We start from the raw sequence: 118,410 nt of genomic DNA, 5'->3' as shown, positions 1-118,410 counted from the left end.
TACAAAGAAGAAACATCAGTGGAAGAGAAATGGAATATTTTGACAAAAATTTACAAAAAAGGAGTGGAAAAGTATGTCCCAAGACAAAAACAAGAAAAAGAATATGTAAAATGCTGGTACAACAAAAGTTGTAGGGAGTTAAAAGACAAAAGAGACAAAGCCTGGACCAGATGGAAAAAAGACAGAAGACCTGAAAAATGGAAAATATATACTGGTTATAGAAATGAATATGTACAAAAGTGCAGAGAGGAAAAAAGAAAATATGAAAAAGATGTTATAGAAAAGTGTAAAGATCAACCAAAACTATTCTACAGATTTGTAAACAATAAACTGAAAAACAAACAAGACTTGGAGAAATTAAGACAAGGAGGAGTTGAATACACTGAGGAAATGGAAATGGCAGAAATTATGAACAAACATTTTAAATCAGTGTTTACAAGGGAAAATATACAACCTGAAGAGATTGAGTGGAAAGAAAAAGTCCCCCCTATGGAAGAAATAGAAGTAACAAAGAATGAAATATTGACACACTTGGGTAATTTTGATGTCAGAAAATCGCATGGACCAGATGAAATAGCAAACTGGATTCTGAAAGAATGCAGGAATGAACTGGCAGACAAAATACATAGCATAATAAGCAGTTCCTTAAAAGAAGGAAAAGTTCCAGAAGATTGGAAAAAAGCAAATATAGTACCTATATATAAAGGAGGAAATAAAGAAGAACCTACCAACTATAGACCAGTCTCTCTAACAAGTACAATAGCAAAAATTTGTGAAAGAATTATCAAAAGTAGATGGGTAAAATACTTGGAAAAAAACAACGTACTAAATCCAAGGCAATTTGGATTCAGACAAGGACGATCATGCGTCACCAATTTAATATGTTTCTATTCAAGGCTAATAGATATAATACAAGAAAGAGATGGATGGGCTGATTGTGCATTTCTAGACCTAAAAAAAGCTTTTGACAAAGTACCACATAAGAAGTTGCTTAAGAAATTAGAATATGAAGGAGGAATACAAGGTAAATTGCTAAATTGGATGGAAGACTTTTTGCAAGAAAGAAAAATGAGAGTAGTGATAAGAGATCAGCACTCAAAATGGAATGAAGTAATAAGCGGTGTCCCGCAGGGAACAGTTCTGGCCCCAATAATGTTTGCTATATATATTAATGATATGGATGAAGGAATTGAAAGCTATATGAGCTTCTTTGCAGATGATGCAAAACTACTGAAAAGAGTGAAAACTGAAGAAGATTGTGAATCACTACAGAGAGATCTAAATAAAGTACAAGAATGGAGTAGGAAGTGGGAGATGGAATTCAATACAAAAAAGTGTAGTATAATGGAATTTGGAAAAAGCAAAAACAGAATAACAGGATCATATAATTTGGGAGAAGAAGGAATAAAAAAAGTAGAAAATGAGAAGGACCTGGGAGTCATTGTTATGAATAATATGTCACCTGAGAAACATATAAATAAGATTTTTGGAGAAACTTATAATTTAATAAGAACAATCAAAGTGGCATTTACATACCTGGATGAAGAAATGGTGAGGAAAATCCTAATCACCCTGATAAGACCAAGATTGGAATATGCAGCAACGATATGGTCACCAAGTACAAAAAAAATGTATAAAAAAACTTGAAAGAATACAAAGAGCAATCACAAAACTGGCACCAACACTCTCAAAACTATCATATGAAGAGAGACTACAAAAACTTAAACTACAGACACTAGAGCAAAGAAGAGAGAGAGGAGATTTGATAGCTATTTACAGAATCATGAAAGGCATAGAAATTACTGATAGAGAGAATCTGATAAAATGGGATGACAGAAATACAAGAGGACACGGAAAGAAAATAAAAAAAGACAGCTATAGAAGAGATTTGAAAAAGAACAGCTTTCCTCACAGAGTAATAGACAGTTGGAACAAGTTAGATGAGAAAGTGGTGTGTGCAAAATCAATACATGAATTTAAAAATAGTTTAGATAAAATGAGATATGAAGACGGGACCCCACGAGCATAGCTCCCCTTCCCGTAAAATACAACTAGGTAAATACAACTAGGTAAATACACATACACACACACATATATACCGCAACTACCCCTTCGTTATGTTGTCCCCCCACTCATAATACTGTCTTTTACCACTTCTCTGAATATACATTTAATTTTTTTCGCTGAATCCTGTGGTAGGGGAGAAAGAATATTGCCACCAAGTGTTACCACTTGAGTCGTAAAAGGCGACAAAAAACGGGACGGAGATAGAACTAGGCATTTTAATCTTTGTAGCCCCAAAGGGGACATTTCTAAAAATAAGCAAAGGCATAAGAGGGTCTGGGAGGAGTTTTCCAATCAAAACTCTAAGTTTTGGGTCTTTTAATGTGCGTGGATGTGGTACAAATGCAAGTAAAAGGGAAGGGATAGGCAGTATGCTTGTGAGAAGAAAAATGGATGTGTTGGCATTGAGTGACACCAAGCTGAAAAGGAGGGACAAATTTGGGAATGTAGTTAGGTGTCAGGAGTGAAGAGAGGACGACGGAGAGAAGGTGATGGTCATACAGTGCTATTAAGTGAAGAGATAGTTAAGCGTGTGGTGGAGTGGAAGGTTAATGTGGATGAAGGTGAAACTGGGAAGGGAGATGTGGGTTTTTGTAAGTGCATATAGACCTGGTAGTGAGAAGAGTGTAGAGGAAAGGGAGGCTTTTTGGATAGATTTAAATGAGTGCATAGAGGGATTAGGGAGAAATGACAGTGTAATGGTATAGGGAGATCTCAATTCTAGGGTAGGAGACAAACTAATAGATGGAGTAGTTGGAAATTGTGGAATTCCAGGAACAAAAATCGTTGTGGAGAGATGATGGTGGAGATGTGTCTGAAAGTTAATGATAGCAAACACAGCGTTTAGGAAAAAAGTCAAGCATAAGTACACATGGGAAAGGGTAGTGGGTAGAAAGGTGGTAGAGCTTTAATGGAATACATAGTGGTAACCAGAAGAACAGTAGAAATCGTCTTGGACGTACAAGTTCTAAGGGAAGAGAGTAGGGGAACATCAGATTGTTTTTTTGGTGGAAGGTAAGTTGAGAGTGGAGGATAGATGGAGAAAAGGGAAAAGGGCAGAGAGTAGGGAGGTGCTTAGAGTGAACTGCTTAAATGAGAAAGAAAAGGAGAAGGAGCACAAGAAGAAGCTGAGAGAGGAGTGGGAGGGAGTGAAGGATAGAGTAGAACTAGGAGTGGAGGAGGAATAGGGATGGTTGAAGGAGGGAGTTACAAGGTGTGCAGAAACGATGTGTGGAACAAGAAGGACGGGAGGAAATAGAAAGAAGGGTAGTGAGTGTTGGGATGGTGAAGCAAAAAAGATTGTAGAAGAGAAGAAACGAGCATTCATAGATTGGCTGCAAAACAGGATGAGAGAATCATATGAGAGGCACAAAGAAAAGATAAGTAAAGCACAACATAAAGGAGGCAAAGAAGAGAGCAGATGTGAAATTGGGTAAAAGTATAACAGAAATTATTGGAAGGTGTGCAGAGATGGTGTGTGGAACAAGGAGGGTGGGAGGAAATTGAAGGAGGGTTAGTGAATGGTAGGATGATGAAGCAAAAAATGTTGTAGAAGAAAAGAAGCGAGCATTCACAGATTGGCTGCAAAACAGGACGAGAAAATCCTATGAGAGGTACAAGGAAAAAGAGAGGTAAACCATAACATAAAGGAGACAAAGAAGAGAGCAGATGTGAAATTGGGTAAGACTATAATAGAAATTATTGAAAGTAATAAAATATGTTTTGGAAAGAAATTAAGAGAGGAAGGGGAGGCGAATCAAATAGAGAAGAAAATGTAAAATGTATAAATGGAGAGATGATAATGGAAAAGACAGCAGGAAGAGGAAGATGAGCAGAGTATTATAGGGAGTTGCTAAATGTGAAGGAGGATAGGGAGGGAAAGGTAGTTGCAGTGGGAAGCGCTAAGAAAATGATAGTAATGGATGAAGGAACTGGAAGAGAAATAAAAAAAGATAAGGTGGAAGTAGTTTTTAAAATGATGAGAGCAGGTAAGGCGCCTGGGTTGGATGGGTGTCATGCAAAGTGTCTATAAAAGGGAGGTACAGTGATGGTGGACTGGCTGGTGAGATTGTTTAATGTTTGTTTAAAAGAGGTAGAGTGCCGGAGAACCGGAGAAGTATATGAATAATTCCGCTTTATAAGGTAAAAGGGGACAAATGAGAATATAGTAGTTTCAGAGGGATCAGTTTGTTAAGTGCAATTGGAAAGGCCTATGGGAGGGTTTTGGTTGAGAGGATTAGGAGAGGAACATAGGGAGTAATTGGTGAGGAGCATTATGGATTTAGGACAGTTAGGGGTTGTGTGGATCATATTTTTGTGGTAAGGCAGATATGTGAGAAAATTTTACGAAAAGGTAAGGACTTTTTTTTTTCCTTTATGGATTTGGAAAAGGATTATGACAGGGTAGACAGGAAGGCACTGTGGGAGGTATTGCAGATATATGGGATAGGAGGAAAGCTGTTAAGAGCAGTAAAGATTTTTACGAGAGTAGTAGAGTCTGTGTTGGAATTAGAAAAGGAGAGAGCGGTTTGAGGTAAAGGTGGGACTTCGCCAGGGATGTGTCATATCACCATGGCTCTCAATTTATACATGGATGGAGTGGTGCGAGAGGTAAATGCAAGGGTAATGGGTCAGGGATTTGATATAGTTAAAAAAAAAAGAGAAAAGTGGGAGATAAGCCAGCTGTTGTTTGCTGACGACACTGCGCTTGTAGCAGGATCAGAGGAGAGATTAAGGAAGTTAGTGACAGAATTTGGGAAGTTGTGCGAAAGAAGGAAGTTGAAGATAAATGTGAGTAAAAGTAAGGTGATGAGATTACAAGGGGAGAGGAGGGCAGGTCATTGGAAGTGAGTATTAAGGGGACTGGAGGAAATGGATAGCTTTAAATACTTGGAAGCGAATGTAGCGGGGAAGGAAGGAGTAGAGGTGGTGGTAGAATGTAGATTGAGAGAAGCAAGTAAATGCCTTGGGGGATTAAAAAGTGTAATGAGAAATAGACATTTGGGAATAGATGCTAATGGGAGATTTATGAAGGAGTGATTGTACCGACAGCGCTGTATAGGACAGAAACATGGAACATAAGAGAGGAAGAGAGGAAGAGTTTAAATGTGTTTGAGATGAAATGGCTGAAAAATATGATAGGGTTGGATAGAGTGAGAAACGAGGAGATGAGGAGAGCGGGGCTGGAAAGGGAGTTGGGAGATTTGGTTAATGAAAGAGTATTGGGATGGTTTGGACACATAGAAAGAATGAGAGAAGAAAGATTAGTAAAAGAGGTGTGGAAGGCAGAGATGGAAGAGTGAACATGAGGGGGCGACCAAGGATGATATGGATAGACGGGGTAAAAGGAGCACTGGGAAAGAGGGGAATGTCTCTTGAGGAAGGAAGGGAGGGAGAAGATAGAAGATAGGGGTGAGTGGAGAATGGTTGTGTATGGATGACGCTGGGATGCATGGAAGGGAGTGAGTGGGGGATGGGGGGTGAGGGAATATGTGTGAATGATGTTTTGACGCAGCCCGAAGGAATTTCTCCCCGTGTTCTCTTTTTCTGCATGAGGGGACGAAGAGGGGGTGTCCCCGATTAAATGAAGTGGCCTTGCTATGGATGTGCTGTGTCTTGCTACATTGCCTATGAACCAGGGCAGTGGGCGAAATGCAGGGATGACCCGTCAACCAGGAGGAGCCAAGAAAAGAGGGAGGGAAGGGTGGTGAATGGGAGTGGAGTATGCTAATAAGAACACGGGTACGTGTGTTCACTTATGCAAAGTAGACCACTTGGAAAAAAGAAACTAACGAAGCAGAGCGCTTTCGTATATTACATCTTCAGTGCACTGAAGATGTAATATACGAAAGCGCTCTGCTTCGTTAGTATCTTTTTTCCAAGTGGTCTACTTTGCATACATATATATATACATATATATATATATATATGTATATATGTATATATACATACATATACATATATATATATATATTATTTATATATATGTATATGTATATAACATATATATATATATATATATATATATATATATATATATATATATATATATATATATATTCAAAAAGAACCCACTGTGTTGGATAAGAAGAAATGAAATAGATGATATCCATATATTTCGATCACGGACTGTGATCCTCTTCAGTGAAATACATAGTAGTGGAGCAAAAGGTATGTCTTATGTACAGAGAAAGAATAAGGAACATGGGTAGGACTCAGGTAGCGTCTAATGCTTTGCGGGGCAAGTCACCCGCCTTCACCAAAGATGGGAATTCAACAAATTATTACCATCTTTGGTGAAGGCGGGGGTCTTGCCCCGAAAAGCATTAGAAGCTACCTGAGTCCAACCCATGTTCCTTATTTTTTCTCTGTACATAAGACATGCCTTTTGCTCCAATACTATGTATTCCACTGAAGAGGATCACAGCCCGTGATCGAAATATATGGATATCATCTATTTTATTTCTTCTTATCCAAGACAGTGGGTTCTTGTTAAAATTTACGAATGTGTTACGACATTACTTTATATATATATATATATATATATATATATATATATATATATATATATGAAAATACTAATACTATATACTAATGAAGATTATACTTACTATTATGAATGTTCAAGTGTGACATTTGATATATTCATGCAAATAATATTTGTTCCATATGACCTTCTGACTGGATTCTTCGACGCAAATGAGAAGATAAGTACGTTTTTATATCCTTATGACCCACAAAAGGTAAAAAATTGTGTGGCCAATCCAAAGATTTGTATTGATTAGGTTTTTTTAAGGTTGCATCGTTCAGGCAGCGTGCGTTGTTTGTAGAGCGAGTTAATACGCCTTGCTTCCACTCAACAAAAGCAATAAATCGAGTCGGTCAATTACTGTCGTCCAATAAAAGTCCTGCGAACCGAAAAAAGGGCTTTCAATCATACTCGTAACGCCGCACCCACAGAGTCGTTTCGACCATTTCTTATTGCATATACATGCAGTAAGCTTATACATAGTTATTTCTTGTTTATTTGCTCTTACTAGATACTATTTCATCAATATCTATTCTAACTAGGCAATGCACTGATAAGTTTATGTTTTTGTTGGAAATGCATTAGGTATGGTAAAAATCCACAGAAGTATCCATTTCTGTGCGGAAATTTGGAAATGCGTTTGGTATGGTAAAAATCCACAGAAGTATCCACTTCTGTTCGGAAATTTTATGCGGAATTGATCTCTGTTTCCAGTCTCCTTTGAAAAATATTAACAGAAAAATATTTCTATTAAAGAAATATTACCCTACTTGGCGTAGATATATTGTGAAAATAAGATTCTTAATTATACCTCAAATGTTTGCAGTAAGTCATATTTATTCTTTACACTGGGATATTTGGGGGTAATGGAAGAAATGACACATATGAGAAGCTAGTTAATTTTGCAGAGACCCACAACACTAGAATAATGAACACTTTCTTACAAAAAGCGTACAGGTCGTAAATGGACTTTGCGAAATGCAAATAGAACAACAAAGAACAAAGTAAACTTCATATTAGTTGAAAGCAAGAGCATTAGCAATGTTAGCGTAATGAACAATGTAAATATAGTTAATAACCGAAAAATGGTACATTGTACAGGTGAAATAAATTTCAGAGCTGAGAGAAATGAACTAGCCTTGAAATAAACCTTGTAAATATAAAAGATAACAAGAAGGAATGTGAGTTGGATATTAGAAATAGACTTGAAGCGTTGCGAAATAATGAGGATATCATGGAGGGACTTGTTTTATTGAGTGTGATAAGGAGTCAATTAAGAAAGTAGGAAGTATAAAAGTATTAAAGAAAATAAGTACTCAAAAATAACAAATGTCTTATTGAATTAAAAAAAATGAAACGGAGAACTGAACCGAATAAGCCTATCAATCAGAGAAAAGAAAGAAAAATAAGGAGCTTAGAGAAAAAATATTTGGACAGGTAAAGTCATCTGACAGGCAGAGTGCGAACTAAATTTAGGGAGGAAGCAGATATCTTTAAAAGATAGAAATAGAAAGACAGAATGTAAAAAGAGTAGAGGAATTTTACCAAGATACAACAGCTGAGTCAGAACATTTATTTGTAGATATTATGAATGTACCAGAAGTTACAAATGAAACGAAGAAAAATAACTGGGGATGATGGTATATCTAGAGATCTTCTAAAAGCCGCAGATTAGCTTATCTAAATCCCTAGCTTATACTTTATGAAATCGTTCCTGAATTATGGTACAATGTTGTAGTTATCTAACTTCACAATGAAGGAAACTAGGAAGACCTTAGTAACTACCGATTGAATATTCGTTATGAAATGTATACAAAGTATTATCGGCTGAAAGAAACCTGCACAGCGAAGCTACAGCGATATATAATCAAGAGCGCTGAAAGGACTATCATTTTGAGCATGAAGGCCACTGGTGAGCAGCCCAAATTCGGTGAAATTTGTACGTTTTTGATTAACATAGCGATTCCCCTCAGTGATGTTATTTGTATTAATCAAGATAGGCCTTTTCGGAGGGATCCTCGGTAATCATGACCGGTGGGCACTATTTGCTCAAACCTATAAACTAAAACAATCACGCAGCTTTGGATCCATGTATGTCCATGAGGACGTTAAGTAGACGAAGGAGAGCTCCGCGCCAGGCGGGGTGCAGCGGCAAAACCGGAAGCGGCACCATCGGACGAGGCTCATGCTGAACCCTGTGGGAGCTCTTTAATAGGGCAGAGAGAGCCTACATCAAAGGGGGCTCCAACAACTGCCTCTAGTGCTCCTTTAAAAGTGAACTGACCTTCGGTACTTTTTACTCTCATAAGCTTTCCTCTTGTTCTTTCTTATCCCTAGTTTTTGCACATGTGAATGTCATCTCTTTTTCTAACAAAGTTAATTATGTTTATTAATTTCTGCATTATCATGACATTCTGTATTAGGGGTAAGTGAGACCTGATTAACCAACACTAACTCATGGGGTAGTCAATATCCTAAATTATATAGAAATCAGTAATTATAATAATAGTAATATTCCCAAGTATAGAGCGTGTCTGTACTTGAGGGAGTATTGTGAGGTTGAAGTTAGTATTCCTAATATATTGGTGGTTCACCTTATTGACGTTAATGTGTTTTTTTATTACAGTGTATCGCCCGCCATCATACAGTGCTTAAGAGAATGAAATGCTTATCAACTTTTTATCTGATTTTTGTCTTGGCAAAGACGTGATCCTCACGTGTGGTTTCAATTTACCTACAATTGTCATGGAGTACAGATTCTATTTGTTCTCAGTTTTTTTTTCCAATATTACCTTTTCTTCTATATACGTAATAGATACTCCGTCCAATGCTGTACCTCATCAGGAATATGCAGGAGAAATTGGAGATCTACGGATTACACAGGAAATTGTGCCCGGAGCGATTTCTGATATGAAACCCTTTTCAGTTATAGGTCCAGATGATATTCATCCATATGTTCTAAAGTCTTGCATTGATCAATTATTATATCAGTAGATTTTGATTTTCCAGGAGTCATACTTGACATGTAGATTACCGATGGCCTGGAAGTCGTCTCTGGTTATCCCAGTGTTCAAAAAGGGCTCACGGTCAGATCCTCTTAAATACAGGTCACTGTCTTTAACATCAGTGTGTTGTAAGTCACTGGAAAAAAATAATTGTTATATTGATTTCCGATCATGTACAGAGTAATAATATACTGATTCCGAACCGGTATGGATTTCGCCCTGGGAAATCCCCTAGGGACCAGTTGTTGATGACTAATAATGATGTAGCCCTGGCCCTGGACTAAGATAAATTCGTTGATATGTTGTTATTTGATTACTTGGTGGTATTTGATGTGGTTAATCATGACACTATAACTAATAAGTTAGCTCACTTAGGAATTACAGATAGCGTGTTGTTTTGGATAAAGAACTTTCTTACCAACCACCACATGAATGTTATAGTTGCCCGTAAGGGTACAACAATACGTGTTGCCAATGGTGTTCCTGATCAGAGGTCCGTTTTGGGACCTTTACTCTTTTTGTTATATATCAACTTCATTAGTAATGAATTAATGGTTACAGCCAAGATATCCTCTGATGATTTTAAGTTGTATCAGAGTCTTGGGCCCTTACGCTCAATTCTTCCAAATGTGTATGCTAGCTATCATATTTTCAAGGAGCGGCTCATTGGTGGCTGGGGTGGAACAAGCAACATATCATATCAATAATACTCAAATTCCTTTCCATTGTTCTGCTTTTGGATCATAGTGTTATGGTATATGATAAGCTCAAGTTTCACCAATATGTTGCTAATACTAATAATACTGATCTTGCTAATAGATCAAAAGATGTACTTCACAATATCTTGAAGGCTATTGTCCATAGGAAGATATCTTTTATGGTGATTCTCTTTGGTACTTACGTCCAACCAATCCTAGATTATGCTTCTTCAGTATGTAACCTGGGCTATATTGGAAATTTTAAGCAGTTGGATTTTGCACAGAGAGGGTGGACTAGAGAAATTTGGGGTTAAAGGAATATGTATAATCGCCACAGGTTAAAAACTCTGGAACTATACTCAGTCAAAAGGGAGGTGGGTCAGGCATGATATTATTAGATATTGGCAAGACTTTCATGAGAATAGTACAATTACTAGAGATGGTTTATTTTTACGTCATTATTGAATACCACAAGGGGCCATGATCTTAAAAAATAGAGCTCATTTGGAAATGTTTCGCAGGTTCTTTAGTCTGAAACAGGTCGAGTTATGGAATTTCATACCTGCTGAGGTACTTGAGGTAATTTGGAGGATTTATAGAGCAAACTCGATATTCAACTTGGTAAAAAGTTATGTGAATATGTGACCTAATTTGATGATCTGCCAGTTACAAATTAGTATGATTTCGTTGCCGCAATGATGCACCTTCCAGTCCTTTGTAGCACAGTATATTGCGACTAATTTTATACATAGGGGTGTGGGTGGGGTTGGCGCATCAGTGGAGTGTTTCATTGCCTTGCACATTACTTCATGTGTGGACGGTAAGCCCATCAGGTATGAGATATCTGAAACGGATGCCAGACATAGGTATTGACAAAGTTGACGAGGACAAAACTATGGACTTCAGAGGAATAGAGATCATTTGTGGGAATAAAGCTGATAAACAGGAAGAAGACAAGTTAGGTGAAGAATCAGACTAGAGTGAAATATATTGTGGAGGCGATAAGAGAAAGAACATGGAATTGGGGAGAGAAATTAACCAGAAAGAATATGTGATGCAACAAGTGTGTTTCTATTTGACCTTATCGAGAGGGGAAGCGTAGAAGATTAGATATGTGGTGAGACGATCGCCTATAGACGTTTGTAGAATCGACGTGGCAGAAGTTGGCACAGTCGTGCGGGTCATGGAATAGTTAGAGTGAGGCCTTTGTCCAGCAGTGGACTCGAAATGACTTATTGATTGATTGACTGATCAATGACAACTATCTGTTATCGTGTGGAATCCTCCTGAGAAAATCTAAGATCGCTAGCGGACAAATGTGATATGGGACCTTGAGAACCACTGTTCTGAAGTGGAACAAAGAAAAATATTAGAAAATATATTACTTTACTCAGGGATTTTGAACCCATACAATATATTATTCTTTTAAAGTTTCAAATTTGTATTTGCTCGCTAGCAACTTAGCGAAACATTTCTAATAGCGCTTCACATCTAGATGAATTTAGATATGTGTCGACTGTATGTTTACAATGGTTACACCATGTTGATACATAGGTGAAATTGCTATATTTACTTCGCCAGACTGAATAAGTTCTGAAGTTTTGTTTATTGTTTGCACCAATCTTGATACAATGGGAAAAGATAGGAATGCTCAACGAACGAAAGGCAACTTGAAGGTAAGTAATTCCATGCCATCAGATTAATAACTAAATAGCTAAACACCAATTGGTGAAGTGAACAGCTGTAATCACTCCGCTGGCACATGACTTGGCATATGAAATGCATAGGGTTTGGCTTAGTACCTTATATACAGGATTTTATTTAGCTCTTTTAAGTATTTTATAAAAAAAAAAAAAATCACGAAACAGTTGGGAAGGGCAACTAGATGAACAGTGAATGCAAAGTTAATTGCGGTTTTGACAATATCATATGGTATAGATTATAAAGGGCAAAGGTGACAGATTTACTTACTTCAACTTGGCTTACTTGGAGAAGTTCTGAGGTCAGTCCTCACAGCCATAGTGATCTACCGCTGCTGCCAGTCCTACTGCCCCTCCTCACAAGGTAGCTAGGTCAACATGAAAATGGAATTCCTGATATTTGAGCTGAAGTCAGAAGTAGTTCTCATGGGATGCAAAGAGTCGCTATGAGTATAATGCAATTTGAATTATCCATCTAGCTGTCCTAGTTCTCGAGATATTGGATTTTGAATGGAATTAAATTGGGCCTATTTTGTCCCAGGAAATCGGGCCGAAACGTGCGGTCTGACTAATCACCGATCAAACGTAAACAATGACGGTTTTTACTGACAGGCACAGTTTTATATAAAAATTTAGCATATGGTTGCATTATTTGACCTATTTTACAAAGGATTACAAAGGCAAAGCATGCCGACAGGAGACCTTTTGATCCATATCTAGGTCGGATGCAAAAAAAAAAAAAAAAAAAAAAAAAAAAAAAAAAAAAAAAAATCATAATAATAAATTAAAACTATAACAATGTAAATAACAATTAAAATACATAAATAAATGCATTGGTATAGTTGAATAACAAACAAACAGGTAAATAGTAAATGATAATAAATTGACATATAACTAATAATAAATGAAAATCAGACAGACAAATTATAACAAAACAAAAACAAATAATATAACATAAATTATAATAATTACAGCATCTTACTTAGGTATTTATCTAAATGATTCTTAAAGCTTCGAACTGAACTACATTGCACTACCTGTGCAGGAAGTTTATTCCATTCATTAACTACACGGTTGGCAAAGTTGTTTCTACCTACTTCCAAATTGAATCTATTTCCGGACAGTTTGAGACCATTGTTTCTTGTCTGATTCTCATTCAATGTGAAAATTTGGTCACTTTTGATGTTGTCAATTCCCTTTAAAATCTTAAAGACCTGTATCAAGTCACCTCTGAGTCTACGCTTTTTTAGGGAAAACAGATTCATGTGCTTAAGTCGATTTTCGTATGATTTATTTTTGATATTTGGAATCAGTTTTGTGGCTCGCCGTTGTACTTTTTCCAGTCTGTCAATATCTTTAATGAGATTCGGTGACCATACGGAAACAGCATATTCCAAATGTGGACGAACTAACGATTTATATAGCTTGTTAATGAGTGATGGACTTTTGAAATCAAAAGATCGCGCAATCAATCCCAGAATCTTATTTGCTTTCTCAGAGGCTGAAATACACTGCTTGGATGATTTGAGGTCGTTACTGATAATTACGCCGAGATCTTTAAGATGTGTGATTTCCATGTAATTTGATCATAGAATTACGTTTTTATCTTCTGCAAAATTACCCACCACAGCTACGAATACCATCTAATTACATGAAAATCACATTTTAAAGAAAATAGTTTGAATAATTCAACTATATGCAAGCTATTACACTATTAGCACAATAGTAACAAACTTAATAGTGTAGTTTGATCCATACCACCAGTGATCATAGATAGCGGGTAGGACGAATCGTAGCTGTGGTCCGTAATATTATGGAGGATAAAAACGTAACTTCTCTTTGATCAAATTACATGAAAATCACACATTTTAAAGAAAATAGTTCAAATAATTCAATTATAAGTCTATTACACTAATAACATAATAGTAAGAAACTTAATAGAGTGAAGTTTGATCCATACCACCAGTGATAGATAAGATGGCGGGATGGATGTTGATGTTGTTATCCGATAATCCGACCCGATAGAAAAAAAACTAATTAAAACCACCGATTTCTCAGCTCTACTGTAACACGCTGCCTTTATTTTGGTATTAGAATAATCCGCGAGACTAGTAGTTTTCCTTTATTTTAGTTAGTTGCCACAACTCTGAATTTATTTAGCTCATTTTTTACGCTGAAACATAAACCAATTTTCGATTTACTGCTGAATGCAAGCCGCCATGTTTATCTTTTGTTTTTATGTACCGACATGTAACTGATGATGTAATTGTTTGAAATTTACTACGATCGTGGTAAATACACTCGCATAACATTTGTATGAATGAAATTTCCAGTGGTATGTAAATTTGGCTGTTTGCATGGCGTGCGCATAAAATGATGCGCTATTGTGCTCGTCATCGACGGTGGTGCCTCTGGTGGTGTTTGACCTACCTACACAAGGGCCAGTTGGTCTGTAATTGTGTTTGATGACAACCTACTGATGGTGGTGTAGCCTGGCACTGGGGGCTCATCTGGCACATTCCGTAGAAACCTGTCCAGTACATGCTTGAAGCTGTCTACCTAGCATTTGGTTCTCTCTCTCACTTCTTTTGGGAGGGCGTTGAAAATTTTTGGACCCTCGTGACCTAGGCTGGATGCCAGTAAGGTCTGCCTCTCTGGGGCTCTTGGTGGGAGAGTTTGTCTCTCACATTTGCGCACATGCCTTATGCTGTGATACGTCTTGATTGTTGAGGGTGTGGGGTCAGGAACAAGGCCCTCTAGGATTTTCAATGTTTGGGAGGAGTTTGGCCTTGGGAGATCAGCAGACATCAGTAAATATTGGATTTCAGACTATACTCACATTCACCAATTATAAATATTGCTCCTATGAAATAATTTTGTTTTTCTTGGGTAATAACTAATATTTCTCAACAAGCATCAGGCACTAGTGAATGCTGGTCATTTTGATTGAGTAGCAGTTCAAGTGGGTGTCAGTTTCCAACTCCCTATAAACTGTACTGTCAGTACTGTTTTTGGGTTGTGGGCTAACTGAACATTATGTGGAATGAGGTTTAAGTTGGTGTGTTAAATAAATGGTATTTTTTAGTTATGCACACCTATGTGATATAACAGAAGATTGAATATTAATTTTGTAAATTATAATGCATGAATGTAATATGCGATTTTCTTGGAGGAAATAAATAAAAAAAACCTTGCTACAAGCAGATCTACTAACAAATGAAGCAATTAGGATATGGTCGAGATGCCATGTCGTCTGTCCAGCACAGTCCAGTCACTGTCAGTTAGACGATGGCTTTCACGTTATGGATTGGGTGTTCTCCAACTCCAGATGATGTTAATAAGCACTGTTGCAAAGACAATAGGGCTTCTTTGGACTTTATGAGAGAACACTGGGTTCTGCCATCATCAGCTAATCGCCCGAGGTACAATAAAAATCAGGCTGTCAGCATCCGTGACGATGACGACCTAGATGATCTTTAGAATTTAAGGTACTGAATTACTTAATATACTTGTAGGTTAGGTTATGTAGGTTAGTTAGGCAGGTTAGGTTAAAATTGATGAATTTATCATCCTTTCATTTCTTTGGCCTCGGCATCTGTCAAAACAAACATAGCGTATCATTCAACAGCCGTGACTTCATTTGTTAATAAATTGGTTTTAGCAACTTTTTTGTTATTGATTTCCACCAAGAAAATTGCATATTATATTGATGTATTATAATTGACAAAATTAATAATTTTCTATTGCTATAGGACATAGGTGTGCACTTCTAAAAAAATTACTGAATAAACTACCCTAACTTAATGTAGCCTAACAACATTGTGTAACCTAACTGCTCACTTGAAATGATGCTCACTCAAACTGACACTTGCTCTAGCTGATGCCAGTTTGAACCAGTGCTTGCTTGAAATGACCAAGCTCTGTAATAGTAGTAGTGCTGAAATTTGAAAAAAGATAAGTATATGATTGGAGTATGTACCAATTTTGTTTTGAAAAAATAACACTAATGTTTATTTTAGGGCGGTGCTGACCCAACTGGGTCATGGTGGGGATGAAATGGGTGGGAATGGAATGTCTTGTGACTTTGGCTACCTCCCTTGTAATGGAGAAAAGGCCCTTGGTATGTATGTGTTCTCTAACCCAACTTAGGAACTACCTTATATTGGAGAAATGTCAATATCTTCCTTAGTTTTGTCTTCTTGCTACATTGCTTCTGATCCAGGATAGTGGGCAAGATGCAGGGATGACCTGTCATCCAGGAGGATCCAACATAAAAGGGAGGGAGGGGGGTAAATGGGAGTGGAGTATGTGGGTATGGAATGGGTGGGAGTGGATTTTATGCCTTTGTTTTTGGCTACCTCCCTTGTAAGGGGGAAAAAGCCATTGGTATATGTATGTTAAAGGGAAGGATTGTATGGGCAGGGAGTTTGTGGTTCAAACTATGGCAGGCAGAGCTTGGTAGCCTGAATCAGGAAATTATGAGTGTCTTTCATTTCCCTCAAATTGTTTGAGGAAAATCCAGATTGACATTCTTTTCATTTTCTAACAATGTTCAGTGAGCACAACCAGCTCAGATAAAACTCATCTTGAAAATAATATCTTGTCATTTGGAAACCATTTGTTGACATTTGTCTTATATACCAACACTTGTAACAGAAATTGCTATGGAAAAAATAATGCCTGTTCAATGGTGCTTTGGTAAAAATGATTTTGACAAAGATAGTTCTCTCTGTTGAGTGATATACAAATTTATTATTTATTAAATCAATAGTACTCTTGTTACTAGTTTATGATATCTGTTAAATAGTATAATTTGTTTAGAAGATATATAAAGAGCAAAACAAAAGTTGTAGGAGTTATTACTGTTTAAAATCCTATAGCTACCCATAAATCTTGGTTTCACTTAGTAGAGGTAGGTTGGACTCCTAATATGTACTCCATAAAGCATGACTTATTAGAATGGGACTGTCTAGATATGGATTTTTGAGAAATGGGACAGTTCACAGTGCTGCATGTTTGTAAATTTCAATAAATCGTAAATCGCTCAAAAATCAAAATACCGTACAAATTGCATGTAATGTAAAGAAATCAATAAGTAAACTTCATTAAACTGCTATCACAACAGAAGATTTTCTACTTATGGTATATACCTAATTTTATGCCAGAAAACACACTGACAGTTCAGGGAACTTATAGGCAATGCATGCTTATATTACTTTATTGTTGGTAGTCAGTCAGAATATGACACACATGGCATGTACATTATGTTATATAAACAAATATGTCAATGAGCCATTAAACTCCTACCACTACACATGATAGTCTGCATATGGCATTAACCTTATTGTATGCCTGATAGCATACTGACAATTCATACAGTTTACAGGATATATATTAAGTCATCGCTTGTAGTATTGGTAATACAGTACAGTATTAGTAATCACTCATGTAAACAAATCAGTCAACAAGCTTTGTCAAACTACTATCACAACAATTTACATACAGTATTTACCTTAATGCCAGGTAGTGTACCAACAATACATACAATTTATAGGAGATATATTAATACTTGTTGCTAATATTCAATCAAAATGCGACACTTGCAACAAGTATGTTATGTAAACAAATTGGTCAACAAGCTTTGTTACACTACTGCCACAACAGATGGTAATCTGCACATGGTACTTGCATTATTATATTGTATGTGTGATAATGTACTGATGGTCCACATTATTTAAGGGCAGTACTGTGATATTGCAGTAATCACTGAGCATGCACAGCATGTGTTTAAACAAATTTGGCAGTGAACTTCATAAACTGGTACCTGCTAGTGTTGTGGATGATATTTGGTGTTATCATATTTACTTTGGAATTTATCTATGTTGGAAGCCAGAGAACTTTATGCCATTTCAGATGATATAAAGTTGGAAATTGTTCTCCAGGTTTTGGAAGATTCTGGAAACTAGACTTTCTGGGGGTAGTTTCAGAAGAGTAAAAAATTCACCTTCATTCCCTAGAAATTACTGGCTCTCTGAATGTTACAGTCCATTTCTTGTTCTGGGAACAGGAAAATTCTCACTAGGGACAAGGTTCTGTATACATAATTTTATTTACAATGCTCACACTAAAAGCTTTGTTAGTAAGGTATCACTTGCTAACTTGCTTGTATTCCTTCTTTGCTGTAAGACTACAATGAAAGCAGCACTTATGAATTGCCATGCTCATTACACTTATGCTATCTTTAGGATCCAGGTTATCAGCAGCCATCCTTTTCTTTGTTTACAGCCTTCAAGCAGTGGCCGTAGTGCTGAGCTCTTGGGAGGAGTTACTGGCTTCATCGGCTTCAGTGCCTTGTCTGACCTTGGTTATGTTCCTGCAGCAGCACAAGGCTTAGAGGATGATACAGCAATATCAGGACAGTTTCGCATGACAATGCGAAAGATGTCCAAAAAAGATGCTACCACAAGGATAAAGGTAAGATTTTAACTTTGTCATTCAGAGGGTTTCCTAGTGCAGAATATGTTCGTATTGGAGGTATGTGATATATTGAGTGGAAAATTGCTTTGGCATGTACCAAAGAACACATTAGGAGATATATAGAAAGGCTCAAAGATGATAAAGAAATGCCAAGTGATTTTGTTGGAGAGGGTAATGTGGACAAAATTATTGGGTTAGAAAATATAAATGTAGAAGTGAAGAAAATGTTTAGGCTATTGGAATCACTAGATGTAAGATAAATTTTAGGGCTTAACCACTTCGGTACGATGACACCTATGTAGGCGTCATAAGGCGCAGGTGGGTACTCAAGGATGCTGGTGTCGGCATCTTGATTATATGTATATATTTTTGTAGTTGTTCATGAGTTACCCCCGGATTCTGTGAACTGTTTTGATCACGTTTTCTGTGTTCATTATAACTCAGAGTAAAAGAGAATGAGTAATACAGCAGTGACTTTATATTTTATAATGTGAGTATTGTGATGCAAATTACGTATGGCAGCCAATGCTGCGTGTAAGAATTTAAGTTGCACTGAAGTGGTTAATAGGGTCTCAAACTGGGTAAATAAGGAAAGCCAGGAACAATTGGTGGCCATTGTGTGGTCATTAAAAGGAGTTGGATTGAAAAATGGGTAATGTGGTATCAGTTCATAAAGAAGGAAGTAAGGAGCTACCACTGAATTACAGAATGGTGTACAAAGCTTGGTAGTAAACTTGTGTGAGAACATTGTGAACATTTTGGCAGGCAGTCGATTTAATGTCAGACGTAGAAGATTATCTTGAACCTATTGATGTGCTGCGAAACAGAGATGACTGGGTGGATTATATGTACCTAGATCTTGAGAAAGCTTTTGACAAGGTACCCCACAATTGACTGCTATGGGAATTGAAGCATGAAAGACTATGAAAAAAATTATTTGATTGGATAAAGTATTTCCTGAAGGGGTATATAAGGACAGTAGTAAAGGACAAAATGTCAAGATAAATGACAGTGACTACTATAGTTCCACAAGAGTCAGTACTAGGGCCTCTAATATTCCTTAACTGTGTAAATACTGTAATAGAAAGTATGACAAGGTACACAAACATATTTGGAATGATGCAAAGCTCATGGAAAAGGTGAAAATGAGGAGGTCAAAAAACAATTTGGTAAATATACAATTAGATTATGAACTTTATCTGTATGCCTTTTGTGGTATAGACATAATTTTACATCATAAGAATAACATGGGGTAATTGAATATTTGCCCATCTCATTACTGACTTGCACACCAGTAATACCATTAACAATCACCACTACAACTGTCATTGCATCAGAGGGATATAGGCAATGGATTAGATAAATGAATATTAGTGCTACATTTTTATATCTGTTGCAACAGTTTTGGACCATACTATGGCTTAGTGGTAATGCACATGTCTGGCAGCCACTGAAAGAGATCAGATACATTGGTTTACATCCTGGTCATGGTGCAGAGGTTAGGAAGGGCACTCACTCCGAATAATGATCCGATCTGAAGACTAAATGTCAGATCTTTGAGGCTGCACTTATAAATGGAAGTGAAGAATTTAATGGGTTTCGAAGATGGGCGGGAAATGATTGACATCCATCATACAGGACCATCTTCTGCAGGTACTCATTGATGGTCTCAGAATGACTAAGATACATGTATGAACATATGCAGATTTGGGGAAAAGTGAATTAGAAGAATGTGAATATTTGGGGGTCAGCCTTTGTAATGAACCACAACACTGAAGGGATTAAAGTGAATGATTTTTCATGGTGATATGAGAAGATGGAAGAGTTGATTTCTATAGATCTAATAATTATAGGTAACAATAAAGTATTTGTGTTGATCTAGTTGATATATATTTTTATTGATGTAGTTATTGTGACTTTTTATGAACAGGCTTTACAAGAATTTGAGGGGCTGTGCAGTACTGAGGATATTGAGGCTGTTAAATCTGCTCTTCCCTTCTGGCCTAGAATCTACTCAAAAATTACCATTGATGTTGAAAGGAGAGTAAGTGATGTTATTTGTTTTGCAAGATAGAATAGTATCTTCCCCTAAACAACAATTTTCTTACAATAATAATTCTCTATAAATTTGTACTGTTTTGCTCTGAACATTTTCATTAAATAATATTGAAAGTGAACGTCCAGATTTAACTGAAGCTTTAGCTATCAGGAATTTATTTTCCAAGAATTATCTATGAAGTTAAGGAGCTGAAGGAAGTGACCTACAACTTTCAGACCAAGAATTTAGACCTGTCAATCTTTGTAGTCACAACTATCATTTGTTAAGCATAGAAAAAAGGGAAGATGCGCAAATCTATATGTATGCATACATATTACCTATCACAAAGCCCTTTCCACCTTATAAAGAGGGTAGCCAAGTTGAAGCATACACCCATCTCACACCCCTCCTATTTGTAATGTATATATTGGTTTTATGTGTACAGATCATCAAATGTTCTTTTATGTCTTTAATAGGTCAGAGAAGCTGCACAAGTTTCTCATGCTGCTCTGGTCAACCAGGTGGGGAAGCAATTGGCTCCATACCTAAGGTTTATAATGCCCAGTTGGGTGATGGCCATGGTAGATCCTTATGTTCCTGCATCAACAGCAGCTCTGAAGGCCTTTGAGGTTAGTTGTCATTATGTGGAGTGTAAGATTCTAACTTATGATGATTAGAAGAAAAAATGCTTCAATTTAGACCACCATGATGAGGTTTTATCTTTGTTTACATTTAAGGCTATGAAGGAAGGGTCATTCAGTCAAATATTGCCTCAAGTTCTCTAGCTGGAAACCTACAACCCTGCAGCTGCTGACACCTGTCTTAGGGCTGTATCTCTAGAGGGTGATAATAATGATAGAGTGTGAAGACTCAGAGGAGGGGATATTCTACAGTTGTTTTGACTAATGCCAGATTATTTTATTTAGCAGGTGGGCAGACTAGGGACAAAATGGGGACTTCAGTCTTTCTCCCCAGGTGGATGAAAATATTTGGTGTCAATCTAGATCAATCACTCCATTGTCCTGGTTCTCTTTTGCAGGAGACACTATAGGAAACTGGCAATGGTCACTGGATCTTCCCATGGGTCACTCAATAAAGATATTTTGTAGAGCTCTTAGGATTGAGTGCAGAATGTTGTAAAAGGACATGTTCTGTGTGGTGATTGGATCTCAGGGATTTGATGTTTGAAGCTCATTTAGCCAGTTCTGCGCTGGGTGGTGAACTGAATCAAGGTGTTCCAGTGCTACTCTTGTATGTCTTGGGAGTTTGGAAGATTATGGCATTAGTGCCCTATTTAGGGGTGCTTGTTTTGTGATGCAATGGGGGGATGGAGAGGGGGGGTCGCCGATTTAATGAAGCGGCCTTGCTGTGGATGTGCTGTGTCTTGCGACACTGCTTCTGACCCAGGGCAGTGGACAAGGTGCAGGGATGACCCGTCATTCAGGAGGTGCTAAGATAAGAGGGAGGGTGGAGGGTTGTGGAGTGTATTCAGGGATGGAATGGGTGAGAATGATTTAATGCCTTTTTCTTTTTGGCTACCCCCCTTGTAAGGGGAAAAAAGCCTTGGTATATGTATGTATGTATGTATGTGTTTGTATGGATGCGTTGTGATGTGTTCTGATACAAGGGGTGGGTAAGTTTGAATTATTATGCATAGATCTGTATGGCTATTATTCTCATATGCTATTATGGGGAGTATTTTAGTTTCAGCTCAGACAGAGGAAAGTCTCTGGCTGAGCGGGTTAATGCGTCGTTACTTGTGGTGAAGGTTGAGGGGATGGCGGTTCGAACCCTGCCACTGGCAAAGTTGAACCAAGGGCACGGTTCATTAAATTCCACGCTACAAGGTCCTCTGTGAGGGGCACCGTCCTAACCTTCCGATAGGGGGGGAGTTTGTGACATTAAACCATATCACATCACAGCTTAGACAGAACCTATAAGTAGAACCTATAAGTATGAGGATGCTCACTGGCTGAGCAGGTTAGGGCATTATTACTTGTAACAAAGGTTACAGGGATGGCATTTCAAACCCTGCCACTGGTGAAGTTGAACCAAGGGCATGGTTCACTAAATTCCATGTTACAAAGTCCTCAATAAGGGGCACTACCCTAGGCTCCTGATAGGAGGAATTTTACAATGTCAAACCATATCATCATCATAAGTAGAACCATTGATCTGATGAGGTTAACCTCTTCAATACAAGTCAAATTCTTGTGTGCAGCATCAGATGTCTGATGTACAATGATTTGGTGATGCATCACAATACTCGTGATATAAAATATAAAGTTGAAGCTTTATTATTTGTTCTCTTTCACTCTTGATATATTAATAACTACAGAAAACATGATCACAAGCCAGTTCACATAATACGGGGGGTTTTCAGCTACAACTATAAAATAGATATAATCAAAACGCTGATGCCGGCATCCTCGTCTACCCACTTAAGTTTCATGATGTCTACATTGGCATCATTGTAGGGAAGAAGATAAGGGCTCTGTTCAGGCTGGTGGGACAATGATGGGTACCTATGTATATAGATTTATTTTTCTCTCTCAATTTCAGAGCACCTTCCCTGAGGACAAGAGGGCAGGGGTGATGGTGTACTGTTGCAAAGAAATCATGAACTACTGTCAGGATAATTTGTTCAATCAAACAGCTAACACACTCTCAGATGCAAAGTAAGTGTGAATTCTTCTTTTCTTAGGAGCGATGGGTGAAGTAAAATAAAACCTAGAATATTGTATTTTTTCAGGCTGATAACTGTTGCTTTTTTGCGTATGTTGTGTGTGTGTATATGCGTGTATATATATATATATATATATATATATATATATATATATATATATATATATATATATATATATGGTATTCGTCATATTTATTTTTCTTCATTCAGAAACACAGCCCCAGAAGATATGGAAAGCAAGTATATCCGTGTGTTGTCAAGTTCCATTAGTAGCATCAGCCTTCTCCTAAAGCTGACTGCAAATGTAGAATCAAAGAAGGGAGAAGTTATCAAAGTTGTGCAACCTGTGATCAATAATCCAAAGTTTTGGTGCCTGGCAAAGCATAAAAGTCCTTTGGTAAGTGGAATTATTTAATGAGTATAGGTACATTTGCATATACATAAATAATATAGAGTAATCCATCCTACCTGTCAGAGAGCCGACATTTTGACTTGGTAGGCAATTGATTAATTGATTAAGTCCTTCCCATATATAAACCACCATTATCTGAACTTTCATTTATTACCATATGATTTATGTATATTCCATACAAGTTTTACTCCTTCAGTATTGAAAATTTAGTACTGAAATGGGGCAGTGGAGACATTGGGGGGGTTGGGGGAATGACCTTATCAGACATACCTGAAAACTCCTCAAACAAGTACCTGCATATGGTGATCCTGCAAGATGGACAGCAAAGTTGCCCACTTTCAAAACCTGTCAACCCCTCAACCTCCATCAGGAGATGCAGTATTTAGAGGCTGACACTCAGTCTCCAGACTGGACCTAGGCTCTCTCTCTACCAACTTCAACTGTATTTCTTACTTTCTCACAAATTGGGAGCTGACATTCAGCAACTGTGGCATGTTGTGTAGCACCATGAAAAGGAGTATATATCTATCTGTCTATCAATTTATATACCAAGAGATTCCTATCCCTTATAAGAGAGGTAGCCAGGTTAAAGGCACATGCCCACTCCCACCTGTTCCACTTCCATCCAGCACCCTTGTTTTCCTCTCATCTAGCTCCTTGTGAATAAAAGGTCATCCCTGTCTTGTGCCCACTGCCTGGGTCAGAAGCAATGCAGCAAGACATAGCACATCCAAAGCAGTGTCACTTCATGTACATGGCAACCCCCCTCCCTTCATGTGGAAATTAGAGAAGACGGGGAGAAATCCTTTTGGGCTGCGTCATTCTCCATTCACCCCTATCCCTCTACTTTCTCCCATCCATGTTCAACGGACATAGAAAATAGAGAAGATTGGGGGAAAACCCCTTTGGGGTACGTCAAAATATCATCCATACAGAGCCATTCTTCACTCACCACTATCCCCTGCCTTTTCCCTTCTTTGCTCAACAGACATATCCCTCTTGCTCAAAGCCCCTTTCACCTCATTTATCAATCTCATCCTTGGTCATCCCCTCAAGTTCACCCCATCTGTCTTTGCCTTCCACACCTCGTTTACTAATCTTTCTTCACTAATTTTTTTCCATGTGTCCAAACCATCCCAATACTCTTTCTTCAACCCCATCTGCTGGCTCCTTTTCAACCACTGTTCTCCTCCTCACCTCCTCATTTCTTACTCTGTCCAACCTTGTAACTCATACTTCTCAGACATTTAATCTCATACATATGTACATATACATATGCCAAGGGCTTTTTCCCCCTTACAAGGAAGGTAGTCAAAGTCAAAAGTCATAAATCCACTCCCACCCGTTTCATCCCCACATACTCCACTCCCATTCACCACCTCTCCCTCCCTCCCTCCCTCTTTTCTTGGCTCCTGGATGATGGGTCATCCCTGCATGTTGTTCACTGCCTTAGGTCCGAAGCAATGCAGCAGGACACAGCACATGCACAGCAAGGATGCTTCATTTAATTAGTGACCCCCCCTTCTCTGTCCCCTCATGCAGAAAAAGAGAAACATTTCATCTTAGATACAATTGACTTCTCCTTTCTGCCTCTCTTAAATTCCAAGACTTTGTGCCTTACAGTGTTGTAGGCACAATCACCCCTTCATATAATTTTTTTGTATCCATTCCCAGATGCTCATTTTTCATGACACTTTTCAGTCCCCCAAGTATATATAGAGGGAATGTTTTCACTACATGAAGCTTCATAAATAGATTTATTCATACAGATATGCATAGATACTCTATTGAAGATATTTTCAGCAATGTTATTAATTCCTCTTAAATTCTCATGGGCTTCTCATAGATTATTTATTTATTTATTTTTTTTTTCTTATTTGAGATCTGTGTATTCTAAATGCTTTGTCCACTTTCATACTTTCAGGTTAGAAGTGCCTGGTTCACCATCATAAAAAATGTATTTGAGTTTGATGTAGAAATAATCAGGCCCCAGAAATCTGAACTCTGCAAAGTTGTTATCAGTGCATTGGATGATCAGGATGGAATGGTCCTTTCTCATGTTTGGGTAGTGTTCCTGTATGTATCTACACAGCTGCCTGTGAGTTATCAATTAACTGAAAGTACTTTAGTTCTTCCATAACACTGTTGACAGTTATCACTGTCAATTCTCTATCTTTCACAAGCCCATGGAATGTCTGTGTCTAAAAATTGCATGATGCTCTACCATTGTACATCTTGAAATTTCTTTGTATACATTTAACAAGTACGAATGTTTTACTTTTGACTTTTTACTGTTGCACATGTATGTATTGAAGTCTTGAAGGACATTCACTGTGGTATACCTTGTAAATACTGTAGAAATTCGATGTAGAAAACAGCTGATATAATCTGTGTCAGAATTTGAATTCACAAATTATCAAAAGTTGATGAGCATGCATGTTGTGGCCAGTTCTGCTAGAAATGTACAGATATTATTTATAGTGTCTGAAACAGTTAATGTGGATATATTACATATATTCTACCAGCATAAGTATTCATGGGTTATTGGATAACATGATTAATTTATTAGGTACTGTTAATGTATTTGTTGTGCAGAAAGGGCCACAGTTCAATATCCAGAATGTAAATTTTTAGATGAAGATTTGATTGACATAATGCTTATATATCTTCACACATTAGATTATATATTTAAATTTTTTAGTTTATGTAATATTTTTGATAGTCTTCACAGAACAAGTTGATACAGTTATATACTTAATATTAGAATATTGCTTTATGTAGTCAAATCATAGATTTCATCTTTGTCAAATTAAAAATGTGTTTTTGTGGAAACAGGAGGTCTGGCAGGAGGAGCTTCAGAACAACAGCAGGTCCATCTATGGGCGAGTGTATGCAGTATTACGTGATGGTTGCCGAGGAAGTGCAATGGAACTTGGTCCTCAGTTGCTACCCATCCTCAGTGTCCTTCCTTCCAACTCAGACCCTGACAAGTGCAAACTCTACACTGATTTCTTGCACGCCTTGACAACAGGGTATGGATAATATATAATGTCAAACTCTCTATATGTGTAAGAACAGTACATTGTTTAGAGTCATGACCATAGAAGAATAAGGAAGTCCAGCACATAATAATATACTTTATTGACTTTGCTTTGACAAATGGTAAATCCCAGGTTTATTGTCATTTAATCCATTGTAGAGGGAATTCCCATGCTTGAATAAAATTGGTGGCAAACAGGGAAAAATACTTAATAGAAATGTGAAGTAAAATGATGGTGTAGAGTACTGGGCACTATTGATATAGGACTTCAATAAATGTATTGAATGAAATGTATCTCACCAGAAACTGGGTGGGAAAGAGGTGAAATTATACTGCCACAGCCCTCTAACTCTCTATGAATAGCACAACCAATGTTATCACAAGTGTTCAGGATCATCTTCACCTAAAGTTCCAACTGCATTACCTCATTTGCTTATGGGCAGATTCGAGTCTTGGACATGAAAGAACCTGATGATGGGAATGTACACATATACTTGTAGTGTGAAGACTCACTCAGAAGATCACAAACTGGAAAATATCAGGAAAAAGAATTCCAGAGCCTCCAAGTGGAAGAAAATAAAAGTTCCTCTTTCTTTTGCAGAATAAGAAAGGATCGCATTCTTGTTAGCAGCAGAGAGCTATCAGCCTTATTAAAAGCCCTCTATGAATGTATGACTTACATTAGTAAAGGGCAGCGGAATGATGAACTATGGCAAACTCTTGTGAAATATCAGGTAATTCTTATTACAGTATTCTGTCTATATACCAAGAGCTTTTTCCCCCTTATAAGGGAGGTATTATTACAATATTAATGTTTACTATTTATGGGTGATATGTACAAGTCTGAAGGTGCATTGCATTAAAGTGGATGATTGCTGGCTCAGATCTATTGCCATGCTCACTCAGTAACGGGTGGAAGTAAGTCATAGAACAGAGGAAACAAGTAAATGTCTTGGGGAAATGAAATTTGTTTATGAGAAATAGGGTTCTGGGTATTGTTGTAAAGAGAAGGTTGTATGAAGGGGTGATTGTGCCTATGACGCTATATGGGTCAGAGATTTGGAATTTAACCTCTTCAATACAAGTCAAATATTTGCGTGCACATTAGCTGCCTGACTTATGACGATGCATCACAATACATGCATTATAGAATATAAAGTTACAGCTGTTATACTTGTTCTCTTTCACCCAGAATATTTGTAACAACTGAAAAAGTGATCAAACCTGTTCACAGAATAAGAGGGTCACTTAGCTACAACCAAAAAATAAATATAATCAGGAAGCCAATGCTGGCATCCTCATGATGCCTATGTAGGGGTCATCATTTTCAAGGTGTTAAGGCAGCCAAAATGTATATGAGAAGTGTTTTAAGAAGGATGGTAGGGGTTATGAGAATAGATATTGAGAAATGTGGAGGTGAGGCAGGAAAGGGGGTTGGAAAGAGAGCTGGCAGATAGAGTTGATAAAAGAAAAAATACTGGGATGGTATGGGTATATGGAAAGAACGAGTGAAGAAAGACTAGCCAAAAGAGCATAGAAGGCAGGTAGATGAAGTGAACTTCAGTGTAATACTAAGAATTAGATGGATGGATTAGGGTGATAGATGTCTCTCAATCAATATATTGCCCCAGGGGCTATGGGTAAAAGGGGAATGTCTGTTGAGCATGAAAGGAAAAGGATAAGAGATAGTTGTGTGGAGAGTCATTGTGAAAGGATGAGAAATGGATGCACCCTGAGGGGATTTCTTGTCTGCTCTGCAAAGTCTTGATTGGATGAGAGGGGAGAGTCTGCTGAGGAGGTATTGTGTTGCTGCATTGCTTCTTACCAGGGGACAGGGATGGCTCCTCAACCACATGGGAAAGATGAACATTGGATGGGTGAAGGGTGTGTGCACATGGCATGGCTGGACCCCCCCCCCCCCGAATAACAAGGAAAAGCCTTTTGGTATATGTATTTACTCTTTCTGAACATATATACATACATACATATACCAAAGGCTTTTCCCCATGAAAAGGGAGGTAGCCAAAAAACAAAGGCATAAATTCCACTCCCACACATTCCATCCCCACATACTCCACTCCCATCCACCCCCCTCCCTCCCTCTTATCTTGGCTCCTCCTAAATGATGGGTCATCCCTGCATCTCACCCACTGCCCTGGGTCAGAAGCAGTTTTGCAAGACACAGCACATCCACAGCAAGGCCGTTTCATTAAATTGGTGGCCACCCCCCTCTCCATCCCCTCATGCAGAAATGGAGAAGACAGGGAGAAATCCCTTCGGACTGCATCACTTTATTTTTCACACATACTCCCCCCCATCCCCCACCCACTCCCTTTCATGCATCACAGTGTCATCCATACACTGAACACCAACATAAAATCTCTTCATTGATTGACTTCAGGGCTGAAATGGTAACCATTCCCAGTCTACTGCAAGAGGTATCCAGGGCAATGGTTTAATTGATTGACTGGTGAAACCCAATACTAGAGCATGGGGGGACGGAGAGGGGGGTCGCTGATTTAATGAAGCGGCCTTGCTGTGGATGTACTGTGTCTTGCAACACTGCTTCTGACCCAGGGCAGTGGACAAGGTGCAGGGATGACCCGTCATCCAGGAGGTGCTAAGATAAGATGGAGGGTGGAGGGGTGTGGAGTGTATTCAGGGATGGAATGGGTGGGATGATTTTATGCCTTTTCCTTTTTGGCTACCTCCCTTGTAAGGTGGAAAAAGCCTTGGTATATGTATGTATGTATTATTATTTCATGTGGATTGGTCAAAACTAAATCTTAACAAATGACTATGTGAAACTTTTTTAATACAGCCATAGTATTTTATCTGGGCCAGTGATTATCCACTGTAATATAACACACCTTTGGATATATTCATATGACCCATAATTATATACATGTATACACTGAAAAATCCTTTTCCCCTTATAAAGGGTGGCCCAGCCAAGGCATATGCATACCCTTCACCCATCTCATAATTCAGCATCCATTTGTTGTCCCTTTTATCTTAGCTCTCTGTGGATGAAGGGTCATCTCTGTCCCCTATACCTCTGTATACCAAGAACTATTTCCCCCTTACAAGGGAGGTAGCCAAGTCAAAGGCATATACCTACTCCCACCCATTCCACTCTCATCCACTACTCCATCCTCCTCATCTTAGCTCCTCATGGATGACAAGTCATCCCTATATCCTACCTTCTGCCCTGGGTTGGAAGCAATGTAACAAGACACAACACATCCATAGCAAGCTTGCTTCACTCAATTGGCAACCCCTCTTTCTCTTTCTGTCCCCTTGTGCAGAAAAAGAGAAGATGGAGAAATCCCTTCAGGCTGCGTCAAAATACCATTCACACATTAGCACCCCCCATCCCCCACCCCTCCCTCCCTTGCATAACAGTATCATCTATGCACAGCAACTCTCCACTCATCCCTATCTCCTGCCTTCTCCCTTCCTTGCCACTGTACTTAAACTGGAGAATAAGAGTAGTGAGTGGGGGGCAGTTAGTGAGCAGTGTGGTGATGGGTACACTTGATAAAAATTGGAATGATTTGCTTTAAGATGATACTGTAGCCCTAATTACATATATTGTGTTAAATATATTATTTTAAATTGGTTCCCATTAAATCAGTGTTCTACTGTATATATTTTTCTCACTTTATTTTGTGTCCTGCTACATTGCTTATGACCCAGGGCAGTGGACGGGATACAGGGATGACTCATCATCCATGAGGAGCTAAGATGAGAGGTGGGGAAAGGGTGGTGAATGGGAGTGGAATGAGTGGGAGTGGGTATATGCCTTTTGACTTGGCCACCTTCCTGGTAAGGGTGTGAAAAAGCTCTTTGTATGTAGATAGATTTTCCATATGGATGTATCTATTTTTCTTAATGAATCTATATTTTCTTTTGTCGTTATAATGTATATTTGCTCTTTTCTCTTTCAGATTGTAGAGTTGGTGAAGAGCTCCTTAAAGGAAATGCCCCAGCTCAGTTCCTCAGTTTTGTACTCGGAGGTTTCTAATATTCTGCGATTTTGGGTCCAAAGTCCACACAGTATCAAAGATGGCAAGCCCATGTCAGATCTTGTGACTCTATTTTGGGAGACTTTCATACCAGAGGGTAAACAGCTGTTAGAGGAGGAAAATGAAGCTGTTTTTTCACGAATGGAAAAGTTCCTCTGCATTGTACAAGATCCTTCTTCACACAAAGCAAAACGAAGTGGTGGGATTAAGTTCCAGGATGAATCGCAACTTCCTGAGAAAATGGAGGGCTTAAAACTAAGATCAGAATCCATTAGTAAACAGGAGACAGAATTCCTCGAATTGATAGCATATTATGTAACACCACTTGTTTTTGCAAGTTATCAACTTTACCAGAAAACAGAAAATCCCTCTGTCTATAAGCTCTTTGCTTGTGTTCTTTTCTGCTTCCCATCTGGCCATATGTTGAAAGCATTACTTAACAAAACAGCAGAGCCCTCAGAACGAATACACGGACAAGCAGATGAGGAAACGTGCTTAGCTGTGATGGAAGACCTGGTTATGCCAAAAATGGAGACAGATGATCCTGCACTTGTTCATCCAACACTACAAATCTTTCTTAGTATCTATAAACAGTTAACATGTGAACATCGAAATGACATTTTAGTAAATTTGAAGGTAAGTAGACTACTACTTTTTTCTATCAAAACCTTCATTCGTATGGGTGCTCTCAACTTTATTGCTGTTCTATGCTGATACCCAGTTGACTTCCGTCAGTATGGTGTTAACTATGGCTGTTTGATATGTCTCTTTTCTTTCTTTTCTTTCTTTTCTTTCTTTTCTTTCTTTTCTTTCTTTTCATTTCTTTCTTTTCTTCTTCTTTCTTTACTTATTCTTTTCTTTCTTTCCTTCTTTCTTTTCTTTTTTCTTTTCATCTTTTCTTTCCTTTCTTCTTTCTTTTCATCTTTTCTTTCCTTTCTTCTTCTCTTTCTTCATCTTCTTCCTCTTCCTCTTCTTCTTCTTCTTCTTCCTGTTCTTCTTCTCCTTCTTCTTCCTCTTCCAATTCTTCTTCTTCCTCTTCTTCGTATTCTTCTTTTTCCTCTTCTTCTTCCTCTTCTTCTTCCTCTTCTTCTTCCTCTTCCTCTTCTTCCTCCACTTCTTCCTCTTCCTCTTCTTCCTCTTTCTCTTCTTTTTCCTCTTCTTCCTCATTTCTTCTTCTTCTTCTTCTTCTCCTTCTTCCTCTTCTTCCTCTTTTTCTTCTTCTTCTTCTTCTTCTTCTTCTTCTTCTTCCTCTTCTTCTTCTACTTCTCCTTCTTCCTTTTTCTCTTCCTCTTCCTCTTCTTCTTCTTCTTCCTCTTCTTTCTCTTCCTCTTCTTCCTCTTCTTTTTCTTTTTGTTCTTCTTCTTTTTCGTCTTTGTCTTCAGGGACATCTCTGGTTTAAAAGTGAAAAAATGTCTTTATTCAATATCTGCAAAGAAGTTTATTGTGGGTGCTCCAAGTCTATGATTTAAATTTTGTTTTTACAGCACACCAGTGCCAGTATACTTCGCCGATTGATAGAGAGCATGACTGAGTTCAAAGATGATGTTGTGGCATCGAGGTGGCTTTCTTCACCACAGTTGGGATGTCGATTGGTGAAGCTTGCCCAGCAATTGTGTGCTATGACTGTTACCATGGTTACCAGACCAGAGTCAAGTACCATAAAAGCACAACAATCAGAACTTTTGAAATTAATGAAGTTTGTCTTAACACTTAGAGATGAAGGTAAGTATTAATGGAGTATATTGTATTGTCATTCAGTATACCCCAGTGGATGACATAGAGATTTTTTTTTTTTTTTAATATAATTTGTGCTGTGTTAATATACCTTATTGTCTTCCAGTATATTGATATGCATCACTTTTATTAAATATGCTCAAATTTACACATTTTTATTGGATTTCAGATGAATTATTTTCACGTGAATACATCTCTCAAATCATCACAACCCTGCGTATGACCCTTCCAAACCCTGCTGGTTCTGCACTACCTGCAGTTAAAGGGTCAGCTGCAGCAACAAATGAGGTTGTTTGTATGGTGTGTGCCTTGGCTAACTGCATATATAGCAATCCCTCGTGTTGGGACATTACAGGCACCCAGGAACTCCTTCGAGCTCTGTTCCAGCTTCTGTGCCAACCGTGCAAGGAGATGACAGTTAACACAATAGAAGAACTGAAATCTACCTTCACAAATGCCTTCCAGCAGTTGGTGCAAGTGCTGGTGGAAGGAGACTCTGATAAGCTCATGGAAGAAAGTGGCTTTGTCATGTGTGCCATGCAAGACATCAAGAAGTTTATTCTTGGCGAACACTGCAGCTACACGACAGCAGTTGCTCTTTCAAGACTGACAAAGTCATTGCTACAAGTTGTTTATAACTGCCTTAATACTAGTGATGACTGTAGTATTCTTTTAGACCATAGTCATGTACAACACATTCTAGATGTGATCCTTCCCACTGAAGGAGAATGGCTTGAATTAGAGGGGAACTTGTCTCCCTTATACGTTGCCCCAGGCATTCTTCAGGGTACAATGGCCTTCCAAGAATTTCCTCTTCCCCGGTCCCTTACACAGACTGTTCTGTGGAACCATAGCTACAGTCGTTTGTGCTTGTTAATCACGGACCTTTTGGTATACCTTTGTAGTCCAGCAGTAGCACAGTCAGAAAGCACAACAGATGTCGAAGCACAAGAGACAGTGTCCCTGGGTCGGTACATCCACGTGGTAGGATGTTTGCTTCATGCTACCTGTCACACCTCGTCATTATGCATTCTAAATGACAACCTAAACAATGTAAGTTGTGGGTTGAAAGAGAACAGTAAGGTTACAATAACTTTTCCATAACTAGTCAGTTTATTTGCATAAACTCATTGTTATTACCATATCCTTATTTTTTTATTATTATCATTTTTTCTTTATCTTTAAAAATTTCCGTAGAAATGTTGTTTGGTGTTTAAAGTTCACGTTTGTTTTTTCCACACGTTTTAGGAAGCAGTCAGCCAAGATGTTAGAATGGGAATAAACACTTTGAAAGCAGTCATGGGGAAACTTTTAGCAAAAATAAATATTGGAAACAAGAGACTGATTGCCAAGCAAATCAGAGACAGGTGAGTGGAACTGTTTCAGGAATGTCATTAACTCTATTACTCCAGATACACCTCAACATTTTGAAGGAGAAAAATACCGAGTGGGATCCCTAGTCCTCTCACTCCATCCTTTTTAGTCACCTTATGTGACACATGAGACCATGGGGATGGCATTCTTTTCTCCCTCACCACAGGGAGATGAGAGAAATTATTCCACACTGATACAGTGCAGGCAACAGTCCAAAATTTCTTCCCAGAGGGATCTGTGGGAAGATCCAAGGACTGCTGCCAGTCACTGTGGGGGTTTTCTCCTTAGTGAAACATGAGGCAATGGTTAAATGATTGATTTACTTACATCTCTTACTTATTCACCTCCACCTCCACTCCTTCATTTTGTGCTACAAGTGATCCCCAAATTCTTAACCACTTCAATATGAGTTGAATTCTCATGTACAGCATCGGATGCCTAATGTATGATGCATCACACTACTTGTATTATAAAATAGAAAGTCACTGCTGTATTACATGTTTTCTTTCACTCTGAGTAATAATAAACCCAGAAAACATAAAACCAGTTTGCAGAATTCGGGGATCACATAGTTACAGCTACAAAATAGATAATCAAGATGCCGATGACGGCATCCTCATATACCCACTCACGCCTCATGGCACCCATGTAGGCATCATCGTATGGAAAAGGTTAAAGCTCTACACCTCTCTTAGTCTACCACCCTTTAAACTTGATTCCAACCCATACCCACCATCACCCCATGTATATCTCGTCACATTTGACTTGGTCTCCTTACACAGGGAAAAAGGCCTTTTGATATGTACAGTATTTATATATTGAAATGAGATTGCATCATACATGTACGATTACTTTATTGTAACTAATAATTTTCTAGAGTTTAGAACCATGTACTCAGTGGATTTGCATTTCACACATGTTTGAAAATGATTGCATCATGCATCACCAGACAACAGATGCTGAGTTCTGTTCTCCTCACCTGGTATTTTGCAAAGTTTGGAAAAAAAATTAGTATTGTTTATTTATTTTGTTTTTATATTTTGAGTGCTGAGTTATGAAGGGTTTACTCTTATTTCTAAACATCTTCCAGGTGCCTCCAAGGAAGTAGCTCATGGTGTGTGACATTAGGTCAGGTGTTGACTCACTGGTTTACTGAGCAAGAAGTCAGACCTCACAAGCTCTTCAGTGAAGTGGAAGATAATTCACTTGGTATAATCCCTACAAAGCAGGTAATTGGTTATGAATCTGTTTTATTAACTTTTTTTGCACTAGGTGGCCCATTTTCTTTTAAGTTATGAAGTTTTTTAGTTCATTTCGGTGGTACTCCTAGGGTAAAGAACTGAGTAAAATTTATTTAATTGATACCTTTTGTATAGGGTGGTATATTTGAAGTACTAGAGTCCCAAGCATGCATTTGAATAAAGCTAAATGCACGTCTCCCTTGTAACATTATAAAATTTGTTTTATTCTTCTTTCCAGATATTGCTACCTTTCCTTAAGAAAGAGATGCTGGTAGACATGTTAAATGAGGAAGTAGGCAAACTTGCCAGCCTTGGGAGTGAACCATTCTTGGCATCTCCTACTCTAGCACTACTAGCCTCCATTCTTGGTTTGCTTGATAAGACGGTGACAAAAGAAGCAATTGGGTGCATCATGATGGTCCTAACACAGTGGAGGGAGGAGGCCAATGAAATTTTCCTGTTTTCGACGTAAGTTGTGTCAGAGTAATTATTTTTACTCATTTCTTTTGATGAGAAATGTATGTTTTATGTAATAGTCCTGGGAAGATAGTGCAAAAGGGAGAAGTTAATAGAGATAATGGGTGAAAGGATGGTGCAGTCTCAACTTATTTTGAGTAGATGGGAAGTGGCAGTTACTGAATGATAACTGTTTCAAGAATAGTTATTTAGAGGTGAGGTAGATAATATGGTTGGGGAAGGAGCTTTTGGGTAGGGTAGAGGAGAAAACTGAGATAGTTTGAACATATAAAAAGAACGAGTGAGTAAAGACTATTGAAGAGTTTGTAAAACAGAATTGGATTGAGTGAAACTGAGAAGAAGACGAAGAATGAGATGGATAGGATGAAAGGAACATTCAATACATGTAGTATGTCTGATGAGTAAGGAAGAGAAGGTGCAAAAGATAGGGAGTGTATTGAGGGAGATTATGAATGGATAAAGGGATGACACAGCCTGAAGGGATGATCTCAATCAAGTTTACGAAGTTTTTGAGTGGATGAGGAGAGGGATCATCACATAGTGAAGCACTAGGGATGTCGTCTCTGGCTGTTGGACCCGATTGTGGAAGAGCTATATCTCAAGGTGTTGGGGAACAGGTGACCCTTCATTCCCAAAGTAATGAGATGGAAGGTGGAGTTGGTTGTGTTTTATTTGATTGTAATGTGTGTGTGTGTGGTTTGACTTGGCCACCTTCTGTATGAAGAGGGACTTGGTACATATATAACCTAAATTGGGGTGAATTTTTATTTGTTAGATTTATTTCATCTGAAGAAATCATAATCATGTATTGATTTATTTTAATGAAGTCCTCTAGAATGATTGATTTATATATATATTTTTCAGTGACATATCTGGACGGGCATGGGAAGAGGTTGCTCTGACCTGTTCCATTGTGCGTGTAGTTACAGTGCTTATCAAGCATCACTCACTCCATGTGGAAGAGCAGCATTGGGATTTCTTGCTCTGTTCACTCTCAGCATGGATACAGTCACTAGAAGAGTCCAATAAGGTATGTGGGAAGGTGACCTCCAGAAGTGTACACTTCGGGACACTAGGATCTTACTTGCTCTCAGTATATTGCTGGTGCTGTCTGGGAATTAGGTTGTAGCATCTATTTGTCTATTTATCTATATACCTAGGGTTTCATCCCTCTTATAAAGGAGGTAGTCAGAGGTATGCATTAACTTCCATCCACCACCCTTGTATGTTATCTCCCCATGGGTACTGGGTCATCCCTACTCCTGCATGGATTAGATAAATCTGAACCAGGAACTCTCCAGCCACCTAGTAGTAGTACATACATATACATATACCAAGGCTTTTTCCCCCTTACAAGGGAGGTAGCTAAAAAGAAAAAGGCATAAAACCATTCCCACCCATTCCATCCCTAAATACACTCCACTCCCCTCCACCCTCCACCCTCCCTCTTATCTTAGCACCTAGTAGTAGTAATATGAATTAATGACAGCAAGGGGAGTGGCCTTGATTCCTTGATTATATGCACAAATCATTGGGTGAAGCCTGCTGCTTTTTTACAGCTCATTTGATTATTGGTAGGATTGAATTAATGAGTAATGTTTTGAAAATGTTGCATTACAAGTGTTGCCAAGATTTCTTTTTTTTCATATTGAAGGGTACTGTGCAACACATTGATAACATATATTCTGTGAAGAAAACATGAACAACTGATAAGTTTTTATATAAGAGTCCCTCCTCTCCATGTAAGGAGATGGCTGAATAAAAGGACACCCCCGCAATAGCATATATTCATAAAGGAATGATGAGAGGCTCTTGTACTACTGCTACTCCTTTAAGCTCTCTCCCATGTGTTACCCCACCAATACTGTACACATATTTACCAAATTGTAATATACAGAAAGGAGTTTAACTTTTTGAAGTGTGGAAAGGGTGGTGGAGTGGAGTGAAATGGGTTATGTGCCTTTGACTTGGCTACCTCCCTTATAAGGGGGGGAAAAAACCCTTGGTTTATAGATAGATAAATAGATAGTCTCTTTTTCTACAAATATCATACCTAACTTTGAGTAAGGGTATACAAACATGATTGTCACCAAATGTTATTTATAGGGAACATGAATATATATAATATCAGTGCCACTTGTAGCAGTTGCAATCATGATATTGAGTTGATAATATCAGTAATGAACTGTGGTTATTTTTGTATTTGATTTCCATTTCACATTTCAGAATGTTATGAAAGAAACAGTTATTGGCACATTTACATGTGCTATTTGCAAACTAGTGGGATGTATCAGTGAAATAATATACAAAATGAAAGACAACCCAGATCTTCAAAACTGTTACCCTCAAAGCTTATCAGAAGAATGGAAAGAATTCTTCAGTTCTTCCATTTATAACACATTATTACCTCTTTTTGTTGAAGCTACAGGTATTTATCTGTTAATGTACTTAGTTATGCTTGCATATGTTGTTATTATATTTCTTTATATGTATCTCATTACTTGCAAATTGTTACAAAAACCAAAAGGGGTCTGTTAAATTTGTTCATATTTTATCTGCCTCACTATTATTATAAACTATAACTTTAGACATGATTATAGTTATGTTGTTATGTAGTTATTCTTACTTGCTTTTAGATCAGTACAAACAAAATCCAAGCATCATGTTATATGGTGTATGCCGAAGTATTTGTATTGGGGTGAACAACGCTGGAACACAAGAATTACAGATTCACTCCTTGCGACCATTATTCGTAGCTGATGATGCCAGTGAAGACCTCAAATTACCAGATTCTGAGCAGGTAATTTTTTTTTTTTTTGTAATCTGTTCTGTATTTGAATTAAGTACTATTACTTTCATTGTGTATATACATAAACCAGAAGACCTGCCCCACTTTGTAGGCCCAAGGTTTCCAAGGCCCTATGGGTTGGTGGTGACCTACGGAATCCAAATTGGCTTGATTTATGAGAATTTCTATCAGAATGACTCCCTCTGTATACCATTACAGGTGGTGTTTGTGTATGTGTGTGAATGTATGTATGAGTGAATGTGGTGTGCATGCATGTGTGTATTTACCTAGTTGTATTTTACGGGATGAGAGCTATATTCGTAGTGACCCGTTTTCGTATCTCTCCACATCCAGTTTATTTTTAAAATTGTGTATGAGTGCATGTGGTGTGTGTTATATGTATATGTGTGTGGATATGTGTGTGGGTATGGATGTGTTCGCACATGCACCTGTGTATATGTGTGTACACGCATGCATATGTGCATGTATCCCTCCAGTTTCTTTAACTATGACTCATACCTGATGAAAGATATATGTTGATTGTTTACATTTTACCTGTATTTGTTACTGTGCAAATCTTTTAATGATTTAATATATTTTAAAAATAAATTGTATTTTAGATACTGATGAACTACCTGTCGCCGATGCTCTTGTCTACACATCCACCGACACAGTTCACAGCCTACAAGTTACTGGGAACTGTGTTGCCGCACATCATGACAGAATGGGAGAAAAATGACATCCCTGTTGATGAAAACGAAGACACCCCTCAGCGCCCCTTGCCCTATGCTCTAACAAGAATTGTCAAATCGGTGAGATTGACCAGCATTAAGGTCAATGGAAGTCATTCTTTAACTGTGTGGAAATTATATTGTTTCACAAGATAGTGGATTTTCTCTTTCACTCGCTTTCTCTCCCCCCCTCTTTCTCTCTCTCTCTCTGTTTGTCTGTCTTTCTGTGTCTTATTGTTCATTCTTCTTCATGTGCATACCTCCTTATACAAATGTTCTTAATCTTGTTTTTATCTGATAATTTCCATGTCATATTGATTGCCTCACTTGCAATGTCCCTTTCACCCCATCCATCCATCTCACCCTTGGTCATCCCCTCAGGTTCACTCCCTCCACCTCTGCCTTCCACACCTCTTTTACTAATCTTTCTTCACGCATTCTTTCCATGTGTCCAAACCATCCCATGCCTACAAGTTCATGAACTGTCTTAACCTTTCTTATTCATCCTTCATCCATTTTGCCATCAACTCTTACCGTATTTTCCGGCTTAAAATGCGCATCGGGTTATAATGCGCACCCATGCACTTCGTTATCTCAGTACACAGATAGCGCGCACCGGCATATAACACGCATGCCCAATCGCATTTGTCTATAGCGCAGTTTTACCTCGGTATTTATATCATTTTTCTTTTTAGGTTGGGTGGGAGTGTTTTTATGCCTTTCCCTTTTTGGCTACCTCCCTTGGAAGGGGGAAAAAGCCTTGGTATATGTATGTATGTATTTATATCATGTGAACGAGGTTACATGGAGAAGTATTTTTCATTGGCTAGAGCCACCGCTGGGAAATCTGTTGATTTGTCACTAAATTAAGTGTCAGTTTAGGCATCAATCAGGACACAACTAAGAAAAAGTCGGAACTACATGTACCGGTATATGACTCATGTTGTGCGTTGGTCCCTTATTACTTTGTAGCTTAGTTTGGAAATATGATCTAAAAAAGTTTATTGAAAGTAAAATATACAGAAAAATTTCGGGATTTTTACAGAAAATGTTCATTTTATATCTTGAGGAAATAATTCGTCTTTACCATTTTTTTTTTTATTTAATACTGAAACAAACTACAGACTGTTTCGTTTTAGCTTTGAACCTGCAATGACAGTGGTGAAATAGGACAGTCTCTTATCGAGGTGACGTTTAGTTAATATAACTCCCGAAAGAGGGTGTTGTAGTCAGGTGTTTGACACAATTTTATGAACGGCCGCAACGGAATTTGTACCATACCTAAAGTGAAGCAACAAAGCCAACATAAAAATTCAAACTAAGATGCTGTGAACATGGGCAAATATCATAAATATTGATCATGTTTCATGGTGTTGAGGCCTATTTAAACATGAAAAATAAGATTCGATAGATACCTACCTATACCAAATATTTATATACGGTAGCCCATGCTGGCTTATTCTTTCATGTCACCATGGCTGTTCTTCTTGTTCTCACGGAACGTCACGGAGAAGTGTGCCTCCCGACTTTGTGACGGCCAACATCGTCACGTTGTTGTGAAAAAAAAATTACACACACAGCCGCAGAATTTTTATCGTAGGCCGTAGATAATGCGCACCACCGGATAACGCGCACCCCCCATTTTTAGGCCCTTCCAACGGAAAAAAGTTGCGCACTATACGCCGGAAAATACGGTATATTATTTTTATTTGGCCTAAGTATCATTATCTACAAGCTCATAAACTGACTTAACCTTCTTATTCATCTTTTTTTTAAGTTAATCATAATGATTGAGTTGTGTATTAGAAATTACTTTTGTGCTTTGGTATGTACTTTTTGTAAGATAAGTTATTAATTTTTTGCTGTGAAATCCCAAGGTATATGTAGTACCTTTGGTCTATTCATCTGATCTGCATTGAATGTGTCTTTTTTTCTTTCTTTAGAGTTCTGAAGTGGTGGAGACTGCCTTAGCCGAGTATGAGATGGGAGCAGCATGTGAGGTTGTGCCACACACAGATGCTTATTCATATACAGCAGGTTACCTCATGGCTTGGAGTCTTGTGTTGGACACTGTCACACATACCTCAGACACTAACCAACTCCAGTATTCTATGTTTCTCAGGTAAAGCTTGATATTGTATAATGTTAGACATTTTTAGACAGGTAACATATTTTTTAGGTTGCAAGGCTGAAAGTGTATGAATAGTCCTTTTTTTATGGATTTTCATAATTTATGAGACAGAAGACAGTACTCTTTACCATTTCAAGTAGCCTTGGTATGTACTTAATTGTAGTGTTTAGTTTTGAGAGAAATGTTAATGTAGTGGTGTTAGTGGATATCATTCGGAGATGAGCTGATAAATGGAGTAGTAGGGAGGTATAGGGTGTTATGTAAGAACTTAGTGGAGAGATGTTAGAGAAGCATTTAGAAAGGGAGTTGATTATAGCTAACACTGTTTAAGAAGGGATAAGCAAAGGTATATGTGAGAAAAGGTGGTGGAGGTGAGGGTGATTTGGAAGGCATTGATGGACAATGTAGTAGTGCCCAAAGAGAAGATTGGAAGAGTTCTGGATGTTCCTGTTTTCAGGAGGGAGAGCAGAGGATTATCAGATCATAATGTGGTAGAAGGGAAATAGAGAGTGGAGGAAAAGGGAGGGAAGTAGAAACATATTGAGGACAAACAAATTAAATGAGAAGGATAAAGAGAAAGAGTACTAGGTAAAACTGAGAGAAATGTGGGAGGTGGTGAGGGATAGTTAGGGAACAGGAGTAGCAAAATGAGAATCTTTCAAGGAGGAACTGATAAAGTGCGCCAAGATGTGAGGTGAGGAGGATGAGAGGGAACAGAAGAAGAGACAGCAAATGGTGGGATGATGAGGTGAAGGCGGTGATGGAAGAAGTGAGCTTATGTGGATTGGTTGAAAAGTAGAACTAAGGAAGCATATTAGAGGTACAGGAAGAAGAGAGAGAAAGCAAAATACAAGGTGAGGGAGGCAAAGAGGAGAACAGAAATAAACTGGGATAGGAGTTTGACAAAGAATTTTGAAAAGAATAAAAATATATTATGGAAGAAAATGAAGAGAGTGAGTGACAACATATGCACATATGACTTTGTATTGCCATACCAGAACTCATCATTCCATTAAACTGAACTTTCTGATAAACCAATTTGCATTAAATTGAGAGTCTACTCTTCAGTAATTTAAGTGTCAAACAATTTTATGTGTATTGCTGTTGGTCGCCAAAGGGCTCAGGATTTTTCTCTTGTACAGGGAATCAGACCTTCTTCCCAGCCTGCTCTACCACTTGTTCCAGATCATGCCAAGTAAACCTGTACTGAAAGAAGGACAGCAAGATGAAAAGACTCAAACAACCATGTTCAACACTACACTGCATATTGGGCCACTAGGTAACAATTTTCTTCACATTAATCGTTAAGAGAAAGGAATTTATTGTCGAAGTACAGTTTGGAAACCATGGAGTGACTTCATTATCTGGTCCAATGCTGCTATATTCTGTCAACACAAAAAGGAAATCAGTCCATTCTCCCAATCCCCAAAAGTACATGGATGGGTTGGTATGGAAGGTCAATGTGAAGGTGATGGGCAGGGCTTTGGAACTGGTGAGAGTGGAGAGAAGTGAGAGATGAATCAATTGTTTTTGTATTTACCTAGTTACCTTGTTGCATTATACAGGAAGGGAGCTAGGCTCATGGTGACCCGTCTTTGTATCTTTCGGGATCAATTTTGTTCTTTAATTCTTGAATGGTGTTTGCACACACTGTTGCCTTATTTATTCCAGGTATCCACCACTCTGTGTGGGAAGCTATTCTTTTTCAAATCTCTTTTATAATTATCCTTTTTGAATTTCTTTTCATGTCCTCTTGTTTTTCTGTTGTGGATGACACTGCTTGTGCCAGGGTCAAAGGAGGAGTCTGGGGACAGTGAGTGGTGGAGTTTGGGAGGGTATGTGAGTTGAGAAAGCTAAAGGTCACTGTGCAAAAGTAAAGTGATGACATGAATGGAGATGGTGGGAATGAGTTAGAAGTGAGTTTAAAAGGAGAGGCTGGAGGTAGTGAAGAGCTCTTAAATATTTGGGGTTACTTGTAATAGGGAATTTACCTAGTTGTATTTACCTAGTTGTAATATACGGGAGGGGAGCTATGCTCGTGGTGACCCGTTTTTGTATCTCTCCTCATCAAGTTTTATCTTAAAATCTTGTATAGTGTTAGCACATACTGTTTTGTTGTCTAATTTGTTCCATGTATTTATCGCTCTGTGTGGGAAACTGTTCCTTTTCAAGTTTTTTCTATAACTCTCCTTTTTCAATTTTTTTCCGTGTCCTCTTGTTTTACCGTTGTCCCACATTAATAGGTCATTCGTGTCTAAAACTTCCATTCCTTTCATTATTCTGTAGATAGTTAGCAAATCTCCTCTTTCTCTTCTTTGTTCCAGAGTTGGTAGGTTCAATTTGGATAGTCTTTGCTCATATGTTAGTTTGGCGAGTGTCGGTGCTAGTTTTGTTGTCGCTCTTTGTAATCTTTCTAGTTTCTTAATATTCTTTTTGGTACTGGGTGTCCAAAGTGATGCTGCGTACTCGAGTTTTGGTCTTATTAGTGTAGTAAGTATTTTCCTTATCATTTCTTCGTCCATATAGGTAAATGCCACTTTGATTGCTCTCAATAGGTTGTAGGTTTCTCCGAACATCTTGTTTATATGCTTATCTGGTTTCATGTCCTTTCCAATCATCACTCCAAGATCTTTTTCATAGTTTGTTTTATTTATTTTTTCTTCCCCAATTCTGTAATCTTTTGATATTCTATTTTTGCTCTTTCCAAATTCCATTATGCTGCATTTCTTAATATTGAATTTTACTTCCCATTTTTGAGTCCAATTCCATATTGTGTCCAGATCTTGTTGCAATGAGTTGCAGTCCTCTTCCGTTTTTACTTTCTTAAGTAATTTTGCATCATCTGCAAAAAAATTTATATAGCACTCCACGCCTTCATTCATGTCATTAATGTATACAGCGAACATGATCGGTGCCAGTACTGATCCTTGCGGGACCCCGCTTTTTACTTCTTCCCAGTTGGAGAATTTTTCTCTAATTACAACTCTCATTTTCCTCCCAATCAGAAAGTCTTTCATCCATTCCAATAATTTTCCTCTGATGCCACCTTTTGACTCTATCTTATTTATTAGTTTCCTATGAGGTACCTTATCGAATGCCTTTTGCAGGTCCAGAAAAGCACAGTCTGCCCATCCATCTCTTTCTTCTATTATGTCTACTAATCTTGAATGGAGGAGTTGGTGTGGAGAAAAATTTTAGAGTAAGGGAAGCAAGTAAATCAGGGGGGAATGGAAATTGTCATGAGAACTAGGTATCTGGGGATGAATGCAAAGAGAAGACTGTATGAAAGGGTGATTGTGCTCATGACACTATGGGGGAGAGATCTGGAGTTTAAGGGAATAGGAAAGGAGGAGCCTTATGTATTTACCTAGTTGCATTATGGGAAGAGAGCTATACTAGTAGTCTTGTAGTAACCTGCATTTGTATCTTTCAGCATCCAGTTTGATCTTAAATTCTTGTAGTTTTGCACTCACTGTTTCCTCATTCAGTTTGTTCCAGATATCTATCACTCTGTGTAGGAAGCTATTCTTTTTCAGATCTCTTCTGTAACTATCCTTTTTAAGTTTCTTTTTGTGTTCTCTTGTTTTTCTCCTATCCAATTTTAGTAAGTCATCTCTCTCAAGGACTTCCATCCCTTTCATAATTCTCTAGATGGTTAGTAGGTCTCCTCTTTCTCTACTTTGTTCCAGGGTTGGTAGTTCAAGTTTGTCCAATCTTTGTTCGTGTTTGAAATGAAATGTTTAAGAAATATGGTGGGGGTTATGAGAATGAATAGAGTGAGAAATAAGATGAATCAGAGAGTATGGGGTGAAAAGAAAACAAGCTCTGCCAGCTCTCTTTACACCTTTGCTGATCAAAGAATACTGGGATGGTTTGGGCATATGAAAAAAATAAAAGAAGAAAGACTAGGAAAAAGTGTGGAAGGCAGAGATGATGGAGTGAACTTGAAGGGAAGACCAAGAATGGGAGGGATGGATGGGGTGAAATGGAGTTTGGACACAGGAGGAATGTGTTGAACAGGGAAAAGAGGGCAAAAGATAGGTGTGAGTGTTGTAAATAGATGAAAAATTGACATGGCCAGAAGGGATTTTCTCTTGTCTACTCTTAATTTCTTAAGTGGATGAGGGAGTAGGGTTGCCATGTAATGAAGCATTGGGGGTAAACCAGCTTCAGTTGTTTGAGCCTCTTGTCTAGATGCTGTGTCTAACTGCATTGCATCATACCAGAGCTGTTGGTAGGGGATAGGGATGACCCTTCAACCACAAAGATAGGACAACAAATAGGTTTGGGATGGGTGAAGGGTTGATGTATGCCTTAACTAGGCCAGTCCCCTTACAATGGGGAAAGTGTCTTTCGGTATATGTATGTATCTTGTTGAAGACATTGCAAGCTGTTGAAATTCATCTTCTTGTTACATTAGTAATTCAATTCTATAATTATACAGTCGGTACTCTGAACTAATTTTTGTATTGTTTTTATTTTGACAGTTGCAGTTACTAGTGACTTGATCGCATGGCTGGCATGCCGTGTGTACTATGCTTGTGTACGAGTTGTCCCTGCTGCTGTACGGTTATGGTGGAACAACCTAGACCGTAAGGCACAACAGCTGGTGGACAAGTTTACCATGGCTTATGTATCACCGCAGCTTATTATGGAAGAAATCACAGCAGTTGGGAATTCAACAACCAAGTTCAATAACATGACAGTATGTATTTATTTCTATAATATGGATTGTTTTTTTGTTTTTTTTAATACCATGGGCTCCCCCCCCCCCCCCCCATACAATGGAGGTAGCAAAGTCAAAAGGCATATACCCACTCCCATGCACCACCCTTTCCTCCTTATCATAGCTCATGTTAGCTTAGGTCATCCCTGTATCCCGCCCACTGCACTGGGTCAGAAGCAATTTAGCAAGACACTACATCCACAGCAAGGGCTCATGTTTGCTATCTCTAATTTTGTGAGTCATTCTACACCTGTGGGATGAAAGATCATCCCTGTTCCCCACCATAGTGCTAGGGTCAAAGACAATGCAGTGAGACAGCATTTCTGTTTTATTGTTTGATTTGAGTGCTGTATTGGGAGGATGACAATGCCACCACCATGTTCCCATTTGTGTCACAAAAGGCGATTAAAGTGAGTGGAGTTAGAGTACTAGGGATCCCTTCTCTGTATTTTTCTTCTGTGAAGAGTCAAAGCATGATTCAACCTGGCTACCCTCCTTACAAGGGAATATAGGTCATTAGTATATAGATGGATTATATGATTAAGAGGAGCAGTGACACAGATTCTTATTATTTGCAACAGATAAAAGCCAGAGTAAGTGCAAGGGAAGTTGTGGCAACATACACTATTGATGAAGCAAGCATGGAATTAGTCATACGTTTGGCACCCAACCATCCCCTTGGTGCTGTTACAGTTGAAGATCGGGGTAGAGTTGGCGTTTCTGTTGCACAGTGGCGGAACTGGCTCTTTGGGGTGAGTAAAAAAAATATGTTCTTTGATATATATTTTTTTTATTTCTTTCTACATCTCTTTCGGTTTAACCTAAGGTATTATTTTGTAATACCTTTTAAATGAAGGCCAAATGCAGTAGTCCCTCCATTAATAAGCTTGGACAAGGACTTCAGACTACTTTACTAGGGTGAAGGCCATCTTTTACACTAAAAGCTACACCACATGTGTGCTACAAATCTTTGGACTGCTGTATGTAACTCAAACAAACAGCAATGATCTATGTACCATGGAATGTCATGACTGGTGAGAGTGATCTGATTGAAAAATCAGTACAACATAGCTTGCAGAGCAAGTGGCCTCAAGGGTAGGGATAGACCAGCTCTTCCCTGTCAAACCATTGTGGTTGCCAGACAATTGCCTTACTATCGCCATGGGTATAATTGAGAAATTGAGACATCATCTTAATACTTATAAACATATAAATCCATGGATAAAAAAAAAGGGTTTAATTGTAACTTGTTTCCAGCTGACAACAATGCTCTCCCATCGCAACACACCACTTCTGCAGTCCCTCGTGTTCTGGAAGTGTAATGTAGACCAACGGTTCGAAGGGGTGGAGGAATGCTATATCTGCTACTATGTCTTACATGGAGCAAACCACCAACTACCTAGACTTCTGTGCCGCACTTGTAAAAAGAAATTCCACTCGGCGTGCTTGGTAGGTTGGCCTTTTAAAGTTGTTATCTATGTATAGATGAATTAATGGAATCCTATAAACTTCCGTGAAATGGGTAATGGGTATTACAAATCAAATCTGGCTAGTGACACCCAACCCCATAACTACACAGACCTTGAAATTAACATTCACAAGGTTTTATGTCTAGCTTTTGTCATTAAATCCTAAAGCATACTATTGATATTTTAATTTGGAATATTTTTGTGGCTCTTAAAATCTTGCTAACCACAAAGAAGAGACATGGGTTTGTTATACCATCTTCTTCCAATTCCTTAGCGGTTTGATAAGAGATGCATAACCAGTGTGTGTTTAAGGGGTTGGGTGTGTTTGATAAGGAAAGAGAAGGGTCACAGGTTTGGTGCTCTTTCTTGTTCACATGTATTAATACATAAATACTTAAAAGAAACTTTAGAAGAGAGGGCTTGTTAGTCATGTAGAGCCACTGGACTAGAATAAACCCAGCATTCCATAAAGTCGCTTCACATTTTTATTTTAGGATTATTTTGTTGACTAGATATGGATATTTATTAATAACACTTACTTATTTCTTTTTTTCAGTACAAATGGTTCAACACAAGCAACAACTCGACCTGTCCACTCTGCAGAAGTTTATTCTAATGATACACAAAGGGAAGCAGAGGACTTACAACATACATATACTGTGGAGCTTTGTATTCACTGGCATAATTTCCTAAAGTCACATTAGTTTTGTCTGAAGTAGATGGAACTATTTTTTGTTTGTGCTTTACATGCACAGCACTGGATTATGGGACTCTACATCTTGAACTTATTCTCTATTTATGTTTGAGTAAGAAAGTGATACTGTGTATAACTTACATGAAACAATTTTGAAGAGAATATTTTCCTATATTATTTACTGTATTATAAAAATAGCATAGCAGTGTATATAATTAAAGTTACAAAATTAACTGCAAGTTTTGGTTTTCTTGAAACGAAGTTGGGGCACACAAAGGTTGTAGAATGATGAGGGGCTGAAGTCTTCAAGGGCATGCCACTTAATCCAGTCCAGGCTAACAAGCTCATCAGCATCTGTACCCTCACCCCAAAAGTGGGGATCCTGAAACAAATAATTTGAGTATATAATACAAGACTCCAAAGAGCAGGTGGTTAGCAATATACAGTGTAGGAGTAATGGTTATACATACATATACCAAAGGCTTTTTTCCCCCTTATAAGGGAGGTACCCAAAAAACAAAGGCATAAAAAACCACTTCCACCCATTCCATCCCTAACATAGTCCACTCCTCTCCTTCCTCTTCCCTCCCTCTTATCTTGGCACCTCCTGGCTGACAGGTCATCCCTGCATCTCGCCCATTGCCCTGGGTCAGAAGTAGTGTCGCAAAACACAGCACATCAACAGCAAGGCTGCTTCATTAAATTGGTGATCCCCACCTCTCCGTCCCCTCATGCAGAAAATATGGTGAGAAATCCCTTCAGGCTACGTCAATTTATTTCTCACACATACTCCCTCACCCCCATCCCCCACCCACTCCACCTTATGCATCACAGCATCATCCATACACAACCATTCTCCATTCACTCCTATCTTCTGTCCTCTCCTGTCCTTCCTCAACAGACATTCTCCTCTTTCCCAATGCCCCTTTTACCCCATCCATCTTGTCCAGATTGGTTACAAAAGAGGACAGGGGAGTCATATGAGACGTACAAAGAAAAGAAAAGAGAAGTAAAGCAAAAGGTAAAGGAGGCAAAGAGGAGAGCAGATGTGAAATGGGGTAGGAGTATGACAGAAAATTTTGAAAGTAATAAAAAGATGTTTTGGAAAGAAATTAAGAGAGGAAGAGGAGGCGAATCAAGTAGGGAAGAAAAGGTAAAAGGTACAGATGGAGAGATGATAATGGAAGAGATGGCAGTGAGGGGAAGATGGGCAGAATATTTTAGGGAGTTGCTGAATGTGAAGGAGGATAGGGAAGGAAAGATAGCTGCAGTGGGAAATGCGAAGAAAATGAGAGTGATGAGTGAGGAGAATGGAGGAGAAATAAGGAAGGATGAGGTGAAGGCAGTTGTAAAGATGATGAAAGCAGGTAAGGCACCTGGTCTGGATGGATGTCATGCAGAATGTCTGAAAAAGGGAGGTTCAGTGATGGTGGACTGGTTGGTGAGGTTATTTAATGTTTGCTGGAGAGAGGGTAGAGTACCGGAGGACTGGAGTAGTGCCTGTATAGTTCCTCTTTACAAGGGAAAAGGGGACAAGTGTGAATGTAGTAATTTCAGAGGGATTAGCCTGTTGAGTGTAGTAGGGAAGGCTTATGGGAGGATCTTAATTGAGAGGATTAGGAGAGGAACAGAAGGAGTAATTGGTGAGGAACAGTGTGGATTTAGGACGGGTAGAGGTTGTGTAGATCAGATCTTTGTGGCAAGACAGATATGTGAGAAAGCTATAGGAAAGGGGAAGGATGTTTTTTGGGCTTTTATGGATCTGGAAAAAGCTTATGATAGGGTAGACAGAAAGGCACTGTGGGAGGTTATGCAGATTTATGGGATAGGAGGAAAGCTTTTGGGAGCTGTCAAGAGTTTTTATGAGAGTAGTAGAGCATGTGTTAGGATTAGAAATGGAGAGAGTGAGTGGTTTGAAGTAAAGGTGGGACTTGGTCAAGGATGCGTTATGTCGCCCTGGCTGTTCAACTTATACGCCTCATGTTCACTCCTTCCACACCTCTTTTACTAGTCTTTCTTCACTCATTCTTTCCATGTGTTCAAACCATCCCAATATTCTTTCATCACCCCTATCTCCCAACTCCCTTTCCACCCCCATTCTCCTCCTCATTTCTCAATCTATCTAGCCTAGTAACCCCTATCATACTTCTCAGGCACCTCAACTGAAACACATTCAAACTCCTCCTCTCTTATGTTCCATGTTTTTGCCCAATACAGTGCTGTTGGCAATCACTTCTTCATACAATCTCCTCTTAGCATCCATTCCCAAATGGCTATTTCTCGTTACACTTTTTAATCCCTCAAGGCATTTACTTGATTCTCTCAATCTACATTCTACCTCCACCTCCACTCCTCCCTTTCCAGCCACATTCGCACCCAAGTAACTAAAACTATCCACTTCCTCCAGTCTCTTTCCCTCAATACTCTCTTCCAGTCTGCTGCCACTTTCTCCCCTTGTACATCTCATCACATTACTTTTACCCACATTTACCTTCAACTTCCTTCTTTCGGACGCCTTCCTGTACCTTCCTCAATCCCTCCTCTGATCCTGTTACAAGCACAGTGTTGTCAGCAAACAACAGCTGGCTTATCTCCCACTTTTCTCCATTTTCTTTAACCATCTCCAATCCCTGACTCACTACCTTTGCATTTACCTCTTGCACCACCCCATCCATGTATAAATTGAACAGCCAGGGCAACATAACACATCTCTGACGAAACCCAACCTTTGCCTCAAACCACTCACTCTCCATTTCTAATCCTAACACATGCTCTACTACTCTTGTAAAAACTCTTGACTGCTCTTAACTTTCCTCCCATCCCATATATCTGCAATACCTCCCATAGTGCCTTTCTGTCTACCTTGCCATAAGCCTTTTCCAGATACATAAAAGAAAAAAAAAGAAAAAAAGAAAAAAAAAAAAAAATCCGTACCTTTTCCTATAGCTTTCTCACTTTTTGTCTTACCACAAAAATCTGATCTATGCAACCCCTACCTGCTCTAAACCCACACTATTCCTCACCAATTACTCCCTCTGTTCCTCTCCTAATCCTCTCAATCAAGACCCTCCTATAAGTCTTCCCAACAACACTTAACAAGCTGATCCCTCTGAAACTACATGTGCTGAATGGCCTACTGGCCCCAGCACTTGGCCTTCAAGCCAAAAATTTCATAAATCGTTCAAATCAACCTCTGAAACTACTACATTCACACTTGTCCCCTTTTCCCTTGTAATATGGAACTATACAGGCACTCCTCCAGTCCTCTGGCACTCTACCCTCTCTTAAACAAACATTAAATAACCTCACCAGCCAGTCCACCATAACTGTACCTCCTATTTTCAGACATTCTGCATGACACCCATCTAACCCAGGTGCCTTACCTGCTCTCATCATCTTAACCACTTCAGTACGGGACTTAAATCTCGCGGGCAGCAGCCAATGCCAGCCGTATGACGTGTCGTAATAATACTCGCATCATAAAATATAGTCACCGCTTATATCGATCGTTCTCTCTTTCACCCGCGAATTTTGAAAACCACAGAGAATGGGATTCAGGGCACATTTGGGAGAATGTAAAAACACAGGGGCGACTACAATAAATATAATCAAGACGCCGATATGGCAGCGTCGCGAATCCACTTGCTCCTCATGACGCCTACGTGTGCGGCACCGTATGGAAGGGGTTAACCACTTCCATACGGAGACGCCTATGTAGGCGGCATGAGGAGCAAGTGGGTACTCGATGATGCCAACGTCGCCATCTTGATTATATTTATTGTACTCGTACCTACGTAATTTCCATTCTCTCTAAACTGGCTTCATCAATTTTCTATGGTTATCAAAATACACGGGTGAAAGAGAACGAACGATTGAGCACTGACTTTATTTTTTATAATGCGATTATTATGACGCAACATCGCACATCGGGCAGCTAATGCTGCCAGACGTGCGATGTGCCCCGGAGTGAAGAGGTTAACAACTGCCTTCACTTCATCCTTCCTTATTTCTCCTCCATTTTCCTCATGCATCACTGTCATTTTCTTAGTGCTTTCCAGTGCAACTACCTTTCCCTCCCTATCCTCCTTCACATTTAGCAACTCCCTAAAATACTCTGCCCATCTTCCTTTTATTGCCCTCTCTTCCATTATCATCTCTCCATCTGCACCTTTTACCATTTCTTCTCTACTTGATTTTCCTCCTCTTCTTCTACTCTCAACTTACCTCCCACTAAAAAATGTTCTGATATTCCCCCTCTCTCTCCCCTAAGAACATGTGCATCCAAAACTCTTCATACTCTCTGGTTACCACTATACAGTTCATTAAAGCCCTATCTACCACCCACCCACCACCCTCTCTCATGTGTACTTATGCTAGACTCTGATTTTTTCCTGGCACTCCACACTTCCCAGCCACCCTATCTATTGGTTTGTCTCTCACCCTAGCATTGAGATCTCCCAATATTACTACAATGACATTTCTCCCTAAACCCTCTATGCACTCATTTAAATATACTCAAAAAGCCTCCCTTTCCTCTACTCTTCTCACTACCAGGCCCATATGCACTTACAAAGACCCACATCTCCCCAGTTTCACCTTCATCCACATTAACCTTAAAGAAACCTCCTTCCACTTCACCACATGCTTACCTATCTCTTCACTTACTAGTATAGCCACCCCTTCTCTCCCTCCTTTCTTCACTCCTAACACCCTCCTAACTACAACTCAAATTTGCCCCTCCCTTTCAACTTAGTTTCACTCAATGCTAACACATCTTTCTTCTCACACACATACTGCCTATCTCTTCCATTTTACTCTCACCTCCTCCTAGATCCTCTTATGCCTTTGCTTTTTTTAGGAATGTCCCTTTTGGGGTTACAGAGAGTAGGATGCATAGTCCTATTCTGTCCTGTTTTTGTCGCCTTTTACAACTCAAGTGGGAACACTAGCTGGCAGTATTCTTTCTCTCCTACCACAAGGTTTGGCAAAAAAGGAAATGTATATTCAGAGAAGTGGTACAGGATAGTATTAAGAGTAGGGGGGGGGCAGTATAATGGAGGGACATTCACAGTATAATTGAGTAGCATAATTTCTCTATGAATAGAGATTTCCTCCATCACAGCCAAAATGATGTGTGGCTCTGGTCTGTATGGCCACCCCATATGGATCCCAAGTATCAGCTACATACTAATGAGCTCAATGTTACAATAAGATGCAGCCAATACCCCAGATGGGGAACAACATGTTATTTGATTTAAAGTTCTAAAGGCAAACTACAGAACTATATATTTTGTCAGACTTCACAACTTATGAAGTCACACCTAAAAACAAAGTATTTATAGATAAAGATTAAATTATTAATTTATTCAATTCATTACATCAAAGGGAAAGTTTAGGTTAGTATTTTGAGTGGTGGGGGGTCTATTTTCTAACTCCCACTGGCACATGTTTACTATCAAGCTTGGGAAACACTTGAAGTTTTTTCATCATTGTAGGAACATATACTGATACAAGAAATGAAGCCCAAGGAGTTTCAACCAAGCCACCATAATGCACTCACCAACAAGAGTAACCAGGTGGGCTATAGCTGGCTAGATATGCCTATAGCTAAACCCTCTACCCCCAAGTTGGCGTCTAATGCTGTGGCCTGACCAGTAGTAGGTGTTACCCTCTCTAATGATCTCACTATTACTTAGTCTCCTTACCTCAGAGAGCCATTTTAAGCCTCCTGAGCTTCACTAAGCCCCTGGCTTGGCTCAATATGCTCATACCTCATTTATGCCACCCATGATCACCTGCATAGTGAGTCTGATGAGTTTCACAGGGACAGATTCCAAGCCCAGCCCAACTATGGTCTTTGTAATTTATATTTTAGAGTACATTAAAGGGTACTTACCACGATGAGAAGGTAACTTTTGGTAGCTCCTGTAGCAATACCCATGATGCCCTTGGAGGAAGCATCAGTATCTCCTCCCATCATGATTGGAGAACCAGAATTTTCAAAATGATTATGTAACATTTCAACCTGGTTTTGAAGCTCGGTGCCAGAATTCATATGAATAATTTTTGAAGAAATACCATACAGCTCATCAAGAATGAGGCACACCTAGAATAAACATGAAAGAGTGCTTCATTGGACATCCAAGATTTAAAATGAAATTCAAATATAAATTTAATGAACTAAAAGTACTTAAAAATTTATATACAGTGCTGAACCAAAATCATACTTCCATGTACAAGATCAGCAACCAGAAATTCTTTACCTCAAAGCTCCCAATCCATTCACGTGAGGAGGCAAAAGATGATGGCTTATCTCCAAGATCAACTAAGGTTTTTTGAATCTGTTCAATGTTGGGAACAGGGGGAATGTTTGGCTTGCCATGTTGCTCCTGCTGCAGACGCACCCAGGAGCAGAGAGTCATGAGTGTCCGGTATCCACAGCCCCAACCCTGTAAGGCAAGACTATTGTTATATATACATGCTTCAGGAAGCTCACTGGCTGAGCAGGTTAAGGTGTTGTTACATGTGGCAAAGGTCAAGGTGAAGGCAGTTCGAATCCTACCATTAGAGAGTTACTAAGGGCATGGTTCATTATATTTCATACTATAAAGTCCTCTGTAAGGGGCATCATCCTAGCCTCCTGATGGAAGGAAGATATTAAACCAAACTATCATCAGACATGCTTCATGGTTCCATTCTTGGAACCCTACAGTACTTAAAAAGCTGTTGCCAGCCAATGTCCTGACTTCTGAAGACCAAGCACAAACCCAAGAGTGCACCCTCATGGCTCTGTTCATGGGAAATGGGTGTATCCAACTTTTGGAAAGAAGAACACCATATCTAAGGACCTCCAGTCTACTCAGTGATTTTGATTTTTAACAATCATGAAGTTCACCCAAATACACTTACCTGTTCCCTAGTGTGTCAAACTATTGCACTGCTCAAGATTCATTATAAATGACAAATATGTCAACTCCATGTTCCAACAATTATTTCACTAGCTTGGTTCACACCCATCAATCTCTGGGGTTCATTAAAAACTCAAGAGCTTTGGGCTCCTCAATATTGTGCATTGTAGTAAACATTCTTATGAAGACACCACTGAAAAGCACTAACAACTACAAGTTACAGGTATCTGTTGTGTATATTCAACTCACCCTGTCATCAAAGGCATCACATCCATAATGGTAATACAAGTAGTCCCCTTGAACCAATGACACTCTGCTAGTGTCTGGAGGTGGGTCTATGCAAGTATGTGGTGATACTAGCAGTTCACTGGTGTAGTTTTTGCCTCCACCCATGCCTATAAATACAAAAGGATATCATTATCTGGAATAGGAGGAAGTCTGCAGGAGGTAGTTTTAACATTTTTGTACAAGTGACAGGGCATATGTGAAAGTTGGGAATGGAGAGAATAACTGGTTTAAGGTGAATGTAGGGCTACATCCAGGTTGTGTGATGCATTACTACTCAATGTGTATATGAATGGGGTGGTGCTAGGCAGAGGTGGGTACATGGATGTGGGTGGAAGGACATGGGAAGTGAGCCAGTTGTTATTTGAGGATGACACTGTGCTGGTAGCAGATTCTGTGAAGAAAGTGAAACGGCAAGTGATGGAGATTGGAGGAGTGAAAGAAAAAAATTACAAATGAATGTGGACAAAAGTAAAGTGATGAGATATATAAGGAATGGTATTAGGAGGTTGAATATGAGCATGGAGGGGAAGAGGCTGGAGGAAGAGTTGAGTTTTAAAGTTAATCTTCAAGCAATGTGGCTTTGAACAATGTGGCTTAAAAAAAAAAAAAATTATATATATATATATATATATATATATATATATATATATAAAATAATAATCATAAAATAAATAAAATAAAATAAGATGAATAAAAAAATAAATAAATAAAATAAAATAAATCCACTCAAAGAATACACTGGAACCTTGAGCAATATAACTATATCATTAGGGATGGATGAAATACAAATGCTTTCATTCCCAAATTTAATAAATACCATCACAAAAACAAATACCCACACATCAGAGAAGGGAATCATGGTATTAATATGGGAGAGAGAGAGAGAAGAGGTGAGAGAGAGAGGAGAAATGAGAGAGGAGAGGTGAGAGTGTGAGAGGAGAGGTGAAAGAGAACATTGAGAATAATAAGATGATGCACTAACATCACCCAAATAGAACACCTATATTTAGAAATCAATATCATACAAAAATGATAGTTACACAGGTACTACAGCCCTTAACCTCCACTCACCTATCCCATTACATCACACAAGCACAACCAGCCAGATCACTAAACAAGCTCTTCAAGACAGACCACCAAACTCAATACTCTCACTGCTCAATCATATGCCCTACAGAAAAATCCCTGAGAAGCAAGAATCACACTAGCACACATAGGTTCAGGGCACCATCCAGCTCTAAGACAGTATCAGTACAGAAATGGTATGTGTACCCATCACGAACCATACGCGTGATTCACACACATGCAACATGGTACTTGTCTTTGGCAAGACCTCCAATCTTTGCAAACCTCATCACTTTCCAAATACAAAACACCTGAACAAACACTATGTAAGATCATAACAGGATGCTCCCACAGTGTCACTTCATAAGATGCCTAATGTCATCAGAGAGACCCATTGAACCCTTTCTTGTATCTACCCCAATTACATTACCATAACATAATGTATATACACCATGTCTAGCCATGCCCACCAACCATACAACCTCTATATAACGGAACTAACACCCATGCCTATATTTGATAACTAATACATCTCACATATGGCAACCCACCAACCCCTTTTATTATGACGGCTACACTGCTGAGAGACCGGACTGCCCAGGTCACATACCTGGCAGAAGGCAGTGCCAAGGTTAAGGCCTGGCACAAGGAGTGCCTAAGGTCAAGAACCTAGTTGTATATAATCTTTGTACCTAAATAAAACCAACAAAATCCAGCAGCAACTTTACCTCACCCACAAAACCACCATTACATGTAGCAAAACACATTTGTTTTGTTACACTGGTGGGCAGCAGTGTTCCCACACCAAATCTGAAGAGTGGCCTGATTGAAACCATGATCGTCAGTTGCTCAAGCCACGCCTACCATTACGAAGAACAGACCACTGTCTGATTTCTCATATAAAGGATTATAAAGGATTACAAAGGATTACAAAGGAGGAGCATTCTGACAGGAGACCTTTTGGTCCATAACTAGGTCTGATGTGAAAAAATTATGGAAAAAAAAAAAAAAAAAAAAAAAAAAAAAAAAATTATAACAGGATAATAATAAACAAAATAAATACATAGTTATAGTTAAATAACAAACAGGAAAATAGTAAATAATAAATTGACACAAATAATAAATGAAAATCAAGCAAATAATAAACAAACAAATAACATAAAATAAATGGCAGGCATTACAGCATCTTGCTTAGGTGTTTATCTAAACGAATCTTAAAGCTTAGAACTGAACTATGTTGCACTGCCTCTGGAGGAAGTTTATTCCATTCATTAACTACACGGTTGGCAAAGTTGTTTCTACCCACTTCTGAATTAAATCTATTTCCTGACAGTTTGAGACCATTGTTTCTTGTTGGATTCTCATTCAGTGTGAAAATGTTGTCACTTTTGATGTCAATCCCCATTAGAATCTTAAAGACCTGTATCAAATCACCTCTGAGTCTACACTTTTTTAGGACAAACAGATTCATATATTTTAGTTGATTTTCATATTATTTATTTTTTATATTTGGAATCAGTTTTGTGGTTTGCCATTGTACTTTTTCCAATCTGTCAATGTCTTTAATGAGATTTGGTGACCATACGGAAACAACATATTCCAAATGTGGGCAAATGATTTATATAGCTTGTTAATGAGAGATGGACTTTTGAAGTCAAAATATTGTGCAATCTGTCCTAGAATCTTATTTGCTTTCTCAGAGGCTGAAATACGCTGCTTAGATGATTTGAAATCTTTTCTGATAATTATACTGAGATCCTTTTCACTGTTCATTTTTGTTAACGAATTTCCAAATAACTTGTAATTGTACTTACTGTTATTTTTACCTATGTGCATTACCTTGCATTTACTTGTGTTAAATTTCATTAGCCACTTTTCAGACCACTGGTTCAAAGTCCCCAGAGTCAAGCCATAGCATCCCCTTCAGCTCCGCATCAAACTTCGATCAAATCACAGCCCAGTGCACTGTCAACATGCTTCCAAGTAAACGACACATCTATACACCACCCCTCCACCAACCGCTCCCTTTGAGATGACACTCAAACAACTGCTGACCACTACAGGTGTGACCCGCAGCTGTAGTCACCTTAGAATTGGTAGTGAAATCGAAAAGGCTTGATTTCAAACCACATCTTCAATCAAGCCCTCAGAATTGAGGTATCTAGCTACAGGATTCCATCAGCACTCTTCCAAGCAAACAACACATCTACACACCACCCCTCCACCAACTGCTCCCTTCCAGATGACATTCTGACTTCTAAGAACATCTGCTGATCACCAAAGGTGTGACCTGCAGAACTGGTGGTGAAATCGTAAGGCATTCGATTTTAAACTACCTGGTGGCAGTACGCTACCAATCAAATGACAGCTGTTTGCAAAAAGACTGCTGTCAGAGTAGGATAAACCATCTGTCAACTCAATGCATCACCACATCAAGACTCCAATCAAATCACATCAAAACCAAGTATCAAACAAGCCCAGAGCTAGGACATCGAACCACAAGACTCCATTCAGCTATGCCCACTTTCCAGGTGATCCAACTTCAATCAAACCACAGGACTCCATTCAGCTACATGCACCTCCCAGGTGATTGAACTTCAATCAAACCAAAAGACTCCATTCAGCTATACCCACCTCCCAGGTGATTAAACTTCAGTCAAACCACAAGACTACTTGAGATGCAACCATGGCACATAAGACACTGGCCACTTCATCTTTCACTGCCCTACACTATTTCTACACAACAACACAATATTTCTTCCCTAAGTGACCTAAGAGTCTCTCTGGTGGCTACTGCCAGTTATCTGGGAGGCATGGGTCTCCTGCAAGGGAGACCTGGGGCAATAGACTGATTGAATGCTTACCCCCAACTACCGTAAATCAAAGAAGCCCTCAATAATCAGATTAAATGGCCAACATCTTTTATTGAACAAAAACCCTAAAATTCTAGCCTCAATCTTGATACAAACATTTCAGACCACACATCAAAAACCTGATTGTGAAGACAAACAAGAAACTGAATATACTGAGAACAATAGTAGATACAGAATTCAGACAGCAAAAAGAAGCACTAACCACATTACAAACAACTCATGAGAACTATACTTAACTATGCATCCATAGAATCATATCCAACAAACCAAGAAAACAAATTTCATCGATTGAAAGGTCTTCCATCACCATGCTTTATCATAGTAACTTATTGTAACACAAAATAAAGCATGAAGAAGGATAATTGGTTACATCAAAACAACTCCAAGAGAACATCTATATCCAGAAACCAAAATCCTTCCCAGAGAATAATACATGAGAATGATAGGAACTCAGTTCTACACAAAAGCCATTGACTCCTCCCACCATAGCCCACTGAATACAATATGAAAACAACCCCAACAATATACTACTCAAACATCTACAATAACCTTCCACCAGCACCCCCTGAACACATCCATACAAAAACACATTTACATTCAAGATCACAAAACAAGCACTCCATAACTCACTCATTCACCCCTGCAGCTGTAGACCCATGTGGTCCTTTGCTGCTGCTACCAGGTGTCTCCATGGTTCTGTATTCAGTGCCAATGCACATGGTGGGCTCCTCTAAGTTTAAAAGCTGTTGATCATTCTTGGTTTTACTTATCCCTTTCTGGAAACCCCTGAATTATCTTCACCATGCTTTTGCCCTCCATCCTGCAACTGAGACCTATCCATCTCAATTTTTGTGATACAATTAAATTTGTAATGGGTAGCAGAGACAGTTAACTTAGTTCCAAGTTGAAGCACCTCTTCTATTCATTAGTTTTGTTGTCACTTAGTGGTCCAAAGATGATGTGTTGCAGTATTCTATTTTTTAATACTGTTAACATTCTTTTGGTTTCTTTTGCTAGTACCTAGGCTTGACAGGCACTAGAGTGCAACTGATCATAGCTGTGTAAACTTGGATCTTTGTATACTTTGATATACAGTGCTTGACATAGGATTGTTCTGCCAGGGCCGCAGTGGACCAATGCAATGTCAAACATAGAAACCCTTAAGGGAGGTGAATTTTTGCACCATCTGAACATGCTACCTATCATCATAGCATTGTGGGCAGAGCTAATCATCCTGCCATAAACCAACACACTCAGTTATTGTCTTGGCATTGTGTATTTACCTAGCTGTATTATACAGGACGAGATCTATGGGGGAGGATTTGTGCTGTGAGTGTTCAGTGTGTCCCTGCCTCTTGACCCCCACCACCACCTCTTCTAACCCCCCAGTGCTGTGAATATGAGGTCTAGTAAGGATTTATCACAGGAAACCATTGCCCAGATTGTAGTCCCAAAGAAATCCAGTTGTATAATAAAGGAAATAGCTGAACAGATTTATGTGTATTCAGTGTTAGACATTGGTTGGAAAGTTTCACTGGGAGGGTGACCTTTCCACTCCCACTGAGAAACTGAGGCATGGAAAGGCATTGAAGACCATTAAAAGGGTCTGGACAATTGTAAAATGTCAGGTTGAGTCTAATCTATGAGTAACAGCAAGGAAAATCAAGGAAAGTAACCATGGACTGTTTGGTGAGATGTTTGTCCAAACTGTGAATCATAGGATCTTGGTGCTTGGGTACACGAGTCACTGACCCATCAAGAAGCCTTTTCTCATTCTTAAACAGAGGTGCAATAGAGTCACTTTTGCCCATAAATATAGCTGTTGAGATAATGACAAGTAGCTGAGTGTGTTGTGGAGTGATGAACTCACCTTTATAGTGTCTGACAGTAGAAGTGGAAATGTATATTGGTGGCCCGGTAGTGACTCTCTTGACCCACACTACATTCAAGTTACTGTAAAACACCATTTCTTGCTTGTGGTATGGAGTGCATTTACTGGGTATGGCACCACTAAACTTCAAGTGCTTTCTAAATACAAAACAGTGAACCAGTATGTATATTTAGAGCTGTTGTGTGACCATCTTCCTGATGTATTTGATTATATAAAGGCAGTCATCTTTCAGCAAGATGGGGCCCCTGCACACAATGCCAAGTCAGTGAGCGAATGGTTGGATGATTGTGCAATTGAGTATATCAGAGACTGGCCTGATAATAGTCCAGAAATAAATCCAATTGAAAACTTGTGGAAGATAGTGAACAATATTTATGAGGAAAGATGTCTCTACTGTCCCTAAGCTAGAGAATGAGATCCAGGAATCTTGGACAAGGATACCACAAGATACACTTTGTAACCTTGCCCTTTCTGTCCCAAAATGCCTGCTAGAGGTTATCAAGAGGAAAGGTGTCCCATTGAATATTAGCAGCGAGTGAAATTACCAAAGTTATTATATTTTCTATTTTTATTAATATCTATTTGACAATGCAGGTGCATTTTCTGTTTTTCAACTGGGTGGACCAGTCCTATGTTGAGCACTGTATAATCTGACTTTAATATATTGTTTATCAACCTATATCTGGTGGCAAATGCTATTCTTGCTTTTATTTGTACTTCCTATTTGACCTCATTTTTTGATATTATGACAAAACCCAGTTATTGAAATTTATCAAGCAATTGAAGCACTTCATCCCTTCATCCACAAGGAGCTAAGATGAAAAGGAAATTGGTGATTGATGGGAGTGGGCTGGGTTCATGCCTTGGCTGACTACCTCCTTTATAAGGGAGACAGATAGCATAAGCCTCTCATGTTGATAAAATGTGTCTGCCTGTTCTTGACATTTTCATCACTTTGGTTTTATCTTCATTCACCTCTGGTCTTATTCTTTTCCTTGCTCCTTTAGAAGTTTCTGCCTATCTGTCTCAGCATATAGCTTTGTACCATGAGGTCTACATCATTCACATATGCTAACCTATCACAGCTTACACCATTTCTCATTCTTACTGTATCTTTTTCAGAGGGGGTTTTCCTCATTGATCAAGTGAGTGCCAGATTAAATAAGACACAATAAAGGGCATTCCCATTTAAGTCTTCTCTTCACTTCAAGTTTCTCTGATTTCCCTTCCAACACTTACTCTTCCTCTGGTGTTATAGTATCAGGGATTCTGAAGTACCTCAAAATGTTTCACAATGATCTTCTGTGGACACTATCATATGTTTGTTTTAAGTCATATATGCCAAGTATGTTAATGAAATTGCAAGTACTTTTCACTAACATGATACAACATAAAATTATTGTCCACAGATGCCTATTTGGTACTCACCTACCAAATCAATGTAATATGGTAATACATATGCATACAACATGTTCACAATTTTTTCTTTTATCTTATGGCAATGATACATATGCCTCTGAAGTTCTTACATTCTGTCTTTATGCTTTTCTTGTCATGGTATGTATATGCCTACCTCCCATTCTTCAAGCAATATTCCACCGTTCCAAATCTTCTTACTACCTCTCCCTCCATATCTGATTAGTTCATGTCACTTGATAAATTTCAGCTGCCCTGTTGTTTTTCAGGCTGTTTATTGCTCTCTTAATTTCTATTTCTGTGGGTTCTTCACAATAGACCTCCATATACTCCACCAGGCTCACCCAGACATCAACCTTACAGAGAAATCACTCCCAGAAAAGTAAGAGCCATATTGGCATGGTTGCATTCAGGTCACCACTCACATTAAAACAATATCAACACTAATCTGGCCCAAGATCAGACTCCAACTGCCTCTGATGCATCCTCCACACATAAGATACTGAGCACCTCATTCTACACTGCCCTATTCTCACCAAATCCAGACAACAACACATCTTTTCTCTGAGCAATGCATGGGCTAAACTGGTGGCAGTGGCCAGACCTGGGGTCCACATGCCTCCTGCAAGAGACCTGGGTAAAGATTTAAGTTTCATGTATATCAAAATTAGGTAAATACAATTTGTAAGTATATCTCTAAAGAAGCATATAGACACAGAAATTGCCAAACATGCAATCCTCAACAGAACACCAAATTCCATAACCTTTCAAACTCCTTATGAATTGAAACCCAGAGTAATCACCTCAAATTGACAAGAGCAACAACATAATTCTACTCATGTTCCCTTGCAAAAACAATATCAACACAAAACTGGCCTGGTAAGGTGAAAGTCAAGGTCATGGGAACAAGCTGAAAAGACCACATGTGTAAAGTATTCAAGGAGTACAGATTTCTATACAGATGCATTAACTCCTGAAGTAGCTTTGTTGTTAATATAGTTAACATAGCCCTAGCTAAATCTATAAATGAATTCAAAGCTAGGTGTGGTGTGAATGTGGTACAGATGGGGGTGCACAGTTGACACCCCCAGGGTGGGGTCAATAGGTGAGAGTGAGGTGGGGATGGCACTGGCATGCCAAGGCATTGGGGCCAGGAGTGTGTACATGCGAGAGAGATGAGGGGGAAGCAAGTGGGACTATGCTAGGATTAAGGTGTTAGGTAAGCTAGGATAGGGAGTGATAGAAGTGTGTGGTGTGAAACCAAAGGGGATTAATGAGTGAAGCAGAAGCAACTGCAGGAACAGGATTTCCTACACTAGGTATGATAATCATAACTGAAGAAGTGGAGATTAGACCTAATGACTATTACTCCTTTCTTGAGTATTATAATAAAGTAAATATTACTACACTATCCCTTCTTTACTCCATGCAGAAAACAATGTAATACCTTTTCGCTGAAGAAATTATAGGTCAATCTGGTGGCCGTGGCTGGCTGCCTAGAGGTTGTAAGTCTTTTATAAGAAAGAACTGGGGTAATGGATTGACTGATTGGTTGCAATGAAAGGATAAGAATAAATACAAAGTTATTGAGTAAGACTTGTTGCAATATAACTGAATAAAGATTTTAAAAATAGGTCCTCAATTATGATAATTAGAAAAATACTAAACATAAATATGAAGAAGAAGAGATGCATAAAACTATGTCAAAATATCTTTCGAGAAATCCCTTTCCTGTTTTGCCTAATCTTGGAGTTCATGGATTAAAATCAGTCACTCCATGTCAAAACTCATTACAGTGTAATTAAGAAAGGTGTGGATTTTTTTTTTTCATGAAAATTTAAAATATCAACACCACTCACCACTAAGAAAGTAAGTCAGGAAACATGTAAACCAACATGCACAAGAAGTGAACATGCATCAACTATAAAAATATCTGCAAAGAAATATGCTGCAACAAGGCCACGAGCTGAAGCAAGTTTTGCGTCTTAACATCCAAAGGCGACTAATGAATACTTAATACTGAACATAACCATGCACTTAACACCAACTTTAAACCAGAATTAGTGATCTCTTGTAAGGATGGGTACAAGTCGTCTTTCACCGGGTAATGGTATAAAGGTCTACATTAATTAAAATAATTTTTTTGTGTAATACCTACGAGTATGTAACCCTTACAATACTTGGATAACAAATTACAAAATAAATCTAAGTAGTGACTACTGTATTTACAGCCGAAGTGTCGAATGAACGCCCTTTGTACGATCGAAGGTTTGTTGACTAGAGCGGTTCTGTGGATGACGTACATCGAATGTTCTTAAGCTTGTAGTTCTGTGGAACATTAAAGTTGAAGATTTAAGGCAGTGCGCCAAATGAAAAAACAAACTCAAGCCGTATTAACGATGGAATTAGGAAAATTACAAGAAATAGCTACATATTACAAGAAATGGGTCATGGAGAACCCCCACAGCGCTGCTGAAATGGAAGCAATTGTTAAATGGGGGTCATATATAATTGCAGGTTGATCTCTATTCATTTATGTATTGCACTGGCATTATTATGATTATCACTGTTTGTTTTGATCATGTTTGACCGTTTAGATTTCGTCATACACATTATTGTTTAATGATACGCAACTTAATGTATGTTTTTCCACATGTAAACCATCATATATGCTATTTCACTTAATTTCATTCCTATTTCCTATGTGATTATATTATTTTATATTCCTCTGCAATCAACGCTAGGCCTAGTCACATGACGCCCCAGTGGATCAGTCATAGGCAACATTCTTTTATGATTAGAGACTAATGTCCACTTGAGTGCTGATCACCATGGATTCTACTGAATTAAGGCTAATGAAAGAGTTATGTTATAGAAAAGATCTTTTTTTATTATTCCATTATAATAATAATATAGTTAGAGGCAGACTTCCAAGTTAACTTTGACAGTGGATGTCTAAATAAAGACTACAAGTTCACGTACATCTTAAGCATCTAAAGGATAGGTGTATCATTACAATACTGCACAGTTGTCAGTTCATGTACATCTTAAGGATGGGTCCTCGTTATACGGTACATACGTGTTCCTGAAAACCTTACTGCAAATTGAAATTACAGTATACTGAATCCATTATAATGTGTAATAATAGGATATGGCAGACGTACCTTCTCCCTGCTCTTTCCTCTTCAAAATATCTAGCGGATACTGTATCTGTGAATTTTTCTTACTGTAAATAGAATTGAGGGTAGTAATTACCAAATACCATAACTGAATTTACCGGATAAGGAGGACTCACTGTATTATTACAATACTGCACTGCTGTCACTTCATGTATATCTAAAGGATAGGTATACCATTACAATACTGGACAGCTGTCATTGTCTGGAAGTTATAGTCCTTGCATAGAATTGTCAACCTTAGAATATTTTATTAGGATTGATCAACCTGCTGATAGCAACTTCCAAGTTGATAGCATGCAAAATCTTTATACGTGGGTATGATTTTAGGATACCGATAATATCTCTTGATGAATAACCTCATAGATTTTTGATGATAAAGAATTGATAAGAGGACTTTGTTTATGATTTTCTAGAGGTAGGGTTCTCAACAAGTTTTCAAAAGCCTGAGACCAGTGACCTCTGGATTGCAACCCAAGGTTGACGTAGATAGTTTAATTGAACACAATTATTTTAAAATCTAAACAAATCAGAAATGTTTATGAAGGTATGGATTGCCATGGTTGATCTGGACAAGATTTTGGGTCGCTATGAAATAAAGTTAAAAACCACTGCTGTAGACTATACATCCATTCTTGAGCAGCTTTTAAGGAGGAGTCAGTGTTTAACCTTTTTTGTTTTAGTAGATGTTTTATGTTGTAGTCTTTTCTTTACCAGTAGTGGTGGTCAACTTGGTCCTTGGGTTGACTTCAATACCACTACCCAATAGGATAATTATGTTAAATAAATTGTGATGAAAACATAAGCCTTATCTCAAGGCTTTATTGAGCATAAAATCCATACCATAAATCTGCAACTACAGAAAGAAAATATAAAGAGTAGGTGAGAGATACTGTGGAAGAAGTAAAAAAGAGGAAATGAAATTGGGCAAGGCCATTAGTGCAAAAGAATGATGGGCAATGGAGCAAGTGTGTTACTGACTGAATGCTGAGAGATGGATACACCTAGGTCTCTTAATCCAATACTCACCAATCGCTACCTGTGCAGACAATTGGGCCTAGGACATAAACCCACTTTGGAAATTGACTCAGGACATAACACCACCAATTCCCAAAGTGGGTTTATGTCCTGGGCACAAACATCTGCACAAGTGGTGGTTGGTGAGTATTGGATTAAGAGACTTAGGTTGTAATGTGGAAGAGGAAGATCATACAGAAAGTGGAGAGATGAGATAGTTTGAAGCAGTGATATGCCAAAAGTTGGCAGTCATGAAAGTGATGGAGTGGGTTAAGAGAGGCCATTTTAGAAAACTGTTCTAGAACTGATTTGGTTGTGGACTGAAACAAGTTTATTGATTTGCTGGATACAGTTTTATCTAGGTGATATTTTTCCACAAAACATTGAATTTTGCCCTAGTTTCCGTTTTCTCTGGGTTGGTTGAGAACCAATATTTTGGTCAACTACCTGAGCAGAAAATTCTCAAAGTTTTTGGTCAAGAACTGATGGTTCAATTTGATGAAGTTTGAGGAATGAGGTTCAACTGTATACAGTATATATATATATATATATATATATATATATATATATATATATATATATATATATATATATTGCAAAAATAATCACAATAACACATGACTAAATGATATTGCAGAAACCACAGGGAATATAAAGTCGCAATACTAAATTTTTTCATCTATTATGACATCCTCAGAGTACAAGAAAGAGAAATAGAACACAATATTTATATAGAAATAAGAAAACTGGGAAAGGTTATAGCTACATAGAACCTTCGGACAATATACATACACACAATGTCTAGTGGGGTTTTTGTCCATGTAAGGGACACAGACCATAATATTGACTGGGACAATGTTAAACAAATTTTTGTTTGTGATTCTGTTTTAGAAAGGAACATCATTGAATCCATTTTTATAAAGAACAATTTTGATAATAATATCAACTTGAGTTTAGGTTTATTTAAACTAGATAATTTCATAATAGGATTGTACAGTACCATAGCTCCTAATTGTGCCAGATGTCCTGTGGACGTGTCGGCCACATGGTTATTTTTTTATTATTACTATTATTATTTCAATGTGTATATGAAAGTGTGTGTATGTATATTGTCCAAAGGTTTTATGTGGCTATAACCTTCCCCAGTTTTCTTATTTCTGTATAAATATTGTGTTATATTTCTCTTTCTTATACTCTGAGGATGTTGTAATAGATGAAAATGTTTAGTATTCCGACTTTATTTTCCCTGTGCTTTCTGCAATGTATATATATATATATATATATATATATATATATATATATACATACATATATATATATGTATGTATGTATATATATGTATATATATATATGTATACAGACGCTCCTCTACTTACGTTCATTCGTTTTATGTTTTTTCGATTTTACGTTTGAACTGACTGTAAAAAAAAATTTGAGTGAATTTTTTAGTTTAGCGCGCTCTCCGTAGTTCAAATGATACTTGCACGTGACGCTGCGTCCATTGTTTACATTGCACTAACGACAAACTGAACATGCCTTGCCTCCTCCTCATCCTTCCCCTCCTCCTCCACCATCTCAATTTATGTTGCTTGAATTTAATTTATTTGAAATTAATGTTATTATTTTACAATGTTATGTGTATAATTAATGATTTAGGGGTGTTTTATAAGATACGGCAATAGAATTTACAGATGTATAGTACAGTAACAACTTACGTTCATTTTCAACTTACGTTCAGCCGTTCGGAACGTAACTAAAACGTAAGTTGAGGAGCATCTGTATATATATATATATATATATGTATATATATAATATATATGTATATATATATATATATATATATATATATATATCAGTATATCAATCAGTCAATCAAATCAGCCATCCTGAGTCCACTGCTGAACAAAGGCCTCCTTCATAGCATTCCATGATTCACACGACTGCACCATCCTCTGCCACATCACTCCTGCAAACTTCTCAATCTCATCTCTCAACCATCTGTCTGGTCTCCCTCTTCCACGCTTCCTATCTTGCGGTGTCCATTCAGTAACACACTTGCTCCATCGCTCATCAGTCATTCACACCAACTTACCTGCCCAATTCCATTTCCTCTCTTTTATTGCTTCCACAATATCTTTCACTCTAGTCTGCTCTCTCACCCAACTTGGTCTCTTTCGGTCTCTCAGCGTTATTCCCATCACTGATCTCTCCATTCTCCTCTGTGCTGTCCTTAGTTTTGTTTCCATTGCATCCGACCTAGATATGGATCAAAAGGTCTCCTGTCGGCATGCTCCGCCTTTGTAATCCTTTGTAAATTAGTTTCCAAGTCTCACACCCATAGATTATTGCTGGTAGAATGCATTGATTGTAAACTTTACATTTCAAACATAAAGGTAGAGAGCCTCTCAGGATCTTATTATACTTACCAAACACTTTCCAACCAATTGTAATTTGTCTTTTTATTTCATTATCATGATGTTTTGTCACTTTCACCATCTGGCCTAAATAATTATACTCTTTAACTTCCTCAAGACTCTCATCATCAATTTCAATCTCTTTACCCGGTACTTTGAACTTTTGTGTTGAACATTACTTTGGTTTTACTTTCATTTTTAAACCTACTTTGACACTTTCCTTGTTTAGATCACTCAGCATATCTTGCAAGTCTTCTGCTCTTTCTGAAATAAGAATAATGTCATCCGCAAATCTTAGGTGGTTCAAATATTCGCCATTAATCTTTAAACCTTTCTTTTCCCAACTCAATCTTCTGAAAATATCTTCCATCAAGCTGTAAATAGTTTTGGTGATATTGTATTGCCTTGCCGTACTCCTTTCTCGATCTTGATCTTTTCTGTATCTTTATGTAGTCAAACTATAGTGGTACCTTTTGCATAAATCTTTTCTAAAACTTTTACATTCTGTTCGTTTGTACCCTGCTTGCGTAGCGAGTTTATTATTGCTATTTGTTCTACCGAGTCAAAGGCCTTCTCGTAATCTGCAAAAACTAAACACAGAGGTATATTGTATTCTGTCGTTTTCTCGATTAGTTGGTTTATCGCCTGCAAATGGTCTAGGGTCAAATATCCGCTTCAAAAGCCTGCCTGTTCTCTCAGTTGGTTTCCATCTAAAACTTGACTTAGTCTATTTGTAAGTATCTTGGAGAATACTTTATATACATTTGATAGGAAGCTAATCGGTCGATAGTTACCAAGGTCCTTTTGGTCTCCTTTTTTATGAAGCAAAATCACTATAGCATTGCACCATGCATCAGGAACGCTTTCTTGACGTAAGCACTGGGTGTACAATTGAGCTAATTTAATATGAACTAATTTCCCTATGTCTTTCAACAGATCTATCGATATACCATCTTCCCCAGGTGCTTTTCCTCATTTCATAGTTTTTAGAGCAAATTCTACTTCTTCCTTTGTAATCTCTGGTACACTACTAACGTCTGCACATGAATTTACTGATTCAACTACGGTCTTCGACGAGTAAAGCTCTTGGTAGAATTCTTCTACCCTTTTTACCATTTTGTCTCTACATTTAATTATTTCTCCATTTCTATCTTTCAAACATATCATTTGCTGTCTTCCTAAAGCATGTTTGCACTCGGTCACTTTAATACTTTTACCCTTCCGAATAGTTTCCTCTATTTCATCCATGTTTCCCTTTCTTTTCTCTATCTTTATGTAGTTCTACTCTTTCTATTTTGTCTCTCCTACTTTTAATCTGCATGGTCCTTCTTCTTTTAATAAGGTCATTTGTAGCACGAGAGTATTTGTTTTCTCTAATGTTTTTTGTACTTCCTACTTTCTCTGCCTATTCCCTAATGATATTCACTAAATTCAAATTAATATCTTCCACAGTGTCCTCATTAGTTCTTAGAGCTTCGAATCTATTTTTAATTTCTAACTGAAATTTCTTCTTATTATCCTTAACCTTTGCAAGTCTTATTTTCTTTCTTAAAATTAGTTTATTTCTCTCGGCTCTGAAATTGAATTTAGCTGTGCAACCTACCATTCTGTGGTCACTACCTATGTTGACTTTATTTATTACTGTAACATTGCTAATGCTTTTGCCCTCATCTCCTAATATGAATTCTAATTTCGTTCTTTGTTGTTCCATTTGGACTTCTCCACATCCATTTATGACCTACACGCTTTTGGAAGAAAGTGTTCATTATCCTCATGTTGTAGTTATCTGCAAAATTTACTAAACATCTCGCCTCTGTCATTTCTTTCGCCTACTCCAAACTTACCAATGCATGTCTCATCTCCCATCTTCTACCCCAGTTTAGCATTAAAGTTGCCTATTATCAACGTGTACTTACTTTTTTCTTGATCCATTACCTGACTTAAATCATCATAGAAGGACTCAATTTCCTCGTCTGAACTCTGTGAAGTTGGTGCATAAACCTGAACTATTGTTAGAGTGTACCTTTTACACAGCCTTATCACAATCCAAGCTACCCTGTCTGATAAACTACTGAATTTGACTACGTTACCTGCAACCTTTCGGTTTATTAAGAATCCTACTCCACTAGATCTTTCTTTGTCCTTACCTCTATAGTAGAACAGGTGGTGACCATCTTGTAATTGTATCAGCTTTTCTTCCGCTCTTCGGACTTTGCTCAGTCCTACGATGTCCCACTTGATGTTGTCTAGTTCTTCCATTAAACTCTCCAGCCTGTGATCTGTGAGACTTCTTATGTTGTAAGTATAGATCTTCATTTTCTTCATGTTGTTTAATGTCCAAGACTTGGATCTGCTTGGACAGTGCTTACTCACATTCGGTGGCACACTGCCCGTAAGCACATGAGGCAATGCGGTTGGACCTTTAGGAGATGATGATCCAACAGGAATGCCCGGTTTTGTTTTGGTTGTGCTGTTCATATTGGCTATGAAGGGGGGTTGGCAGTAATCTCATCTCTGTGCCAACTGGTTTCTGGTGACATATTTCTCTGGTGTCACCTTATTCATTATATTTGGTGAAGCCCTATATCCATAGGGTGCCCAATGGTCCACACCGTCATTATGACTGTACCCCATATATCTATGAGGAGTTTCCCTGTTCGCCATCTGGGACGTGCCAGTTTGCAGTGGGTCCTGCGACTGTGCGTGTGAGCTGCTCTTTGTCTGATCTTTCTTACAAAACCTGTTCGATATGGGTGACCCTGCAGAGATTGTCTCTCTATCGACATAGCTTTTGTAGTCATTAAGATTCTCAAGCCTATCCACCACGTTAAGGTGTCAACTCTCGGATATATATATACATATGCGTATATATATATATATATATATATATAATATATATATATATATATATATATATATATATATATATATATATATATATATATATATATATATATATGGTAAAGGAGAAATTTAAAGAAGGCAGCAGAAAGGAGGGATGTAGAGGTTACAAATTAACAGCATTCTTTTTTGAGTGGAGATTAATCATCAAACATAAAAGAATGTTATATTATTCTGGTCTGCTTGTGTGTCACCAAAGTGGCTGTATAAAGCTTATACAGTTGTAACTCATAAGAGGCCTTATGAGGGGGAAAAGAGGCTGTGATATATATATGCTTATTTACAAGAAATGTAGCTGTTTAAAACAGTTCACTGATGAGACACTGATTTAACTTGTGTTTATTTATTACCTCCTTTTTATATAGTCAATCTAATTAAGGCTTTCTTTTCTGTTTGCAGGACGATTTAGAAGTTCGTCCCTTTTGTGTGAACTGGTGTACTCAGGATCCAGACTATTTGAATTGTTTAATGATTTTCTTATTCGAAGTGCATTACCAAAACTTACTCAGGAACAAGGAAGTACGGTCAAAGTAAGTTAGATCTGCCATTGATAGTGGAATATCAGTAATTTTATTTCTCATTCATGGTAGAGTTTAATGGAGAACAGTTGGAAAGTGTAGGCTTTTATATAAGACTAAAAGAGGTATCCAGTATTGCCCAGGTGCCAAACCGATAATTGAAATATACACCTAGGTCTCTTAATCCAACACTTGCCAACTGCCACTTGTGTGGACATTTGTACCCAGAACCTAAACCCACTTGTGGAATTGGTGGTATTTTATGTCCTGGACCAGTTCCCAAAGTGGGTTTATGTCCTGAGCCCTTTCCCTTGTAAAGTGGAACTATACAGGCACTCCTCCAGTCCTACGACACTCACCAGCCAGTCCACCATCACTGTACCTCCTTTTTTTTTTTTTTAGGTATTTTGCATGACACCCATCCAACCCAGGTGCCTTACCTGCTCTCATCATCTTTACAACTGCCTTCAATTCATCTTTCCTTATTTCTCCTCCATTTTCCTCACTCATCACTGTCATTTTCTTAGTGCTTCTCATTGCAACTACCTTTCCCTCCCTATCCTCTTTCACACATAGCAACTCCCTAAAATACTCTGTCCATCTTACTCTTACTGCCTTCTCTTCCTTTATCATCTCTCTGTCTGCACCTCTTACCTTTTCTTCTCTGCTTGATTTGCCTCCTCTTCCTCTCTTAATTTCCTTCCAAAAAATCTTTTTATTACTTTCAAAATTTTCTGTCATACTCTTACCCCATTTCACATCTGCTTTCCGCTTTGTCTCCTTTATCTTATGCTTTATTTCTCTTTTATTTTCTTTGTACCTCTCATATGATTCTCTTGTCCTATTTTGCAACCAACCTGTGAATGCTTGCATCTTCTCTTATACAAACTTTTTTGTTTCCTTATCCCTCCACTCACTACCCTTCCTTTTATTTCCTCCCATCCTCCTAGTTCCATACACCATTTTTGCACACCTTGTGACTCCCTCCTTGAACCATCCCCATTCCTCCTCCACTTCCCGGTAGGATTTAATTGTGGTGGTGGAGTTGTCAGGAGAATGACTATGGTAGGAAAAGAGAATTATAAAAGTAGAAAAAATTATATACAGATAGCATTGAAAGAAATGAAAGTTCAGAGATGAGTAATAACATATATTTTTATATTGTATGAATTAAAGAAATGTGGAAACTAATTTTTATATATGATTTGTGACAGGTACTCCTTACTATTCTGGAATATGTTGAAGTTTTACTTGAGATAACAGCAGTCCAGGTGTGGGGAGAAATAGGAAGATGGGTTGTTGTTTCTTCAATTCAGCTGATCAAGTTAGTAGTCTTCCTTCATTTCTTTGCCATAAAAGCATGGATATTACATATTTATATTAAAGATAGCATAAGAACTAGCTTGTACGAGTCAAATATTGTTATGGTACAACAGATTCAGTGTTCTTTTGAAACTACAAGTACTACTTGGTATATTGTATGCATACTTATACTATTTACCCATGTATAACCAACTAATTGGAAAACTATGGATGTTGTCGTGAAAATTTAAAAGGCATGAACCATCCTTCTTGTACTGACCTAGCTTTAACACATCTTTTTTTTATCTGATTATCACATTCAAATGATTTCCTAACATTCCCTCCAGGAAATAATGTGATCCTCTCTCCAGCTTGCAATAGTAATATATTCCATCCTTGATAAGAAATAAACTTTTATTTATCTATTTAATTTTATTTATTTATGTATTTATCTATTTCATTTTATTTATATATGTATTTATGTATGTGGGTGTGGGATAGGGGGGTGAGGGAGTATGTGTGAATGATATTTTGACACAGCCTGAAGGGATTTCTCCGTCTTTTTCTGCATCAGGAGACGGAGGGGTGGGGGTGGTGGTGGTGGAGGTTTGCCAATTAAATGAAGTGGCCTTGTTGTGGATGTGGTGTGTCTTGCTACATTGCTTCTTATGCCACGTCCACACGGTCGAGCACTGTCCGCCGGGCACAAAGGCTTTGCTCGACAACGGGCAATTTCATCGGGCAAACCATCAAACTGTCCGTTCCCGGCACCATTTGCGGGCAGTGGATGGAGGGCTGACATCGCTGCCAAACGCACGAGGTGAGGTGCGAGCAAAGTTAGCAAACCCGCTCAGTACAGACGGAAGTTACCTTTACCATGTCCGCACATAGTGCTAGTGTGTACTGGTCTCGACAAGACGTGCTATTGGTGCTATGCTTTTCCTCATATTTGTCTCTTGCCTTTGTATATATGGCTCCACTTTCGAAAGGAGAACAGAAAAGCTGCTTATGTTCATTCTCATGTAATTGCAAAACAATTGTTCATTTTCATCCTGCAATTCACGTAGGATTGTCACTGAGCTTCCCATTAAATCACGTCTTTGTAACCACTCCCGGCACCAGACATGTCTCCGTGATTTCTTCTTCTTTTTTTTTAATGCAGGCAGCAATTATAATGCTGTAAAGTGCTACCTTCTTTCCAAGTATGGTGGGAACCATGGTTATCGTACCGCACTGAACCACTCCCTCCCAGCCTCTGCTTGCGGCCAACTAACCTCCAACCACCATCGTCAGCCGTGTGGACACTTCACGGGCAGAGTCTGCGGACTTTGTCCGGTAAGGGCAAAGTCTGCCAGGCACAGCTCGACCGTGTGGACGCGGCATTACCCAGTGCAGTGGGAAAGATGCAGGAATGACCTGATATCCAGGAGGAGCCAAGAAAAGAGGGAGGGAGGGGTGGTGAATGGGAGTGGAATTTGTGGGGATGAAATGGGTGGGAGTAGATTTATGCCTTTGATTTTGGCTACCTTCCTTGTAAGGGGAAAAAGTCATCGGTATATGTATGTATGTATTTATTTTTTGTAATAGTTTTCACTATTTCTTCTTTCAGTCTATTATGTTCTTTCCTCTTTTTTTTTTTTTTTTTTTTTTACTCCATGATGTTGCTAAAGTTTGAAGTTAACTGTATGATTTTGCTGGTTAGATAACCAACCTTCCCAAAGCTTTATTAGTTCAATAGTCTTTTCTCTTTTACTCAATCTTAGCATTTTCTTTTATTGTAGTGAGAAGTGTAAACCTCTCAAAGAATGCGCAGTATAAGATGATGCCCAGTTCCATGAAAGGGATACATCAAGGATTAGCTGGGATTACACCAAGGTCTCTTAATCCAACACTTGCCAACTGCCACTTGTGCGGATGGTTGGGCCCAGGACATAAGCCCACTTCAGGAATTGATGGTGTCTTATGTCCAGGGCCAATTCCTGAAATGGGTTTATGCCCTGGGCCCAAATGTCCACACAGGTGGCAGTTGGTGAGTGTTGGATTAAGAGACCTAGGTGTATTAGTGAAAAAAAAAAATTCAATTTTCATATGTTACATATACCAAAGGCTTTTTCCCCCTTATAAGGGAGGTAGCCAAAAAACAAAAGCATAAAAACCACTCCTACCCATTCCCTCCCCAACATACTCCACTCCCCTCCACCCTCTTCCCTCCCTCTATTTCACGTGTTAAGCACGAATTAATGAAAGGGATGAATGTGCATGTGATTTAAGTAGAAAGGAGTGAAAGGGACAAGTGTGATGAGAGCAAGGGATTATTCTCTCTCATGAGAAGCTACCTCATTTTATGGGTAACAGCTAATTGGTTGAAAAAGTCATGTACAGATGTACTTGTATATATACCAACAGCTTTTTCCCCCTTGCAAGGGAGGCATCCAAAAAAACAAAGGCATAAAAACCGCTCCCACCCATTTCATCCCCACGTACTCCACACCCATTCACCCTCCTCCCTCAGTCTTATCTTGGCTCCTCCTGGATGACCGGTCATCCCTGTATCTCGTGTACTGCCCTGGGTCAAAAACAATGCAGCAAGACACAGCACATCTACAGCAAAGCCACTTCATTTAATTGGCGACCCCCCTCTCTGTCCCCTCATGCAGAAAAAGAAAAGATGGGAAGAAATCCCTTTGGGCTGCATCAAAAAATATCATCCACGCATCTCCCACCCAACCCACTCCCTTCCATGCATCACTGCATCATCCATACACAATCATTCTCCATTCATCCCTATCTTCTGTCTTCTCCATTCCTTCCTCAAGAGACATTCCCCTCTTCACAAAGGATTACAAAGGAGGAGCATGCCGACAGGAGACCTTTTGGTCCATAACTAGGTCGGATGCGAAAAAAATGATAATAAATGGCAGGCATTACAGAATCTTGCTTAGGCGTTTATCTGAACGATTCTTAAAGCTTTGAACTGAACTACATAGCACTGCCTCTGCAGGAAGTTTATTTCATTCATTAACTACATGGTTGGTGAAGTTGTTTCTACCCACTTCCAAATTAAATGTATTTCTGGACAGTTTGAGACCATTGTTTCTTGTCTGATTCTCATTCAGTGTGAAAGTTTTGTCACTTTTGATGTTGTCAATTCCCATTAGAATCTTAAAGACCTGTATCAAGTCATGTCTGAGTCTACGCTTTTTTAGGGAAAACAGATTTGTGTGTTTTAGTTGATTTTCATATAATTTATTTTTGATATTTGGAATCAGTTTTGTGGCTCGCCATTGTACTTTTTCTTTGCCAGTACTACTTTTACCACATCCATCCATCTCATCCTTGGTCACACCCTCATGTTCACTCCTTCTACCTCTGCCTTCCACACCTCTTTTAACAATCTTTCTTCACTCATTCTTTCCATGTGTCCAAACCATCCCAATACTCTTTCATCAACCCTATCTCTCAACTCCCTTTCCACCCCCGTTCTTCTCCTCACCTCCTTGTTTCTCACTCTATCCAGCCTAGTAACCCCTACCATACTTCTCAGGCATTTCATCTCAAACACATTCAAACTCCTCCTCTCTTATGTTACATGTTTCTGCTCTATGCAGTGCTTTACTTTTAATTTGTATGAACTATATTCATATGAACAGATCTGTATGGAGGTTCATTCTGTTGGTAAACCACAAGATTGGTATGATTCCATCACCACCAGTCCGACCTTTGAACCGAAGAGCTGCAAATGCCTTGATGAAACAGGGATACAATAACAATTGTCATCTTCAGGAAAATGGTGAGAGGTTTAAGAACATTTGCACTAGAATTAATATGATTTTATCAGTAAAGAACGCTATGCATTATTCTTTAAGCATAACATATTTGCTCATGTATTTTATGTACTTAGTTAATTTTATGAGCACACAAACATATATTCCAGATTTTGCTGGGTCTCTTGATACATACATATACCAAGGCTTTTTCCTCCTTACTAGGGAGGTAGCCAAAAAGGAAAAGGCATAAAAATCATTCCCACCCATTCCATCCCTGAAAACACTCCACACCCCTCCACCCTCCCTCCCATCTTAGCCCTTAGTTTCTTGATAAAAAGGGATTAACTTAAACATGGGTATATATTGTGTTTTCTTTAATTTTGTAACATGTTTGTATGTTAATTTACAGTCCCCCCTCCCAGCTTCACCATGCATATAGTGACAATATGGATTGGATTAATGTTGATGGGCACATTACCACACCACATCTTTTCTGGTATACATAATTTGATAAGGCCATATCTCACATGGTTAACCTTTTGGGCATGCACATTCAGAGTTATCTTGGGGATCATGTGAGTAGGCAAGTCATACAGTTATATTTCGGCTAGCAGATTTATCTTATCTAGGCATTTTTTCTTCCTTCAATATTTTGTTCTTTTATTTTTCACAGAAGTGATGCGTCTCCCCAGATCAGGTCGTGTCATTCGTACCATAAATGGTGCTCCACCTCATCATCAGCGGACCTTTGTTCCCCCTACTGTAAGAAGTGTAACCAGTCCTGATGTACCTCGCACTTTGTCAAAAAAACAGCTTACGGCTGAAGTAAGTAGATTCAGATTACCTTTTTCTTTTGATTTCTACCGAAAAGAATATATGAAATATACAAAGAGAGATAAGGATAGTGGGATAGAAATGAATTTAAAAGATGAAAAGCTTGAAGTAGATAGCTTTAAATATTTAGGGTCACATGTGGTGAATGGAGGAGTGGAAGTGGAGGTGAATTACAGTAAAGGAGGCAGGTAAATGGTGGGAAATAAAAAGTGTTGTGAGAAATAGACACCATGGAGTGAATGCAAAGAGGAGGTTGTATGAGGGAGTGTGTGCAGATACTCTTGTATAGAGTGAAGACTGAAGGGATTTGAAGGAGGCAGAAAGATCCTAAATATTTTTGAGATGAAGTGTTTGAAAAGTATGGTAGATGTTGCAAGAATGGATAGAGTGGAGGTGAAAGGTGAGGGAAAGGGTGAGAATGGAGAGAGAACAATCTGATATGGGTAGATCAAAGAGTGCTAAGTTGGTTTTGGAAAGGATGAATGAAGAAAGACTAGCAAAAGTATTGTAGAAAGCAGAAGTGGATGGAGTGAATGTGAAAGGAAAACCAAGAATGAGGTGGATGGATGGGATGAAGGAAGGTGAGGAGCTTAACCTCTTCACTCCGGGGCACATCGCACGTCTGGCAGCATTAGCTGCCCGACGTGCGATGTTGCGTCATAATAATCGCATTATAAAAAATAAAGTCAGTGCTCAATTGTTCATTCTCTTTCACCCGTGAATTTTGATAACCATAGAAAATATGATGAAGCCAGTTTAGAGAGAATGGAGGTTATGTAGGTACGACTACAATAAATATAATCAAGACGCTGACGTCGGCATCATCGCATACCCACTTGCTCCTCATGACGCCTACGTAGGCGTCACCATATGGAAGTGGTTAAGTCAGGAGGTATGCAACTGTGGCTGAAGCTGTCACCTTTGCCCTATGTGTTTGGACTGTTAGGGCAGGTAACAGTCACTGCTGGGAATTTGAGAGGAGTGTGAGATTTGAACTCACAACTAAGCAAATGCAAGACCAGCATGCTTCTGATTATGCTACCAGTGCACAAATTACTCCAGCAGCATAGAAGGCATTGGAAGTATATCTGTTGAGCAAGGAAGAAAAAATGCAAAAGATAGGGGTGGAGGGAGATTGTGAATGGATGAAATGATAACAGCTTGAATGGATGTTTTCATCTACTCTATTAATTATTTTGAGTGGATGAGGATGGGGTTTGCCATATGATGAAGTGAGTGTAAACCAGTTTTGCTGTAAGTAATGCCCTTGGCTTCAGCAGTGTGGTGGGGGGGGATGATATGCCCCTTTTTCCATAAAGTGCTGTGATGGGATGGGTATTTATTGTTTATGACTTATTATCATATGGGCTTTATTATTGTTATGAGTTTTATATGGGTTTCAATGTGTATGAATTGGATATATGTAGGCTGTAGGTCTTCTGCAAGAGATCAGCAGCAATGGATTGATTAATTGATTGGGTATGTGTTTTGACTTGTCATCCCCCCTTATAGGCAGAAAAGGTCTTGGTATATATAATAAGTTTCTTGGGAATATGTGGATGAAAGACAATTGTTTGTGGTATTAATACATACATACCAAAGGCAGGTAGCAGAGCCTTAACACACCAGCCACACACCCATTTACATCCATCCATCACTTGTATCTCAGCACAATGTGGGTAGAGTCATCTTTGTTCCTCGCCACATTGTTTGGGTCAAAGCCAATGCAATGAGACAGAGTGCTCTCCACAGTAGGGGCTCACAGCTTGAATTGGTTTACCCCTGCTGCACCATTATATGGTGACCTCCATCCTAATCCACTCTATAAGAAGTTTCGGAGTAGACAAGTACAATCCCTTCAGGCAGTGTCATTCCTATGTCCATTTCTGATCTCTCCATTCACTATTTTTTGCAGTCTCTTCTATATCACTTATATACCAAAGGCTTTTTCCACCTCATAAGGGAAGTAGCCAAGTCAAAAGGGGTGCATCTACTCCCACTCACTGCCCAGGGTCAGAAGCAATGTAGCAAGACACAGTACATCCACAACAAGGCTGCTTCATGTAATTGACCCCCCTCTCTCCATTCCCATTCTGCAGAAAATAGGGTAGACTAGGAGAGTTCCCTTTGGGCTGCATCTAAATATCCACATGCAAACACTCTCCAATCCCTCCCTCCATCTCCTACCCCCTGCCTTCCTTGAACTCTCTTAAGAAAATAAGGATATCTTGTTTGACCCCCCAAGATTGGAGCACAGTATTGGTATGGTCATCACACAAAAAGAAAGATACTGTACAAGAAAATAATGTATTAAGGGTGTCCACTAGAATAATCTCTAGGCTGGCTGATAAAATGCACAAGGAGAGATTGGATAAATTGACCTAGAAGAGAAAGAAGTGATAAGATAGATATCTTTAGAATAATGAAAAGAGTGGAAAAATAGACAGGATTTGTTATTATGGGGGTTAAAAATAAGACAGAATAAAAAGGACAGACATTTTTAAACTGGGTTTTACAGGAGAAACAACAACCTAACTTTCAACAGTTTCTCATTACCAAACCATCAAACCCAGTACTACAACAACAACCCCCAGATGTAAGTTCCTTTGAGAAAGCCATTCCACACCAGACATGAATCACATCAGGATACCATCCATCATGAAGACTGTGCCAACACAGAATAGGCCTGGCCATAGATTTAAACTACCCCAGATGCAACCACCATACAGAAAACACAGAACACCTCATACTAGTATGCCTCACACTAACAATACCTAGACATCAACACAATATCTCTTCTCTAAGTGATTTATGGTCCTGACAGGAGGCTGTTGCCAGTTTCTTGGAGGTCATGGGTCTTCGAGAAGAGACCAGATTGATTGATTGGTCCCATTACCATCGATTTCTACTTGAAAATATAGGCCAAACTTCATTAAGTTTACAGTGTCTCTTGATGAATTTTTATGTACAAGAAAAATAATTTTAGTTTGTACTGTTTGTGTAACACAGTACATGTTTCCAGAAGAACAACAATTACTGAAGATTTTGAGTTTGTTCTCTTTTGTAACAGGTTCTCCACATCCTCCGTCCCTTAAGTCATCTTGGAAGTTTGTACATGTTTGGCCTTATGTCATGGAAACCTTGGCTCGTTTCCTTGAGTTTTGACTTGACCAGGTTAGTAATAATTTCCAAAATATTCCAGTTTATCAATTATTTTTCTAGCATAAGCTCATAGGTAGAAAAGGTATTTTTCTTATTTGTTTGTCATTTATATACCCAAGTTATGAATGGGTATTTACAGTTAACATTAGCAAAATATGCATAACTTAAAAGATATATTTCATTGGTACAAAATAATGTATGTGACAGTACCATTATCATGATTTATTAAGTTTTCTACAATTGACCTTTTTTTTTATTTCTATAACTGCTTTGGAGGTATTGTGTCTTGCTGAATTTTTTCTGACCTAGGCAATGGGTGGGAGAGAAGGGGCAGGATGGCCCTTCATTCACAAGGAACTAAAAAAGGAAAACAAATGGGTGTTGGATAGGTGTGAATGAGTGAAGGGTGGGTGCATGACTTGTGTGGCTACCTCCGTTACAAGGGGGAAGAGGCCTTTTTGTATATGAATATGTATGTACATATAGATAAATTGAAATAATTTATCCAGGAAAAGTATTCATCTATTTATTTGTATACCAAAAGGCTTCTTCCCCCTTATAAAGGAGGTAGCCAGCCAAGGCATACACCCATCCCACATCCATTTGCTTCCATTTTAAAAATCTCTTTAGTTCGTTGTGGATGAAGGGGCATCCCTGCCCCCATACACTGTCTGGGTCAGATGCAATACAGCAAGATACAGCACCTCCACAGCAGGGCCCACTAGCCGAAGCTGGTCTACCTCCACTGCTTTATTTACAAAGTGAACCTCCTGCCTTGTCCCCTCTCAAGTAGAGAAAATGAGGAGAAATGCTATGTATCTGTGACTGAAGTATGTAGGTATAGTTGAGAATAAGTTGAATGGAGTGGGTGAAAGGGGCAAAATATGCAAGGGTAGGGAAGGGAGTGGACAAGAGATAGATGTGAGTGGAGAGTGGTTGTGAGTGGAGGAGGAATTGACATGGACCAAAGAGACTTCTTCAAATCTGATCTAAATTCTGTGGATGAGGTAGGGGATGGTCACCATATTCAGGTAAACCAGCTTTGGCTATCAACCCATGCTTTGGAGGTGCTGTGTTTTGCTGCCTCTGACCTGAGCAGTGGACAGAGGATAGTGATGACCTTTCATCCATAAGGATATAATGTAATACTAAGTATGGCTTTTCTTCAGCTTGCATCTGCATCGAGGAGCTTATCTGAGTAAAGAAGAACAGGCCGAGTTGATGCGGCGCTGGCTGGGGCTCCTCTACTACCTCGTGAGGTCTCCTGCTTTCCATACAGTCACACATCAACGGATCAAAATTCTTCTGGATGGGGTTGGTCGAAGGGTCCCTCTTGCAAGGGCCATATGTCAGCCACTTCTCAATTACATTCCAGAGTGGCAGAAGATTTATGCTTACACATGGAGCTAGCTGAGTTTTTGTAATTTTTCCTATTGTGTGTCTAGTGGGAAGATGTATGATGAGGCAAGAATATGATATAGTTATATGAAATGAATTAATGAAATTTCAGTTGAGTAGACATTGGTGTTGAGTGACTGCTACTGAATTATGTTTGAAAATAGATATAATGTTTATAATATATTGTGTATCAGTCAAGCTGTTGCCTCAGGTCTCTCGCACAGGATGCCCATAGCTTCCTGGTAACTAGTAACAGCCACCAAACTGGCCCATGAATCATTTAAGGAAGAAATTGTGCTATGTGGGTATAGGGAGGGGCAGTGTAAAATGAGAGGTTTGGTTTCTTCTGTGTGATGGTTCCATCTTGGGCATTGTTTCTGTGGCCAAGCCTATTCGTTATTGGTATTGTCTTGATGCTGGATGGTGACCCGAACACATACTTGTATGGTTCTTGTTTCTCATGTGTTCATATTGTGTGCAATAATTCTTGCCTCAAGTTTCAATGAGTGGAAACCTACAGCCTCACAGTGGCTGGGAGTGGTTTTTCAGGCCTTCCCATAGATCTCTTTGGAAAGAAACATTGAATTGGTATCTGTGTTGTATTCATGTGGGGGATTTGTGTCACCAACTTAAAAGTACTGGAAATCCCCTATACACAAAAAGGATATGTACCTTTAACCACTTCCATACGGTGCTGCCTACGTAGGCGGCATGAGGAGCAAGTAGGTACTCGCTGATGCCGAAGTCGCCATCTTGATTATATTTATTGTAGTTGTACCTACGTAATTTTCATTCTCTCTAAACTGGCTTCATCAGTTTTCTATGGTTATCAAAATACACGGGTGAAAGAGAACGGACAATTTAGCACTGACTTTATTTTTTATAATGCGATTATTATTTCGAGACATCGCACGTCGGGCAGCTAATGCTGCAAGACGTGTGATGTGCCCCGGAGGGAAGAGGTTAAACACTTACATATATTGAAGAGACTGGCGCTGCAGGCACTTGCGGTAAACTTGGTTCTGTACAGTATTTTCTTCATTTTCTCATACTTATTTTTGTACCATTGAAGCATATGCCTTTTGTATTGAGAAAATCATTCTCATTTTTTCATTTTTGTACCTTCAAATCATCCTATATTGGACTTTTGTATATAGGGGATTTCCTGTGGTGGGGGAGGAAGAGGTGCTGGTTGTTAATTCTCCTTGATAATGATCTTGGGTCTAGTCCAGAGAACTGCACCTCCAGGAGAGGGTGTTCACAGGTTTTGGAGATAGGTTCACTGGGGTATTTACTTCACTGTTATATGTAATCAACATCAACTCTGGCTATGTGGGCATATAGCATATTTCCCAGATGTTGATCCTGTTCATAGGGTTGTCGTAATAAAAGACAATCCTTGATAGAGGAGATGAAGGTGATGCTCACAGAATTCATGGCTGGAGAAAGTTGATCAAACCTTTTAAGAATTGTTTGGAGTGGGAAGGTTGGCTGCATGGGAACTTACTTGGAGAGACCTGGGGACTGGCACCATGGTGTAAGTGAAACAATGTGATCCCTTGCTTATGCTCTCATTGATGATGATATATTTAGTCAGTATTTTAGGGACTTTTTTAGGGCACCCTAATGGACCAGACAATCTTTTGTCATTGTTAAAGAAAAACCTCTACTTGTAGAGGATTTTTTTTTTTTTTGTATATTGTGATTAGTGCCTCTTACTGTCAACCAAAATGAATTTGATATTGATCTCTGTATGTTTCGTTTTTTGTTTTCAATGCCAGATCCTTGATACAATGTGGGTTGAAGGACATATCAAAAGTGAGCTAAAATTAAGTTTTTGCCCAATGGTAGAAGTTGGCTGTTCACTTTGACTGTTGGGTGTTTCTTTGATTCATAGTTGTTCTGGGCAAGCAATGTCACTGATGATTTCTGAGGGGAAGCTGCCATTCTCTTGTCTCAGTCACAATTCCAGTTTATCAAGTAATATTTGATTTTTTCACAGTTGTTCCGTCATTGGTGTGCTGGGCTACGATTGTTGGTCATCCATATGGGAGAGAGCATTGCTGTTATACTCTGCAATTGTTACAAGGTCACTTGTGAATAGGTTTAACAGTGCTTGTGATAGTATTGGTCCTTTGGTGGATTCCATTTTGGGTACCAATAAATGATTGTTCTGAGATACTCTGTCAGCCATCATTGGTTCCAGTATTCCTGATTATTAGAAAATATGTAATACAAGATATGTGAACAGGTGATCTTTTTTAAGTTTGTGGATAATGAATTTGAAGAATAAATATACCCTACTATTGTATATTCCATGTGTACAATAGTAGTGTATATTTGAGGCGTCTAGGATAGAAAGGGGTAAATGCCACACCTCTGCACCAAAATATGGTTCTTAGAGCATTTAATGTTAAGTGGCAGAATAGCTTATGCATAATGCCAGCATTTTCCCCTTTCTATTCATCTCGTTTATTCTTCTTAAAATTCATTATCCACAAACTATAAAAAATTATTACAAGTACAGGAGTCCCTGAAATAACGCGGGGGTTGAGTTCCTGAAATTACCGCGTATGACCAAATCCGCGTATGCTGACTTTCCATATTAAATACCGAGAACCGTATGTATGTGTATGTGTATGTGTATGTGTGTGCGCGCGTGTATGTGGTGTATGTATGTGGCGTTTGTGGCATATGTATGTGTTTGTGTGTATATACATGTGTGTGTATGTGGCGTATATGTATATGTGTATGGGGCGTATATACATATGTGTGTATGTGGCGTATACATGTGTGTGTGTATGTGGCGTATGTATATGTGTGTGTATGTGGCGTATGTATGTGTATGTGCGTGCGTACGTGCGTGCATGTGTCTGTGTTCACATGTACAAGTAAGCATGTACGTGCGTGTGTCTGTGTTCGTATTTGTGTGTACACGCACGCACATTAACAACATACACTGGTTGTCTAACACGTGTGTAAGCATGTATATGTCTGTTTTTGATCTCCCAAACCACCACCACCACCAGTAACAAGAACCTCATAAGAGAAATTAAGACACGACAAACGCAGTCATTATCAGACTTATTAGTTGTGTTCCAAACGAAAGAAACATTACACTTCAACAGGTTAGGGCGGTAAAATTTCACGATAGCACGGCGCAGGTAGTGGAAGCGACAAGCTAAAGCTTGTTGGCTACCCCCCTACTCCCTCCTGCATCAGTACCCGGAGGTTGACACGTAACCGCAGGCAGCCACCCACGGCTATCCCCTCGCCCCACACCCTTGTTTGAGCAGTTCCCAGTGTATAATGACCGCGTTATATGAGGATCGACTGTATATGGTAAAATAGAAAGCAGTCACCACAAATGTTTGCGATGTTGCCGCGTGTGTGCGTATGCGTGCCCGACTCGGCGCGAATTTTAAAACGGTTCTCTACATTTGAGATGGTTTTGAAATAAAATCCACGTATGATTGAATCCGTGTTATTCGAATCCGTGTAATTTGAGGGACTCCTGTATGTACATATTTTCTTCTGTGAAATACTGGAACCAATTAGATGAGAGGGGTCTCACTAATTGCCGAACAAACCGAACAAAACCGAGAAAAGCCGAACAAAGCAACAAAACCCAAACAAGGATGGGTTTTGCTCAAATGCACACTTCTATATATATATGGTTGCATTATTTGAACTATTTTCTTTAATATGTGTGATTTCCATGTAATATGATCAAAGAGAACTTACGTTTTTATCCTCTGCAATTTTACCGACCCCAGCTACGATTCGTCCAGCCTGCCGTCTATGATCACTGGTGGTATGGATCAAACTACACTCTCAAGTTTCTTACTGTTGTGTTATTAGAGTAATAGACTGCATATAGTTGAATTATTTAAACTCTTTTCTTTAAAATGTGTGATTTTCATGTAATTTAACACAACAGTAAGAAACTTAAAAGAGTATAGTTTGATCCATACCACCAGTGATCATAGACGGCAGGCTGGACGAATCATAGCTGTGTTCGGTAATTTTGCGGAGGATAAAAACGTAACTTCTCTTTGATCATATTACATGGAAATCACACATTTTAAGGAAAATAGTTCAAATAATGCAATCATATATATATATATATATAGAAGTGTGCATTTGAGCAAAACCCGTCCTTGTTTGGGTTTTGTTGTTTTGTTCGGCTTTTCTCGGTTTGTTCGGCAATTAGTGAGACCGGATGAGAGGGAGGAGAGGGTGATGAATGGGAGTGAAATGGGTGGGAGTGGGTACTTATCTTTTGATTTGGCTACTTTCCTTGTAAGTGGGAAAAAGCCCTTGGTATACGAGTATCTCCATGGAAGAGTGATCTGAGCACCATGGGCTGCCAGACCCTGATTTCATGCTCAACCAGCTGACCTGAGGTTCCTGCACTGCCTAGTGGGAGTTAGATTCATGTCCTTCCGAGTTACCATGGGAAGCTCAGGTCAGCTGGTTGAGCACAAAATCAGGGTCTGGTGGCCTGTGGCACTTGGATCACTCTCCCATGGAGCTGCTTGTATAGATAGACTTGTACATGTTCATTCTTCCAATGTTTTTTCCACATATTGATAGATAGGGTAGATCAAAGTACTGAGGTAGTTTGAGTATATGGAAGAATGAGTGAGGAATGTCTTAACAGAATATGGAAAGCAGAAATAGGTGGAATGAACTTGAGAGGAAGATCAAGAATGAGGTGGATGCACTGGATGCACAAAGAATGTGTTACACAAGGAAGAGTGTGGAAAAGATAGGAATGGCAGAGGGGAGGGGGGTTTGATGGGTGCAAGGTGAATTTTGACTTGGGCCCCTTGCAAGGGGAAGGTCTGTTGGCTTGTATTTTATGTACAAGCAAGATTTAATTGTTATATAGCCTTGATTTTCATAAGGAATCATAATTATTTGTACAAATGGGCTAAATCAAATGACAATTTTGGGTGAACACTTTTAATATTTTTCAGTCTGTATACAAAAACTTTCAAGTAATCCTAAGTTGTAAACATGAATGGCAGTATTGCTCATAACATCACAGATTGTTTTCAGAGGCCAAAGATGGCAAAAAAATTGTTTTCTAGTATATACCATAACTTGATAAATTAATAAAACAAATAAAAAATAAAAATGGTATATATTTGTCCTTCATAGAAAGAAAAATAAAAATAAAATTAAATAAAACAAATGCCAAGTTAATTTTCCCTGGTGGTCCAAGACAAGTACACTGATAAGAAATTAAAATTAAATTCAAGATATCAAAGAAGGCACTTAGGAAACCTAAAACACAGCACTAGGTTTCCACCACATCAATGCAGGTCACTGGGTTGGTAATCCTCACAATTCTTCCTCATGTCTCATAATGACATAAGTTCTAAGAAATAAGAAAAATTTTGTAATCATTCACATATCCATATCATTGAAAGCCAAATATTATGTAAAAATCTGGATAATGTTAAGTATCCTACACAAAATATAGTATTATTTTAGATTTTCATCCATACAAATAATAAAAATATGAGACAAAATATTGTACCTGCAAAGTATTCATTAGTATTGTGGAAGTTCATTTATCACAGATAAATGTTTTATATTTTGTATACATATATTGCTTTGTATGTGTTTTGTATATCATTTGGTGTGTTTTATGTATTTTTGTGTATTATTATTTGTACTGTGATAATTTGCAATTCATTTTATGAGGTCCTTTGAACAGGATTCAAAATGCCACATCAGCATAGGCAACCAACTCAGATCCTGATGATTTTTTTTCACTCCTACCCAACATACAAAGCTATTAACACCTCTCCATCTTACATGTATTCACCAAGTGACTATAGCGTTTGGGTGAGCTTATGTTATACTGCAACATTGTGTATTATCATAGTTCATTATTAATGTATGTCTTGTAATCAATATGTTTGATTACGTTTATTTGTTTATGGTCGTGTCTGCCTTTTCTGGCTTCTTTTACCATTACTCTTGTATCATCAAATCCACACCAACATTTAATTCCACCTGCCACTCCACATACCAATTGCAATTTGAGAATTGAGATCAACACAGCCAAATTGTGACTGATCCTATGGGAATTGTGAACACCAGGACAAGTACACCATGGTAGAAAAAAAGTATAGGGGTGCTCTAACAGTGACACCAATCCATCTTTGTGGTGAGACACGTGTGAAAAAGTAAGTAAAATTGATGTATTTTATGACGGTTAAACCCTCACACATGCTCTATTAATATAAATACTTTTGACTGCTTTTGACAAACTTCTTATTCCATCTGCAACACATCCCAAGCACTTCAACTCTGTTTAAGCCTTCTCTATACCCATGTGGGTGAGTTTAATGAATTAATCCAGAGGCTGTCAAATGTGGGTTCTTGGTCACTTCCCTTGTAGTAGGTCTTCTGTGGCCTACCAGATAGGTTTGTAGGACAGAACAACATTTGGTGGGAACCCATGCACTGCTGCAAGCAGGTACATAATTGTTCTTTTGTCCTGGCCAGAACAAGCATAAATTTCCATTATGGAACATCTGCCTCCAGGCCAAGATAGGGCCCTTTCTTCAATTGAAAGTAAAGAACTAACAATATTAATACTTGAGTGAGAGAAAGAGAGAAAAGGAACAAGAGAAAGACGAAAAAAAGAAGTAATTATAGGCACTAGAGGTCAGAGCATCATTAATACACTCAAATACATCAAGCATGACTGTTAGGAAGATTGTCCTCACACCTCCTTCCCTCCTCACCTCTTCTCTGCCCTTAATGACCTGCAAGAGGTCCCATGGGACATGCTTGCGCCACCTGGCTGCATGACTCAACAAAGCCTCCTTGAGGAACACAAGTGTAGTACCAGCATTGGCCAGCAATGACTAACCTGCACCTCAGCCAGCCCCATAAAAGCCATGTGATGATGAACACTGAATTCGTTTAAGAATGTCTTCATGAGTCACTGGCATGAGAACATTTTGTGTCTGACTTCCCAGGCATCAAATTTGACCTCATGCTAATTAGGAGCATGGGTCATGATCTGCCCATGTATATAAAAGCTGGATGAATACCGAAGATTCAGATTGCCTCAGAACATCATACAATGAGCCTGGCTTGCCATCTTGCTTTCTAACCTCTTCCCTGCCACCGCTATCTGGCGTTTGACTGCTGCCAGATTGTCTGCCACTGCTGCCTCTCAGTTGACTGCCGCCACTTGTCTGCCAGACTGCCTGGTGCCGCTGCCTGCCAGCATGACTGCCAGTTTGCCTGCCCACCAGCTCAACTGCTGTTGCTGCCTGCCAGGTTGTCTTCCAACTGCCAGCTCAACTGCCTACACTCTCGGCTACCATAGGTATATTTGTAGCCTACTGCCACCACCACAAGATCACTTAGCAAACTAGAGCTGTGAGCATCCACCTTGACCCACCCACCTCTCAATGGTGATCACAAAGTCCTGTACCTCAACTCCAGTAAAGCTAATAACGAGCAACCTCGACTGTCACGTCCACAATGCCCTGGGTGACCTAATGCCCCACCCGCTAACCACGACCGTTCTCAAGTGTCTACCTTTTCAGGGAGATGTTTCAACCATATGACGTGATCCCGAGACACAATCCAGGTACAATATCCCCTGAGCAACCTCCTGAGATACACCAACCTCTTCAAGATGTAAAGGACAACTCTGGTCCCATGGGAGTAGCTGAGCGCCTCGAGGCTTGCTACCCTGTGGCAAACAGACTGCCACCTGCTGCTACCCCTGTAGTCTGATGGTCAGCTCCACCCCTGCCTTCAAGTTCCAACCCCATCACGAGGACAACTCCCTTGACGATTTTTAGTTGAGGCTCCACACGACTTCACTTCTAGCCTCGACTTCTGTGGGAGGGGTGTTAGAAGATTGTCCTCACACCTTCCCTCCTCACCTCTTCTCTACCTGCCCCACAACCTTACTGACCTGCAAGGTCCCATGGGAGACTCTTGTGCCACCTGGCTGTGAGACTTGACAAAGCCTCCTTAAGGAACACACATGCAACACCAGCATCTGCCAGTAATGACTAACCTGTAGCTTGGCCAGCCAGATGATGATGAAGACTGAATTCGCTGAAGGATTCATACCTTCTGTTTTCACGAGTCACTGGCATGAAAACGCTTTGTGTCTGACTTCCCAGGCATCAAATTTGACCTCATGCCAATTAGGAGCACAGGTCATGTATATAAAGGTTGGATGAATGCTGAAGATTCAGATAGACTCGGAGCATCATACAGTGAACCTGGCTCACCGTCTCCTTGCTTTCTCACCTCTTCCTCACTCCCCCGCCAGCTGACCAAGTTGGGACACAATACACACAGTTGTCACCTCCCTCACTGTCTCTCCCCACCTTTCTGGCACTTAAAGTGAGCCATCATTACTTGGTGCCCAACATTTATTTCTAAATACACGTACATATACTAAATGCTTTTTCCCCCTTACAAAGGAGGTAGACAAAGTCAAAGGCAAAAATCCACTCCCACCCGTTTTATCCCCACATACTCTGCTCCCATTCACCACACCTCCCTCCCTCTTTTCTTGGCTCCTCCTGGATGATGGGTCATCCCTTCATCTTGCACACTGCCCTTGGTCAGAAGCAACACAGCAAGACAACATATCCACAGCAAGGCTGCTTCATTTAGTGGGCAAACCCTCCTTTCCATCCCCTCATGCAGATAAAAAGAAGATGGGGAGAAATCCCTTCAGGCTGTGTCAAAATACCATTCATACCCACTCCCCTGTCCCCATCCCCCCACCCACTCCCTTCCATGCATCACAGCATCATCCATACACAACCATTCTCCACTCACCCCATCTTGTCTTCTCCCTTCCTTTCTCAACAGACATTCACCTCTTTCCCAATGGCCCCTTTACTCCATCTATCCATCTCATCCTTGGTTGCCCTCTCATTTTCACTCCATCCACCTCTTTTATCTTTCTTCACTCATTCTTTCCATGTATCCACACCATTCCAATGATTTTTCATTAACCCTATCACCCAACTCCCTTTCCACCCCTGCTCTTCTCCTTACATTCTTGTTTCTCACTCTATTCAGCCTATTAACCCCTACTATACTTCTCAGGCATTTCATCTCAAACACATTTAAACTATTCCTCTCTTATGTTCCATGTTTCTGCCCAATACAATGCCGTTGGCACAATCACTCCTTCATACAACCTCTTAGCATCCATTCCCAAATGTCTATTTCTCATTACACTCTTTAATTCCCCAAGGCATTTACTTACTTCTCTCAATCTACATTCCACCTCCACTCCTCCATTTCCCACCACATTGATACCCAAGTATCTAAAGCTATCCACTTCCTCCAGTCTCTCTCTTAATACTTCCAATTTGCTGCCATCTTCTCCCCTTGTACATCTCATCACCTTACTTTTACCCACATTTATCTTCAACTTTCTTCTTTCACACACATTCTCAAACTCTGTCACTAACTTCCTTAACCCCTTCCATACAGTGCCGCCTACGTAGGCAGCATGAGGAGCAAGTGGATACGCGAGGCTGCCATATCGGCGTCTTGATTATATTTATTGTAGTTGCCCCAGCATAATGACATACTCTCTAAACTGTCTTCATCACATTTTCTATGGTTATCAAAATTCACGGGTGAAAGAGAGAACGATTGATATAAGCGGTGACTATTTTATAAGATGCGAGTATTATGACGAAACATCGTATGTCTGGCATCTAATGCTGCCCGCGAGATTTTGGCCCGTACTGAAGTGGTTAATCTCTCCTCTGATCCTGCTAAGCAGTGTTGTCAGCAAACAACAACTGGCTTATTTCCTACTTTTCTCCATTTTCTTTAACCATCTCCAATCCCCAGCCCATTACACTTGCATCTACCTCTTGCACCACCCCATCCATGTATAAATTGAACAGCCATGGCAGCATGACACATCCCTGGTGAAGTTCCACCTTTACCTCAAACCACTCGCTCTCTCCATTTCTGATTCTTACACAGGCTCTTCTACTCTTGTGAAAACTCTTGATTGCTCTTAACAGCTTTCCTCCTACCCTATATATCTGCAATACCTTCCACAGTACCTTCCTGTCTATCCTGTCATAAGACTTTTCCAAATCCATAAAGGCCCAAAAAAACATCCTTACCTTTTCCTAAAGCTTTCTCACATATCTGCCTTACCATAAAAATCTGATCCACACAACCCCTCCCTGTTCTAAATGCACTCTGTTCCTCACCAATTACTCCCTCTCTTCCTTTCCTAATCCTCTCAATCAAAACTCTCCCATAAGCCTTCCCAACTACACTCAACAAACTGATCCCTCTGAAACCACTACACTCACACTTGTCCCCTTTTCCTTTGTAAAGTGGAACTATACAGGTGCTCCTCCAGTCCTCCAGCACTCTACCCTCTTTTAGACAAACATTAGACAACCTCAACAGCCAGTCCACCATCACTGTACCTCCCTTCTTTAGACACTCCGCGTGACACCCGTCTAACCCAGGTGTGTTATCTGCTCTCATTTTAATAACTGCTTTCACCTCATCTTTTCTTATTTCTCCTTCATTCTCTCCATCACAGTTTGCTTCCAAACCAGCCTAACCTTTGGTGCCCAACATGGGGACAAGACTACCAGCCTAACGGTGACAATAAATGGCTTACTTATAGCATGGAAAGATGCCAGACATGAACAACTAGAAAAATTTTAATGCATAGAAGGAGAAACACAAAATAACTAGGTACATTTTTTCTATGCTAATAGCTTGGGTATGTTGCCTGATTTTTTTTCAGTAGCTATATGGGTAAGGAAGGGAGAAGGCAGGAGATAGAAGTGAGTGGAGAATGACTGTGTATAGATGATACTGTGATGCAAGGGAGGGAGGGGGTGGCTAGGAAGTGGTTATGTATGAATGATATTTTGATGCAGCCTGAAGGGATTTCTCCACATCTTTTTTTCTGCATGAGGGAATGGAGATGGGGGATTGCTGATAAAGTGAAGTGGCCTTGCTGTGTTTGTGACCCAGGGCAATGGGCAGGAAACCGGGATGGCCCGTCATCCATGAGGGGCTAAGATGAGAGGGAGGAAAGGGTGATGGATGGGAGTGAGTACTTGCCTTTTGACTTGGGTACCTACCCTGTATGGTGTAAAAAAAAACTTGGTATATAGACAGACAGACATATGTCTTACCACAATGTATATACTGTACATGTTGAACATTATTTTGGTTGCTCAGATGGTCATGAGTTTTGGATAATACATAGAAAGACCACATACTAATATTTCTATAGATCAAATCATTCTTTACTATTACCGAGTTTTTCCCGATCTTCAAACTGCTGCTCAACAGCTCTCATCATGGCAAAGAGAAATGTGGATAAATTAGATGAACTGGACTGGACATACATAGCATGGGCTAGGAAGGGAATCTTGCGCAGTGTTCGACCACTCAGTCCCTCACTTCTCCTGCAAAAGACAACAGATTTATTGCTACATTTAAATGTTACCTATGAAATGAATTCTTAAATGAGAAAATAATGGTATTAAAGGAGTGAAGTGGCAGATGTTTTGGGGTGAACGAGAAAAATCTGATTTGTGCTGCTTGGAGCATGGTTGTTGGTGCCATGGCACAATGTCTATGAAGAAATTATTCATAAGTACACTTGGACACATCCCGAAGGGATTTCTCCCCGTCTTCTCCTTTTCTGCAAGGGGGGACGGAGAGGGGGGTTGCCGATTTAATGAAGCGGCCTTCCTGTGGATGTGCTGTGTCTTGCGACACTGCCTCTGACCTAGGGCAGTGGACAAAGTACAGGGATGACCCATCATCCAGGAGGTGCCAAGATAAGAGGGAGGGTGGAGGGGAGTGGAGTGTATTTAGGGATGAGATGGATGGGAATGGTTTTTATGCCTTTTTCTTTTTGGCTACCTCCCTTGTAAGGGGCGAAAAAGCCTTGGTATATGTATGTTTGTATACTTGGATGGTTTGGATACATGGAGAACGATAAGCAGAGGTGGATGGAATGAATTTGAGGGGACATAACGACAAAAGATAAGAATGAATAGGGGGAGAGTGTGAATGGATGAAAGGGGATGATGCAGCCAATAGAATATTCTTCTCAACTGCTTCATAAATCATTCTGGGTAGATGAAGAGTTGGGGGGGGGGGGGGTCACCACATGATGAAGTAATGGGAGTAAATCATATCCAGCTCTCAGGTCTTGTTGTGTGCTGTGCCTTGCTGTGTTGCCCTTGACCTGAGTGGTGTGATAAGGGACACAAATGACTCTTCAGATGGGGTGTTCAATGAGTTTCAATTGTGTAGTAAGTAGATGTATGCTTTGACTGAGCCATCCCCTTTATGGGGAGAGGGCAGTTAGTGTAAGTATCTAAATGTATCTATGTATACTAGGGAAGCACTGTGGCTTCCTGCACTGCCTTAGACATAAGCAGTGTAGCAAGGGACAGGACTGACCCTTCATCTATGAGGTACTAAGATGGAAGGGGTGATGAAAGTTTTGTATGAGTATGGGGTGGGTGTAGCAGGGTGTATGCTTTGACTTAGGCATCCCCTTATAAGGGGAAAAGGACTTTTGGTGTACATGTGTGCATATCATTATTGTATACAATGTATTATCATACACTTAATGGGAGAGGGATGGGTGCAAGCCTGGCTACCTCCATTATAAGGGGAAAGAAGTCTTTGGTACATTGATTGATAGACTATATACAAGTAAAGCTTTCATTTGTGAGGAAATAAAACAGTATCTTTAAATAGCACTTTATACATACATACACCAAAGGCTCTTACCCCCTTACCAGGGAGGTAGCTAAAGTCAAAAAGCATGATTCCATTCCCACCCATTTTACTCCCATCCACACCCCCCACCCTCTCATCTTGGTTCCTCATGGATGATGGGTCATCCCTGCATCTCACCCATCGCCCTGGGTCTGAAGCAATGCAGCAAGACACAGCACATCCACAACAAGGTGCTTTCATTTAATTGGCAACCCTCTGTCCCCTCATACAGAAAAAGAGAAGATGAAGAGAAATCCCTTTGGGCTGCATCAAAATATCATTCACACATAGCCATCCCCCATCCCCCCACCCACTCCCTTCCATTCATCACAGTATCATCTATGCCAGTGGTTCCCAAACTGTGGGTAAAGTACCCCCTGGGGGGAGGTAACAAATTTTCGGGGGTAATGGAGGGGTGACAAAAAAAATAAAAATAAAATAAAATAAAATCAAGAATACATTGCGGTGCCTGACATTAGGATTAAGGTTAACTTAGCATGTATAATTGTAAAACTGAAAAAAAAAAGTTTAGGAACCACTGATCTAAAAATTCTCCATTCACCCCTGTCTTCTGTCTTCTCTCTTTCTTCCTCAATAGACATCTCCCTCTTGCTCAATGCCCCTTTCACCCCATCCATCCATCTCATCCTCAGTCTCCCCATCATGTTCACTCCATCCACCTCTGCCTTCCACACTTCTTTTACTCATCTTTCTTCACTCATTCTTTCCATGTGTCCAAACCATCCCAATACTCTTTCATCAGTCCTATCTCCCATCTCCTTTTCCAACCCTGCTCTCCTCCTCATCACTTTGTTTCTCACTCTATCTAAACTTATAACTGCTACCATACTTCTCAGACATTTCATCTGAAACACATTTAAACTCTTCCTCTCTTATGTTCCATGCCTCTGGCCCATACAGTACTGTCAGCACAATCACCCCTTTATACAATCTCCTCTTAGTATCCATTCCCAAATAGCATTTTCTAGTGTATGAAAAAAATGATGGCTATCTCCCTTATAAGGGGGAAAAAGCCTTTGGCATATGTATGTATGAAAACAATGAGATGATTCTCAGTTATGTATCAGCAAAATTAATTAATGAAAGATTGAAAAGTTCTCATAATACATCTTCAAAATTCTATCAGACATACCTTGATGTTTTCCATAACTCACTACTTAATGTAGTCGTTTCATTGTTTGCAAAATCCACGGCTTTGAGTTCTTTGTAAGTCAATATTGTTTCTCTAGGAGCTATTACTCCTTTCTGAAATACAAATTACATTAGAAATTGTAACATTACACTCATTTACTACTCTATAATTTTCATTTTTAAAGATAAGTGATGAGACATGAACAGACATACACATATATAAGTGTGTGTGTATGAACATACAAATGTAATCAGACATTAGGCATCCATAATAAAAGAACAGATTTGGAGGTATGGGTTTTGCAAGTACATATGGCCCTGGTAGTGAAGTCAGGAGGCGAAAAGAGTTTTGGAAGAAATGTGAATGTATTTGTGTTGGGGGATTTAAATGCTGGAGTAGGAGATGAGGTGGTGATTGGAACAATAGGGAAGTATATTGTGCAGAGAGGAATGAAAACTGATAATAAAAGTTTATGTGTATCAAAAGAAAACTAGAGAGCAAATACAGAGGAGAAAAGTGGAAAGAGGAAAAGAATTGTGGTGCTTATAGGTGGAAAGTATTAAATGTGAGATACAGGTGTGAAGAATGAGACCAGGTGAGAACAGAAGGAAGTGTGATTAATGCAGTCACCCCTCCCTGAATGTGGGTATTTTGTTCCTGAATGACAGCGCTAACAGCAAAACAGCAGTTGAGGAAACTGTCAGTTGTATGGCCTGGCTGGTGAAAATGTTCACTAATTTGCAGCAACACACAATATTATCGTACACAAATAGAGTGCATATGTTCACTCACAAATTATGAAAACCTGTCAGCAATAATAGTCCTGAAATGCTGGTTTATTTCACTATGACTTGTTGAAAAGCACTAAATAAAACAGGCATCCTGTTTATCTCTGGCAAGCAAAAATCTAAATATGCACAGGCTGCACAGTAACAATGTTGCCATGGGTACATGAAACTTTACCCTGCCATCAGCGAGTGTCTCAATACATGAACCTCTAATATGTGAAACTGCAGTTCATGGAGCAACATTGGGGGAGGGGTGACTGTAGTTGAAAGATGAAGAGAGGACAGTAGCAACAGAAAATAGGATGAATAAAAGGAATGGTTCCAAAGAAGAAATGAGGAAACATATGAAAGGTACAGAGTAAGAGGATGGACGTGAAGTGCGAGATGAGGGAGGCCAAGAGAGTGTATTTGCAGTGGGGTAGGTGTTTATCTAAGAATATGAAAGGAATAAAAATGTGTTTTAGAAGGAAATGAAAAAGCACAGAGTTAGGTCAAGCATGGAGGAATGGGTAAAGGAAGCAGATGGATAGTTGATAATGGAAGAGAGGGATGTGTGAGATGGAGGGGACTATTTCAAGAAGTTCTTGAATACTGAGAAATGTAGGCTTTCACTGTGTGGTGGGGGACAGTGATGACCCTTTAACCACAAGATAATAAGACAAAAAAGGCAATGTATTGGTTTTGATAGGTGTGAGATGGGTTCAGGGGTGAGGTTATACTCTGCCTCAGCTAACCCAAGAAGAAGAAGAAGAAGAAGAAGAAGAAGAAGAAGCCTTTGGTATATACGTATACAGCAACAATCACTTGATCTGTGATCCAGAATTCTGCCCATATATACATATACTGTAAACAGATATAGATAAAGATGATCTTACCTTCATAAGTTCTTTAATACATGAATGATAAATATAATAAATTGCAACAGGAGAAGGAAGTCCAATATGTTGCTTGATGTCAGCTCGATCAACAAAGGCGAGGTCGATGGTTCCTGATACATTAGATGTTGTTAGGATCAGTACATTTGGGTACCTGAAATATATAAATTAATTTTGTATAAATGACTCCTTAGGTGATCAAAAATTTGTCCTCTACCTTATATATATATATTCATATTTATAATCATGAAGAACCCACAGTTGGAATAAAAGGAAACTTTAGAAGAAAGTGTAACTTCTATATTTCGGCTAATGGCTATAGCCATTAGCCGAAATATAGAAGTTACAATTTCTTCTAAAGTTTCCTTTTATTCCAACTGTGGGTTCTTCGTGATTATTATTTACAAATGTGCTACAATATTTTGTCTAAGTGATATATATATATATATCATTCTTGTCACATGACTAATAATGTCATCTGCTATATATGATTTACCTTTTGATCTGGTCCAACTGAGTGAGAAGTGCATTGACAACTCTGAGGGCATCAGCTGGATCAGTTCCTGAAGTGGCAGTTCGTGACTGGGTCAGACTCTCCACTTCATCAATAAGAACACACACAAATGACTGGGGATCCTCCACCAATTCAGTGATCTTATCAAACATTTTCTGGACGAGTTTACCGCTCTGAAATGACAAAACATAAGGACTGATACAAGGTAATAGAATACCAGACACGGACTAAATCACACCAATGATTTTACCAGAACATATGATGAATGAGGTGTCTGGAAGAAGGTGCATTCATAGTTCCACAGTACAAGGGAAAGTGGGATAAGTATTAATACATTAGTTTTACAGGGATCAGTCTATTGAGTGTGATCAATAAGCTGTAAGGGTCTGTATTGAGAGGAAATAATTAGGGAAGATAAGGGTTTAGCATAGGAAAATGGTATGTAGATCAAAAATTGTGGTGAGACAGATATGGAATGAGTTAGAGAGAAAGAAAGAGAGAGAGAGAGAAAAAAAAGTTAACTAGGGGGGAAAACTGCAGTCCCATGGCAACTGGCAACAATGCCAGACCCAGTCCAGTGATTAAATGCCAGCCCCTCAGGGAAGCACCTCCTGATGTAGGTGAGGGAACTGGCAGGCTTGGAAAATGGGAAGCTCTGGTGTCCATCTTGCAGGATCACATTGAATCACATCCATTATTCTTCTGATCCCTATTTCCTTTTCTTTTTTCACTACATTCCACATCTCTCTCAGTTTCACCTGGTATTCATTCTTACCCTTTTTCATCCAACTCACTTTCAGCACTTCTCTGCCTCCCTCCTTTCTCTTCTCCACTCCTGGCATTCTACCTACTACACTCCCAAACTCAAATTTATCTTTTCCTTTTCAGTTTAGTTTTACCCAATGTTAACATATCTTTCTCACAAACATTCTACCAATCTCCTCCCTTTTGCTCTCATCTGTCCCACATCCACTTAGATTAAATAAAAATGAAAAATAATACCTCTGAAAACCACTTTGAAAATAAGGAGTGCGAATTTATTTCTATGAGTTGACCTTGTTTGTAGCGACCCTCAAGTCTGATGCTTAACTTCTGAGCCAGTGCCTTACACAAAGACGTCTTCCCTGTAACCATACATTCTCATTAGTCCAGAAGAAACAGATCAAATGGGTACACAATGATGACTTCCAAAAAATTTACAACAAAGACAATAATAATAATAATAATAGTAATAATAATAATAATAATAATAACAATACCACATGACACCCATCTAACCCAAGTGCCTTACCTGCTCTCATTATTTTAATAGCTGCTTTCACCTCATCTTATTTCTCCTCATTCATCATTTTCATTTTCTTAGTGCCCCCACACTGCAACTACCTTTCTACTAACTACCTTGCAACTACCAAGTGTGAGTGCAGTAGTTTCAAAGGGAATAATTTATTGAGTGTAGTTAGAAAGGCTTATGGGAGGGTTTTAATTGTGAGGATTAGGAGAGGAACAGAGGGAGTAATTGGTAAGGAACAGTGTGGATTAGATTTTTGTGCTAAGGCAGATATGTGAGAAAGCTTTATGAAAAGGTAAGAATGTTTTTTTGGGTCATATGGATTTGGAAAAGGCTTATGACAGGGTAGACAGGAAGGCAGTGTGGGAGGTATTGCAAATATTTGGGATAGGAGGAAAGCTGTAAAGAGTAATCAAGAGTTTTTATGAGAGTAATAGAGCCTGTGTTAGAATTAGAAATGGAGAGTGTGAGTGGTTTGAGATAAAGGTGGGACTACCATGAATGTGTCATGTTGCCATGGCTGTTCAATTTACACATGGATGGGGTGGTGTGGGAGGTAAATGCAAGTGTAATGAGCCGGGGATTGGAGGTGGTTAAAGAAAATGGAGAAAAATGGGAGATAAACCAGGTGTTGTTTGCTGATGACACTGCTTGTGGCAGGATCAGAGGAGGGATTAAGGAAATTGAAGATACATGTAGGTAAAAGTAAGGTGATGAGATGTACAAGGGGAAAGGATGGCAGCAAATTGGAAGTGGGTATTAAGGGAGAGAGACTGGAGGAAGTGGATAACTTTAGATACTTGGGGGCGAATGTGGCAGGAAAGGGATAAGTGGAGGTGTAGGTGGAATGTAGATTGAGAGAAGCAAGTAAATGCCTTGGGGGATTAAAAAGTGCAATGAAAAATAGACATTTGGGAATGCATGCTAGAAGGAGACTGTATGAAGGGGTGATTGTGGTAACAGCACTGTATGGGGCAGAAACATGGAACATAAGAGAGGAAGAGTTTAAATGTTTTTGACATGAAATGTCTGAGAAGTATGGTAGGGGTTAGTAGGCTGGATAGAGTGAGAAATGAGGAGGTGAGGAGGAGAATGGGGGTGCAAAAGGAGTTGGAAGATAGGGTTGATGAAAGATGATTGGGATGCTTTGGACACATGGAAAGAATGAGTGAAGAAAGACTAGAAAAAGAAGTGTAGAATGTAGAGGTGGATGGATTGAGGGAGATGGATAGAGTAAAAAGGGCACTAGGAAATAGGGGAATGTCTGTTGAGGAAGGGAGAAGGCAGAAGATGGGGGGTGAGTGGAGAATGATTATGTATGGATGATGCTGTGATGCATGGGAATGTATAGGGGTGATGCATGGGAGTGTATAGGGGATGGGGGAAGTAGGGAGTATGTGTGAATGATATTTTGATGCAGCCTGAAGGGATTTCTCCCTGTCTTCTCTTTTTATGCATGAGGGGAGGGAGAGGGGGAAGGTTGATGATTAAATGAAGCAGCCTTACTGTGGTTGTGATGTGTCTTGCTGCATTGCTTCTGACCCAGGGCAGTGTGTGAGATGTAAGGGTGACCTGTTATCCAGAAGCCAAGAAAAGAGGGAGGGAGAGGTGGTGAATGGGAATGGAGTATGTGGGGATGAAATGGGTGGGAGTGGATTTATGCCTCTGACTTTGGCTACCACCCTGGTAAGGGGGAAAAGGCCCTTGGTATATGTACACATGTATGTAATAACAATACATACATGGATATACCAAGGGCTTTTTCCCCTTACAAGAGAGGTAGCCAAAGTCAAAGGCATAAATCCACTCCCACCCATTTCATCCCCACATACTCCACTCATTCACCACCTATCTCTCCCTCTTTTCTTGGTTCCTCCTGGGTCATCCCTGCATCTCACCCACTGCCCTGGGTCAGAAGCAATGCAGGAAAACACTGCACATCCATAGCAAGGCCACTTAATTTAATTGGCAACCCCCCCCTTTCCATCCCTTCATGCAGAAAAAGAAAATGGGGAGAAATCCCTTTGGGCTGCATCAGAATATCATTCACACTACTCCCTAATCCCTTCCATGCATCACAGCATCATCCATACACAATCATTCTCCGCTCACCCCTATCTTCCTCAACAGACATTCCCCTCTTGCACAGAGCCCTTTTTACCCCATCCATCCATCTCATCCTTGGTTGCTTCCTCATCTTCACTCCATCCACCTCTGCCTTCTACACTTTTACTAATCTTTCTTCACTCATTCTTTCCATGTGTCCAAACCATCCAGTACTCTTTCATCAACCCTATCTCCCAACTCATTTTCCACCCCCAATCTCCTCACTTCTTCATTTCTCAATCTACTCAGCCTTCTCTATCATACTTCTCAGACATTTCATCTCAAACACATTTACACTATTCCTCTCTTATGTCCCATGTCTCTGCTCCATACAGTTCTGTTGGCACAATCACTCCTTCATATGATCTCCTCTTAGCATCCATTTCCGTATGTCTATCTCTCATTACACTTTTTAATCCACCAAGGCATTTACTTGCTTCTCTCAATCTACATTCTACCTCCGCCTCCACTCCTCCCTTTCCTGCCACATTCACTCTCAAGTATCTAAAGTTATCCACTTCCTCCAGCCTCTCTCTGTTAATACTTGCATCCAATTTACTGCCATCCTCTCCCCTTGTACATCTCATCACCTTACTTTTACCCGCATTTCTCTTCAACTCCCTTCTTTTGCACACATTCCCAAACTTTGTCACTAATTTCCTGAACCTCTTCAATATGAGTCAAATTCACGCGTGCAGCATCAGATGCCTAATGTACAATGCATCACACTACTTGCATCATAAAATGTAAAGACTGTTGTATTACTTGTTCTCTTCCACTCTGAGTAATCATAAACACAGAAAATGTGATCAAACCAGTTCACAGAATTTGGGGGTCATTCAGTTACAGCTACAAAATAGATACAATCAAGATGCCGATGCCGTCATCCTCGTCTACCCACTCGCACCTCATGACATCTATGTAAGCATCACTGTATCGAAGAGGTTATCCCTCCTCTGATCCTGCTACAAGCACAGTGCTGTCAGCAAACAACAACTGTCTTATCTCCCATTTTTCTCAATTTTCTTTGCTGTGTCTTGCAACACTGCTTCTGACCCAGGGCAGTGGACCGGATGCAGGGATGACCTGTCATCCAGGAGGTGCCAAGATAAGAGGGAGGGAGGAGGGTGGAGGGGAGTGGAATATGGAGGGAATGGAATGGGTGGGAGTTGTTTCTATTCCTTTTTCTTTTTGGCTACTCCCTGTGTAAGGGGGAAAAAGCCTTTGGTATATGTATGTATGTATCTCCAATCCCCGACCCATTATACTTGCACTTACCTCTCACACCACCCTATCCATGTATAAACTGAACAGCCATGGTGACATTACACATCCCTGGCAAAGTCCCACCTTTACCTAAAACCATTTGCTCTCTCCATTTCTAATTCTAACAAAGGTTCTACTACACTCATATAAACTCTTGACTGCTCTTTACAGCTTTCCTCCTAGCCCATAACAACAATAGTAATACTAAGTGTTACTTCAAGTTTTACAGACTGGAAACCCAGAGCACCACAGTGGCTGGCAATGGTCCCTGAGTCCTAGTTTCTCTTTGAAGAAACTTTGTGGATTGATTGTGTTGTACTAATATGGAGCAGTTCCTATGTCATCAGCTTATAACAGTAGGAGGAAAGCTTTCCTATTTGAAAAGGTGGAGGAAATATATCTGAAGTTGACTGCCCTGCAAGGCTACACCTCTAGATGGAGGTGAATATGTTTACATATTTTGAAAAGGGGCTGCTGGGAGATGATCCTCTTTGATGTCCATCTTGCAGGACCACCAACAGCAGATACCATTCATTGGTCCCAGTGCATCATAGTGTTGATGGAATCATTTTGAATATCAATAATGTGTCATTTAATATTCTGTGTACACTTAATATTAAGCTTTAGTTCACAATTTGAAACTAACCTGTTCCTGGTGGTCCATGTAATAAAACCACTTTATTCCAAGCTATAAGATTGCTATCCACATTTCGGTCAGAAAACAGCATAGTTGTACTAACAAAGTTCAGCAGCTGAAAGAAGAACAATCAATATTACAATGTACTAATGACACAAAAATACTATCTAAGAGTGTAGGAATGAAATGAAACAAGTCAACTTTATCTACACAGAGTCTGTTGGGATATCACTGTGTGACCTGAATTACCACTACAATGACATTTCTCCCTAAACCCTCTATGCACAAATCTATTAAAAAATCCTCTCTTTCCTCTACACTCTTCTCAGTACCAGGTCCATATGCACTTACAAAGACCCATATCTACCGTCCCAGTTTCACCTTCATCCACATTAACCTTGAAGAAACCTCCTTCCACTCTACAACACACTTACCTATCTCTTTGCTTACTAGTATAGCCAGTGTTATTGTGCTTCTGAAAAAGAACACTTATGACTCCCATCCCAAAGCCAAACTGCCAGTGATCACAGCATCCTAGACACATTTTGCTACTCTCAACTATACCCAAACTAATGCAAAGAATGAAAACACACATACCTACATTCCCAAATCAACATGGATTTATGGAAGGCCACCCTACATGCAATAACAAACAAATAGTGTAAAAGCAATGTCAATTGGCATTCTGGCCTCTGACATACTCAAACACCAGAACAAATCTGGTTTGGAAGATTTGGCAAAGGCATATAAAAGGGTTGACCAAAAGGCATGTTGCAGATGTATGAGACCAGGGGAAGGCTGTTGAGGGCAGACAAAAGTTTTTATGTAAGTAGTAGAACCTGTGTTAGGGTAGGGAATGGGGGCAGTGGTTTGAGGTGAAACTCAAGGCAACAGAAGCAAATGGAGTGAACTTGAAAGGAAGAACAAGAATGAGGTTGATGGATGGGGTGAAGGGGATACTGGATGAACGATGAATGTCTGTTGAACAAGGAAGAGAGAATGCAGAAGATAGGAGAGAATGGAGGAAGATTATAAGTGGATGAAGGAATGATGTGACCTAGAGGGATATTCTTCTTGTAATCTAACTATGGAGTTGTTGTGTTTCACTGCATTGCCTTTGATTCAAGTAGTGTGGTGGGGTGAAAAAGATGACCCTTTTTCCATGAGGCTCTAAGATGGGAGGGATGATGAATGGGTTTAGATGGGAGTGGGAGAGGTGTATGGTTTGACTAAGCCACCCTCTTATGAGAGGGAAAAGGCCATTTAGTAGTATATATTATCATATCAAGCTGAGGAGCACAATTCTAAACCAAAGGGGACAGACTGGTTTCCACCCCAAAGCTGAATATATTATCCAGAACAAAATATCTAGAGTACAATACCATATTGAAGGGAATAACAATACTGACCTCACATATTTACCTAATTATAGTATAAAGTTAAGGAGCAATGCTTGTTGGGTTTTGTCTCCAACTCTCCAATATCATACCTAGCCTCAAATTCATATACAGTTCCAACGTAATCTATATCCTTGATTTCAAATTATCATATTTAGATCTGAATTCACGTCTTGTTTGAGCTTCAGCTGTATCATCTAAGCTATTCCAAGTATTTATGCATCTAGGTAAAGGTGGGACTTCGTCAAGGATGCATTATGTCACCCTGGCTGTTCAACTTATACATGGATGGGGTAGTGTGAGAGGTAAATGCAAGGGTAGTGGTTCAGGGATTGGAGATGGTTAAGGAAAATGGAGAAACGTGGGAGGTGAGCCAGCTGTTGTTTGCGGACGACACTGCGCTTGTGGCAGGATTGGAGGAGGGATTGAGGAAGTTAGTGACAGAGTTTGGAAGAGTATGTGATAGATGAAAGCTAAAGATAAATGTGGGTAAAAGTAAGGTGATGAGATGTACAAGGGGTGAAAGTGGCAGTAGTCTGGTGATGAATTTCCGAAAAAAATTGAAATATTCGAAAAAAAAATTCCGTCATCTAGTGGCCTTTGGCAAGCCAATCCTGAAATATTTCAGCATAATACCAAAAAATAAAGGAGTTATGGCTATTTTTCTGACACCCCCCCCACTTCCCAGTACACCTTCGCTGCACATATGTTCGACTAAGTTATTTCATCGCAATAAAAATGGCACAAATGTGATGTATTTTGTTATTCACTAATATAGACTAGCTGGAAACTTGTCCTACACGTGGGGATAGCACTTCGCACTCGTTAGCAAACTGAGAGAATTATTGTGAGTAGGCGGAGAAAGCGAATTGTTACTCCTTGGAGAACTTTTATTTACTTTTATTTGAAGCTATAATCATTTCAAGAATGCCTAAACATTCGAAGAAGAAACGTGTGTTTCATGAAAGCTAAGAAACTGAATCAAATTATTAAGAGTGTACTTCTGCCTTGGTTATTACTGGAGATGACTCATAGCAGTGCTGCTGCGTGCACCCGGGCTTGGCTACGCTGACCGCGCATTATTGCACTCCTCTACCCCTCCATATCCTCTTTTCTCAAATGACGTCACCACAAACATCGAGCATGCGTGACGTACCATCACGTGCCTCTTCAAATGAAACGCTCCAAGTGCTTTTCGTCACAAGAGCGACTGTCATTGATCATAACTTCGGAAGGACACAATCTTCTTTCTCACTTGGTTGGAGTCAATCCCATCATTACAAAAGCACTTGAGGAACAAGACAAAGACACAGAATGGAAAAGGACACCAAAGACCAGAAAGGGGAAGAGAAAACTATCGTTCAGCTCCGATTTCCAGCCGGGAGCTTTCTAGTAAGTGAACCTGGCGACAATGAGGGAGGTGGTGCCTCCTGAAACCCTCGTCTTCTGAGCTACTAATACCTCGTAAAAGGGGGGACCAGGTACCACCTACACTTTATAACATGCGAATGACATAGAATGCATGAAGATTGTCGCAGAGAAAAAAAATCTAAATGAAATATATAAAAAATCCAGCGAAATGTATTTTGAACTTCAAAGCTCAATATCTCAAAACTACCCTTTTGTCTACATTTTTTCTATCTCCGTAACTACTTGGCCGATTTTAATGGGGTTTGGATCATTTGGGAGCTGAATAAATTTGCAAACTTTTTTGTTATAGAAGTCGATATATAGTATATATATATATATATATATATATATATATATATATATATATATATATATATATAAAAAGACATCATTGAAAAAAAAAAATCTCTCCTAAACTAAGAGGAAATTCCAAAAACTGTACAATAATTTTTTAGGTATTGCTATAGAGCATTTGTGGTATTTTTTTCAGCATGCTCAGTCAATGGATAAAAGAGGAGATAGAAAGCTTGTAATTGGTCAAAAAAAGTTTTTTTTATCAATAACTTCATTGTTTTTCAACCAAATGATATGAAAATTGGTGGTGAACATCTCAGTATATGTATATATAACATACTAAAAATTCACGAAATTCCAATCATAATTGATGAAGTTTGTTTTCGAGCGTGACGGCCCCCTTAAGGAAGAGACTGGAGGAAGTGGATAGTTTTAGATACTTGGGTGCAAATGTGGCAGGAAAAGGTGGAGTGAAGGTGGAGGTAGAATGTAGATTGAGAGAAGCGAGTAAATGCCTTGGTGGATTAAAGAGTGTAATGAGGAATAGACATTTGGGAATGGATGCTAAGAGGAGACTGTATGAAGGAGTGATTGTGCCAACAGCACTGTATGGGGCAGAAACATGGAACATGAGAGAGGAAGAGAGAAGGAGTTTGAATGTGTTTGAGATGAGGTGTCTGAGAAGTATGTTGGGGGTTACTAGGCTAGATAGAGTGAGAAATGAGGAGGTGAGGAGGAGAACAGGGGTGGAAAGGGAGTTGGGAGATAGGGTTGATGAAAGAGTATTAGGATGGTTTGGACACATGGAAAGAATGAGTGAAGAAAGACTAGTAAAAGAGGTATGGAAGGCAGATGTGGAGGGAGTGAACATGAGGGGACGTCCTAGGATGAGGTGGATGGATGGGGAAAAGGGGGCTTTGGGGAAGAGGGGAATGTCTGCTGAGGAAGGATGGGAGAGGACAGAAGACAGGGGTGAATAGAGAATGGTTGTATATGGAGGAGGTTGTGATGCATGAGGTGGAATGGGTGGGGGATGGGGGGGTGAGGTAGTATGTGGGAGCAAAATTTGACGCAGTCTGAAGGGATTTCTCCCCGTCTTCTCCTTTTATGCATGGGGGGACGGAGAGGGGGGGGTCGCCGATTTAATGAAGCGGCCTTGCTGTGGATGTGCTGTGTCTTGCAACGCTGCTTCTGACCCAGGGCAGTGGACAAGGTGCAGGGATGACCCGTCATCCAGGAGGTGCTAAGATAAGAGGAAGGGTGGAGGGGGTGTGGAGTGTATTCAGGGATGGAATGGGTGGGAATGATTTTATGCCTTTTCCTTTTTGGCTATTTCCCTTGTAAGGGGGAAAAAGCCTTGGTATATGTATGTATGTATGTACATGGAAAACTATTTTTTCACATCCTTAACATGTAGTCTTTCTTAAATTGTTCCCATTACCTCTTAAAGCACTTCTGTCACTTTGGTGACCTAAATACTATAATCATATCACCTCTTTCTCTTCAATCTTTCAAAGTTGGCAGATCTTGTATGTTCAGCCTTTCCTCATATTGTTTATCTACCAGGCTGGGGAGCAGTTTGGTTGCTGTCATTTGTATTCTCTTGATCTTACTTATATCCTTCATTCATGTGCTCATGTATAAACTCAAAATATACTGTACATACCTTCCCTTTTATATCTTCATCATAAATAAGGGTTTCCCAAAGATTATAGAAATCTGTTGATGGTAATAACCACTGTGTCGCTGCAGGAGAGTCATTCCCATCACCATCCAGCTCCTCTACATCGGGTCCACCGTTCTCCATGTGGTACACATAAAAGTGTAACCTAGCGAAGTTTACATGGATTGTCTGGCAATTATATAACATTAGAGATTATACACAATCCATACGCAACCTTTACCTAAGATATACATATAAATATATGTCTTCTTTAGCATTTCAAGTTCAAATTCTTAATATAATTTTTTCTTTAATATTAGAATAACACAAGGAAAATCTGATCTGCATAAGATAATGATTACTTACTGTAGTTTCTGAAGAATCATCCAACTCACATACTTTGATGACATGTATATGTTCTTTCAATGCTGGATTAGAAAATTCAGTTATTGTGTTCTCTAACTTGATTGTTCGGTCTCCATTCAACATCATGTCTTTTACAGTCTCGATGATTAAATCTTTAGGCCATTTGCTGAAAAGAGTTGGCATATAATGAGTCAGAGAGAAAGTAAGAGTGAGAGTGATCTATACAATTTAAAGCATAGAGAATAAGAGGATGTATAAAAACCACCCTAAGAGCACCTGCACATAAAAACCAAAACCCTCCTCTTAGAATATCACATGCAAACAAGAGGTATATAGTTATCCAAGACCCCTCAATCCTACTCACCTGTCTCATTACATCACATGAGCACAACTAGATGAATTGAAACTCAAAACATCTACAACAATCTACCATCTATACCACACAAATACATATTCACACTCAGATCACAAAACCTAACCATCAAACTCCCTGTGGGTTGAGGGTGGAATAATGACCAAGAGAACCAAGAACCATACTGGAATGCTTGTGATTGGGTCAATATCTAGCATTTAGACAGTGCTAACACAGAATAGGCTTGATGATATATATAAACTGCCCCAGATGCAACCATCACACAGAAGATACTGAATACTTCATCTTACACTGCCCATCTTAGCTATTACCAAACAACATAATATTTCTTCCTTGAGTGACTTATGGGCCAATCTGTTGGCTGTTGCTGGTTACCTGGGTGCTGTGGGTCTCCTGCATTGGACTGACTGCCCTTATGTAGAGAATACACCAATGCTGAGCATTCCAATCTAGTGCAGAATAGGCATTCTATGTTATCATCTCATACATGTAATGGGAAGTCACTTTTACATTTGCCAAAACTCACTGAGGTAAAACTAACCAGTTGTGAACATAGAAGATCATACCGAATACATAGCAGTCTATACTGAATACCACCAAGATAGACGTACCCCAACACAACCTCAAGAGGAGGAAGTAGACGTATCTCAGTTTACATAATACACAGAACAACAATGATGATGTCACCACACAAATTTCAGAGGAAGCAGATGCATCTCAAATAACATGAAATACACAAAACTCACAGAACAACATTGGAAGCATCACAGGATTGGATGGTTAAAGAAAATGGAGACAAGTGGGAGATAAGCCAGTTGTTATTTGCTGATGACACTGCACTTGTGGCAGGATCAAAGGAGGGATTAAGGAAGTTGGTGATAGAGTTTGGGAAGGTGTGCATAAGAAGGAAGTTGAAGATAAATGTGGCTAAAAGGTGATGAGATGCACAAGGGAAGAATGTGGGAACAAATTGGTAGTGAGTATAGAGGAAGTGGATAGTTTTAGATACTTGGGTGTGAATGTGATAGGAAAGGAAGGAGTGAAGGGTGGAGGTAGAATGTAGATTGAGAAAAGCAAGTAAATGCCTTGGGGGATTGAAAAGTGTAATAAAAAATACACATTTGGTAATGGATGCTAAGAGATTGTATGAAGGAGTGATTGTGTCAACAGCGCTGTATGGGGCAGAAACATGGAACATAAGAGAGGAAGAGAGTAGTTTGAATGTGTTTGAGATGAGGTGCCTGAGAAGTATGATAGGGGTTACTAGGCTGGATAGAGTGAAAAACAAGGCAAGTAGGAAAGCGGTGGTGGAAAGGGAGTTGGGAGATAGGGTTGATGAAAGAGTATTGGGATGATTTGGACACATGGAAAGGATGAGTGAAGAAAGATTAGTAAAAGAGGTGTGGAAGGGAGAGGCGGAAGGAGTGAACATGAGGGGGTGACTGGATGAGGTGGATGAATGGGGTAAAAGGGGCACTGGAAAAAAGGGAATATCTGTTGAGGAAGGAAGGGATAAAACAGAAGATAGAGGTGAATGGAGAATGGTTGTGTATGGATGATGCATTGAAAGGAGTGGGTGGGGGATAGGGGGGTGAGAGAGTAAGTGCAGATGATATTTTGATGCAGCCTGAAGGATTTCTCCCTGTCTTCTCTTTTTCTAAATGAGGGGATGGAGAGGGATGAAGTGGCCTTGCTGTGGATGTGCTGTCTTGCTACACTGCTTCTGACCCAGGGCAGTGGGTGAGATGCAGGGATAACCCATCATCCCGGAGGAACCAGGATATGAGGGAGGGAGGGAGGGAGGGGAATGAATGGGAGTGGAGTATGTGGGAATGGAATGGGTGGGAGTGGATTTTATGCCTTTGTTTTTTGGCCACCTCCCTTGTAAGGGGGAAACAGCTACTGGTATATGTATATATAATCAGTTGGTCTTCTAGGCACATAAGTTAGGGAACTATCAGTGACCAAGCCCATGTCAGTGAACTAATCAGACTCGCTGATAATAACCATTTAGAACAGGTCATTAGGGAGCCAACATGAATAAACAATGTGTTAGATCTTAGTTTTACCAATGACTATAAACTAAAACATAGTGTACACATCTGTAAAACAATTATGTCAGACCATAATTTAATTGAAGTCAATACCAACCTATTAAAGTCAACATAAAGAGCAAAATTCTCCACTCACTCAGAAAAGAATCTGAAAAACTTAAATTCTTTCAGTGAGAGAAACTGGCTGTCACTCTGTGAAGATTTAGTAAGGGTTACCTGGGCTACGATGAGTGACTGTGAAACTGTTGAAGAAATGCTAGTGTTTTTCATGAACAAGTGCAAAAATTTATGCAAGAAACAAATTCTTCATAAAAGAGAATTAAACAGCAAAAATGAAATATCCAGGGACTGAAAGTTCTCATGAGAGCCAGAACAAAACTACTAAGGAAATTGTCAATAGCAATAGGCTGGTAGTGGAAGAAAGAACATTGAGACTAAAGTGAAAGAAACAGAAACTAAACTGAAAGAATCACATGAAAAAGAGAGGCAGCATGAAGAAGATAAAGCATTAAAGGCCACAAAGAACAATCAAAAATACTTCTACGTATATGCCCAAGAAGAAACTTAATTCTTGTGTAAAAATTGGACCATTGGAGGATCAAAACGGAAAACTAGTTGAGGATTCAGAAAAAAAATTGTGAACATGTTAGGAAAACAATAAAAAAGTGCGTACAGTGAACAAATAGTAGAAAAATCAACAGTGAACCCCAGAGAATTTTTCCAAGATAATGGTGTAAATGCAGATACTATCAGTGATATCAGTTTCAGGCCATGATATAGTAGAAGCCATAGATGAAATAAAAATTACCTCATCAGGGGGGCCAGAGGACATACCAGCAGTGTTTTCAAAGTGTAAACTTAGCTACCCCTATCCTTCTACTTTGGAGAAAATCACTGGACAAGGGTGTCATACTAACAAAACTGAAAGAGGGACTAATCACTCCCATCTTTAAAGGTGGATCACAAGGCCTTCCAGCTAACTACATACCCATTTATTTCACCTCACACTTCAAAAAATGTGTTCAAGAGAGTAGTTAGGAAGAATCTAGAGAACTTTTCAATCTGGGACAACATAGGCTTCTGAGAGAACAGTCATGCCTTTCCCAACTCCTAAACCACCACAACATTATAGACAATATGAGCAGTGTAAGAAATGGTGGTGTCATCTACCTAGACTTTGGTAAAGCATTTGATACTGTAGACCATGGGGTGCTGCTACAGAAAGTGAAATATAGGGTGATCAGTGGAAAACTGGGACCATGGTTCCATTAGTTCCTAAGTGATAGAAAGCAGAAAGTAATAGTGGATAGAGCCTAGTCAAAATGACTAATGGTAATTACTGGAGTGCCACAAGGTTCAGTATTTGGCCCACTGCTCTTCCTGGTCATAAGTGACACAGACCAAGAGGTAAGAACATCTCAAGTGTCCTCATTCATGGATGATACCAGGATCTATCAATAAATTACAACCAGAGAGGATTCTGAAAGATTACAAAAAGATTTAGAGGCAGTATACAAATGGTCAAGTGAAGACATGGTATTCAACAAGAATTTTTAATTTTACACCACTTGTGCTGCTTGTAAAATGAGTGGGTGGATCCTCCACACCTTTAAGACCAGGAAGCCTGAGCACTTGCTACCTCTGTGGAAGACCCTGTTAGTGTCAAAGCTGGAACATGTATGTCACCTATTGTCTCCACATGAAGTTAAGGATATACAAAAACTTGAACAGGTCTAGAAGGTATTCACAAGGAGGTTAGTTGGGGATTCCCTAAACTACTAGGAAAGGCTGAAAATCCTCGAGCTCTATTCATGGCAGAGATGCAGAAAGTGCTATACAGTGATTTATATCTGAAGGGTCCTGAAGGGCATGGCACCAAACCCATCACAAAATGAAAGAGGTGGTATACAAGGGAAACACCACCACAGGTTTGATAGGATTGGCAAAAGGTCTAAAACCAGCTAGACGATCCAGGCAGAAAGCTTCACCCAAACTCTTCAACTATTTCCCAGAAGAGATAAGGGACTTAATAGGATTCAGCACAGATGATTTCAAGAAGAGGCTAGACAAATTCTGGGACAACATCCCAGATGAGTCTCTAATCCCACATGGCCCAATCTCATGAGGAGTGACAACAAACACAATCACAGACCAGTTCCAATGCTTGAGGCTCAGGCATTGCTATGAGAGTGGTGTGTCCCCTGATTAGCCATGGTATTAACCACTTTGGTACGATGATGCCTATGTAGGAATCATGAGGCTCGAGTGGGTACATGAGAATGCCAGTGTTGGCTTCTTGATTATATATATTTTTTGTAGCTGTACATGAGCTACCCCCACATTCTGTGAACTGATTTGATCTTCAGTGCTTATTATTACTCAGAGTACAAGAGAATGAGTAATACAGCAGTGACTTTATATTCTATAATGCAAGTAGTGTGATGCATCGCACATATGGCAACCAATGCCGTGTGCGAGAATTTGACTTGTACTGAAGTGGTTAATGCCAAAGCCTACAAGACAAGTCTTGAGGAAATTCTGCAGTGACATGCCTCCTTTCACATGGTCTAAATTGCATACCTTGTGTGTAAGAAAGTATGAAGCCAACTAAAATACCATATTGCTATTATGTGCACTCTAGAAATGATTATTCTAACTTTTATCAGTCTACTAGTGAGCAATTTGAAAGAGAAAGGCAACTGCAGACAAGTAAAGTCATGAAAAACACCATCATCCATGTACATACATATACCAATGCTTTTTTCCCCCTTACCAGGGGGGTAGCCAAAAAGGACATGGCACAAAAACATTCCCACCCATTTCATCCCCAAAAACACTCCACACCCCTCCACCCTCCCTCCCATCTTAGCACCTCCTAGATGACGGGTCATCCCTGCACCCTGTCCACTGCCCTGGGTCAGAAGCAGTGTAAGGATAAAATATCTATTGGTACATGTTCTGCTCATTAAGGAATCAAGCTTTATCAGGCACATATTTGATAAAGCTTGGGTAAGTTTCCAGACTCACACAACGAGAGATATTTAACATGAAACATATGTTGTCCAATAGCTCCTAACCTAAACCTAATCATTCCATAGCATAAATTAGATCTTTCAAATGATAAAAAAAAGGAAGAAATGAAAAATATATTTGAGTAATACTGGAATTACAGTAACAATGATACAATCCATTGTTGTACAAAAAAGCCTTTGCCTTCATATAGTAGTTTCTCTGACTTACCAACATTTTACATACTGAGAGTAGAGTAGGGAGGGAAAGCCTTATAATAATAATTACATCCACTATTCTGTCCCAAGAAATTTGAAACCTGAATCTTAAATAATTATATTATAAATGGAGAATATTATGATTATCATATTGAAAATTCGAATGTTGATTTTTTTCATCACATCTTATTCGGTAAACTTTACGCTGTTCACATTTATTACTATTAATAGTGTTTGCCTCTGTGCATCAACATTGTTTACAGTCATAAAAGTTAAAACCCACCTCCTAATTTTCTTCATTATTTCCACATGGACATTTTTCTTTAAATTTTCTGGTACTTCAAAATCAGGATAGCCACTTGCATGGTGAGAAACTTCATTGGACATTCCTGCCGTGGAATGTACTAAATCTATGGCAGAAGCCATTTAGACACGAAACAACTTCGAAATTTGATATAAACTTCCCGTTCAAATCGGTTTTCCTAATGTTTTGTTTTCGTTTGCATTTTAGTTTATCCAGAATTTTTTGTAAGAATATAAGTATTGACCATTTTATATTCTAAATGCAACATAATTTTTGAAATGTGATTATATACATATATAATTTGTAAAATAATTAATTGTAATGAAAAATCTGCATAAGGTGATGGAGATTATCGCCAACATTGGTACTGTTTGAATAGATGAATTTACCCACTAGTAAAGCTGCCAGCAACTTGCGTGATATATAATTTCTTGTTCATGTGATTTATATAAGTAGATTCAAGGTTCCTATTAATTATGAATATGTAAATTGTATCTGTATTGGTAGATTTTATTACTGTGTTAGTATTTTGTCAGCAATAACTTGCATTTCTTTCCTCGAGGATAATATCACACCGAAGTTGAGTTACCGAAGTGGTAAAGCAAATATTTGAGGAGGGCAGTAAAACGATCGGTAACAGGAGTAAGAAAAATATTATTATTATTATTTTTTTTTTTAGAATTTCCAATTATAAGTACAAACTGAGTGATTTGTTCATTGGAATGTCACTAAAGTCCCTAACATATCAAATGCATAAAACATGAAGTGGATACCTGATATGGGATACAGTTATATATCGAGGGTTTGCTTATTTAAAAGGAAATGGTTGCAACAGTACTTTCACTGCTGTTTATAATTCGTTAGGCGGTTGGAAGTGTTGTACGCAATATTCTAAGACCTCATGGATATGAACTGTCTAGAAAAGATTTTGAGGGAGGTGAAGACCTCATATGAATTATGAACATACTGTCACCCTTTACGGGCTACTGTGACGTGCGAACGAGCAACTCAACTTCTGTCACTTTTAACTATTTCTTACTTGCTGCTTAAACACAACTACTCCTATACTAATTCTGGTTAGCTTCTATCCTTCCTCCGTATCACTTCTCACCTTTCACTCACTCACTGGGGGTCCCAACCTCACAAGCATTCACACCACACACTGTATAAAATGATATGAACCCAAACTTGTTTTCTTCCGGATATAAAGAATCGTGCTTGCACATGCATAATTATGGTAAATTGCATAAGTATGTGAAATAGTATATAATAATTTTTTCACAGACGCCAATCCCTACAGTTTCTCTGAGCAAGCTCCCATGCGGTCACCCTTCTCATTCCAAACAGTTGACTTACTGGGCGAGAAACCAGACTGTTCGAACCCGTGCCCACAGCAGATAGGCGAGCACTTTACCCAGCACACTGAGTAACGCAGTGCCGTGGTAGGTGTTGCAGTCTTGGCGATCCTTTGTCCTTCTTCTATACTATTTCCATTATCTCGTGACCCACAAGGTGTTGTCTGCCGTGTTATCACGTACTGAATAAAAACATTCAGCATATACCGGAAGCTGTCCACTACCCCGAGTATGTTAACATGGAATATTCTAAATGCATATTTATTTTTTCATTAAATGGTAGGTGATATGAGTAATTGTTATACATGTAAAGAAAAGAAGAGACTTGTTAAACAATGTGGCATCTCAGGTCAGGCGACGTTGCCCCGGCTCCCGACCTAGGAATTTCCGTGGGGTTGGGGTGGGGCGGGGTGGGAGGGGGGTAGTAATTACATAGAGAAGTTGATTGCGCGTCTTCGGACCGCTTGCAGTCTCTTAAATTATACCGGTCATACATGCAAATATAAAAAAAAACGGTGTCTCCCCAGATTTCTTTGGATATAGTTTAGACATGTCAACGCTGCTGGTTTTGCCTGCCACATCCTATGGGTCACCGGATAATGGAAGAAGTATAGATTGTGACAACCGGCCCACATTTCAAACCAGAGAGAATGGTACCGGAATGCTAAATGGCAAACAACACCGCATTCAGCCCACGGCCTTACCTCCAACTCCACTCTGACGCCCCATGGGAAGCTGGGTGCTTCCAGGCTCGGCTGTACACAACGGCTTTTAAAGTATTCAACAAAAAGAGCTCTTCACTCCACATCTGGCACTAGTTGCTCATCGGCTGCACAGACTGCTCACTTGGGTCGCATGTTTTGAGCGGAGTTTCTTCATGCGGTGGCGGATCCAAGGTAAAAAATTGGGGGTGGGGGGGAGGCCTACCTGAATTTTGTGAATGTAGATAACGGTTGGGGTGGGGGGCTAACCTGAATTTTGTAAATATAGATGACTCATTTAAAGAGATGTACTCTGCAGCACTAATACGACGGTTTTTAATATAAATTGAAGTATATGTTCTCATTTTTTGTTAGAAATTGGGCAAAAGTAATAATTAATCTTACATTTTAAAGATTTACCCTCAATGTGTTGAATATACTTCTGCACTGAAATATTTTCTGGCATGTACCGGTGTACACGTGGTAGGTTACTCGACCTCTACAATGAGCTAATGAAAGAACAAATTTAGGGGGACTTCAGCCCCTCTCTGCATCTGCCACTGTCTTTAGGGGATAGTAAGCAGGTATGAAGTCAATCGCATTAAAATATCTGTTCACATTCTCAGTGATTTCTCTTACGTACCTCTATTCATCCTCATGAGAATTCAAGTCCGCCGTTTCAGAATCCTGTATATGCCTGGGTCTTCAGCTAATAAGAACATAAGAACATAAGAATAAAGGAGACTGCAAAAGACCATAAGGCCTACACTAGGCAGCTCCGTATCCATCACCACATGTCATCCCCATCCATAAAGTTGTCTAATCGTTTTTTAAAACAACTGATAGTTTCAGCGC

The 118,410-nt window shown here is 39.2% G+C and overlaps 4 protein-coding genes and 1 long non-coding RNA gene across 12 annotated transcripts; 3 read left to right on the top strand and 2 right to left on the bottom strand.

Annotated features, from left to right (window-relative positions):
* Positions 1–11,650: 11,650 nt before the first annotated feature.
* Ltn1 (E3 ubiquitin-protein ligase listerin) lies at positions 11,651–48,280 on the top strand. Its single transcript, XM_076207030.1, has 25 exons — positions 11,651–11,971; positions 18,281–18,469; positions 20,403–20,516; positions 20,987–21,139; positions 23,073–23,188; positions 23,407–23,593; positions 25,533–25,706; positions 26,444–26,640; positions 27,250–27,382; positions 30,599–31,312; positions 32,161–32,398; positions 32,580–33,463; positions 33,659–33,777; positions 34,875–35,013; positions 35,264–35,493; positions 36,367–36,532; positions 37,729–37,930; positions 38,139–38,302; positions 38,911–39,102; positions 40,965–41,143; positions 42,295–42,431; positions 45,640–45,857; positions 46,460–46,630; positions 47,136–47,327; positions 47,904–48,280. The coding sequence occupies exons 1-25, from the start codon at positions 11,927–11,929 to the stop codon at positions 47,961–47,963; spliced, it is 5,313 nt and encodes a 1,770-aa protein (XP_076063145.1). The 5' UTR covers positions 11,651–11,926; the 3' UTR covers positions 47,964–48,280.
* Ufsp1 (UFM1 specific peptidase 1) lies at positions 48,174–64,819 on the bottom strand. Of its 7 annotated transcripts, none has more exons than XM_076207039.1 (5): positions 64,712–64,819; positions 55,199–55,344; positions 54,305–54,490; positions 53,938–54,147; positions 48,174–48,423 (listed from the first exon to the last, which is right to left on the bottom strand). In XM_076207039.1, exons 1-5 carry the CDS (start codon positions 64,785–64,787, stop codon positions 48,271–48,273), a joined length of 771 nt encoding a protein of 256 aa, XP_076063154.1. In that variant the 5' UTR covers positions 64,788–64,819; the 3' UTR covers positions 48,174–48,270. The 7 variants fall into 7 exon arrangements, with proteins under 7 accessions (XP_076063154.1, XP_076063151.1, XP_076063152.1 ...); XM_076207036.1 differs by having other exon boundaries at positions 64,637–64,787; XM_076207037.1 differs by having other exon boundaries at positions 64,679–64,787.
* LOC143038095 (uncharacterized) lies at positions 48,439–88,114 on the top strand. Its single transcript, XR_012967546.1, has 2 exons — positions 48,439–51,726; positions 83,934–88,114. It is a non-coding gene; the product is annotated as an uncharacterized LOC143038095 (long non-coding RNA).
* Positions 64,852–88,114, top strand: Pex16 (peroxisomal biogenesis factor 16). The gene is made up of 7 exons (XM_076207035.1): positions 64,852–64,999; positions 72,390–72,520; positions 73,723–73,832; positions 77,461–77,600; positions 78,251–78,402; positions 81,482–81,585; positions 82,743–88,114. The coding sequence occupies exons 1-7, from the start codon at positions 64,852–64,854 to the stop codon at positions 82,981–82,983; spliced, it is 1,026 nt and encodes a 341-aa protein (XP_076063150.1). The 3' UTR covers positions 82,984–88,114.
* Positions 87,924–115,715, bottom strand: pch2 (pachytene checkpoint 2 protein). Of its 2 annotated transcripts, none has more exons than XM_076207033.1 (10): positions 115,479–115,715; positions 109,542–109,707; positions 109,179–109,364; positions 104,421–104,526; positions 100,117–100,238; positions 99,097–99,287; positions 98,601–98,754; positions 96,938–97,050; positions 94,294–94,451; positions 87,924–88,357 (listed from the first exon to the last, which is right to left on the bottom strand). In XM_076207033.1, the coding sequence occupies exons 1-10, from the start codon at positions 115,619–115,621 to the stop codon at positions 88,341–88,343; spliced, it is 1,356 nt and encodes a 451-aa protein (XP_076063148.1). In that variant the 5' UTR covers positions 115,622–115,715; the 3' UTR covers positions 87,924–88,340. The 2 variants fall into 2 exon arrangements, with proteins under 2 accessions (XP_076063148.1, XP_076063149.1); XM_076207034.1 differs by having other exon boundaries at positions 94,300–94,451.
* Between the last annotated feature and the right edge of the window lie 2,695 nt (positions 115,716–118,410).

Source organism: Oratosquilla oratoria, chromosome 23 (genome assembly GCF_046742065.1).
Source record: "Oratosquilla oratoria isolate Oo_2021 chromosome 23, ASM4674206v1, whole genome shotgun sequence".
Lineage (NCBI taxonomy): Eukaryota > Metazoa > Arthropoda > Malacostraca > Stomatopoda > Squillidae > Oratosquilla > Oratosquilla oratoria.
Note: the sequence above shows the minus strand (reverse complement) of the source record. Positions and strands in the feature narration are given on the sequence as shown.

Excerpts from the sequence above, each read along its gene's own strand:
- Ltn1 (XM_076207030.1), top strand. The coding sequence starts at position 11,927 with ATGGGAAAAGATAGGAATGCTCAACGAACGAAAGGCAACTTGAAG. Across the intron at positions 23,594-25,532 it reads CAAAGCATAAAAGTCCTTTG|GTTAGAAGTGCCTGGTTCAC; the intron begins GTAAGTGGAATT and ends TCATACTTTCAG. Across the intron at positions 46,631-47,135 it reads GGCGGAACTGGCTCTTTGGG|CTGACAACAATGCTCTCCCA; the intron begins GTGAGTAAAAAA and ends ACTTGTTTCCAG.
- Ufsp1 (XM_076207036.1), bottom strand. The coding sequence starts at position 64,787 with ATGTACGTCATCCACAGAACCGCTCTAGTCAACAAACCTTCGATCGTA. Across the intron at positions 55,345-64,636 it reads TAAGGGTTACATACTCGTAG|GCATGGGTGGAGGCAAAAAC; the intron begins GTATTACACAAA and ends TTGTATTTATAG. Across the intron at positions 54,491-55,198 it reads GTGATGCCTTTGATGACAGG|GGTTGGGGCTGTGGATACCG; the intron begins GTGAGTTGAATA and ends CTTGCCTTACAG.
- Pex16 (XM_076207035.1), top strand. The coding sequence starts at position 64,852 with ATGAAAAAACAAACTCAAGCCGTATTAACGATGGAATTAGGAAAATTA. Across the intron at positions 72,521-73,722 it reads AACAAGGAAGTACGGTCAAA|GTACTCCTTACTATTCTGGA; the intron begins GTAAGTTAGATC and ends GATTTGTGACAG. Across the intron at positions 81,586-82,742 it reads TTGAGTTTTGACTTGACCAG|CTTGCATCTGCATCGAGGAG; the intron begins GTTAGTAATAAT and ends GCTTTTCTTCAG.
- pch2 (XM_076207033.1), bottom strand. The coding sequence starts at position 115,621 with ATGGCTTCTGCCATAGATTTAGTACATTCCACGGCAGGAATGTCCAAT. Across the intron at positions 97,051-98,600 it reads GTATTAAAGAACTTATGAAG|AAAGGAGTAATAGCTCCTAG; the intron begins GTAAGATCATCT and ends TTTGTATTTCAG. Across the intron at positions 94,452-96,937 it reads GAGTTATGGAAAACATCAAG|GAGAAGTGAGGGACTGAGTG; the intron begins GTATGTCTGATA and ends TGTCTTTTGCAG.